The sequence below is a fragment of the Cervus canadensis genome, chromosome 16 (assembly GCF_019320065.1).
Source record: "Cervus canadensis isolate Bull #8, Minnesota chromosome 16, ASM1932006v1, whole genome shotgun sequence".
In the NCBI taxonomy this organism is placed as follows: Eukaryota; Metazoa; Chordata; class Mammalia; order Artiodactyla; family Cervidae; genus Cervus; species Cervus canadensis.
Window position 1 is genome coordinate 5,878,453 of NC_057401.1, and position 144,179 is coordinate 6,022,631.

The window sequence follows — 144,179 nt, forward strand, 5'->3', positions numbered from 1 at the left end:
CCTATTTTGCTTTCTATCTTGCTAGATTTGGTTGTTTTCTGGACCTCACATATTAATGGAGTGGTCTCTTATGTCTGGCTTGTTTTCACTGAGATTCATGTTTTTGAGATTCATTTCTTTTGATTCCAGAATAGCATTCCATGGTATGGATGTATTACACTTTTGTCTATCATTTATATCTGAGTTAACTGTATCTATACTCAGGTGAAGATAGTTAATATTCAAAGGACGCTCATCAAGAATCTACACTCCACAGGCACCTCAAATATTCTGGTCTAAATCTGCACCAAATGGGTGGTTGTATAGAAAATAGGATTATTAGGGGTCACTTTCCTTTAGTGAAATAAGCATTACTCAAGAAACGTGGTGGGCGGGCATTCTTACAGGCACAATGGTCCTCCCTGGCCAGTGCTTCCTTTTTAAGCATGGTTTCTGTTTCCACTGGAAACTCAACTGAATGTTCTGGGTGGTGTGTAGTACCCAAAATGGAATGAGCTGGTCCCGAAATGTACCTATCAGGACACTAAGGACAAAGAATCGAGACTTCACTTCTTTTGTTATAGGAACTAATTCTCATATTTGTCAGTGTTAGGTGACATTTTTTTGTCCTTATTTGCTAAGAAATGATGTTCCTGTAGCAAAATTCAGCCAGAGACTTGTTTTCATTGTATTGTGCAGTCCAGTAGTGAAGCTGAGGTTGGAGGTGGGGAATCCACAGTTCCCACCTCCCTGACCTGCCCCCCACAGTCAGCCAGATTGACTTAGACCATTTTGCAACAGTTTCAAGATTATTTACTGAGTGCCTGGGTGCTGGACTGTTGGGCTACACCCTGAAGGCTGGCAAGTCTTGTAGTTGCCCAGCCTCAAGACCAAAGAGCTCAGAGACAGTGACAGAGACATCAGTGGTTTATTGAACAGGGGGATCTTAGACAAAGGGTCCTGAAGAGACACCCTACCATGTGCAGCAGATGGTGGGCAGGACATGGCAGCTGTCTCGAGGGAAAGGAGGGGGGTAATATATTGTTTACGGGGGGTACGGATGGCAGGTAGGCTCATCAGTGACCAGGGACTAATTAAGCTAATAAGAAGGACTTGATAGTCACGTGAGTGAACCAGGACCTGGTGGAGCAGATATACAAACGGCAAGAGAACAACTGTCTTGAGTGGCCTGACCGTACATGGGCGCTGGATATCAGGGTGTGGGAGACATTACCCATCACCACCCTTTGAAGATTGGCATGGACATGTGAGTGGTCCTGGCTGGTAAGATGTGAGCAGACTTCTAGTCCACAGCAATTATTCCCGATCTCAAGACTCCACCCCTCCTGCTGGGAACCCTGAAGCCTGAGCCGAGAATCACCCTAAAATAAAGACTCATCCTTCAGCCTAGGTGCCTAAATGACTATGCTGAGCAGAGCCGCTGCCCACCTGTGATGGATGGGCCAAGAAATATCAGGAGTTGTTTTTTATTGCATCCTAATCCAGCCTGTACCGGTGGACTGCAAAAGTAAGCATGCTGAAGCACGGTCCTTGACTCAAGGACCTGGCAGTGACGTGGGGACGTCAGGCATTCTTCAGTCCATTAAAAGAAAAAATGGAGACTCACAAACTGTGGTAAACATCTGGTGAGGTCAGAATATACTTGTAAGGACCTGAAGATAGTTGAGGGGAATCAGAGAAAAAGAAAACATGAGCAAAAACTCCCCAAAGGAGATTCAAGTTGTCCTTCTGAGGTAACACAAGAGTGATAACCCAGGAGCTCAGAGAACTTTCTAGGTGTTCACTGAAGCCAGCAGTGTTCCCATGAGGCATGAGGACCAGCAGATGCACACCTCTGCCCCTCCCCACCTCCAGGCGAGGAAACCAGGGCAGCAGGAAGGGCCATGTCCTGCCTGGAGCTGGTGCCCGGGCTCTGGGCAGACCACGCTCTCTGAGCAGCCCATGACCTGGAGGGGGGTGGGGGGCAAAGAGGTGACCCTGGAACCCTTGCACATCTAGTGTCTCAGGATCCTGGCACTACTAGTTCTCCCTAAGGGAACCAAAGGATCAAGCTGCCAATGTAATAGTTTTAACTACAATGGAAAGTTGTTATTCACACATATGATACTAATAATACTTTGCCTTTGTACTTTAGAGTTTACAAAACACTTTCTTTATATTAAACATGCTTTTATGTATATTAGAAACACGCCAGCAGCTTCCCAGTCACTTAGAATAAAATACAAATTCCTTAGCATGGCTGATGAGGCCCCATGGGATGCCAGCTCCACCCCAGTCTCCAGCCCTATCTGCCCCTCACTCATGTTGCTGCAGCCACCCCAGCCTCCTTGCAGTTTCTCACACCACCCACACGCATGCCCGCTCAGAGCCTTTGCACACGTGGCTCTTTCTGCAAGAACATTCATTCCAGACATATTTATAGGACGGCCCTTTCTTCTCTCCTTTGGCTCAAGTATCCTTTCTTCAAAGAGAAATTTCCTTGATGCTGCGTTAGGTTGCTTCTCTACTTCCAGTTATATCCAAATAGTCAATTTTAGTATCTTTATCGCAAATGCCACCATTTAGTGTAAATAATACACTTCTCATTCCTCCGCCTCCCTATTCTAACTTGAGAGCACAGACCTGTTTCTCTTGTAAGCTTCACACCTGGAATGGTTCATCGGCTTGCCAGCCTACAAGAAGTATATTATATCTACTTTCACCCATGAAGAAAGAGAGGGAAAATGGTCTGATCACCATTCCAGAGCCAACAGTCCAGGAAGAATGAAAATCCAGATCTTGGCCCCTGAGTCTATGGGGTTTTCTCCCCACTCAGTGGAGCCAAGCCTCACTGTCCAATGTCTTGTGCTCTGGGTTTGTTTCATGAAGAACCTCTCTCAAGGGACAGCCACATTTCAATAAGGCTGATGAACTAATCCACAGTAGAAGGTGACTGATTTTCTGCAGCCCTTCTCAGGAGGACTTGGATTTTAATAAAGAATGAGAGGAGCAGCCTGACCTCATCATTAGCAGATGGGTCCTGCTCTGACACTGCCACGCTAAATCTGAATGAGACCACTTTAAAACGAAGGTCATTGTCCCCAGAAGTCATTTCACAAGGACTTTCCTCAAATCAGCTCCTAGGTCAAGGTAGTGAAATCCTAGTCTGTCTCAGACCAGGCTAAGGTGACCTTTACAGGCAGGTATCTCATTCACTGAGGGCTTCAATTCAGACTTACCAGTAAACAAGGCGATATGTCCATCACATTGCTATTAAAAAAAAAATGTTCACTTTGCAGCTTTAAATTTGTGCCTCATGTTGGGACCTCGTCTAATATTTTTAAAACAAACTATTCATTATTTTGTGAACAACATTGTATTGCCTTGTCACTTTCTTGGTTAATAGCATGAATTATTCAATGCAAATTAATGTCACAGTACTTGTAACTCTGATTTGTCATTTCTGCCTTTTTTCATAATGCCCAGATGCTCACACACACACACACACACACACACACACACACACACAAATCACTCCAATTTTAAGAGACCCAAAAAGAAAATGGCAAAGCAAAATATGAAATTGTTTGGAACGCCAACTTCTGTTCTTTATGAAGAGTTCTGGAGCGCTTTGAGTTGGAGATGAGCTGGCACTGTTTAGAGGAGCTGAGTGACCCCCTAATGGAAAGGGCTTGTCCTAGGTTAGGAGCCCCACAAGGAGCCAGGATTAGAACCTGAGCTTGCTGTAAGCATTTCAAGGATCCCTGAGATCTCTTTCGTGCAGTTCCTTGAGCTCAGCGGGAGATGAGAACGACGCTGGGTCGCTGCCCTCCTCCTGCTATCAGTGGGCGGGATCTGAGCCTCTCCGGCTGAGCTCTGGGTACCTGCCGAACAGTCTGTGCTGTTGTCTGCTGCTGGAAGAGAAGCCGATAAGAGAGATTAGGTGACTAATCCTGCTCCATGCCCTTACACAATGCCAGCAGGTAACTCACTGAAGCTTAATGGCTGGATTTGGTCCTGACGGAGACCTGCAGAAGAACTGTTATCAGGAGCGCAGTTCTGTGGGTAGATGGAAAAACATGTTCGGTAAGATGTGTAAATGTGTCTGTGTGCAAGAATACAACATATTGTGTGCACTCACATGTATATGTAATAGGCAGGAACAAAATCTGACTCTGTATTGTATTTGTTTCTTTTACTTCAATGTTTGCATTCTATTCTTTTTGCTTTCAGGTAAGAATGTTGCCTATAGCCTGAAATATACAGGACAGCCCATTCTCAAGGCTCTGACCTTTAAGGGTATAATACTTTCCCATTCATACAGAGATAAAGAGTTGCAGAATAGAGAAAGACATTGCCTTGTTGCAGGTTTGCAAGAACATCATGACCTGACCTACATGGACAACTGTGGGAACAAAGGATTCTGACACCAAGTGGTTTGCAACAACCTCCTTCACCTTGCCTTTAAAACTACTTTTCTGAAACCCCTGGGGAGTTCAGAGTTTGCGGGCATGAGCCACCTGTCTCCTTGCATGACCCTGCAAAAAGGTTTCTCTGCTCTGAACTGTGACATTTTTGTTTGGCCTCACTGTGCTTCCAGCACATGAACTTGTGTTTGGTAATATATATGTGTGTGAGGGAGGGTGGAGAAAGAGAGAGAGAAAATGCACCAAAGAGCAAAAGAATTGAAAAAGCATTGGAGATCTCATTCTAGCATCTCATTCTAGCATCATTCTAGATCTCTTCTTTTACAGATGGGAAACTGATGCCCAAATGAAGAAAAGGAGTTGCCCAAGAAAGATCCGGCTTCTGAGAGATGTGTATCCTGGTTGTAGAAGAAAATTGAATTTTTCTGGCGTTACTTGCTACTTTTAATCTATAATTTGACCATTTTTATCTCTCTCAGTAGATCTCTGTTTGACCTGTGCCCAAAGCCTACTGCTAGGAAGCAAAACATTCTTAACCTGGGGCTGGCACCATCACTGAAGAGCCAGGCAGGGGGCTTCTGGAAAAGCAGAGCAGCTGGCGGAGCATAGACATCTGGGAGTGGTGAGGTCTGTGGTTCACAGCAAGAACACTCTGGAGTGAAGGAGGCAGCTGCCACTCAGCACCAGGCAGGTATGGCTATGGATGAAGGAGGCCCAGGAGCCCCAGGCTCCCGCCAGGCCTCTGGAGTCTCAAGAGAATCCAGATCATTTTTGTAAGGCACAGTCTCTACTTTGTAAAAAACATAGGCAACCATTTAAAACTTTCTTCAACACTCTGACCCACAGAACTCATCTGCCGTCAGAAGAGCACATAACCCTGATTGTGACCACTTACTGTTTTATTAATGGAAACACTGGGCTCCAGAGGGAAGAATTTGAACCTGAACTTGAATCTTATGCTTCCTTGTAATGTATTATTTTTTTCCACTGCACCCTACTGTGTGTCTGTAGGTGTAAGGGGGTGTCTCTGTGTATGTGTGTACAGTTGGACACGATTTGATAAAGGACCAGTACTCCACATACCAATATCTACAGCTCTTTATGGTGTAGCATGATCTTTACCCACATCATCAGTACAGCTGAAGCAGGGCCAAAAATGTTTCCATGTGTTTGTTCACTTTTTATCCAAGACTGCACAAGCATTTATCTGTCACTGCATCAGTTTCCCTTACACATACTTTCTCATTTGTTCTCCAGCCCTGGAACAGAGGAGACTTAAGTAGCAGCGTTATCCCCATTGACCAGATAAGGAGACTGAGGTCCAGGGTGGTACACGGACCAGTCCAAGGTCACAAAGGGAGAGAGTGAGAGGCAGAGGTGGAACTCAGATGCCTCCAGACTCCCAGTGCAGTGTTGATTCCCCCATGCTATTCTGCATTTGTTTGTTTCACCCCCTGACATGCAAGGCCTGCTTCTGTTCCTTCCTGGTTTGGGTCCCTCTAGACATTCTTGAGCACAGGAGCCTGGGATCCTTCCTAAACTCCAAGGAGACAAAAACTTCCCTGGAGACACTGGGAGGCAGCAGGGCTCAGAAGGGGAAAATCTAGATCTTTTCCTTCCTGTGGCCTTCCAGCATAGTTTCATTATTTTCTGACATCCTCCTGGAAGGGTAGGACTTGGTTGAAGAAGACACTATAATTTCAACCCTTTATTTCCTCCCCATGTCTGTATGGGACTAAAGCAGAAGATGGACTTCTGTAGCACAAATTAACCACCAAATTCTAGATATTTGCAGAATCTTGGCAAAATTTCAGCATGATGTCCCCAAGGACAGTTTATCACATTTCTGGTGTATTCTCGGAGTCTGGGACAGAGCTTGGCACAGGTGCTCAATAAATACAAGAAAGGGAAAAGGAAGGAAAGAGAGAGAAAGAAGAAAAGGGTGAAGAAGGAGGGAAATTTATTTGTGGATGTCTACCATTGGAAGCACTGATGTTGAAGCTGAACTCTACTCCTTTGGCCACCTGATGCAAAGAGCTGACTCATTTGAAAAGACCCTGATGCTGGGAAAGATTGAAGGCAGGAGGAGAAGGGGACGACAGAGGATGAGATGGTTGGATGGCATCACCAACTCAATGGACATGAGTTTGGGTTAACTCCGGGAGTTGGTGATGGACAAGGGGGCCTCGAATGCTGTGGTCCATGGGGTCGCAAAGAGTCAGACATGACTGAGTGACTGAACTGAATCCTGAGAAACTCCAAAAATTAAGGCAGCACCCAAGTACCTGCAAATATATAGAATCTTGTGGATGATTCATACCAAAGAATTCCAGCTTCAATTATGCTCCATAGACAGGTAGCTATAGGGAGCAACAGGTAAAATTTTATGATCACTGAATCAATCCTAACTATGCCACTGACCTTGGACAAGTTGTTGTTTGTTTTAACCCTTCTCAACTTCAATTTATCCACTGTATTAGTTTTCTATCATCACTGAAAAAAATTATCCCAAACTTAGAGGCTTAAAACAACACATATTTATTCACTTGCAGTTCTGGAAATCAGAAATCTTAAAGGGTTGGAGCCCTTCTAGAGGTTCTAGGGTAGAATCCATCCTCTTGCCTTTTAGAGGCTGCCTGCGTTCCTTGGTTGGTAGCCTTGCTTCTCTCCAACCTCTGCTTCTGTCATTATTGTTGTTCAATTGCTAAGTCGTATCCAATTCTTTGCAACCCCATGAACTGCAGCACACCAGGCTTCCCTGTCCTTCACTATCTCCCAGAGTTTGCTCAAACTCATGTCCACTGAGTCAGTAATACTATTCTACCATCTCATCCTCTGTCGCCCCCTTCTCCTCTTGCCCTCAATCTTTCCCAGCATCAGGGTCTTTTCCAGTGAGTCTCCCGTTCACATCGGTGGCCAAAGTATTGGAGCTTCAGCTTCAGCATCAGTCCTTCCAATGAATATTCAAGGTTGATTTCCTTTAAGATTGATTGGTTTGATCTCCTTGCAGTTCAAGGGACTCTCAAAAGTCTTCTCCAGCACCACAGTTTGAAAGCATCAATTCTTTGGCACTCAGCCTCCTTTCTGGTCCAGTTCTCATCTTTAAAATTGACCCTCCTGCCTCCATCCTGTAAGGACCTTTGTGATTCCATTGGACCAACCCAATGATCCAGGGTAACCAATCCATTTCAAGAACCTTAAGTTAATCACATTGGCATAGTCCCTTCTGCCATATAAGGTAACAGATTCACAAGTCTGGAGCCATTATTCTAGCACACATACACACACACATACATACATGCACAAGATAGTACCTCCCATGTCCTTTAAATCATCTCTAGGTTATCATAATACCTAATACAATATAAATGCTATGTAAATAATTGTAAGGCCAACATGAATTCTGTGTAAATAGTTGCCAATGCAGACAATTTTAGTTTTGCTTTTTGAAACAGTCTGGGTTGTTTTTTTTTTTTTTTTTAAATATTTTCCATCCACAGATGCAGAACCCCCAGATACAGAGAGCTGACTGTACTTCTTACCATGTCTCAGGATATCCTTGTGTCTTGCTTGAGGACCATACAATTATGAAACATCTTTCCCATACTGAGAAATGTGATACACTGTCAAAGAAGTACTTGAAAAAAAAGCCCCCCACATCTCACCACCTGAGACTAATTCTAGTTCTTGTCATCCTTCTAGTCTTCCCCAGAAAACGGATACATTTGACATGGCTGCCCTCGTACTGTATGTGCCTTTCAATCAAACTTGCTTTTGCACTACTTCTCATGGACCTGTTTGCCTTGTTCATGTTACACTGTCCTGACGTTATAACAAAGGGCTCTATTGGGATGCCCTGTAATTTCCTCAGTCATTCCCTAGTGTTAGACAAGCTCAAGGTGACTCTAGTTTATTTGCTTTTTCATATAATTTTGTTTTTGTTGCCTTCAATAAAGTTACTAAGACTACCTTAATTGCATTCATAGTAAATGTGATAGATACTTAACATAAATGTATATATCACATATTTATATATAATGCACATTTATTATAGTATATGTGTGTGTATGACATATGCATTATATAGATGCAGGCCTGCTAAGTTGTTTCCGTTGTTTCTGACTCTTTGCGACTCAGTATCCACCAGGCTCTTCCATCCATGAGATTCTAATACTGGAGTGGTTGTCGTGCTCTCATCCAGGGGATCTTCCCAACACAGGGATAGAACCCACATCTCTTACAACTCCTGCATTGGCAGGCAGGTTCTTTACCACTAGCGCCACATGGGAAGGCTATGCATTATGTGCATATTATATATTTATATAAATATCATAAGTATTTCAACAAATAAAATTCTATGTTTATAGGTATAAAAATACTAAGTAAGTGAATGAATGGACAAATTAATACATGAATAAGAAAGTCAATATATATAGTGAAATAATTTAATTAGTAAGCAAATTGCTGAGTCATTCACTTGTTGCTTCTACAAATATTTACAAATATTTAAGTAACTAAAATGGATAAATGGGATTCCCTTGTGGCTCAGAAGGTAAAGAGTCTGCTTGCAATGCGAGAGACCTGGGTTCGATCCCTGGGTCGGAAGATCCCCTAGGAAATGGCAACCCACTCCAGAAAATCTCATCAATGGAGGAGTCTGGCAGGCTATAGTCCATGGGGTTGCGAAGAGTCAGACATGACTGAGCGACTTCACTCTCACTTCAAAAGGATAAATAGTCAGACATGAACCCACCCTCATGAAACTTACATTCCAGAGGAGAAGGAGAAAGAATAAGCAACTAAATAAATGAATAAGATAATTTCAGATAGTGATAGTGTAAAAAATAACCAGGGAAGAGGGCTGGAGGGAGACAGGAGAGGTTGGGGGTGAATGCTCCTCTGAAGATAGCAGCTCCAAGCTGAGACCCAGATGATGCAAAGGAGCCAGGCTACAAACATCCCAGGGAGCAGGATCTAAGACAGAGAAAAAAATACAGGCAGTGGTAACTAAACCAGGAAAGAGATTGGTGTTCAAAAAGCTTGGCTACAGCAGAGTGAGACAGGGTGAAGCTCATACCCAACCAGGGCTCAGATCAGGAAGGCCTTAAAGTGCCAAGGGAAGCTACTGGAAGGTTCTAAGCAGAGAAGAAGCACGCATACATTAAATAAATGAATGACAAAATGACTGAATGGGTGAATGAATGAGTGAGTCATGAAGGGAAATGCAGAGACACGCGTGCATAGATGAGTGACTGTGATGAAGGGTGTGTGGGGTGGGTACTGTGATCACCATCCACATGGCCCTTCAGGAGTGAGGACCATTCACTCCAGACACTGGCAGTACTGCCAACAGACCGCACTCAGCTCTGAGCAGAAGAAAGCCACCTTCCCTTCATCTTACTTCCTTTCCAGGGCAGCCCACATCTGACAACTGGTCAGCCTGGGAGTGTGAACACCGGGCCCTCTTCACCAGACTTAGGAGAGCTCTGAAGGCTCATCCCAGCTTCAGAGCTTTCTCAGGGTCGACTGAGGGCTCCACTAGACTGCCTCACGGCCACCTGTCCCCCTTCGCCCCTTTCCTCCTGAGGTGCTGGCCATAAGTTACACTTTCATGAATCTCCCCTCTGCTTAGCACGGAATCCAGCCCGAGACAATGTGAGAAGGAGAGGGAGAAAGAAGTGAATCAACTCCAATGTGTGGGATTCAGCCTGCTTCCAATCTGATCCTTCCAATCAGATTTGCATAACATCTGCTGAAAGTGTCTGCCAGAAAATGTCTCCCTTCCCTGGTGGCTCAGATAGATGGTAAAGAATCTGCCTGCAATGCAGGGGATGTGGGAGATGCAGGTTCCATCCGTAGGTCAGGAAGATCCCCTGAAGAAGGGAAGGGCCACCCTCTCTAGTATTCTTGCTGGGAAAATCCCATGGACAGAGGAGCCTGGTGGGCTACAGTCCATGAGATCGCAAAGAGTCAGACACAGCAGAGTGACTTTCACTTTTCAAGGTTTTCCCAAGTGGGAGTTTCACTTTTCCTGCAGATCTGCTTGTGACGCTGGCATTTGATTCCAAGAGCTGGGAATGGCCATGGCAGACAGAGGTGTCTGGAGGCCCTGCTCTCCACCCAAACTCGACTTCTCCGTCCACCAGCCCACCGGGCTCCCACCCCCAGACCCTCCCCTTCTCCCAACAACATGTGCTGGGAGCACAGCACAGGGTGTCCTTTGGGAGACATTTTTAAAACAAATTTTTGTTTAACCTCCTCTGTGACCCACAGAGTAAATTCATTCCCGCAATATACTCAATTTCTGTTTATTTAAAGAATGTTTGCTTATTTGGTGCTTGCTTGAGTGGAACCACTGTTATTATTCACTTCTCTGTGAGCGTTAACCTGACACGATTTGTCTGGCATCTTTAATTAACCAGAGATTTTTTTTCTGATTATCTTTTGTTTTTCTATGTTGGGGAGGGGGGCGAAGGTACAGGACAGGCAGTAAATACCAGCTTGAACTCCTGCTCCAACCTGGTGCTGGTTATTGAGAATCCAGACCACACTGTCCAACATGGTAGCCCCCAGCCACATATGCTCAAGGAGCACTTGACATGTGGATTGTTCCCATTGAGATGTACTATCAGTATACCAGACTTCAAAGAGTTAATGCAGAAAAGTATACAGTCATACCTAGGAGATACTGTATATTTGGTTCCAGATCATTTGCAATATGAAGTGAGTCACACAGATTTTCTGGTTTCCCAACGCATAAAAAAGTTATGTTTAGGTATAAAGGTTCTTTAAAAAACTAGAAATAGACTTATCATACGATCCAACTATCTCATTCATGGACGTATACCCAGAGAGAAGTCTAATTAAAAAAGATACACTGCACCCCAACATTCACAGAAGCACTATCTGTAATGACCAAAACGTGGTAGCAACCTAAGTGTCCATCAACAGACGAAAGGGTAAAGAAGATGTGGCATACAATGGAATACTACTCAGCCGTAAAAAAGAGCAAAATAATGCCGTTTGTGGCAACATGGATGGACACAAAGATTATCACACTAAGTGAAGTAAGTAGGACAGAGGAAGAAAAATATATGATATCACTTATACATGGGATCTAAAATATGGATATAGATGAACTTATTTATGAAACAAAAACAGACTCACAGACATGGAAAGCAGACTTACAGTTAGATCGTAGGGGGAGGAGATAAATTAGGAGTTTGGGATTAGCAGATACTCACTGTGCTGTGCTGGGCTTAGCTGCTCCGTTGTGGCCGACTCTGTGCCATCCCGTGGACTGCAGCCCACTAGGCTGCTTTGTCCATGGGATTTTCCAGGCAAGAATACTGGAGTGGGCTGTCATGCCTTCTTCCAGGGGATCTTCCCAATCCAAGGATCGACCCAGGTCTGCTGAATTGCAGACAGATTCTTTTACCAACCAAGCTACCAGGGAAGCCCAGATATACACTACTACATATAAAATAGATAAACAACAAAGACCTACTGTATAGAACAGGGATCTATATTAAATCTATATTAAATGTCTTGTAATAAACTATAATGGAAAAGAATATGAAAAAGAATATATATATATATATATATATATGTAACTGAATCACTTTACTGTGTACCAGAGACTACCACAACATTGTCGATCAACTATACTTCAATAAAAAATAAATTAATTAAATAAACAAATCCTTAGAAACCAAAACAAAAAATGTTATGTTTTCACAATACTGTTGTCTATTAGGTGAGCAATAGCATTATGCCCAAAAAAAGCAAGATGACAGGCTTTAACTTAAAAATTCCTTATTACTGAAAAATGCTAACCATCATGTAAGCCTTCAGTGAGTGGGGGCAGTAACAATAAAGATTCCTGATCACAAATCACCACAAGAAATATAAAAATAAGGAAAAACTTTGAAATATTGCAAGAGTTACCAAAATGGGACAGAGACATGAGCAGATGCTATTGGAAAAATGGTGTTAACAGACTGGACACAGGATTGCCACAAAACTTCAGTTTGTAAAAAACACAGGATCTGCAAAGTGCAATAAATGGAAGCTCGATAAAAAGAGGTCTGCCTTTAAATGTAAAATATCTTTCATCTCTCTTTGTATTGATGACCTGCTGAAATGTTGAAATAGCAATATTTAGAGTATTTTCTGTTCAATTAATCATTAAAATTAATTTACCTATTTCTTTTGACTTCTTCAATGTGACTACTAGAAAATTGAAAAGATATGTAACTTGTGTTGTATTTTTACTGGCCGGTGCAGGCTGGCCCCAGATTCTGCGCTCTGTGCCCAGGCAGAGCACGGTCTGGAGCTGTCTGAGCAGCAGCCCCTTCTACCGGACTTGGCTGCCCCCGCCTTCACACAGTCAGACTCTCAGAGACCAGCCTCTCCTCTTCCCCCCAGCCTCCTCCTTGTCTATCTGAGTGTGCTGCCGTGCCTTCCGCACACTTTGGACCAACTGTTGTTTGCTCCATCTGCATTTGCGATAGCTGCAAATTCTCTCTCAGTATTTCGGTCTCACCCTCCCACTGACGGCCAGCTTGTGCTGGCATTCAAGAGGTGTCAGGGAAGGCAGGGGGTTGTGGAGGCCTGTGTTGGTGTTTGTGGGATGCCAGACATCTGGGCTGCTGGAAAACTTTTGCACCAACTCTGATTTCTTTTTGCAACTTCCATCCAGCTGTTTGGCAGCGGGGACTGCCGCCTCTGCTTGACTTGAAAATGTGTGGGAAAAGTTGTGTTTATACAACTGCAAACCCCAAGACTGAAAGTAGGCAGGGTACGCTCTTGGCGACTTCAGGGGCTCACTGGCTTGAATAAATTATTGGATTCAGAAAATCGGGCAGAAACTCATTACTGGAGAGAACAGAACAAGCTAAATAGCTCCAGCTGAACCTAGCCTCTCAAAGCCTGTTTAAGATTTGCCCTGACTTTTCATGTGATGGAGCCCATATCTGCAGACACATCATGGTCTATGACTTTACCTGGAGTCTGGTTGGCATCTCCCAGGAACTTGTAGGAAATGTAGAATCTCCCATCCCCTGTATTAGTCAGGGTTCCCCAGGGAAACCAGCTTCCCAGGTGGTTCAGTGGGAAAGGAAGCTGCCTGCAATGCAGGTGAGACAGGAGATGCAGGTCTGAAACCTGGTTTGGGAAGATCCCCTGGAGGAGGGCATGGCAACCCACTCCAGTATTCTTGCCTGGAGAATCCCATGAGCAGAAGAGCCTGGCGAGCTACAGTCTATGGGGTGGCAAAGAGTCAAACATAACTGAAGTGACTGAGCAAACATGCACGCTCCAGAGAAACATAACCAGTATATACATATACAAGATATCTATGTATATAGACAAGATATCTTTCTATACATATTTACCTATGCATATATATCTATATCTCATTAATATGTATTTATATAGATGACAGGTAGAAATAATGATAGGGTATTTTCTGTGAAGTAAAATATGTTGTTAAAATTAATCTGCTGTTTATTATATCTTATTAAAATTATACATTAAAATTAAAATATACTATTAAATATATTTAGTAATATATTATTTAATATAAAATGGGCTTCCCTGATAGCTCAGTTGGTAAAGAATCCACCTGCAATGCAGGAGACCCCAGTTCGACTCCTGGGTTGTGAAGGTCCCCTGGAGAAGGGATAGGCTACCCACCCCAGTATTCTAGCCTGGAGAATTCCATGGACTATATAGTTCATGGGATCGCAAAGAGTCGGGGTGTGTGTGTGTGTGTATGTGTGTGTGTGTGTGTGTGTGTGTGTATGTTTGTGAAGTCACTCAGTCATGTCCGACTTTTTGCAACCCCGAGGACTGTAACCTACCAGGCTCCTCTGTCCATAGGATTCTCCAAGCAAGAATACTGGAGTGGGTTGCCTTTTTATTGTGTTTATTAATAGGATATCTTTCTATTAATAATAGATACAGTAATAGGGTATTTTCTGTTAAGTAAAATATACTATTAAAATTAATTTACTATTTATTGCATCTTATTAAAATTAAAATATACTATTAAATATACTTAATAATATATTATTAAATATAAAATATATTACATACATAACATTAAAATATATTATTAGAATTAATATATATGTTATCTATAGGTATCATCAATCTATCTATCTAACTATAGAGAGAGAGTGGGAGAGATTTTCAGGAATTGGCTCATGCAATTGTGAAGGCTGGCAGGTCCAAAATCTTCAAAGCAGTTTGGCAGACTGGCAACCCATGGAAGAACCAATGTTGCAGCTCAAGTCCAAAGGTGGTCTGGAGCCAGAATTTCTTCTTCTTCAAGGAATCTCAGTGTTTTTTCTCAAAGCCCTCATTTGATTGGATGAGGCCCACTCAGATTATGGAGGGTACTCTGCTTTATTCAAAGTCCACTGGTTTCAATGTTAATCACATTTAACAAAGACTTTCACAGAGACATCTAGACTGGTATTTCACCAAACGACTGTGTAGCATGGCCTAGCCAAGTGGAGACATGGAATTAGCCATCACACTCTCCCACCCCCAACCCTACTGAATCAGCATCTGCATTTAAGTTTTTTTTCCAAACTTTAAACTTTTTATTTTATCTTGATGGGGGTACACCCGATCAAGAACGTAGTGGTAGTTTCAGACAAAGAGCGACAGGAGTCAGTCATACATATACGTGTGTTCCTTCTCCCCTATGAACTTACTTACAAAACAGAAAGAGATTCACAGCCTTAGAAAACGAACTTATGGATGCCAGGGGGGATGGGACAGTGAGGAACTTTGGGAAAGTCATGTACACACTGCTACATTTAAAATGGATAGCCAACAAGGGCTTATTGTAAAGCACATGAAAGTCTGCTCAATGTTACATGCCAGGCTGGATGAGAGGAGGGTTTGGGGGAGAATTTGCATTTTAACAAGCTCCCTGGGAGAGTAGAAGTACATGATGATCTGAGAGGGTGCGCCTTTGAATTTATCTCTGAGAGCCTCCTCTGAATGCGTAGGGCCCCCTTCCCAAGCCCCGTCCAGCTCGGTCTTGGAAACAACATTGTGGGAGGAGGCAGTAAGGTGCTCAGGCAACCAAGCTACATATGAGACACACAGTTTTACACGCTGTGATTTGACCCCAGAGAAAACCAAAAGCCCAGAATCACTTTCTTGTGAACCCCAAAAACTTCTTGTGTGAAGATCAGCCCACAAAAGCAAGAGCCTCTTCTCTTTCCTTCCCCCTCCCCCCGCCCACTTTATCTCCAACCCTTGAGGCATAATGCCTGGCACATGATAAACAGTCAATAAACAGTACTGAATAAATCCATTATCTAAGCTTCAGTTTCCCATCTGTAACCTGTAAATACTCCTCTGATTGTTAATGGAGACATAACCAAGTATGAGAAACATGTGGAAGCCTGGGACCCTGAGCCGGACCCTTAGTAGATTTTCAGAAAGTCATCACTGAGGTGTTTAGTGCATGTCTGTTGAGTGAGTAAGCAAAGCCACACTTTGGCATGCAAACTCGGGGTAAAGCAAGCATCCCGTGCCCTGAGTGCAGACAGAGGCGCCCTAACTGGATGCCTTCTTGTTAGATCGGTTACACCTCCTAGCTGCAAACAGCATGTGCAGGTCTCCGGGCATCTGACACAGTCAGATGCTCTGTGGGTGTTATTTCCTGGAAGCTGACAGCAACGCTAGCAGGTATGAGCATTAATACCGCTGCTATGCCAGTTTACAGAGGAGCGACACTGAGGCTCAGAACCACTCAACATCTTGTGTGAAAACATACAGCTGAGGGGACTTCCCCGGTGGTTAAGGGAAGTCCAAGCTTCCAAAGTAAGATACTAGGGTTTGATCCCCGGCTGGGGAACTAAGAGACCACATGTTGCCTGACGCAAGCAAAAAAACCTTTATTTTTTTTTAAATGCAGCTGATAACAGGATGGAGCCCAATCTGGAAACACTTTTTCCCTGACTTCAATACCTCCTACTATCCCTTCCTCTTTGAAGGGGAGTGGTGGGGAGAATACACACATGTGTCTGGGTGTCTGCTGGAGTGTGTATGCACATGTGCCCATGTGTGGGTGTGGGTGTGGGATGCACAAGAGTAAATATGGAGACTGGAGGGTGGGGAACAGTTTAATCTCCTCCTCAAAGGGCCAGCAGAACTCTTGGGTGTCCCTCGAAGTCAAGCTTCTTTCCAGGTCATCAGAGTTGACACTTGGGCAGTAACACATGCGTAATTAACTGAACAAATATAATGAGTCTATCTGCAGTGACATGATAGTTGGTGCTGAATCCTATTAAAGCACATTTAATTAAAAATGCATTAAACCGTCAAGCTTCGGAACACACCCTGCCCTTCTTCAAAGCCTCCCCCTCCATTAAAGCCTTCCCCACTATTAACTGTGACTCAGCCTGTGACCCTATGGGCATGACCGGGTGAGGTGAAGTGGCTCTTAAATGCCTGAACCAGTAGATCACAGGCACTAATGGATTTCAATCAGTGAGATTAATTCTATTCATTTGGCTCCTCGTTTCAGAAACAACTGTCACACTGAGCCTAATTGCTGGAGATGTTTGATGGCCCCAGGAGGTTGGAGACTCTTATAGCTGGTTGGTGGCCAACAATCAATTATGTGGGCTACTGTGCCTTTGGGGACGTGAAGATGATGAAAATCCACAGACAACCCCATGGCCCTCGTTTACCAGTAGCGTCAGTGGAGTTTTTCCAGACTCAGAAGACAGTGAGGGGTGGTGGGAGGCTGTCTGGACCTGTTTGGACCCCGACTCTTCTTCCCTGTGGTCCAGACTCCTCCAGCCATGGGATTCTGCAAAGGTGGTTTCCCTCTGGAGAGCCTTTGTCCTTCTTTGCCTACTTTGCTCCTATCCACCTCCCAAATTCTGTCTGAATGAATGAATGAGTAAGGAATTGGGAGGAGTGACCAAGAGTCTCCGAGGGGAGACACACAAAACCTTACACTTGAGAAGCAGTAGTCCTTCAGTGAAAGGTACATTCAGGCGTCGTCACCCTTATTGGCCCCGACACCATCCTTTCTCCAGGACAGCCATCCCTGTCTTTTTCCAGAGGAGGGTTCTAAATGGGACAGGAAAGGGACATAAAATTGCTCACCATCATTGAGAGGGGAGAGGCAAGAAGCCAGGATCTGAACTCCCAATCTCTTGCCCCATTTCTTGTTGCCTCTGAGTCATCTCTAGACACAGCGCTTAATCACTAGCTGGCTCATGAAGAGCTGGCAGAAAGAGCTTCCTGCCAAGCAGGAGGGGAGAAAGCCAGTCTCTGAGCAGCACCTGAGGGGAAGGGAGGAGGAGGAGGTGAAGGTAGGCATGATCTGATTGGCTCCCTAGAGGGCCAGGGCTGCCGTTCTTGCCACAGGTCCAAGCTGTGCATGTCAGTATGAAATGTGCTATCGTTAGAAGGGCCCTGTGCTTGCTTTAACTCTCTTCTGTCATCTTGGAATTCTTGGTGGTTTTTGAATAAGGGGACCCATGTTGTCATCATGCACTGGTGACTGGTCCTGGTGCTAAGGGCAGGTTTGGGGAGGGAGTCCCACTCAGTTTCCATGGAGTTACCCCCAAACTCTCTCCAGTCCTCCCTGATTCTTCCAAATACCTTGTCAGGAAGCCTTTTCCTTGAGACTAGCTTCATTTCCATTTTCCCAAAGCTGTTTTCCTAGTGTAAAGCACTCAGCACATAGTAGATACTCAATAAATGAGAGAGTCAGTGCGTGCAGGGGCTATGGCAGCACTTTGGTGCATCCTCTAAACACTTGCAGACTCCTGAAGCTTTCTGAATTAACAGTGTTTCTTTAGCTCCATGGCAAGTGCATGATCCGGGAAAGCGTTTCAAAAGCTTTATTTATTCATTGGTTGTGCTGGTTCTTTGTTGCTGTATGCAGGCTTTCTCTAGTTGCTGTGAGCGAGGGCTACTCATTGTTGCAGTGCATGGGCTTCTCCTGTTACGGAGCACAGGCTTTAGGGCACACGGGCTTCAGTAGTTATGGTGCAGGGGCTCATTAATTATGGCTCACAGGCTTTAGTTGCCTACAGCATGTGGAATCTTCCTGGACCAGGGATCGAACCCATGTCCTCTGTATTGGTAGGCAGATTCTTATCCACTGTACCAGCAGGGAAGTCCTCCAAAGCTTCTTTCTGCAGAGCATTTCTTCAGTTAACAAAAAGTGCCCCGTGATCACATTCATTTTGGAAATGCTGCTCACCCTGTCCCCACTAAGAGTCCGGTGCGCATAAGCAGATTCAAGGCTCTAAGAAGTCCAGAAATAAAAATACCTTTCTATTTTGTTGGTTCCAACCTTCCTCAAACTTATGTGACTCTGGAAGCTTTTTTTTTTTTTTTTTATCCTGGTACTTATTCACCTCCCATGGAACATTTATTAATAGAAGGCAGTTATCTGGTCCTAAAAGAGTGGCGATGAAGATGTGGGTGGAAGAGCAAGAGATGACAGACAGCAAGGAGAGGAGGATACATGCTGTGATGGGAAATTGCCAACATCTAAATCTGTATCCGTAGTATCAATACTAACAGAACTGGACCCAACTGTGTTGCTTTTGTTTTGTTTCTTTCTCTCACTCTGGTCTGATTAAAAATTTACAAGACTGTGACTCATTGATGAGGCTGTTTTAGCCCTCCCTTGGGTTATTCTAGGGCTTCCCTTGTAGCTCAGTTGGTAGAGAATCTGCCTGCAGTGCAGGAGACCCGGGTTCAATCCCTGGGTTGGGAAGATCCCCTGGAGAAGGAAATGGTAACCCACTCCAGTATCCTTGTGTGGAAAATCTCCTGGACAGAGGAGCCTGGTGGGCTGCAGTCCATGGGGTCGCAAACAGTCAGGCACAGCTGAGCAACTAACACTGGGTTATTCTAGCTGCAGAAGTCTTAACTGACTGCAGGGTGAGTTGCCCAGGAGACAGGAGAGCAGAGATTTCAGGGGGGCTGGGGATTTCACACGTGCTCATAAACAAGTGAGATCACTTTGAACAAAGTAATCAGAGTATCAAGTAATATAAGCACCACAGTTACAGCAAAATGTGAATCATGCAGCGGTTAGACATGCAGAGATTGGCTGCGATGAGCAATCAGATACCGCCCGACCTCAGCTCCGAACACTGGTGTGGAGCCCAGAGCAGTGCGAGGAAGCCTGGCTGCATAGAAACTCCACCTGAGCTCTGACAAGGGAGGCCTTGGTCCCAAGTCATACCTCTTCACGGGAGAGTGAAATCCTGGCACTTTCCGAGCAGAACAGAACTTTACAGATGGGCACACTGAGGACCAGGCAGCTGGAAGGGATCGACTTGCCATATAGGGACAAAATCAGGGCTCAGGTCCAAGTCTGAGCTCCAGTTTGGAATCTTTGTGAGTGGTGCTGTCCGTCTCCCTCCCAATCCCCTTCTGCACTCAGAGTCCAGATGGCTTCTTCCCACAGTCACTGGGGACCCTCACCTAAGGACTCTCTGACTGCAAAAGCATGCTCCTCTGTGCACAGGCCAGACCAGAAGCAAGAGTGCATGAGATCAGGAGTTGATGTAAATATCACAGCTCCCATGCCATTCAAAGCAACAGCTCTGAAGTGTGTTCCACAAAATCTCAAAGGGATCCACTATGACGAGGCATTTCAGGTGCCCAGTGAAGTCATCTGTTTATTAATGCAACCTGTGCTGGATTCTGTCCTTTCCCTAACTGTCTTCTCTGCCCCCCAACCATGCTTCCTTGGGATCCTCTTCCAAATACACTGCTTGAATTCAAATTCCTGTCTCAGGGTCAGCTTCTGAGGGAGTCCAACTGTAAAAGCTTTCTTTTTTATTACGCTAAAATGATTTAAGGAGTCTCTGGCCTTGAGACTCTTGCTAAGGAGACTAGAGCAATGACATCTCAAGTATATGGCTCCTTTGAACAGATAAAAATTATCTTTCCAATTTTGTCCAGTGGTTACAGTATTTGGCAAGAGATGCTAAGCTGTCATTCTCTTACTTACCCCATGACATTTATTGAGCTTCATGCCGGTTAGATGCTGGGTGTGCAGGCTGAGTCAAACCCTTCAAGGCTAGCAAAAGAATGGCAATAGTTACCTACTTATTTATTTATATGTATTCTTTTAAGTAATGAGTTTCTACTGAGGACCTATTTTGTATCCAGAATGGCTAGGAATACAGAGAGGAAAAAAGACATTATTTCTGGTCTTAGTTCATCGTCTATGAAAAGAGAAATACTTGAAACAAATACAATACCTGGACAAATACTATGTGAAAAGAAACCCAGAGTGTCTAGGATCATATAGGAAGAGCTGTACCCAGGTTTAAGGGGTCAGGGATGAGATGTGGTATATGAATTAAAATTATAAAATCATGATTAAGATGCTTCTCCTGTTAATTGCTTGAGATTGAAGACATAAACACAAACTTCCTTGAAATTATATTGATTTTAGGGAAATATAAACTTTTGTCAAAGTGAATTTTATACAAAGATGTAAAAAGTTCATCAGTCAAATGGGAGGGCAAATCACCATTCACTGAGTAGTTAGTTCTGGGACAGCAAGCGTGGTGTGGAAGTTCTCTACAAGCCATCTGCTTTAATCAGTTGATTCAGAATAGCTGCATTTTACAGACGACTATGATAGATAGTCTTCTAAGATGGTACAAATCATACCTTCCTCCTGGTAATCCCCTCCCCTTAAACGCGGACTGTACTTAGTGACTTGATTCTAACAAATAGATTCTGACAAATGCAGTGGGATGTCCATGGATTTAATCAATAGTCAAAAACCTTCCAACAAAGAAAAGCCAAGGACCACATGACTTCACTAGTGAATTCTACCAAACATTTTTTTTTTTAATTAATGCCAATCCTCCTCAAACTCTCCCAAAAAAAGTGAAAAGGAGGTAATTCTTCCAAACTCATTCTATAAAGCCAGCGATGGTACCAATGACAGAAAAAACCACTACAAGAAAAGAAAACTACAGGCTAATATCTCTGATGAATAGTAAAGCAAAAATTCTCAACAAATACTAGAAAATAGAATTCAACACAGATTTCAAGGATTATGTTGCAAAGATTAGTAGGATATATTCCTGAAATGCAAGGATGGTTCAACATTTAAAAATTAATCATATTAACCAAGTGATGAAAAGAAAAACACAAGATCATCACAGTTGATGCAAAAAATACTATTCTACACTCTTTCATGAAAAAAAATAGTTCAATAAACTAAGAATACAAGGAAATCTCTTCAACATAGTAAAAGTCATAGATGAAAGCTTCATGCTAAAAGCCTCACAGCTAACATGTTACATATTGGTAAAAAAACTAAAAGTTTTTCTTCTGAGATTAGTATTAAGGCAAGAATTCTCACTTTGTCACTTCCATTCCACATAGTACAGAAAGTCCTAGATGAAGTAACTAAATAAGAAAGAGGGACAAGAAACATTGGAAAGGAAAAAGGGAAATTATCTCTGTTCATAGATGACATGATACAATATATAGAAAACCCTAAGGAGTCCATAAAAGACCTATTAGAACTAATGCATGAATTCACATAGTGGCTGTATACAAAATCAGTACAAAAATCAGTTTTGTTTATATACACTAGCAATGGACAATTCAAACAGGAAATTAAGAAAACAGTGCCACTCACAATAGCATTGGAAAGAATGAAATAATTAGGAATAAGTTTAACCAAAAAGTGAAAGAGTGGAAAAGAAACCAAAAACTGTAAAAAGCATTGCTGAAGGAAACTTAAGATTACCACAATAAATGGAAAGATTTCCTATGTTCATGGATTGGAAGACAGTATTGTTAAGATGTCAGTACCACTCATAGTGACCCACAGATTAAATGCAATCTCTATCAAAATTCCAATTGCAGAAATATAAAAACCCATCCTAAAAGTTATATGGAAATGCAAAAAGCCCCCAAAAGCCAAAACCATCTTGAAAAGAAGAATAAAGAAATCACAAACTTCCTGACTTCAAAACATATTACAAAACTACAGTAATCAAAATGGTGTGGTGCCAACATAAAACAAATATTCAGATGAATGGACTAGAGTAGCTCAGAAATATAAACTCATTTATATAGTTAAAGAATTTTTTCAAGGATTCCAAGACCATTCAATAAGAAAAGTATTTTCAACAAATGTTGCTGAGAGAAATGTATATCCATATGCAAAAGAAGAAATTTAGATCCTTCCCATGTATCACATATAAATATTAACTCAAAATGAATAAAAAACTAAATGTAAGATCTAAAACTATAAAACTCTTAGAAGAAAACACAGGGGGAAATTTGAAACATTTTCCTTGGCAATGATTTACTGGATATGGCACCAAAATCACAGAAGACAAAAGTAAAAATAAATTAGACTATATAAAAATTTAAAACTTATGTGCATGAAAAGATAAAACCAAGAAAATGAAAAGATGACTTATGGAATAGGATAAAATATTTGAAAATTATATCCAGGTTAATACCCAGAATATATAAAGAATTCCTACAACTCAGAAACAAAAAAAAGAAGCAACCCAACTTTAAACATGGGCAAAAAACCTGAATAAACATCTCCCTAAAGAAGATAAACAAATGGCCATGTAAACACATGAAAAGATGCTCACCATCACTAATCATTAGGGAAATGCAAGTAAAAACCATAGTGAGATATCACTTAATACCCATTAGAATGGATGTTCTATTTTTAAAAAGGAAAAAAAATAGCAAGTATTTTTAGCAAAGATGTGGAAAAATTGAAGACCTGTGCTCTGTTGATAGAGTGTAAAATAGTGCAACTACTGTGGGAAACAGGAAAATCATTCCTCAAAAAATCTAAAATAAAGTTATCATTAGTTCAGTTCAGTTCAGTTCAGCTCAGTCCCTCAGTCGTGTCCGACTCTTTCCGACCCCATGAATCGCAGCACGCCAAGCCTCCCTGTCCATCACCAGCTCCCGGAGTTTACTCAAACTCATGTCCACTGAGTCGGTGATGCCATCCAACCATCTCGTCCTCTGTCGTCCCCTTCTCCTCTAGCCTTCAATGTTTCCCAGGATCAGGATCTTTTCAAATGAGTCAGCTCTTCGCATCAGGTGGCCAAAGTATTGGAGTTTCAGCTTCAACATCAGTCCTTCCAATGAACAGTCAGGACTGATTTCCTTTAGGATCCTTTAGGATCTCCTTGCAGTCCAAGGGACTCTCACAATTCAAAAGCATCAATTCTTTGGTGCTCAGCTTTCTTTATAGTCCAGCTCTCACATCCATACATGATTACTTGAAAAATCATAACCTTGACTAGATGGACATTTGTTGGCAAACTAACGTCTCTGCTTTTTAATATGCTGTCTAGGTTGGTAATAACTTTTCTTCCAAGGAGTAAGCGTCATTTTATTTCATGGCTGCAATCACCATCTGCAGTGATTTTGAAGCCCCAAAAAATAAAGTCTGCCACTGTTTCCCCATCTATTTGCCATGAAGTGATGGGACCAGATGCCATGATCTTTGTTTTCTGAATGTTGAGCTTGAAGCCAACTTTTTCACTCTCCTCTTTCACTTTCATCAAAAGGCTTTTTTAGTTCCTCTTCACTTTTTGCCATAAGGGTGTTGTCATCTGCATATCTGAGGTTATTGATATTTCTCCGGGCAATCTTGATTCCAGCTTGTGCTTCTTCCAACCCAGTGTTTCTCATGATGTACTCTGCATATAAGTTAAATAAGCAGGGTGACAATATACAGCCTTGATGTACTCCTTTTCCTGTTTGGAACAAGTCTGTTGTCCCATGTCCAGTTCTGACTGGTGCTTCCTGACCTGCATACAGATTTCTCAAGAGGCAGGTCAGGTGGTCTGGTATTCCCCATCTCTTTCAGAATTTTCCACAGTTTATTGTGATCCACACAGTCAAAAGCTTTGGCATAGTCAATAAAGCAGAAATAGATGTTTTTCTGGAACTCTATTGCTTTTTTGATGATCCAGCAGATGTTGGCAGTTTGATCTCTGGTTCCTCTGCCTTTTCTAAAACCAGCTTTAACATCTGGAAGTTCACAGTTCATGTACTGTTGAAGCCTGGCTTGGAGAATTTTGAGCATTACTTTACTAGCGTGTGAGATGAGTGCAATTGTGCGGTAGTTTGAGCATTCTTTGGGATTGCCTTTCTTAGGGAGTGGAATGAAAACTGACCTTTTCCAGTCCTGTGGCCACTGCTGAGTTTTCAAAATATGCTGGCATATTGAGTGTAGCACTTTCACAGCATCATCTTTTAGGATTTGAAATAGCTCAACTGAAATTTCATCACCTCCACTAGCTTTGTTCATAGTGATGTTCCAGAGTTATCATATGGTCCATCAATTCCACTTCTGAGTATACCCAAAAGAATTGAAAGCAGGTTCTTGAAAAGATATTTGTGCACCCTTGTTCACAGTAGTATTATTCACAAAAGTCAAAAGGTAGAATCAATCAAGTATCCACTGAACACAATGTACTATGTACATGCAGTGGAATGGTAGCCAAAAAAGAAAGAAATCTGATGCATGTTATATAACATGAATGAACCTTGACATTATGGTGAGTGAATTAAACCATTTATGAAAGGGCATACACTGTATGATTCCACTTTCATGAAGTATCTAGAATAGAAAACTTTATAAATACAGAAGTAAAATGACAGTTTCCAGGGGCTGTGGGAGGGGAGAATGAGGAGTTACTATGTAACAGGTATAGTTTTAGTTCTATAAGATAAAAAGAGCTCTAAAAATGGCTTACACAGCAATGTGAAAGTACTTAACACTACTAAACTATACCCTGCAGCTTAGTTTGGTTTAAAATGGTTGAGGGCAAATTTCTCTTTTTTTAAGAGGACAAATTTTATATTATGTGTATTCTGTGCTCAGATGCTCAGTTTTGTCCAACTCTTTGCATATGTTACCACAATTTAATTTTTTTTAAGTTTAAATATTAAAAAGACAACAAAATAAGAAGAAATTCACAGAAACAACAATAACAAAAACAAAACCAAATGAAACAAAATGATGGGATGCCATTTCTGAGATACAGATTGTAAAAGACTGTAACTTCCATCTTACTCTCCCGCTTGTTGTGAGAAAACTTGCTGCCATGTTGAAAAGGCCCATGTGGCAAGTCATTAAGGATGGACTCCAGCCAACAACCAGCAAGAACCTGGGGCCCTCAGTTTAATATCCTGCAAGAAACTGAATCCTGCCAATGACCACATAGGTAAGCTTGGAAGCAAATTCTTCTCCAGTTGAACCCTGAGATGACTATAGCTCTGACCAACACATTGATCACAGCCTGTGACAGACTCTGAGCTGGGGCTCAGCTGTTCTGTGCCCACATTCGTGACCAGAAAAGCTACGAAATAATAAATATTATTTTCAGCCACTAAGTTTTGAGGTGACTAGTTACATAGCAATAGCTTGCCAAATAAAAGGACATTGAAATGGAAAGACAATAACCAACAGTAAGAACGACAAGAGAACAAGTGAGTGATGTCTGAAGCATGTCTAGCTGCAAAGTTTCCTTTTTACACCAGTGAAATTCTTCCCAAAACCTCTTCCTGGGTGAGGAAAACAGTTGATGGAGACCATACTACATTTCAACATTTTCAACATGGGCAGCTCTGCCCAAGGAGGATTCACGGTTCCTCGACTTGCAGGAAGCTGAAGTATTTCCCTGGTAAATATGTATTTAAAAGATAGAAATAAGAATACTTGGTTGTATTCTCTGTGTGTGTTTGTGTTAAAACCATTCTATTTGATTCAAACAATTTAGACACTGCAGTCTCTGTAAGGGATATTAATGTCAGTTGTCACAGACAACTGAAGCATTTAAACCAATTCACTCCATCCTTCCAGAAATTAGAAACATCTGAGAATTTACAATTATAGGAAAAATAAATGTCTTCCTGACTCCCAGGATGAAGTTCCATATTTAAGAAAGCTAGTTAAAGACTGTAATCTACATTCCAAAGAGAATCCTGTTACTCAGAGGTTTGGCCTTTTAAATCTAGGTTCCAAAATTAGAATGAGGCTACCCCCTAAGGCCTGACAAATAGAGCCAAAGGCACTGCTGGCCAGCAGGCCAGCATCAGTCCCAGGCCCCTCTCAACAGCAGCGGTAAGAAGGCACCTGGGGACGTCACCTGTGAGCTGGTGATATGTAATGATAAAGGTAAGCTTAGCCACCCAGTTCTGAGCAACTCAGACACCCAGGGCTGCAAGTCCACTGCCCTGTTGGAAGTAATACAGTGCAGTGGTTCAGAGTATGGGCCCTAGAGCTGATAACTAGAGCAAGAATTCGGGCTCTGCCACTTCCAGCTGAATAACCCTGGCAGGTTTTTTGGACCCTCCTTGTCTCTTTCCTTGCCTGTAAAATGGATTTATAGTAGTTACAAAGGTAATTATGAGGATTAAATAGCATAAAGCACATAAATCACACAAAACAGTGCCTGGTACAGAGGTAGCCGTCAATAAATGCTCATGTATGTCAATACATGTGTGTTGTCATGTATGTCAATAAATGTGTGAATAATAGCAATAAGAATTATCATTATTAATTATCATCATTATTATCACTGTCACCTTTGTTATTTCTTAGAATCAGTACACTAATAATACTAACCTGGATTCAGGAATGGGGTTTTATGTTTTCCAAATGAGGAAAATAGAAACTCAGAGGAGTGAGATGTCTCTTCCAAGGTCACACAGTCATTGAGGCTCACCTCCCGGTGTGTCTGACTCCAAGCCCAGAGTGATATCCCCACTATCTCATATTTGGGTACTAATACACCCCATGCTCATCTAATTCACTCAAGCACCTTCTTCCTTGCTTTCAAGTCTTACTTAACTTACTTAGATTCTGGAGGTCTGCTGTCTGGGTGGCTTAAAGAGAGGCCAAAACTGGAACATGTAAAGAAGTACAAAGCACTGGCAAACTTTGTGGGGTGAGATGGAGGAGAAAGGCTGCTTCTTCCTTTTGGGAATACATAACATAGGAACAGCCATTTCCTGGATGGAATTTCCATATATGGATTTGTGTAAACTTTACGACATCCCAGTGAAATGTAAATGATCATGCCTATTTTTAAGATCATTTTTTTTTCCTGTTTGAATGAATGAATAAATTGGCTGAGACTCAGAAAAATAAATAAATCTATTTTTCTTGTTTGAAAGAGTGGATGGGTGAATATGTTTTCTGAGGCTCAGACAAGTCAAGTCATTTGCCCAAGCCTCACTATTTGGAACTAGCAGAACTGGGACTCAATCCCTTCTCTTCTGACTTTAAGCAGTAGTTCTTGTTATTGTGCCCCATTTCACAGACAGAAAAGCTGATGATCCAAAGGCAAACTGACTGGCTCCAGATCATGCAGCTAAAAGGTGATTGAGATAGGATTTAAGACCAGAATTCTCTGGCTCTGAAGGCATTGCTCCCTTTTTCTGCATTTTATTTTTTAATTTTATTTTATTTTTAGATTGAGATATAGTTGATTTACAATGTTTCAGATGTACAGCAAAATGATTCAGTTATACACACACATATGCATGCACATACACATTCTTTTTCAGATTCTTTTCTCTTATAGGTTATTAATGATATTGAATATAGTTCCCTGTATTATACAGTAAGACCTTGTTTATCTATTTTATACATAGGCTGTTAATCCCAAATTCTCAATTTATCCCTCCCACTCCTTCTCCTTTAGTAACTATAAGTTTTATTTTCTGTTTGTGAGTCTATTGCTGTGACAGAAAACAACAAACTTCTATAAAGCAATTATCCTTCAATTTAAAAGCAAATAAATTTTTAAAAATAAAAAAAAATAAGTTCTTTGTATCAGTTTTTTAGTACCATGTATAAGTCATATCATATAATATTTGTCTTTGTCTGATTTGCTTCACTTAATATACTAATCTCTAGGTCCATCCATGTTATTGCGAATGACAATATTTTCTTTTTTATGGCTGAGTAGTATTCCATTGTGTATATTCCAAGTAGTTTTCCACATCTCTTCTATCTATTCATCTGTCAGTGGACATTTAGGTTGCAAAGGCATTACCCTTCATATTGAATTGGCCAAATGTTTATTTGGGTATTTCCATAAGTTATAGAGAAACAAGAATAAAGGTTTTGGCCAACCTAATACAATACCTGATGGAAGATACCTGGTAAAGAGGAAGCTCCTTCCTCATGGCCTTGCCTGATTGGTCTTCTGCCCTATTAGATTCCACAGCTTAAAGTACCTCTACTTAGGAATGTTCCAAAAGGCAGCAAACCTACTCCATATAACAAAAACCCTTCAGCTCTGCCCACCACAAGTTGGCCTTAGTCGGTGCATGGGCCCTCAGACTTCGGACTGTTTCCCTTTCTTCTTTGCATTCAATCATCGTAATCTGAAATTATTTACTTGTTTTCATTTGCAGCCTCTCCCCAGATGGAAGATCTATGGAGGCAGAAACTTTGCTATTTTATCACTGCATCCTCAATATCCAGTCTCTGACATGGCATGTAGGTGTCCAATAAATCTTGCTTGAATGAATGAATGAATAGTGAACATTAATTTCATGCAAGACTGAAAATTTTCATCAGAAAAAGAAACCATTATGGCTTTATCTGTGGCATGGATTGTCTCAGCACTGCCAATCTCTAGCTAGCTGGGAAACTTCAAAAATGCTCTTTGAACCTAACAACCACTTTACCTCCCAAACTCCCCAGTTTGCTGATCAGGACAATGAGGGAGGGAGAAGGGGGCATATTGGAAACCCCATGTCTGGAAGAAAATGATCCAGGTATGAAGAAGAGTTGGTGGCATCAGAGGTTAGACCCTGGGAGCAAGGAGAGGATGGGGTGGGCCAACCTGTCTGACCAGATGAGTCCGAGGCCACATCTCTGATTTACGCTGCAACTTTGTCAAATGCCCTCTATCAAGACAGCCTAAGCTTCACCCCAGACCAGGGCATAGGTGGCACAGTAGTAAAGAATCTGCCTGCCAGTGTAGGAGACATGGGTTCAATCAGTAGGTTGGGAAGATCCCCTGGAGTAGGAAATGGCAAGCCACTCCAGTATTCTTGCCTGGAAAATTCCATGGACAGAGGAGACTGGAAGGCTACAGTTCATGGGGTCACAAAGAATCTGACACAACTGAGCATGCACACACACACACACACACACACCAATGCACACAGAGTGTTTCCAGCCTGTATGCAAGCCCTTACTCATGTTTCACCTAAAAAATATGTATCAACTGTCTACCTTATATGTGCCAGGCACGGAGGATAGTTTAGTGAATAAAACCTCCTCTTTGCTTCCCGTGCAATCTAAGACAACTCACAGTCTAGTGAGTGATTCTCAAAGTGGGGCTTCTGGAGCAACAGCATCAGCGTTACCCAAGAACTTGTTAGAAGGGCAAATTTGCAGCCCCAACCCAAGTCTACCAAATGAGAGTCATTACAAAGAAAGATGCAGAGCTGTGTGTTCTGATTCAAATATGGTCAACAAAGATTAAAAAAAAAACAAGGTCCCTCTGTTCAGGGAGCAGAGGACCTGGGCGCTATATTCGTATTAGTGTGTGCATCTTTGTAAAAATTTTTTATTTTATATTGGAGTATAGTTGATTTGGGCTTCCCTGGTAGCTCATCTAGTAAAGAACCTGCCTGTAATGCAGAAGACCTCAGTTCAATTCCTGAGTCAGGAAGATCCCCTGGAGAAGGGATAAGCTACCCACTTCAGTGTCCTTGGGCTTCCCTGTGGCTCAGATGGTAAAGAATTTGCCTGCAATGTGGGACACCTGGGTTCAATCTCTGGGTTGGGAAGATCCCCTGGAAGAGGGCATGACAACCCACTCCAATATTCTTGCCTGGAGGATCCCATGGACAGAGGAGCCAGGTGAACTACAGTCCATATGATTGCAAAGAGTCAAACAGGACTGAGCAGCTAAGCTCAGCACGGCATAGTTGATTTACAGTGTTGTTAGTTTGAGGCATACAGAGAAGCAATTCAATTATACGTCAAAATGATCCAACTATACATCTATTATTTTTTAAAATTGTTTCCCATATAGATTTTTACACAGTGTTGAATAAAGGTTCTAGTACTATACAGTAGGTCTTTGTTAATTACCAATTTTATATACAGTAATGTGTATATGTTAATTTCAACCCAAACCCTAGCTCTGATCCCAGCTTCCTTATTTATCCCTCCCCCAACCTTTTCCCTTAGGTAACCATAAATTTTTTTTTTCTGTGTCTGTAAGTTTCTTTCTTGTGTGTGTGTTTTAAAGACATGTTGGACTTTGCACAACGTATATCTAGAAGGATGCACAGGAAAGTGCTTCATTGTGCTTGTGTCTAGGAAAGAGATGTGGGAGTAACAAGTGGACAGGAAACTGACTTTAGCTTGTATAACTTTGATACACACTTTATTCATTTCAGGACACCACAATTCCTGGTGTTAGGGCTTGCCCTCTCTAGACAGATGGCAGGGTCACTTCTGCAGACAGCTGCAGAGTGGAATGTTGCTTTAGTCTTGATGTCCAACCCTCTTCCTTCTTTCTTCCATGAGGCCATTGTTGATGCCCAGTCTTCTCCAGACCCCTGCCCAGGAGGAGCTTCTAATCTGTCCAGTGAGATAGACAAGGTAAGGAGGAGACAGTTACAGGGAGGTGGGCTGAGCAGCTCACGCGCCAGGGCGGGCTCCAAGAGCACAGGATTGGGTGGCAGCTTGGAGGAAAGAGTGAAGACTCATCTCAAAGGGCAGGGGAGTGTTCAGGGAGGAAATCAGGCTGTTTCAGAAACTGCAGGTGTTTCCAAACTTGTGATGTGTGCATGTTGGTGGAGGGGGGAGCCAGTCCAAGAGACAGGGTGACCAGCTGTCCAGCTTTGCTGGGGACCAGGGCAGGTTTTGGGAGGGGGGATACAACTGAGGGATACAACTGAGAAAGTTGTTCACCGTTAGGTAGGTGCAGATGGTATAGATGAGGCAGGAAAAAGAGGCAGGGCAGGTGGATTGAGGTGGAAACAGTCTGGGGAAGACTTTGACTGCTTGGCTGAGGCTGGTGGCCTCACGCAGTCCACAGCCTCTGTGGTACGCAGACATCTCCACACTGCCCATCTTCAAAGTGAAACATCCCAGATTCCTCAGGTTTGAAAATGCACCCTTTTTACCTATATATCTTACCTCTCAGGCTTAGACAAAACAGCAAATTTTATCTCTCTGCATTAGAGCTGATCCATTTCCACATGCAAATGCAAGTTTGGTGTGTAAACCTCCCCCTGCATCGTCCCATACCTGTGGTCCTACAACCCTCTTGCCCATTATCATGGTCAGTATTCAGGAGGCCTGAGATAAAATCGGGTCATTTCCAGGACAATATAATGGGAATGGAATGTGCAGAGAGGATTGTGAGAAAGGAGCCTTTATCCTCACTGCCCACCCCCACCCCTACCCCCTGCAACCCTCCTCTGTGGCCTCTGGCTTGAACTGGGTGCAGCTGAAGACAGGTGATTACATCTATCGCCCGGCCCATTGCTTTTTGATGACCTAAGTGAAAAGGGTTGGTGACCTAATTCTGTTGCCCCTGAGATTCTTGCCCAACCGTGGATCACAGTGGTAATTGGTCTCAAGTGACCAGGTCCAGGTCTGGGGCCTCTCTGCCCAACTCAGCCCAGCACTCAGACACAGAGACTTGGGGAGTTAGTTGTTCCTCACCCCACGCCAAGGGTGATAGCCTCAGGAAGAAGACCCCTGAGGAAGTACACCCTTACGTAGTTCTCTCTGGAAGGCAGTTTCCAACCCCATAAGCCTAGTGGTAAGTTGACATCTCTGCATCTACTTCCGTAGCCTTTGGGGCAAGACTGGGTCTGGGGACTGAGATTTATTTGCCACTGCTGCTGCTGCTGCTAAGTCGCTTCAGTTGTTTCCTACTCTGTGTGACCCCATAGACAGCAGCCCACCAGGCTCCACCGTCCACGGGATTCTCTAGGTAAGAATACTGGAGTGGGTTGCCATTTCCTTCTCCAGAGATTTATTTGACCTGCATGAAACTTGAGGGCTTAGAAGCCCTTGGAGGTTATATAGTCACACATCATCTTGCAGATAAGTAAACTGAGCTCAGAGGTAGGAATATACTTGCCCAAGGTCACTGTGATGTGCTGAATTGTGGTCCACCCCTGCCCCTGCCGTCCCCCACATCCCACTGCTTCAATTCACATGCTGGAGTTCTAACTCGCAGGACCTCAGAAGGTGACCTTAGTTGAAAGCAGGGTAATCAAGTTAAATTGAGGACATCAAGGTGGGGTCTAATCCAATAGGACCGGTGTCCCTACAAAAGGGAAAAGTTTGAACACAGACAGGCACACAGGGAGAATGTCATGTGAAGATGAAGGCAGAGATTGAAGTGATACTTCTATAAGCCAAAGACTGGCAGAAAACCACCAGGAGCCAGGGGCAATGCCTGTGACAGACACCTCTCACAGCTCACACAAGGAACCCACCCAACGGACACCCTGATACTGGATGTCTGCCCTCCAGGACTGTGAGACAATACATTTCCATGGTTTAAGCCACCTAGTTTGCGGTACATTTTTAAAAATTAAATTATAATTGATTTTCAGTGTTGTATTCGTTTGTGGTACTTTATGTAAAGAGAATAGTCCTATTGGACTAGGGCCCATCTTAATGTTGTCAGTTTTAGGTCGTTACCTCGGCAAGACCCTATCTTCAAACAAGGTCACACTCTGAGGTAGGGAGGGACAGGGTTAGGTCTTCAACATGTGAATTTGGTGGACGAAGTTCAACCCATGATAGTCACCCAGCAAACTGTCAGCGTGGAGAAAGCAAGAATCCATCCCAAACATGACTTCTCCTGCTGTGTTTTCCATAGCTGTGTCGGAAGAGTTTCATCTCTTTTGTTAAAAGATGTACATGGCCACTCTGGTCTTTTCTATAAACAACTTCTCATTTCCTCTCTATCTGGGTGGAGAGGGCTGGCACCAGATTCCGGGGCCATCACCCGACACCCCGCCCCACCCCTGCCCCCTGCCCGGGTTCCTGGCAGGACACAGGAAGTCCCAACTAGTAGTCATGTCTCTTCAAAGCATTTTTCTCCTACCTTTGATTTTTATTGGTTTGTGTCTGAAATGCTTTGTCTGTAATTACGCAGTTTGCTGCCTGTCTTGTTTCATAATGACTCATATGAAGTACATGTAGCAGCAAAGGGAAGCACATAACTAAGTGGACATTTAATAATTAGTATTCATTAAGACAATTATTTTAATAAATTAGACTCAGTTAAATATAACCATTTTTGCAGTGCTTCAAAAGCAAACAAAATATACCTGCTTAGTTTAACATGACAGCAAAAGAAGAGAAGGGGGTAGAAGGAAGGATTCAAAGACAAGAGTAGAAGAAAGAGGGGCCTGGGGAGAGCAGAGCAGATGCAGATAAATGTCTGAAAACATATGAAAGTAACATATTGCATGTTTCACATCAGTAATCAGTATGAGCCATCTATTAAGGACTCCCTAAATAGCAAGTCCTTTGCCTGCATGATCTTTATTTCATCCTCATACCAAATTAATGAGGCAGGGACTTTTATTATTGCCATTTTACAGATGAGGAAACTGAGGTTGGCCCAAGGTCAAGAGCTGGTAAGTATGTAATGAAGCTGAAAGTTGAACCTTGCCAGCTGCCTTCCATAACCCGCCCCAGTAACCTCTTGACTCAAAGGCCCTCCCCTTACAGGTGTCGGACAATGGGAGGAATAAGCCAGCTCCCTCGGGGGCGTGGAAAATGGACAGTAATGCCTGCAAAATAAGTAGCTTCTTTTGGGCCAAGCTTGGGCCAAGCTTTTGAGCCTGAACTCCTGAGGGAAATTGCCAGGGCTTGAATCTAGGTTCACTATTGATTCAGAAGGCCCTCAGTTTCCTAGTTTGCAAACTGCAGTAATAATAGTACCTTCCTGAGAAGAAAGAAATAGTAGCTGCTGGGTTGTGAAGGAAGATCTCAGGGAGCCACCAAATCAATCCTTGTCCAGACCTTGTTATAACGGCATCTGATGATCCAGCCACACCAAGGATTGGCCCAAGGTCTGTCCATGGCAACCACTGAGACCTGTGGCATTCGTCACCTCTGATTTGCCCTCCGGGTAGGTGCATTCTCTTGATGTGTCCCAAGTATGGAAAAGAGTGAAATCTGAAAATTTCCCATGAGGGCATAAGCCCCAGGGCCCCTATCATGAGGGGAGCCTCAGTCTAGGTCCCTGGTTGGTTCCTTCCTGACCATGGTGGGTGTGGTATCTCAGAAAATTGTCAGAGACGTGGTGTCTTCCAGTCACTAGAAGTGACCCAGCACTGAGGAGTCACCCCTGTGCCTCATGAACTCCTACCGATATCCAAGTATGGGCTTCACAGGCATGCAGCCTGGCCCATCACACAGGTCCCCACGCTCAGAAGAGCCCTGATTGTGATTTAACGTTCTGTCTTGAAATTCTTCACAATTTTGGAACAAGGATCCCACATACTCATTTTCACTGAGTCCTGCAAATGATGTAGCCAGTGCTAAGAACAGTTTCGCTGCTATAACAAAGAGATTCAGAAATCCAGTGACTTAAATAAGACTGAAATTTAATTCTCTCTGACATAGCAGCCTAGAGCTAGGGTGTTCAGACAATAGTTTGGCTTTTCCATCTTCAGGGTGTGGCTTCCCAACCTCTTTGGATCCAGAGAGACTGTCATTCTCACCTGCCTTCAGTCAGTAAGAAGGAGAAAGTAGCCTGGGAAGCACATAGCCAGTCTTAATGGGCCATGGCTAGCAGCGGTACCTATCACTTCCGCTTTCATCCAATGGTATGAACAAGATCACATGGCTAGACTCAGCCACCAGGAGGGCTGGGACATATACTCATTATCCAGGGGGGTTTGTTTTGAGATAAAATTCTACAAGAACCAGCACATTGGCACACCACTAAATCTTCCTCAGACTATGTTCTCAAGCCAACCAGCTGTCCCCAACGTTGCAGTTTCCAGAAAGCCAAGATGCATTCATTGATCTCTCAAGGATAAAGAGAATCTGTGTCTACAAGTCCCACTGAAATTGCGTACAGAATTGTATACACTTGCATTTTCCTTAGAAGAGGGTTTTGCAGATCTCATTGGGCTCTGGGACAGCCTCCTTCACCCTCCCCCCAAAATGAAAGAGTACTAAGACAAATACTTCATTGTCAAGATGAGTTTCAGGCAAAGAGGAGGAGTACATCAAAGCTAAATCAGAAAAAGTCTGTTTGCCAGATATGGGACTAACTATGCCAGGAGGCAGCAAACTACAGTGTGGCACTTGTTCTTGCAAATAAACTTGTATTGGAGCACAGCTACATCTGTTTATTTATATATTGCCCATCATGGCCTTCCTACTGCAACAGAAAAGTTGGATGGTGACAACAGGAGCCTGCAAAGCCTAGAATATTTACTATTTGGACCGTTCCCGAAAACCTTGGCCAGCTCCTGAACTAAACAGGTGAGGGCTACCTTCTTCCTGAGAAGCTGAGATGCTCTCCCAACTGGAAGCTGGCATTGAAGAGGTGTGTGTATTCAGAAGTCCAGTGGGGAGTGGAAAATCCTGAGATGACGGTATTGGTGACGGCAGCTAATGGTTTCCTACAGCACTCCCCCATCCTCGGGAACATTGGAAGAGCTGCATGAGAGGCAACATGAGACATGGAAAGTTAGTCTGACCTCCCATCTCACTTACTCCCTAACTTTCAAATGTTCTTTGTTTTGAATCTCAGTGGCTTGGTCTTTAAAATGTGGCTACTAAGTGTGACGGTGAACTTCTGATTACCCCTCACGTTATGGCTACATGTCAGTTGCATTTTCCTTTTTTAAAATTAAGAGGTAGGTTAAGTATTTCTCTGACTAATCTATCCAAATTGAGGCCAAATAAATAATAAATAAATAAGTGTGACGGTGAGGGTAATAGACATGAGATGCAGCATAGCAGGTCTGGCCCAATCCATGTTAACTCTTAAAAGGAAACCTTTGGGGCCACCATGGAGTTTGGAGGTTGATATGTCCATCTCCAGCTAACCTGGAGGTGGGTATATAAAGCCTCAGTAGTTAGTTGAGGCTTCTGAGATCTTCTTGGCTGTTATTTTTGCCCAATGGCTAATGTCAAGAGTGAAGGCATTTCTATGATGACGGCCTCGGATGCCTTAGTGGTGGGTTGGGAGGCACTCCACCTGCGTTTCAGTCTCTTTCAAGGAGATGGGGCCTCAAAAGGCAACTTCCTTCCTGGCAGGGGAGCGCTCCATGAGGGGCACAGGGGTGCAAGGGTGGGGATCTGAATGGGAGAAATGAAAGAATTGTACCCAGGGGGAAAAAGTGATGGCTTATCACTATCTACAATAGCCAAGACATGGAGAAAACCTAAATATCCATTGACAGAAGGATGGATAAAAAGGATGTGAGATATATATATATACATACACATACATACACAACAGAATATTACTCAAACATAAAAAAGGAATGAAATAGTGCCATTTGTAGCAGCAAGATGGACCTAGAAATTATCATACTAAGTGAAGTCAAAGACAAATTTAATATATCATTTATATGTGGAATCTAAAATATGATACAAATGAACTTATTTGCAAAATAGAAACAAACTCACAGACATAGAGAACAGACTTGTGGTTGTCAGGGGGGAGGGAGGGATTGAGAATTTACAGTTAGCAGATACAAACTATCATATATAAGATGGATAAACAACAAGGTCTTCCTATATAGCACAGGGAATATCCTGTCATAAGCCTTAATGGAAAAGGATGTGAAAAAGTATATATACATATACATATAACTGAGTCACTTTAGTGTACAACAGAAGTTAACATGACTTTGTAAATCAATTATGGTTCAACAAAATTAAAGCGATGGCTTATGCAAGAGTGTTGGGTCTGCCACCAATGCACTGTGTGGCCTTAGGTAAGTGTCTTAATCCTCCTGGGCCTGTCTTCTCTTTGGTGTCATGAGAGGATGATGAGCTGGTTCTGAACGTTGTCATTTTCTTTGATTCCCACCCTGTGATCAGAGAGGCTGTGTCTTTCTGAACTCTCTCCAAGTGTTCCTCATTCCTCAGGAAGAATACCTCCTGATGTCTGGAAAAGGGCCTGGTCAGGACCATATTTAGCACCATACTCCCTCACGGGTCCTCGGGGCCCTGCTCCTGTCCATGATCACAGCAGTGGAGCCAGTGGTCTGACTCATGGGGCTGCACCGCCCAGACATTAAGGGATTTCAAACTGGAGAATGAGACACTGCTATGATTTAATAGGATGAAAGAATAATATGGCCTTGTTAGTAATCCAGTAAAACTAAGCTTTCCTAATGCTTAGGGTGCACTGGCTAATTAGACATCCTAAGTATGTGACTGCTAAGTATAGTGGCTAAGAACAGGGACACTCTGTCAGACTGATTCAGATTTCTTTCCTCCTCTGGCACTAACTAGCTGTGAGATACTAATCTTCACTGATCTTCAGTTTTCTCTAAAGTAAATGGGAGTGAGTAATAATACCTAACAAATACTATTATAGCAAGAATTAGATTAAAAAGAATGAAATTTTGCAAGAACAGAGTAGCCAAAAGTTCCTAGACTTACTCTGTTCATGGTGTCTGAGCATCTAGGTAATTTTTTCACAGTGCCTTAAAGAAAGAAAACACCTAATAGTTCCATTTATTAATTAAGCAGTTAGTTCCAATTACAAATTTAATAAGTATCTATGTCCTAACAATTTAACATTCATTAAAAAATGGTATACATAAATCAAAAGAAAACTAATATTTTTGGATTTATTCTTAAAGAGTCAAAATTATGTCCAAAGGGATATGCTTGAATACCATGTGCATTTGTGCTGTCTCTTCAGTCATTTCTGACTCTTTCGACCCCATGGACTGGAGCCCTCCAGGCTCCTCTGTCCATGGGATTCTCCAGGCAAGAGTACTGGAGTGGGTTGCCATGGCCTCCTCCAGGGGATCTTCTCAATCCAGGGTTCAAACCCAGGTCTCCCGCATTGCAGGTGGATTCTCTACCTACCGAGCCACCTGGGAAGCCCTTGGGTACCACACACCTTCTCAAACCTTGAAAAGTACATGAAACACCACCACCCTCATATCCTATTTCACACTGATTTTCGTGCTGCCCTTGTCTTTTATTACAGTAACTGCTGAAAATCAAAGTTATGACATTGTCAAAAGGGATATAGCAGTCTAAGGTTGCAGCTGGGAACTACCTTGAGCTATTAGTTTGCAGGGTACCCTACAGATACGAAGTATCAATGTCTTTCCTTTGAAATTTAAAATAGGGTAGAGCATCCTTCCTCTGCTGCACCACTCTGGAGAGCTGGAGCTCACAAACAAGAACCTTGCCAAGAAGCACTCTTCCTTTCCCTTGTTTGTAGCAACTACCAACTCCTGGAGGCAACATGGGATTCATCCTGTGTCCCCAGCATCCAGAACTAGCTGCAGCAAAGACTAGGTGTTCTGCTTGATGTGAAATGAAGACCTTCTTGGTCTCCGTATTCAGTGACCCTCCTTCTCATGTCTCACTCTCCTCCCCAGACCAAGTCAACACTTTCCCAGGAAAAACCAATCCAGCGCTTGCACATATGGCTAAGTCATTAGCTGACTGTCTGACTCCCCAGATTTGACTCCATAAATACCAGCTGTGAGGTGGCTTCCTTGTTCGTTTCACCTATCTTGACTCTAGGTTCTACCTGGTATTATATAGTGTTAGATTTAGCTGGGCTCCGATTACTAGGACTTTCAAGTACAGCAGTGTTCCGCACAGAGGGGTCCTCAAAGGACTTGCATCAGATTCATTCACACTGGGGTGTTGTTCAAAAGAGAGGTCATGGGCACCAGCTCACAACAACTGACTCTTTTCTTTACATTTCTTTAAAGAATCTCTGCAGGTCATTCCTAGAATTGCCCCACTACCCTTACACCCACTGACATTCATTTGGAGAATTAATATCAAATGATTGTTGTACAAAAATCAGATACCACTCAACACAGTCCTAAGGGCCCAATATCTTCTGAAAACATTCTTGCAGGATGGTGATTTCTGAAAGCAGAACCTCCTGCTTAGATCATCTGGGGGTTGATGGCTTTTCCCCAAACATTCTTGTTATTGCCAAGAGACTTTTGGGAACAGATTAATGAGCACTCTTTCAACTGTCTCCAAAGGATCTTGGTTGAGAACTTCCTGGACAGAGACCTCACTTCATCTCCCAAGTCTCCAAGATCTCCCAAGTGCTTGTTTACGGTTTATTGAACTAGTCTCGATTCCTAAGTCGATAGTCACTTTGTCTTTTTAAACTCTTCTTGTAAAGCGGCTCTCGAAGCCTACACATAATTGCAAACTGTTCTTTGTGATCTCTAGGCACTTCATATCATTATCAATGGTGTGAAGTGTTCTGAAAGGCTTGCAGAGGTAATTCCCTGGCAGTCCAGTGGTTAAGACTACATGCTGTCACTGCTGAGGGCACAGGTTCAATCCCTGGTCAGGGAACTAAGATTCCACAAACTGTGTGTTGTGGCCAGAGAAAGGCTTGCAGAGAAGTTATTTGATGACTCTTCTTCCTCATGAGGGAGGGGAATTTTGGTGAACCCTCAAGAGAGCTGTGATGGCTTATGTTTCAGCCCCATCCTGGCATCCTAATGGCCTTTACCCACCCCAAGAGAACTAGATATTCTTTCTGAATTGCCACACTCAAGACTCCAGAGACCACCACACCAACTACACTCCATCTTGGTCTGCTCCCATAGTACTCTGGGCTGATTAGGCAAATTAACTATTAGTGAAAAAAGTTACCAGATTTACATAAAACGTTAAAACAATTTTTTAATGTTTCAGAGGTTTTCTTTAAAAACTCAGATGAGTTAATGAATCTCAAAATACTAGACCTTTTATTCCTTCACAATCAGACTGAGAACTTTCGTTAGTTTCTTCTACAAGATAGTAACATCAACTTTCTTAAACAGAACTCTCAGATCATTTGAGAGGCCAAATAGATCCAAGGAAGGAAGATGATAATTAGTTAAATAATCAAAAGGCGCTGCAGCACCACCTAAAACCTACCTCCATGCTGGTAGTAAGCTAAGGAAGATTAAGCCACAGTGAAATAATTTCATGTTAGTGTTCCAGATTATAGAGCAGAAACTGGGTTTGCTTTCCAGAAGACTATGGCACAGGGGTTACTTGGGACCAAGATATTCAGCCAGGAAAAGAAGGTCAGACCAAGTAGGGCTGCTGCAGCCTTACAGGGATTTAACAGCCAGAGCTGGGTTCAGGCTGCCCCAGGCTCTTGCTGTAATTTAGTGCAGACTTTAGAGAACTTGTCTCGTGTTGGGGTGTGGGGGCTGAAGCATTCACATGCAAAGTAGTCTGAGCTTCCCCAAACACATTTACACACCCTACAACAAGCTTTCCAAAGTCTCACATCTTGTAGCAGCTGAGCTGTAGTTAAAGCTGCAAGGCTCACAGGATCAAAGAAGCCAGGAAGAGACAAAGCAAGTAAGATATCCCAGAAGCTAATCTCAATCTAGCTTTCTCCAATGTATTGGGTTGGCTAAAGAGTTCATTCAAGTTTTCCCATAAGATGTTATGGAACAACCCAAACAAAATTTTTGGTCAACCCAATAGGAGAAATGCTCATATAACTGATATGGAATGTAGAAAGCTACACTGAAACAAGCTGGGTCTTCTGCTGGATTTTTCATCAAATACCAAAGGAAAACAAGGGGTGGAGTTCACTTTATTTATTTATTTATTTTTTAATACTCAGAAGTTATTCTATTGTAAAGGGATATGGCTGAACAGATAGGAGACAGATTCCCCACTGTGAATTCTCCTGATAGCTTCTGCAAGGATCATGGAGACAGGGATCACCTGTATTTTGACGCAATGCTTCATCTTATCCTCCAGAGGTATGGTGTTGGTGACTTCTACTGCTTCAAAGCGTGCGTTGTTAATGTGAGAAATGGCTGGACCAGAAAAGATTCCATGAGTCAGCACAGCATAAACACAACTCCAGGGGAGAAGTTTGTCAGCTGAGTGGCAGATTGTACCACAGGTGTCAGCCATGTCATCCACGAGGAGAGCCACCCGGGCCTTCACGTCGCCCACCAGCACCATGCAGTCCCCTTCGGTGGCCTTCCTCCATTCTCTGTGAATCAAAGCAAAGTCCATATTCCACCAGTCTGAGGTGAAAGTCACTCTCTTAGCTCCTGCAGCATCAGGTGAGACAGTCATGGAGTTCTTCCACTTAGCCGTCTTCTCCCTTATCCACCTGAGGACAGCTGACTCTGCAAATAAATTTTCCACTGGAATCAAAAATTTGAGGAGCATGCAGGTCCCTGGTGATACTATGACCCTTGTCTACTACAGAGATCATTTTGCCACAAGCTTGGCTAAGATTGGAGCCCAGCTCTTAGCCTTCTTGTTCTTCCAGACATAAGTGGGAAGTACAGGCTGACTGCAGTAACCCAGCTGGCTGAAGCAATTTTTGCAGGCATTATTCATAATCAAAAGTTCCATGCAATTAACTTGATTTCACCACAGCCACTCTGAACAATGTAGACATCCTTTCCACACACTCTTTCACCGATTTCCACACAGGTCTGGTTGCTGAATTTCACAGTCACCGCCTTGCCCAGCTCCAGGCCCAGGGGGGCAGCAGTCTTCTGGGATAGGTCCTGGTGGGAGCTGCTGAAGATTTTGATATTTGGTTTCTTGGCCAACTGCCCTAGGCCCTCTTTGCTTAGTGATCACTCCCGCTGCTGAGACCCGAATCAAGTTGGCCCAGAGTCTCAGTACTAGGCACTTTAAGTTGCTACTCTGTCATCTTCCATTCCCGCCCTGCGTTCAACTCTAAACTGCCCCAGTATTAGACAAATTAAGACTGTCCAATCTACTTCCTAAACACCTCTCAGAAACATTCCCTCTTCTGGACTCTCAAAATCTCTTCCTTAGTTCAAGTCTCACCATTTTCCATCAGTATCATGATGACATCCTCTCACTCAATAGGCTGTCTGGGTCTTACTCCACTCTGCTGAAATTATCTTTCTTAAAAGTAAATATGATCACATTACTTTTCCTAAAATCTCCATCAGTTTCCCAATTGTCTCCAAGGAATATTCCAACAGCACTGTACCATGCTCAGGGTTCTCCTGGCCTGGTCCAGTCTCCTCAGTCCTCTTGTCTTACTCCTGCCTTCTTGCCCTGAAAACTCATCACACTCCTCTCTGTTCCATCCACCTACCCAGTTCTCCCAGCCTCCAGGCCCAGGCACAGGCTGTACCTTCCTCCCTGGGGTCCTCATCCCTCCCATCCTTCCCCCTCCCCCGGTGCTACCTGAAAACCTTCTAGATGAGCCCATCCCCCAAGTCCTGCTCAGCTTCCACTGGCCCTTTGGTAAGACTTGCATGTGGCTATATCCTCTTAGAAAGGCAACTTGCAAAATTAACCATGCATATATACTTAGAGTCTACTTCTGGAAATTGTTCTGTATTACCTATGCAGCCCTCACACAAGTGCTCAAAGATATTCATTGAATTATTTGCTATAGCAGCAAAAAACAAAATATAAATAAATAAATTAAAAGGGGGATAACCATTCTGTCAATAGGCAGCTGATTATGTATAAGCAATTAATCGTAAATTGTTACGATCAACACATCCTGATATAACATGGTCCTCAAGCTGTATACTTAAGTAAAACAGTATAATATGCTGTGGAGATGTTTATTACGTGACACCTGTACTGATTTTGCAGGTAGACCCTACCAACAGCTTCCCTGGTGCTCAGCTGGTAAAGAACCAGCCTGCAATGTGGGAGACATGGGTTCAATCCCTGGGTTGGGAAGATCCCCTGGAGAAGGAAACAGCTACCCACTCCAGACCCTACAAAATGTGGGGCCTCTTTTGGGAGTTTCCCGGGAGGGAAACTCGGGGATTGGAAAGAACACTTACTTTTACTCTAAACTATTTTGGAACTGTTTGTTTTTTTCTGTTTGCATGTTTTTCTTATATAAAAATAATAATAATAAAGTACAAGTGAGATCTGATAAACATTGTACAGGCATCAACTTCTCTGAGAAGCTTGCCTTAATGCCCCAGGGTAGAATGAATCACTTCTCAGTCTGAACCTTATACATCCATCTATTGGTAAGTACTTTACCCCAACCAAGACTAGTATCTGGGCTCTTTCGCTCCAAACCCAGGACCCCCTAAGAATTCTGTGTCTGCTTCATTCCTGTGCTTGCAGCAGCCAACCTGGGCCTAGGCCTGGCATTTAGTGCTTGACATTGGAGTGATCTGAGTTCTTAAGCTCTTACTAGGTGGGGGAAAAAATGACAGAAAACCTGTTCCCTGCACTCAGGTTGCTGGCAGCCTTGACCCAGAGGAAAATACAGATAGTTTGAATCCTAGACATGGGAAACAGAAGGCATTGCTATAGACCAAACATCCAGTTAATAATAGAGATATAAGAGCAGACTGAGAGTGGTGACTTAGGACAAGAATCCTGCGTACATTATTGACCCTTTAGAGGGTCATAGAGTGAACACAGGGGTTTCTGGAGACCTCAGCTCTGCGGTTAAATTTGAAAGCAACAATAGTGATTAAGCTTAGAATAATTAATGCTGGTCACGTGCCAGGCAATACTAAGAATGTACTTGCCCATCTTGTTTAATCTCCAGAATTACCCTAATAAAGTTATTATCCTCAGTTTGCAGTTGAGGGAACTGCTGAGAGGTTATAGAATGAGGAATCATTTATAGAAATGATAAGCAGCTGAGCTGGGCAAGGAAGACAGGTCTGGTTTGCTCGAGTGTCCGCTCTCAACCACTTCTAACACAGAAGGACATGTGCCCAAGAAAACAGCAACTTTGCAACAGCCTTCTGAGTCATCTTTTCCTGTTGCTCTCGCTGGACAGATAAGAACACTGAATTCCACAAGGAGAGAGTGACTCAGCCAGGTGATATGGTGATGGCGACCCATCACCCCACAGCAAATTCGGCAGGACAGAGGGAGTTTAAAATCCACTCATGAGTTCCCATTGCACTTACAGTGAAATCAGACCTCAGAATCAAAAGCAACATAATTTGCTGTTTCTGTATTTAAAAAATACTAAGTTTGGTTAGACATTCCTGTCCACGTTTAAGCAACACTGAGCATCAGCAAAGATAACTTAGCTATGTGCTCTAAAAAAAGACTTGCTGATGGAAGAGAAATTTGTGAACCAATTGAAATAACTTAGGTAGGAAGACGAACAACAAGACTCACTATAAGGCCTTCTTTCCAGTGTGTTCACAAATTCAAGGCATAAACAAGTCCACATTGTAAACTCTGCTTAATCCCAGCTAATTCTTTGCCTGGTAAAATCAGCCTTAAAACCATCAAACCCAGGCCCTAAGACTCTCTAAATACCCTGCCCAAACCTCCACTTTCTGGGATATCATTAAAACTCTTGTCAAGGTTGTGCTCTCATTTATTGCAGTAGGTCTAGTAAACAGCTATGCTTGATCAGTGTGCTTTCTGATTCATTTGGGGATTCCATGGTGGTTTTTCCAGGAATGTAAAGTTGTATGCCTTCTAACCTCTAGTTGGCGTATCTCTCCGTTGCTCTTTGAACTTCAGCCACAGAGGCCCTTGGTCAGTTCTTTGATCCTACCATGCTTCCTCTGACCACAGGGCCTTTGCACTGACCACTCCTTTTCTCTTAAATGTTCCCATCCACCTTCTTTACCTGGTTAACACCTAAACTTCTTTCAGATCACCTTATTTGTCATTTCTCCAGGAAGGCCTTCCCTCCCTATCTCTATAAATAAGGCAGACCTCCTTGTTATTTTTTCCTACAGGCACTTACCTTTGCTTTTTAGCACTTACCCCTGTTGCCATTTTACCTTTAGGTTTTGGTTATTTGATTACTGTGTCTCAATTACCCTCTAGAATGCAAGGTCCCTGTAGCTAGGCACTGTGTTTGTTTTGATCACCCACTCACAGTCCCTTGCACTTTAGCTTGAACAGGTGATCAACAGAATTCTTGGATAAATGGATGTTGCTTTTAATAGAACCTCATGGTTTTGCATATGTATCAATGAGTCTGTGTGTGTATGTGTGTGTGTGATATGTTTGTAGCATAAAGTTAGATCAGAAGACATACAGGAATCCCAGGACATGGGAATGGTGACACCATTAGCAGCAGGGAGAAGGGGTAAGTTTAGAGGATACCTTAGTGTCTGGGTTTGGCATGGAACCTATCTGCATTGAGATCAGTTTAGTTCAGTTCAGTTCAGTCACTCAGCCATGTCTGGCTCTGTGACCCCATGGACTGCAGCGCGCCAGGCCTCCCTGTCCATCACCAACTCCTGGAATTTACTCAAACTCATGTCCATTGAGTCAGTGATGCGATCTAACATCTCATCTTCTGTCATCCCCTTCTCCTCCACCTTCAATCTTTCCCAGAATCCGGGTCTTTTCAAGTGAGTTAATTCTTCACATCAGGTGGCCGAAGTATTAGGGTTTCAGTTTCAGCATCAGTCCTTCCAATGAATATTCAGGACTGATTTCATTTACGATAGACTGGTTGGATCTCCTTGTTGTCCAAGGGACTCTCAAGGGTCTTCTCCAACACCACAGTTTAAAAGCATCAATTCTTTGGTACTCAGCTTTGTTTATAATCCAACTCTCACATCCATACATGACTACTGGGAAAACCATAGCCTTGATTAGACAAAGCTTTGTTGGCAAAGTAATGTCTCTGTTTTTTAATATGTTATCTAGGTTGGTCATAACTTTTCTTCCAAGGAGCAAGGGTCTTTTAATTTCATGGTTGCAGTCACCATCCACAGTGATTTTGGAGCCCAAAAAATAAAATCTGTCACTGTTTCCATTGTTTCCCTATCTATTTGCCATGAAGTGATGGGACCAGATGCTTTGATCTTATGAATGTTGAGTTTTAAGGCAACTTTTTCACTCTCCTCTTTCACTTTCATCAAGGGGCTCTTTAGTTCTTCTCTTTCTGCCATAAGGGTGGTGTCATTTGCATATCTGAGGTTATTGATATTTCTCCCAGCAGTCTTGATTCCAGGTTGTGCTTCATCCAGTCCAGCATTTCTCATGATGTACTCTGCATATAAGTTAAATAAGTAGGATGACAATATACAGCCTTGACATACTCCTTTTCCTATCTGGAACCAGTCTTTTGTTCCATGTCCAGTTCCAACTGTTGCTTCTTGACCTGCATACAGGTTTCTCAGGAGGCAGGTCAGGTAGTCTGGTATTCCCATTTCTTCCACAATTTTCCACAGTTTGTTGTGATCCACACAGTCAAAGTGTTTTGTATAGTCAATAAAGCAGAAATAGATGTTTTTCTGGAACTCTCTTACTTTTTCAATGATCCAACAGATGTTGGCAATTTGATTTCTGGGTCCTCTACCTTTTCTAAATCCAACTTGACAACCTAGATGTCCATCAGCAGATGAATGGATAAGAAAGCTGTGGTACATATACACAATGGAATATTACTCAGCTATTAAAAAGAATGCATTTGAATCAGTTCTTATGAGGAGGATGAAATGGGAGCCTATTATACAGAGTGAAGAAAGTCAGAAAGAAAAACACCAATATAGTATATTAACGAATATATATGGAATTTAGAAAGATGGTACCGATAACCCTATATACGAGACAGCAAAAGAGACACAGATGTAAAGAATAGTCTTTTGGACTCTATGGGAGAAGGCGAGGGTGGGATGATTTAAGAGAATAGCGCTGAAACATGTATATTATCATATGTGAAACAGATCGCCAGTCCAGGTTGGATGCATGAGACAAGTGCTCAGGGCTGGCACACTGGGATGACCCTGAGGGATGGGATGGGGAGGGAGGTGGGAGGGGGGTTCAGGATGGGGCACACATGTGCACCCATGGCTGATTCATGTCAATGTATGACAAAACCACTACAATATTGTAAAGTAACCAGTGTCCAATTAAAATAAATAATTTTAAAAAAAATACATAATAAATAAGCAATATATTTTAAAAAATAATAAATCCAACTTGAACATCTGAAAGTTCACAGTTTACATACTGTTGAAGCCTGGCTTGGAGGATTTTGAGCACTACTTTGCTAGCGTGTGAGATGAGTAAAATTGTGCTGTAGTTTGAACATTCTTTGGCATTGCCTTTCTTTGGGATTGGAATGAAAACTGATCTTTTCCAGTCCTGTGGCCACTGCTGAGTTTTCCAAATTTGCTGGTATATTGCATGCAGCACTTTCACAGCATCATCTTTCAGGATTTGAAATAGCTCAACTGGAATTCCATCACCTCCACTAGCTTTGTTTGTAGTGATGCTTCCTAAGGCCTACTTGACTCCGCATTCCAGAATGTCTGGCTCTAGGTGAGGGATCACACCTTCGTGATTATCTGGGTCATGAAGATCTTTTTTGTATAGTTCTTCTGTGTATTCTTGCCACCTCTCCTTAGTATCTTCTACTTCTGTTAGGTCCATACCATTTCTGTCTTTTATTGTGCTCATCTTTGCATCAAAATTTCCCTTGGTATCTCTAATTTTCTTGAAGAGATCTCTAGTCTTTCCCTTTCTACTGTTTTCCTCTATTTCACCTACCCAGTGTCCAGGGATGGGCAGACAGATAACCCCTGGCCTTATGTTGAAGCATAAAATGACATTTGTTTGGTTAATTGGTTGATTGTTTTAAGACTTTACTTTCTAGAGAAGTTTTAGTTTCATAGAAAAACTGAGAGGCAAGTACAGAGAAGTCTCACATACCTCCTGCACAATCCCCCCTGTTATCAACATCCCCCATCAGGGCAATATATTTGTTTAAATCAATGAACCTACATGGATATGTTGTTATCATCCAAAGTCCAGAGTTTACCTTAGGATTCTCTCTTGCTGTTGTGCATTTTATGGGCTTTGACAAATGTACAACGACCTGTATCCATCATTATGTTGTCATACAGAGTAGTTTCACTGCCCCAGATTTCTCTGTGCTTCACCTGTTCATCCCTCTTTCCATCCTCTAAACCCCCGGCAACCCCTGATCTTTTTTACTGCCTCCATAGTTTGGTCTTTTCCAGAATGCCACATAGCTGGAAACCTATAGTATGTAGCTTTTTTCTGATTGGCTGGTTTTTTGGTTTTTGTTATTTTACTTAGAAATTTGCATCCAGGGATCCTCCAGGCCTTTTCATAGGTTGATAGCTCATTTGCTTTTAGTGCTGAATAATATTCTTCTGTCTGGATATGCCACAGTTTATTTCCCTACTCACCTACTCAGGGATATCTCAGGTGCTTTCAGAGGCACATAGGTTTTAACTATATGTCTAACTGGCTTCTTGGCTGAAAACCTTTCTCTTATCCTTTAAGCTGGAAACACTAAAACTAATTCATTGTAAAAATATATATATACTATTAAAAAACAAAGGAAGCAATTCATTTTGTTTTTACAACTTTATTGAGGTGTAACTGATAGCTAATAAACTACATATTTTAAAAATACAGCATGGCAAGTTTTGACATAGGTATGCATCTGTGAAGCTGCAAATATCAAGATAATGAATACATCCACCTCCCCCCAAATTTCTTCATATTCTTTTATAATCCATCCCTTCCCTTCCTCCTCCAAACACAATCACTGCTCTGGTTTTTGCCACCATGTTAGTTTGCATTTGTATTGCAATTTTTTAGTTAGTATTCTATAGAACTCTTCTTGTCCTACATTGAAGGGGGAAAAAAAAGTGTGATAGAAAGCAGCAAGCGTAACCTGAGGTATTGCTTCTTTTGGCAGCAATAAGACAACCCACTGGCTTCTCCTGAGGGTACTTAAGCCCAGGATGCAGGGGAAAGGGAGTGGGGGGGATGCAGAGGGCCAGCCAAGGGAACCGTACTGATTTCTGTGAGCAAGTAATCCCTCAGAAAATAAGGACCCAAGAAGTTAAGCCAGACCCTGGACTCAATGAACTCTCCTGTGCCCAAAAGGGTACCACAGTTACTTAGAAAATTCCGAGTTTGATTTATTTTCAAATCCTAGGTTGGTAACTCAGACAGTAAAGAATCTGCCCACAATGCAGGAGACCCAGGTTTGATCCCTGGGTTGGGAAGATCCCCTGGAGAAGGGAATGGCAACCCACTCTAGTATTCTTGCCTGGAGAATATCATGGACAGAGGAGCCTGGCGGGCCATAGTCCATGGGATTGCAAAGAGTCGGACACAACTGAGTAACTAGCTAACACACAATTGACTTGAAGGAATGAAAGAAGGGGTAGAAGAATGATCAATAAAGATGAAGTGGAACTGACACTTCTAGAATGGGCCTTTCCTAGGTCCATTTTTAATTTAACAATAATTACCCTTGCATTTCATTTCAAAAGCTCACTAAGAATTTAGAGAGGGATGCTTATCCTAAAATTACTTTGGCAACTGGCAGCAGAGTAATTTGCAGGCAATTTAAGACTGTATATTTGCATGGTGCTCACAGGGGAAAAAATAAGTTACTGATGGTTGACACACTTCCTTGGAGAAGGCTGTTCGAACTCAGTCCTTTCCAAGCACTTCTCAGGAGCCTTCAGACCCCAAAGATGAGTCACACTCTGCCATGTGCCCACTGGATTTGTAACTAGGGTCCCCTTAAAAAAATACTCACTGACAATCTAGAGGGGTGGGAAAGGGTGGGAGGTGGGAGGGAGGTTAAATAGAGAGGGGACACCGGTGTACCTGTGACTAACTCATGCTGATGCACGGCAGAGGCCAACACAACACTGGGAAGCAATTTTCCTTCAATTAAAAATAAATAAGTTTGGGGGGGAAAATATGCACAGTGTCCATACACTTGTATATGTCTCAGTGTTCCCTGTAAGGAAACATCCCTCTGTGCTTCAGAAGAATAAGCAATTCTTCACCAAAAGATAAGAGCACCAATTGGGCAGAACATTTTCTAACTTTGGGCCTATTAATAGCAGTAACTGTAATAAGAACCAATGTGAGGACTTATGAGCAGGCGTTCTGCTGAGCCCTTTTACTTGCATTGTGTTGTTAAGTCCTTACAATGATCCTAGAAGATGAAAACAAGTATAATCCATGTTTTGTAGAAGAGAAAGCAAAGCTCTGTGAATTGAAGTGACCTGTCTGAAGTCTCCTACGGTGTGTGGAGAAGCTGGATTTTAAAGCTGGGTTTATTTGCTGATGGGCTTCCATGGTGGCTCAGTGGTAAAGAATCCACCCACCACTGCAGGAGTCTGATCCCTGATCTAGGAAGACCCCACACGCGTTGGAGCAACTCAGCCCATTGGCCACAGCTATTGAACCTGTGCCCTAGAGCTCGGGAACCACAACTACTGAGCCCACATGCAGCAGTTACTGAAACTTGGTGCCCTTGAGCCTGTGCTCCTCGACAAAAGAAGCCACTGCAGTAAGAAGCCTGCACAATGCAATGAAGAGTAGCCCCTGTTTGCTACAACTAGAGGAAAGCCCATGCAGCAACAAGGACCCAGCACAACCAAAATCAATCAATATATAAAATTATTTTTTAAAAAACTCATCTCCCAATGCAGGAAATTTAAGAAACCTAGCTGGGTTCGAAAGCTGGCTGGGTTCGATCGCTGAGTCAGGAAGATCCCCTGGAGAAGGGCATGGCAACCCATTCCAACATTCTTGCCTGAAGAATCCAACGGAGAGAGGAATCTGGCTGGCTACAGTCCATAGGGTCGCAAAGAGTCAGATATGACTGAACTGACTTACTGAACTGACTTAGCACGCACAGCACACATTTGCTGATATGTAACCTTGAAGATATTTTTCTCCATTGATTGAAACATGTGTGGAGCAGATACTGTCAGTGTCCCAAAAAAATGCACCCAGTGCTGTTCAGAACTGCCTCACAGGCTCACCCCACACACACCCTCCCTCTCCCCCATGGGCCTGTTTCTGCCCATGGCCAGGACTTAGCAGGATAACCTCTGCAGTATAATTCACACTCCAGTCTTCTTCTTCAGACCCAGCTAGACTTTTCTGGAAATCACATCTTTGCTGATCTTTCCCTACCCATCCTGCTTCCCTTGCTCCTGCCCTGGTTTTGGGAGAGATCACATCCTCAGGCCATCAGCTGCACAAGGAGCCTCCTCTCCAGCTCTGCTTCTAAGGCACCGACCTAAGACAAAGTTTCTCAGTGAAGGGTGAAGGGAAGTTTGCTTCTCGGGAAAAACCTCTTCTCTCTGCCCCAGCTGGGGCTCAGAAGTCGTAGGGGCCCTATGGATGGTGACAAGGTGAGTTTATAGAGTGCAGTCCAGTAGGGTCATCACCAAGGGTGGAGGCAGGCTCCAGGCTCAGATCTCAGTTCTTGGAGTAAAGAGAGGTTGTTGCTGCACATAGCACTCACCTCACAGAGATGGGATAAACATGACAAGGATGAACACTGCCCCACAGAACTCACTGGGTAAATGGAAGGTGTATTCAGGAATTTTAGTGAAGGAAAGAGTGCTTCCTTCCCCTCCCCTTCCTATCTTAATCTTAAGTATTGAGCAGAATCATTAAAACATTACTCTTAACTTGGACAAAATAACATGATGTTAACAGATGCTAACTGACCTTTTTTGCCTCCAACACCTAAAGTTGGGCTGATGGGCTCCAATCAGGGAAAGCCTGAAATCAGACTTTTGACTACAGCCCATTATCTATTGCCCAACTACAAAATGCCTCAGGAGGTGGGGTATTTCTGAGATTGATCTGGAAGATCCCAGGTCCTGGATCTGGGAATCTTTGGGATCCTCATGACGAGTCTATGAACGTGCTCATCCAGTCAACCCATCTTTCAGTTCAGTTCAGTCGCTCAGTCGTGTCTGACTCTTTGTGACCTCATGGACTGCAGCACACCAGGCTTCCCTGTCCATCACCAACTCCTGGAGCTTGCTCAAACTCATGTCCATCAAGTTGTTGATGCCATCCAACCATCTTATCCTGTTATCCCCTTCTCCACCTGCCTTCAATCGTTCCCAGCATCAGGGTCTTTTCCAGTGAGTCAGTTCTTCACATCAGGTGGCCAAAGTATTGGAGTTTCAGCTTCAGCATCCTTTCAATGAATATTCAAAACTGATTTCCTTTAGGATTGACTTGTTTGATCTCCTTGCAATCCAAGGGACTCTCAAGAGTCTTCTCCAACACGACAGTTCAAATGCATCAATTCTTCTTTACTATCACTGAAATTCCAAACCACCCTTAGAACCATCTCTTCTTCCCCATCCTCAGCCTCAGCATGCAAATGCATTCATGCTTGATTCAACGCCATGTCTCAGTTATGGGTAAAGTGTCACTCCTTCATGAATTCAATTAATGGACACTTACTCCAGGTCTACTCTGTGCCAATCTCTAGATTCTGGGGATAGAGGGTGAACAAAATGAAACCCACAGCTCACAGGCAAGTGAGGGAGTGCATATTTGAGCTGCATAAAGGTGTTGTTCTTCAATATGTACATATGGTTCTCTCCACCTCCCCTTGTTTCTGTCTGAACTATAAGTACGTGCTCATTTATCACTGCTTCCTCCTCAAAGCTGCCTCTGACCTGCTTCTGACCCCCACCAACTGGTAACCCTTCACTTAATGTCCAGAGTCCCTTGTTCTTCCCTTTTCATAGCCTTTATTGCATGCAGGGTGTTAGGGTGATGTGTTTATAGATAGTGAGCTCCTTGAGGGCAGAGATCATGCCCTTCATTCACCTACTTGTTCTTCCCTCTCTTCATTCTTTGAGGAGCCAGGCATGTGCTAGATGCAAGGGTTTGCAGTGGTTCTTTGCAGACTAGCTCCCATCCTGTTCTCACAGCCCTCATTCCATGGGGGAAGGCAGGTGAAGGTAACTCATCTTCAGATCCCCAAACTCTAGCAGAAGCCCTGATGACAAGGGGTTCCTTGTTAAGTCCATAAAGTGAATGAATGAGAAGGTCAGGAATTGCTTTTCTTTCAGGAGAGGATTGTGGCGAAGGGGGCTAAAGTTATGAGAGAATGTTTTCAGAGGGGGCTAAAGTTATACACAGAATGAAATGAACACAAGTAGAAATCTGACAATTGTCGGACCAAATCCAAAGTTCCCTGAAGGAGTGATGCCTCTTTGGTTTTAGCTGCATAAACTAGGGGTCTGAAACTCAGTCACTTACGGGGCCCCAGAAAGACATATGCACATGCAACTTGTTTCAGGTACAAGATCATGGTCCTGTACTGCCCATTTTTGGAGGCTGCGCTCAGCAGGAGAGTGGATCCCAGTTGACATGAAACTCCCTTTCTCAGCTACTTTATTTCTTTTCCTGTAGAAATGTGGACCATGTCTCTTCCAATTTCTTAACAGAAGCCAAAAATTTACAAAAATTTCCCAAATCTTTGGCTCCAATCCAACCTTCAGACTTTCACTACACAGCTGTTTTAAAGAGTCAGACCAAAATAGTCTGTAGACAATCACTTGCAACTTTGAGAACTAACTCACCCCCAAATCAAAAATCCCACTTAAGGAGACTTCTTTGTAGTTAATGCTTCTTGCCTGAATAAACTCAGAGGGGAAAAAGGAAAAACAACTAACAGAAAAAACAAAAACAAAAAACAGCAACAGGGGGAACTGGACAAGGCTCAGAAACAGTTCTTTTTGAACAGGATGTTCTTAGCAAGACCTCCCCACCCCCACCTTGTAAAAGCCCCAGGTTTGAGGTATGGGGCTGAGGTTTAGAGGGAGGATCAGGCCTGGCATCAATGATCTCCCCAGATGGCCAACTCAAAGTCATTAGAGCAAGGGCGGTCCTTCTGTTTTTGCTACAGGTCGTTTCAATGAAGAGGAGCCTGCCAGGGTGCAATCGGAGAGCTTCCTGGTCAGAGGGCTGGACAGTATTAATTTACACAGGCCCACAAACAGGCCAGGCGCTCTCCATCCTATTGGGTTACATGCAAAGCACAAATAAACTTCCTGGGCTGACTAATAGAGGAAATTGGGAAGGAAGGAACAATCTATCAATTATCAATAAGCAGCTAGCAGGAACTCGACAAATTAAGCAGTTAACACTGGTAACAGAGATGAAAAGAAAACTATAGGATTAAAAAAATTTCCTCCGTGGTGCAACAGATGAAAGAAATAGGCTGCTTTGCTTGCAACCACAATAATGCTCCAGATCAAGTAAAAGAGGAGAAGAGGAACAGAGGAAAGAAGTGCCATGGGTATTTTGCCTGGCTGCAAGCATCTGTATATACCACCTGGGGGAAATGGCCTTCCATCTGAGAAGCTGCCATAAGCAGGAAAGCATGGTGTAGCATTTTCCAGACTACAAGGGTGGGGTGATGGTGAATGCTTTTAGGTGGGATTGATTCAGTGACTCAGGAACACCAAATGAAAACATGGTCCTTTCTCAATTCTATCTCATTCTGGTGGTGCTACTGCCCTTGACCACCTTCTTGACCCTCCAGATGTTGCTCTTTGACAAGAGGACACGAGTTCACAGCCTTCCGCAGGCAGCCGGAGCCAGCTAGAAGGTCAGACTTTTATATCATCTTTGTGAGCTTCCCAGGTGGCTCATATGGTAAGGAATCTGCCTGCAATGCAGGAGACCCAGGCTCAACCCCTGGGTCGGGAAGATCCCCTGGAGAAGGAAATGGCTACCTACTCTAGTATTCTTGCCTGGAGAATTACATGGATAGACAAACCTGGCAGGTTCATGGGGTTGCAAAGAGTTGAACATGACTAAGTGACTTTGGTTTGTGGTATTTATTTTTCTAATTACCTTGTTCATATCCCAAGTGTCACTGCATGCCCATTGAGTAGCCATCTGCAGGCTTCTGGAATAGATTTAGCTGCCTTCTTAAAAGTGAAGTGAGTTTTTAAATTATAGTGAGGAAATCGTAATACCTAGTTGCAGGGAAAGGATCATGAGATGTTGAGCCCCCTACCAACTCATGCAACCCTTGGAAATGGCTTTGGATTTTCCACTGGGTCTATCATTATATGAAGGACTGATATTACTCATCTCCAAGGACCAACCAGAAGGACCAGATATGAATTAAATGCATTATTTCATGAAGCTTTTCCAATTCCTTTGTGACATACATGGTACTCTGGGGGACCCATTTTAGAAATGAGGAAACTGAAGCACAGAAAAGCTAACTAATTTGCCCAAGGATACGCAGACATGAAAACATGGAACCTAAATTGTTCCCTGGGCCTGAGTGACTCAGAACACAAGAGGCAGGATGATCTGGCTGTCTTCTGAGTCAGCCAACATGTTTATCACTCTCAAGGATCTTCTGAAGATTCAGCGAGAGAAAGCCCAGGGCTCAGCGTCTTGCTCTGCAGCATGTATTCCATCAATTCCCGCCTCCCTTTACACTGAACAGGGCTAGAGGAGACTTTCAAGGTCATGGTCTCAACTTCTGCATTTTATTGAGCTTCCCAGATAGGATTACGGGACTTCCCAGGGTCTTGCAGCAAGTTGCAGTGAAGTTGGCACTTTGGGTTCAGTTCCTAGCTCCAACCGGATGTTCTCCACCATTCCTCCAGGACAGGACACCCACTAGCCTTCTTGGTGGTATCTGGTTATATGTCCCAAGGTTAACAGACTACTCTCAGTGCTTCGGAAGACACAAGTCAGACCCCAGTCCCCTCTGACCTTATCATTCAACAGCTATTCATGGAGCACCTGCCATCTAGGTGCTGAGATTCACAGACCAAGGCCCCTCTAGCATGGATTTCTGATCTAGAAGTGAAAGCAGACATTAATCAAAGGATTACCCAAAGAAATATACAGTTAGAACTAGGTCATGTACTGCGAAGGAATACCTCACAGAGCTGGTAGACCATATGCCTCTTTCATCCATTTGACAGACTACTCATTCCTGCCTCTCTGTCTTCCTTTCCAACCAGTCTCCACGTGACTACTGGATTAATCTAACTAAACCCCAATTCTGATGTCACTCCCAGCTTCCAAAGCCTCAGTGACTACCCCCTGCCCAGAGAGTGAGCAGAAATGTAAATGCCTCAGCCTGGCAATCAAATCTTCCACGAGAAGCCTCCAAACCAGCCTTCCACCTACCCCCATTCACAGAGACAAGAGCCAGGGTTTCCTGCCACACTACCTTTGTCTTTAATGATCTGTGATATCCACAATGCCTTCTTCATGGAAACCTCAACACACCATCCCCCAAAGCCTGTTTATAAAGGCCTCCTCCTCCTCCAAGTGGCTTTCTCTTTACCCCTCATCACTTCCATCAGTCACCTGCAGCATTTTGCTTCATTTTTGTCTGAAAACCCATCTTCTCCTGTGCATCACAGTAGGGGCCCTTCTTATGTTTCCAACTTGAGTACCAAGTTCCTTAGAGTGGGAAGAGAGAGCAATGCTTTATTCAATTTTTGTGTGTTGTTCATTGTATTAATAATACAATCTGTGTTCAATAAGCATGACTCGAATTCAGTCGGTGCTAAAGGGTAGCCTAGAGATATGGGTTATACTCAAACAATAAAATACAAATTAGTTATCCTTTGTTTGAGTATAACTCATATCTCTAGCCTGCCCTGTAGTAACGACTGAACTCAGTTTGTGCCTACAGAACCAAGGCTGGAAACTAAGAACAGAGAGTGAATGAGACATGGCCATCGTGCTTGAAGAGACAAAGCCTGCACGGAGGGGCAAACCCCCGAGCACATAATAAGTGCCAGGGTGATAAGCGCAGCTGAGGAGTAGTAGGAACGACAGCCTGCACCCACGAAGTGCTTTCCACGTGCTAGGACTGCACTGGGCTCTTCACATGCATAGTACCACTCAACCCTCAGAGCAATCCCATGAATTCAGTTCCTCCTATTTCTCTCTTATAGATAATGGAGCTACGCTGACTTGCATAACATCCTAGTTGGGGATTGCATCCAGTGGTATATTACTGAAGCCCCCCAACAAGCAGCCTGCGGCAGGGAGTCCAGGGCTAGGGCATTGACATCCGGAAGCCACCAGAGACAAGGTGCCTCCCGTCCTTCCGCTCAGCCACTCTCGGTGTGACCTTTATCCTCCAGGTGGTCACCTTGTGGTTGTGAGATGTTGGATCCACATCTGGTCTAGCATCTATAGTCTAAATGGGGCGTAGAGGAAGGGCAGAGAGGGAAAGTCACAGGCCAGTTAGTCTGCCCCCTTTTCAAGAGTTTCTAGATAGCCCAACCGTAAACTCCATCCACATGCCATTGGCTAGAGTTATGTCATTTGAGTATTCTTAACCGCAAGAGAGGCAGGAAATGCAGTTATATAAATGGACTCATTGCCAGGCTAAACAAAACTAGAATTCCTTAAATAAGAAACAAAGGAGAGACGGGATATTGGGTCAGCAGTGAGCCCATCTGCTAGCCTATGTTCAAGCCCAAATGTGAACTAGTGGTGAACTAGTAAACATTTAACTGGTTGGAGGTATAGATGAGGGGACAGGAGAGCTCTGATGTGTAGCATTTGCCAACTTCTATGGTGTAACTCCTCTCATAATGGGTCACGTCAAGCTACAAAAATGACTGCACACAGTTCACAAATTTCCGGAAGATTTAGCAGTCAGCTCTCAGGAGCCGGTGCTAGCCAACTCCAGAACATCATGGACCTGAACTTGCCCAACTCCAGGGAAGCACTCTGTACCACACTTCCCTAGAATTACACGGAGAAGAGACAGAAGGTGTGTGCCCCAGCACCCATGCAATTCTCAGACTTTGGAAATCTGCTGAGGAGGAGAATCCCTCCCAAGATCAGACACACTCAGTGGTTAAGCAGCAAGCGAGAGTGAGAGCTGCCACCCTCCAGGCAGGTAGGTGACTCTCAGACCTGCAGCCTCCGGGAGCCGGGCAGGGGGCGGGGGGGAGTGCTGAGGAATGTCACACCAAAGGAAAACTGGGTGCTGTTAAGGAACTGTTGGGTCTCAGGGCCTCCAGAGACTCCAGGTGGAAGGCTTGATTAAGGAAACTGGTGCCTGAAACTGAGAGAAAAGAAAAAGTCTTCTTTACTAATCTTCTTTCCTACCAGTATGCGCTGGTGGCTCAGATGGTAAAAAATCTGCCTGCAATGTGGGAGACCTGGGTTTGATCCTCGGGTTAGGAAGATCCCCTGGGGGAGGGCACAGCAACCCACTTCAGTATTCTTGCCTGGAGAATCCCCATGGACAGAGGAGCCTGCGGGCCATGGGGTCACAAATAGTTGGACATGACTGAGCACATACACACCTGTATGCCAGTGGCTCTCAGCTTGGGGGGTGGTGCAGGTCATCCTGCGCCCCAGGGACATTTGCCCATGTCTGGAGACATTTTTGGTTGTCCCAGCGGTGGGGGAGGAAGGTAGTGTGGTTGGCACCCAGTGGGTAGAAGCCAGGGGTGCCGCTAAACACCCTACGACGTAAACACAGCACCCATCACTTGCCAAGGAAGAGCTGTCTGACCCCAAATGTCAGGCTGAGAAATTAGCCAACATTGTTGTCTATTTGATGATGGCTATACCGTCTTGCTCTTTGAGTTCTGTGAGCCACAGAAAAGACTTATTTTCTTAGTTTCTTTCTTCTTCTTCTTTTTTTTTTTTTCCTTTGGTACTGATGGGAAGGAAGGCCTTGAGTGGGAAGGACGCTGTTTATTATTCAACTCTCACTTCCCCAGCAGGGAAAACCCTGTTTATACAAAACATCAAAGGTCGTTGCCACAGATATCAATTCCATATTGCATGAGCCTTTGCCAAATCAAATTAGCTTATTTTCCTTGATATTAAGTTTGACAAGCAAAGAGACTGTGAAAACCAGAATTCCAACTGGGTGTGCCTCTGTAATTTGGTACACTTTCGTAGCAAGGCGATTCCAACAGTAGCCTTATTCTTCAAGTCAGGATTATATTACTGTCTGTATTTATCTTGTCTGGAAATTTACCTCATTGTATCCTCCATTCCTTCTAATATTCAGATTCTTCAGGAATGGGACAGAGGCAGTCAACACTGTTTGGACTGGCAGAGATGTCCATGGCGGTCAGCCGGGTGGTGCCTAGGAAGAGAGGGACCCCAACTTTGTGTGAAACCCACTATTAAGATGATTTGGTGTGAGGCAGTGGTGTATCAGCATCTGTCTCAGTCAAAAGGAAAAGCAAGAAAGAAAATATCCCCAAGCCAGTTACTTTTAATGGTTTTGAGTTCCGAAAAGCTTTGAAAATCTGATGAAAGCTGTGATCTTCCTTCTGCAGACATGTGCTCACATCCCCATATTTGGCACAGAATCTTGAATGTTCACTGGGTTTCTGACACTTCATGGAGGAGCCCCCTGCCCGGTTTAAGGACCTGTGCTATAGGCCAACGTATGTCATAAGAAAAGAGACTGAGAGTGACTCCAGACAAACACGGTCATGTCCTGGCCCTTCCTTGGCATGACCTTACATCCATGAACTTAACCTCGCTTCCTGGAGTCTGAGTTCCCTTTACTGTCAAATGGGCACTAACACCTCCTTGGCCAGGTGGCCCCATCCATGAGAACAAGATCACTCAAAGACCAGGTGGGGACTAGAGCAGATGCAGAAGGAGATGGAGGCAGGCAGGCCACTGACTGATCAAACTGACGTTTATGAGGCAGAAGGCGTGCTGGGACTCTGCGGCAAAGGGGACTAAGCTCCTGCTCTCCAGGATCTCCAAGACCATCCCAAATTCACAGGAGAGAGCGGGGCAGGCTTCAGCACAGGCTGGACCCACAGAAATAAATCCAGGAATTTAATTTTCCTACTACACAGAAGGCCTGACCTCAGGATTGGGCATTTTTAACACAAGCTCAGAATAAGACAGCTTCTAAGGCTAGTAATGGCACCCAGAATCTCTATCAGAGGGTTGAATCTCAAATGTAATTGTCCATCAGTCATTGTTCGGTGCCTGTGATTTAAGGTTCTCTTGTTATCCATGCTTCCCTGTTGGAGCTGTGTAATGAGGGATCTGCTCCATAAAGTCTTTCCTGTTCATAGTTCCATCCCCAAGCTCCCAGGATGAGACCTGACAAGCAGGAGGTACTCACTTAACATCCACTAGAAAGAACAAATGAATGGACTCCCCAGTGGGGGGCACCTACTTAACTGGTGAAGTAAAAGGGAAGAGAAAGCTGAAAACACAAGTGGACGCTGCGTTGGTTAGGAGGCCTTAGAGACGAGGCCTTGGGGATAAGAGCTGAGCAAGAATTCATGAAGTAGAGCGAGAAGACAGAGGAAACAGTCCATGAGAAGGTCAGGCAACAGGAAGGAGGCTGGCGAATTCAAGGAACTGAGAAGGTCATCATGGCTGGTGACTGAAGGGGCAGACAGTGCAGGAACTTCCTAGAGGCCCATTATTCCAAGCCAGCGAATACATAACCTCCCTTTGATGGTGAGAACTGGTTTGATGATGGTCACAAACACAGTCAGAGGAGGTGAGAGGAGACATTGGCCTTGAACTTCCAGGATATGAAGTCCTCTCTTCCATGGGAACTGCTAGAAAAATCTCTCCTTTTTCTCTTGAATGGTTTGGTATGTAACTCCCCTCCTGCATTAGGAGTTGTAGCTGTCAAGAGCCTGCAACTGCTGGAAGCTAGCACGTGGGACTTAAAGATGAAGCTGATATCTTGAAAGACAGAGGGAAAAAAATGAAGCTAAACTGAGCCTTGATGATACTCTGTGAGCACCTGGACCAAGCTTCACCTGATGACAACTACTTCTGGACCTTTCACCTTCCTGAACCAATAATCCCTCTTTGTTTTTAAAGCCATTTTTGAATGGGATTTGGACACAGAAGTACATAATGGAATCAGACAGTTGAATCAGTAATCTAATTTTGCTGATTCTGCGGAACAATTTTAAAAAACACTTGTCGAAAGACGGGCATCTGGGAGTAGAAGCTATGTGGAAACTGTAATCTGAAAGCATGAAATTTCATATTTTACCAAAGTATTATGATGGGCCATCAGACCAAAACTTCACACCACGGTACAACTGAGTTCACAGTGAGTGGTCTGAAATGCTTACGGACACAGTTGCAAAGATTCAAGATTCAGTTTCCATTTGGAGGAGAGCCTAGAATTTTTGGATGTTTCCCCAAGGATTCAAGCTGGTGGATCTGAAAAGCCAGCAGGGGGAATCTCCTGAGAGGCGCTTTCACAGCTCTCCAGGATACTTCCTCCCCGAGGATAAGAAGGCACTTTTCTTCTGGGCCTTCGGCACTTCCATGGTGGAAAGTTGGCCGGGAATCAGAAGGGATGAGTAATGAGGAAAAGTTTGCAGGCTTCAAAGAGCAGCATTGGGTTTGGGCCGGGCTTAAACGATCAGGGGAGGGCCTGGTGGGTGGGTTCAGGTTTGCTGAAGCTCGTTCATTCCTCCCTGGTGTCAGGCACACTTAACCATCTCTTTCTTTTGAACTAAATTCAAAAGATAAAGGGCTAGTGGCAAGCCTGCTAGGTTGAAGTCTGAGTTGCAGCTGGCAGAATCTACCCTGAAGAATCTGCGTGGCCTCTGTTCTGTCTGGATATCTCAAACTTTGGGGTACTTTCTCCTGAGCAAACTGCTCAGAGATTTTTCCAGAAGGGAAATGAAGTGGGATCTTGATGCAGGGGAGAAGAGTAGAAATAGAAGCAGAGTAAGAACATTTGATTCACTTGTATTGATCAAATGATTTGTTAGAGTTTGACATTTATAGCCATAGTTTTTTAGCTCATCCATGAGTATGACAGTTCCCTAATCTCTCTGAAAGTCCATTTCTTCTTTGGTTCAAAGAGGACTATGCCACCCATTCTGATAAGTTTCTCTCACGACGACATAAAATAGCATTTAGAAGTTGCCCAGCACAATCCAACAGGTTAATGAGCTCAATAAATATTGGCTGTAATTGGCAAATTCCAGCATGAGAATGCTGCAAAAGAGCTAACTTTCAGCCAGTGTCATGAAAGGCCATGTTGCCATGAAAAGGATAAATAAAAATCTAACTAAGTAAAAGAGAACTGCTTCCCAGTGCTTGTTTGCATGAAAACACAATGATATACTTTCAGTTTTGCAGTAGAGGGGTCATGGAGTTCAGCCCACGCGTCGGCATGTGAACTTGCGGTTTCTGCCCAATGAATCAGTCCATGATGGGAAAATTAACTTATTCGAGCAGAGTGATGTCAATGTCACTCTGAAGAAGGTGCTGGTACAATGTACAGTCACTACAAACGTCTGACGTCGGGAGACTAAATAATGTTGTCTAGGGGGCTTGCTGACATGCTGTTCACATTTAAAACCCTGATGTTAATCTAAAACATTCTGGTTTGACAGTGGGGTTGGGGGGAGGGCAGGAGGTGGGGGACTCTTATATTCCCATCGATAACAAGTAAGCAGGGACTAAATGTCTCCCATGCTTGACTCCTGGGGCATCTGTTTAGGGGTGAGTCATTCTGCCAACTGTGCCGCAGCTATGTGACTCAGACAGCGCCAACCCAGAGTCCCTCCTGTCCAAGTTGGTCCAGTTTGCTTATGAGCACTGGCCCACCCGCCAGTCTCCGAACCAGTGGACCAGAAAGCTGTCTGGATGTGGATTGTTCTTTCTTTCACTTCTAATGGGAAACTTCCTTTCCCAGAGGGGATCTCTCCAGCAACTTCTGCTTAGTTCTCATTGCAGAGTTGTCTGAGCCAGAGAAGCAAGTGCAACTTGCAAACAGGCGAAGCCAGCCAGGTTTCTCAGTATCCCTCGAGCGGCTCTAGGTTGACTTTAGCGGTTTGGAGGAAATTCACATTTTTCCAAACCAGCTCCTCCATCACCATAACAGCCAGGGTATCTGGGAAAACTGCCTGTCTTTTTGCAGGAACCATTAAGTTGAGAGACAAGTTAAAAATAACAGGAAGGAGTCGGAAATTCTCTTGCTCTGAGCCAAGAAGAGAAAGAGTGAGAAGTAAGTGATCACAATCTTAGGGGGACCTGGGCAGGTAGGCTACAGTGGATCAGTAGGACCGTTCCCATCCCAGAAGGGGAGATTTGGTGCAAAGAGCCATGGAAGCCCCTTATAGACTTCTCAGCAGAAGCAACTTGGAATGCTGGAAAGAGTCTGCATGCTCCTTGCATGGGATTCCTAAATAAGGTCTGAATGGGAAGAGGAGATTAGAGAAGAGAAGGAAAATCTCCCCACAAGGACTATTTACAAGCTATAAACGCAGCTGTTAATTTCAAGCCATCAAAACCATTCTTCTGTCTCTAGCCTGAAACAACAAGTGATGGTCATCAACGCACGAGTAATCCGCCAGAGGAACACTGAGTGGAGCTGTGGAGCCCCAGCCACGCCAGTCACTGCCTTTCCCTGCAGATAAAATATGACCTTAATTATAAGTCAACTCGTTCTCATTAGGAGGGGGGGAAGGGAGACTAGAGAAGGATGGTTGAGAAATGGAGGCTGGTCACAGGGAGCAGAAATGTGCATGCAATTTGCCACAGGAAGAAAGCCAGGCTGACTTTTATAAAAGATGTGCCAAGAGCACTGCAGGCTCCAGAAGAGACATGAGGCTGGAGCAGGCAAACCCTTGTTGATGACACAGAGGCACATCCAGCGCCACCCTTCATCCACGGGCTTCCACGCTCCTGGGTGAAAAGCTTGCTGTAAGGCAGAAATTTCTCATAACTGTTCAATTAATAATATGTGGGAGGAGGTATGGTTTCACCACTCACCTTCAAAAAGGAATGATTGATAATACTTCACGAGGTTATTAGCACATCTACTGCCTCTTTTCCTTGTATGGCTTACATTACTGTACATTTATTATGTGCTAGATATGAGGTTAATTGCAATAAAGTAAATATTATTGCTCCCACTTCACAGATGAGGAATGGAAGTATAATAAATTGTGCACAGACACATAGCTAGTGTTTACGTTTTAATTAGGATTTGAACCCAGATTTGTGTAGCTTTAATGGCTTTGCTTGTATTCGCTGCATTGTAGTGGTTTTGCACTTCATAGCTATTTTCTCCAAATTCTATGTGTTCTCCTGTTTCACATACAAGGAAACTGAGACTAAAAGAGGTGAAGAGAGTTGCCCAAAGTGCAACTTGAATGCTTGAATGCAGCATCCATCCTTGAATGCTGAGGTTGGAATTCTGCAATATTCCCACCAGAAGAGCTGGGCATTGTGTTCCAGACACCAAAGACGAATCTGCCTTGATGTTGACCCCAAACAACCAAAAGAAGGGTCAAAGAGTGAGGAGAGTTAGTATCTCCTAAACAGATTTCTCACTAATTGCTGTGTCCTTGCTCTTCAGAAGTGCCCTGGTTCTCTCTTTACACTGAATTTATTTTTTCAGCTTCTCATTCAGTTTTGCAAACCTCCCTGATCCTTCCGCTAAATCTCTTTTTTGTCATTTAAATAGCCAGAATTGGATTTCTGTTGCTTGCCATCACAGGATCTTAACTGTTACTGAGTATGAAAGATTAAAACTGGGAAATCAGATTCTAAACTCAAGACCATGGGGGTCGCAGGTCAAAGAGAGAGGGACAAGGCAGAGGGTTCAAATTTGTAAAGATATAAAAAGCAAGCACTTTTTATAGTGTAGAAAAAGACTTTAGGAAAGAGGAAGTAGGCTGGATTGCTGGATGCTTGGTTTTTATTGACTTCTGATCTTGTTGGTATGGTTTAAAGCAGTCCTAAGCCCTTGCCTGTTAAGATCACAATGGTTATCTACAAATTATGATAAGCACACCATTGGTGGTATAAAGGGCTTCCCTGGTGGCTCAGTGGTAAAGAATCTACCTACCAATGCAGGAGACCCAGGTTCAATCCCTGGGTTGGGAAGATCCCCTAGAGGGGGAAATGGCAACCCACTCCAGTATTCTTGCCTAAGAAATCCCATGAACAGAGGAGTCTGGCAGGCTATAGTCCATGGCCTCACAAAAGAGTTGGACATGACTTAGCAACTAAAAGAAGAGCAAAGACAGTGGTACAAAGCAAATCTTTATTTAAAAAATACTTTGGTTTTTATCTTTATACTTATACTGTGATACTCCTATCTATTTATGAGGAGAATGAATTAATTTAAAGAAAAAAATCTGAAATAAATGTGGCAAAAATCATAAATATTATATTAAAAATAACAATCTTTTGAACACTGCCTAGTACCATTATTACTAAGCAAAAAAGCTTGTGTTCAACATGGATAAATGAAGATGAAACTTTCCCACTTCAACATTGGTTACCCAGGTACAATAGTTTTGGGAAATTTTAACCTTAATTGTCCCAAGGTTAACCTGCCTTTAAATTTTTTTTTTTTTCTTTTTTATGAGGAAGCAGAATCTGCAACCACATTGATCTGTTCAATTCAGAAACTATACGTGTTCCTACTGGGTCAAAAAGAAAGCAGAAATAGCAGAGATAGAAAAGAAAGTTACAAAACTATGCATATATCCCTGCCAGACAAGGGACCATGCCACAGTGGAGAAACTCAGCGAGCAGTTCTGTGTGGTGGGAAAAACTCAGTCCTGGAAGAGGGCAGCTCCTGGTGGTTGGTATAATTTAGCATCAAAGGCTGGTCCTCTGGATGGAACAGACCTAGGCCACAGGTCTGAACACAGCTGGTTCAAGCAAGTCCTGCTGTTATTGGTCAGGAACATCTTCAGTGATGTCTTCTGAGAATCTGAGGTTCAAGGCCATTCAAAATTCATCTGCACTGTTTACAGCCATTGTAATGACAAGCATTCAGCTTTGTTATTGCCTAGACAAATGGTCCTGTAATTGGAAATTTCCCACAAATCGCTTCTCCTTCTCCTCAAGGTGATGAAGGAGAGCATAAAACACAGACACATGTCAGGTGTTCAGGACCATTTTCAGTGCCGTTTTCACAGATCCCATTGTGCTTATACATGTCACTTACTTAAGTCTCCTTGGAAATAGAATCATCTGATGTATGAACCAGCAGGAAGGGAGCTGTGCAACAGCATTTAAGACCTTGTTAAATATACTTGACAAGAGCTACGATTAACAGAGCAGTATAATTAATACTAAAATGCCCCTTCATCAGGCCCTTATGTAGACTAGTCCTGGGGAGAGATTCCATTGGTCAGTTCATCCCACTTTGGACAAGGAATTCCTTGTTCTTGAATTTGATATAGGAACCACCTGACTTATTCTGAAACATTACTCCAAATACCACAAGAGGTGTTAGCCAGTGCACAAAAGCTACCTTGTTTGGTCAGTAAATAACCTAAAGTAATGCAATTGCCCAAAGTCATTGCAAGTGAGCAAGTGAGTAAGGTTCTCACCACTGAGCTTGACCAGCAGACATCTTCTAGACAATTTCATTCAGTATGACTGTCATTGCTAGGGACAGTTTCTAAAGCGGGGTTCTGATGAGGAACCCCAAACCAAGGGAGAACCCCAGGCACAAAGGGCAGCAGCTCTCCTTCCCCGGGACATCTGCTCTCGCAAGGCAGGTCATTTGGTGGAACCCCAACATCAGTACACATTATATATGGATACAACCAAGACTGTGAAGATGGTAGACAGCTTTCCCTCTCCCCAGCCCATGTTGGGTCGTGTGATAATATCTTGGTAGAAATTGACAAAGCCACAGGGGGCACCATCTGACATTTTGGTAAATATCGTAAGTAGACTTCTCACGCCTCAAAGTGCCATTTTAACCAAATATACATAAAGTTTAACTGAAAATAGTATAGTGAGTTCAACAAGCACAAGGACATATTCTTTGATGTCTCAAAAAGAATTAAAAAGAGCTTTATTAATTATTTCCTATGAAATAATAATTTACCATCAGCAAAATTTTATATTGTGCCACTTGGAAAATTTTTTAGCTAGCATTATTTTTCCCAAAGTTGGTTGTTGAATATTATCCAGGTAGATGTCATTCTTTCAGGTAGAGGTATTAATTGTAGACCAAACAGAAATAAATTAATGCCATGAATGTCCTATTGTTGCAGCTAATAACCTTTTTGGCACAGCACCTTAATAGAAGGGACACCATGAAATTCCATTAGAAGGATAACAAACTCAAACTCTTACCACTGTTGGTGAATAAAATAAGCTCTTACAGTAATTTTGAGTTACTTAAAATCTGGAAAATGCCAGACAAACCTAATTACTTTTATTGTCTTTTCTTTTTATAAGGTGAGAGAGAAGGTTTTTGTGTTTCTTCACTGGCTATCCAGAAAAACCCAAAGATATTTTATGCTTTAAAAATATCGTTAGAATTTTATAACTCTAAATTTGCGATCTCATTTTGGGGAAGCAATATTTTTAAAATGTCATCAGAGTAGGTTGGTCATCAGAACAAAGGAAAGCCTTGGCTGCTTCATCAAATAGAGCAACAAATGAACAGAAGTTAACATAAAAAGAGGGAGTAAAACTTAAAAACTGAAACTCTTAAGAAGTGAATCTATATCAGACAAGAATACCTCTTTATTTTCTTATGAGGAAAGAAGATAAATAGTGCAAGGTTATACATTTCCTTTATCAGATCCTTCCTTTCTGTCTTAAGGCTTTTGCTTATTGAATCACTGTGTTTATATATTAAAACATACAAAAAAAGGATAGTGTACAATCTTTTACATCACTAATCTTATTAACATAAGACAATGTATACATCATATTGATTTTACCATTGGATTCAAACATTGTAAAAGGGCAAATGAATTCATGTATAGGCAAGAATTAAAGTAGAAATGATTTCAGGTGTGAAGGGTTAATTCCTGACTCCCTCAAAGATGTCCACATCATAATCCCAGAATCTGGGACCATGTTCCTTTACTTTACTTGGCAATAGGGATTAATTAAGCTGAGGATCTTGAGATGATCCTATATTATTTGGGTGGGTCTGATATAATCACAGGAAGGTAAGCGGTCAGAGAGAAGAAAAGATATTTAGCTGCTAGCTTTGAAGATTGGAGGAAGAAGCAAAAAAATGCAAGAACTGCGTTTTCCTAGGAACTGGAAAAGGCAAGAAAACATATGAAGACTTGCCAACACCTTGACTGTAGACTTTTAACTTCCAGAATTGTAAGAGAATAATTTTGTATTCTCAGGCTACTAAGTTTGTGGTAATTTGTTATGGCAACAATATGAAACTAATATACATTATAACTCTGCACAGATTTTCCTCTCTGCTTTGAGAATTTAAAATAAAAATTATTCATCGCTGGCTCTAAAAGTTTCAAATTCCATTGGGGATCTTAGAGATCAAATATAAGTCATCCTTCAAAGACACTTCAATCATTAATGATATTAGACATAACAGAAAAAATCATGTTAGAATTTACATTGATAGTTTAAGTCAAGTGCTTCTTTGGCTCATGGAAATTGTGACATTACTAAATTTACAAATATCAACCCTTTTTATGAAGAGATTGGCTATTATAATTCAATCTAATTGAACACATTTATTTACATGCTTGTAATTTTAGGTATTTTTGAAAGTAATATTAGCTTAAGACACGAATAGGAAATTTAGAAAATTCAGATTAAACAGGCTTTCTAGCCTAAACTGGAATGCTATGCTAACATCTTTATATGGTGGCAAAATCAGAGAGAAGTCATTAGCAAAGCAGAGCTAATTTTTCAAGATTCACCTTGATTATAAATATTTCTCTTATTTTATATCATATAGCAACAATTAACACTTTAAATTGCTTAAAAGCACTAAATGAATGACATTCCATCTCAATGTGTAACTTACTAACCAATACCAGCTCACAGACAACTTTTTTTTTCAAACATACAGTCTCAACAGGAAAATACCCCTTGAAAAAACTAAAATATTTAAAGTATTAGCAGTTAAATGGTTTTGCCTTTTGGAAACATTTGAGTTCTCTTATTTTATATCAGTGCTTTTAAGTCTCTATAAACAAGTTAAGAGATCCCATAGAACTTGAGAACTTATAATCTGATTCATTAGTTTTCTCCTATCTGGACCAGATATCCCAGAGCACGGCATAAGAACTGAGTTTACAGCTAATTAAAAGACTGACTATTGTAGAACTGAAATAGTTTATACTGAGGCAAAGTGGCGGGGGGTGGGGGGCATCATACAAACTGCTTTTGAACTGGGCAGTCCCTATGTTTAACAAAACAAACAAACAACAACAACAAAAACAGACATAGAAGACAGGCTTGAGTAAGCTCAAGGAAAGACGGGATTTACCTCCCTTTTCCAGACAAACCAGAGACAAATAAACCCAACAAACCAAGACTGAACTGCAGCTGAAAGAAGGGTCAAGTTAAAATCTGGTCTTGGAGACTTCCCTGGTAGTCCAGTGGCTAAGACTCCACGCTTCCAACACAGACAGCTGGGGTTTGATCCCTGGTCAGCTGACAAGATCCCACATGCTGCAACTAAGACCCAGAGACGCCAAAAAAAAAACAATATTAAAAACAAAACAACAGTAACAATAACAAAAAAAAGGTCTTTCAGGAGATTGCTGGCTAGAATGACAGAAGTCAAAATTATGACCACCAGGTAAAAGAAAGTAAACTCAGCCAGGATGTAGCAAACACAGTTACACGTCAGAGCTTGATCACTAATGAAGGACTCTAGGATCTACCCACAGTGCAGAAAGACCAAACTGAAGCATAAAAGGACTCAAATGTTCTAGTTCAGAAACTGGGGACATGTGCAAGAAAGGCTGGTGAAGGCAATCTTGGGGGAACCTCCATCCTTTATCCCTAAAAGTAGAACAACTGCCACCAGAGCTGCAAACTAACATAAAATCAAAACAGTAACAAACAAGTTTGTTTGTTAACCTGACAGGCAAGGGAACCCACGTCATTGAAGAAATTTGCTAAGTAGATAGTTCTCTAAGGAGGAAAAAGTTAGTGATCTTTAAGCACTGAAAAATGGAAGTTCCTGATTGCTACACCAATAGAGCATTGAAAACTAGCCCTTAGATGGCCTAGTATCTAGGGCTATACACAGTTAGATAAATTCTGTTGATTATTGGCTAGGAAAGAGTTTCCGGTTAGGTCGTGTAAGGGTCTTGGCTACTGAGTCACTCCATGTTCATGGTTCTTTCCAGCTTCGGCTGTTGAGAGCTGGTTGTCATGAAACACAGCATTCACTGCTGACGGCCCCTCACAAGCACCGCTATAGACACAAGGCTGTTCTTTTATAAAGGGTGTAAAACGAGAAGGGACTCCTAATTGTGTTTCTACACTTATCCAAACTATGAACAGTGACCCAGAAACTGTGCCATCCTTCAGAACTGGAGACTAAGAGATGACAGAGTAACCGGGAAACGGTAGAGGGCACTCTTGCTGGTATGCAATTTCAGACTGTCGGCGAGGATCCAGGAAGAAGGAAGTAATATTATTACTGGCATCTGTACTTGTTTTTCATTTGGTCCTTTGTTTCTGTGTTGTTGAACATATAGCAGCGACCAGAGGAGCATCTCTTTTTAATTAACAAAGCTATTTTTATTTGGATTGAGCACAGCCCCCACAGGGGCATGCTTGCAGTTTGCTATTAATGAACACAATAATAATTGAGCTTCTTAGAAACTTTTTATTAATAGTATGGCCATTTGGAATGAATGCATCAACATAAACTCAGTTGCTCTAAACAATACTTGATGCTAATAAATCTATTCCTTGGTTAAGTTCTAACCAATCAAACATGTTAGGTTTCCGAGGCATAATAAACTATGATCAAGGAGACCACTGAAAGAGGCTATTTCCTCCTTTTCTATGTTAAGCTCAATATACACAGTAAAAAAACTTTGTGTATTTTATCATCTATTTAGTGCTGGAATATCTGAGTTCCTTGAGAAAGGAATTCCAAGGAACTGTCAAAAGAATTCTCATTTGTCAAAACTCAGGACTAAAAGTGTTAAACCTAAAAGGGCTAATTTTACCATATACAAATCTTACCTTAATAAATTTCATGTACAAAAAGGGAATTGGGGTTATTTCCCCTGAAAAAGAGATAACTAAGAAGTTGAAATATAACTTCTGAGAAGCTGTAGATAAAATATCTGAAATATGCTTCAGAATATACCAAGTTTGTGATGGATGTTAACTACATTTATTGTGATGATCACTCTACAATATGTACATATATTGAATCATTATTGTGTACTCCTAAAACTAATATAATGTTATAAATCAATTTAATCTCAATTTTTAAAATTAATTAACTAAAACTATATACCAAGGTTGGGAGTAGAAGGGGTTAAAAATGAGACAAGATTGGCCAATGAGCTCACAAATGTTGAAGCTGGGAGGTGGACATAGGGGGATTCACGAAGTTATTTTCTCTCATTCTTTATATGTTTGAAAATTTCCACAATAAAGTTGAACAAACAACTTGTGAGTTTGGGAAAGGCTTTTATCTGGAGAATCCTGAATTAGTGTTCCAGTGCCAGACACAATGCTCAAAATATGAAACATCAGATAATGAATGTTTACCATGAGCCACGTTACGACCTGCATGCTTTACACGCACCAGCTACCTCAGTACTAGTAGTACTATAAAGTAGCTATTAATATTCTCACTCTATAAGTAAGGAAACTGAGGCAAAGGATACTAGGAAACCTGTTTCAAGTCCCACGGCTTGAAAACAAAGAAGCCAGGCTCCAAATTTGGGCTTGTCTGACTCCAAAGTCCAGTTTTTGTTTTGAAATGGGTTTTGGTTTTGTGTCGAGGTGTCTATGTGTGTGTGTGTTTACAATGCTTTAATATTAAGAACTATTTTCTCATATTATTGCTGTTTAGCTTGGAAAAAAAATTAACTAGGGAAAGATACTCAGATTTTTTCTCCCATGCAAAACCAAAATGTTACATGTGTACATTTTTCTGTCATGCTTTAAAAAAAAAAAGTCCTGTTAGCTCCTGCTAGAGCAGGTTGATCAGAAAGTAATGTTACTGTCCCAAGGTCTGTCTCAACTCCTTGGAAAGCCTTTCCTGATCACACAGCCCCAGCAGACACTCCCTTCTGATTCCTGCATCCTTTAAGCCTCAGTCCATCACTGAACACTGAGAACCAGGTTCTGAGAGATGACTACTTTCTGTGACTCCCTGGGCAACCCAGCCAGGTTGTAATTTCTTCCACTCCATCAAAGATTCAGGATCTCCCTTCTATTTTATACCCACATACAACTCCAGGAAAATCCACTTACAAGGTCAGACTATGTTAGTGAAGCAACTGAGGTAAAGGAAAGACAGGAAACGGCTCCATCTTGAGCCACCTACTATGTGCTTTATTACTGATTATGTAATGAACATATGTGATACCATTCTGTTTCCACTGGAACAATCTTAACATAAAGGGATTATTATTCCCATTTTACAATGCTCACAATGTTTAAGGCTGACCAGAATGGAGGACTGAACATCCATGCTTTATTTCTTTTTTTTTTTTTTTTCATGCTTTATTTCTAGAATGTGGTTTTATTATTTTCTAGCAGGGTGACTTTTTGCTTCCCTTCCCTGAACCTCAGCTTCTTCATATGCAAAATGGTGGTATTCATGCTAACTGGCTTCCCAGGTGGCACTAGAGGTAAAGAACCTGTCTGTCAATGTGGGAGACGTAGGAGACCCAGGCTCAATACCTGGATCGGGATGATCCCCTGGAGGAAGGCATGGCAACCCACTCTGGTATTTTTGCCTGGGGAGTCCCATGGACAGAGGAACCTGAAAGGCTGCAGTCCATAGGGACATACAGAGTCAGACATGACTGAAGCAGTTTAGCTCATACGCATGCACGGAAGAATTACAGTGAGGATAAAATCAAAATGCTCAGTGCCTAGATATACACAAATGCATATCTTCTCTTCGGTGAGGATTTACTGTCCCAGAAATGCTGACACAAGAATCATTTCCCAGTGGTCTCCAGAGAAGGCACACTTTTCCAGTTAGTGATAATGTCAAGTGGCATTGGGGTTCTCAGCCATGCCATGACTCAGTCCTCCCTGGCTCCAAAACACTCTTTCTTCCAACTCTAGATTTGCCCGCAGCCTCATCACAACCCCTGGAGGAACTATATGCAGGAAAAAATACCCTGTTTTGTCCTCACCCTCACCAAGACAGTGACCCCCCCAGAATATTGCAGTTGAAGACGCTACCCCTGACTCAGGCACAGCTTTCTGACTTCATCTTTGCTGCTTCCTGTGGCTGTCATCTGGCTATTACAAGTGCTCCCATCCACATGCCTTGCCGGTTCCCTTTCTTCTCCGATGTAGTCTGCATCATCATTAAAATCAGATAATTAAATATACAATGGGTTGTTAAAATCTACTCTGCTGGACGATGAGGGCAAGGACTATGTCTTGTTAACCACTGGATCCCAGAATCTAGTAGAGCACAAGGCACAAAGGAGGAAATCCATAATCTTGAATGGTAAAAGGATAAAACATTTTAAATATGTGAAAGTTTCCTCTCTACAGAGTTATTCTCTTTATTCTCATTATTTTGCTTCATTACTTTGGACATAGGTAAGTTTAACTATATTGTTTTGACTATGCTATTTTCTCTCTGCACTGTCAAGGATGTGGCCAGTTAATAGGCAAAGTCATGACAAGTTTATGAAACAGTCAGGTTAGTAATGTAATGAGCAATAAAATCCCAGAGTCACTGATGAAAATTGAACATGGTTGTATCATGAATTAGCCAAGAAATAACTATAAATCATTTTCAAAATCTAATTTACGATGAATCTTACCAGTAGAAAAATATCTATACAAATTAAAGTTAACACAATCTATACTTAGCAAAGTTGAGACTTACAATATATAGACATATTTCATTCTCTGTACTTCAATTTACTCTGTTGCACAGATATAAATGTTTACACAAATGAAAGGTTTGTGGAAGCTCCACATCCAGTAAGTCATGCTCACTTCATGTCTCTGTATCACATTTTGGTAATTCTTGACATATTCCAACTTTTTCATTAGTGTCATATGTATTATGCTGATCTGTGATCAGTAATCTTTTCTGTTACTATTGAAATTGTTTTGGCACTTTATAGCCATAAGTGTTTTTTAATTAAGGTATACACATTTTTTTAAGCACAATGCTATTACACACTTATCAGGCCACAGTAGACTGTAAACATAACTTTTATTTGTACTGGGAAACAAAAAATGTCAAACAACTCACTCTATTGCAATATTTGCTTTCTTGCAGTGATCTGGGATGGAACCACAGTATCTCTGAAGTATGGCTGTATGAGGAAAAGAATTGGATTCAAAAAAGAAAACTCAAAACTGTGGTTAGTAAAAGGATAGAAACAAAATACCTATAGATCAACCAAGTGTTTATGGTAATATATCCTCAGAAAATAAAGTGGTCCATTCATTCCAGTTTGTTTGGGACATGCCTGGCTTGAACACATCCCACATCCAGGGAAAACCCTCAGTTCCAGGATAACTGGTCATCCAAAAAATAATTGATCCTGTTGAGAGTAATTTTGACTCTACTACTTATAGCTATATCACCTTGGGTTCTCACCTTAGTTTTCATAATAAGGATGAATAATTGTACCTACTTCACAGATTCCTGTGACGATAAACTAAAATAATGCGCAGAAAGTATCTTGTACAAAGTAACCTCTCAAAACATTTACTAGTTATTATTATTATTATTATTTGTTCAAAGTCACAAACTAGTGACAGAAGTAAAAATTCAGAGTAAGAACTTTCTCCAAATTTTCTATTCATTCTCCTTTTATATTACACATATTTATGCATTATGCACTGTGCATGTTTGTGCACTAAATTTAGTAGCCAAGAACTTCTGAGGATGGTGGTAGATGGCTATTGTTGTCTTTACACATGGACAGAAAGACTTGACCTCCAGGCCTTGAAGGAACATTGAAGTTATAAAGAAAGCCCTGATCACCTTCAGGGCTCCATAATGCAGAAGATGGTGGGTGTAGTACCCCGCACCCCAGAATCACTGGGCAAGGTTAAATTCGGACCCATCCGAGTGCATGGCTCCATGCAGCCTGGCTCATTCCAGGAACTCAATAACTGGAAGCCGTTTTGAGTGGGGAGAAGCAGCACCTGCCCTGCCTCAGGCAGATTCCAGCTAGGATAAACAAGAGACACTGGTTTTGAAAAGAAACTCTTGTTAAAACAAATACCCAGCCAATCAGAGTGTCAAGAACTCTCAGGTACTGTTGTATCATCATTTGGACTTGAGTCACAAAGCTGCCTTTTGCATCTGGTGCCATGACTTAATTAATCCCTCTCATTTTGGTCATAGCTCCCCCATCCCTTCCTTTGGTGCCTAAGACAGAAGATTCTAGGGCCAGACTCATTCTAGAACTAGGGGAGAAGCTGTGGGGATGGAAGTAGATGGAGCAGATGGAAAGGAGTGTCAAGAGGGGTCTTTAGACCCTGTGTGGTCCTTGACAGTATTTCACCCTCTGTTCCCATTCATTTTGGCTTTTGCTCACCTCCATCTGCTCTGATGGGGCTGCCTTTTTTTCTGTCAGTACAGAAATTGAGTCCATATCTCAGAAATCTCTGTAGCTCTCAAACTCCTCATGCACATCCGTCGCTAATATTCAAGTAGGCCTCTGAGTCAGGCATCTTTAGAACCACTTCTGAGGCTGGACTTGGGCAGGAACCGTCTGCATCTGAGATAAACTGCAAAAGTCAGGAGAGGCAATCAGGGTGGCCGCTAAAGCAATTCCTGGGCTAAGCCTTACAACAAAATCTGTTTGACCCTACTTAAGCAAGAAAGTTTGAATCAACTTACCTGGAAACCTGCCAGGGTGTATTTTGAGGCACGGAACTCTGACTCCCTCCCTGCTCGCAATCTCCCTTCTGCCTCTGGCGGGAGAACTAACAGAGTTTCAGCAATGAATGAGGAGGACTCTGGAAGAGAAATGTTCGTAGAATGAAGGACTTTGTGAGCAATCATTTTGGAATATTATTAAGGAAATCAGGATGCATGGGTTCAAGAGGGAAGGGGTGTTTTAAACTTTGTTAGTGAAAAATTGGGGAATTTTCTGTGGTTTGTTCAAAAGAAAGGGAGCACGTTCCCTTGCTGGGTGGGCAGGTGGATCTGAGAGATGACACTGTTGTGGTGAAAAGACTCAGATATGACACAGTGATGGCAGTGGACACTTTGGGAAATTACCAATTTATAGGAAAAATACAAAGTCACTTGAATACTGCAAAATTTGTGAAGGTGTTCATGAATGATGTAAATGTGAAAAAGATTGTCTTTAAAAGTTATCTATCCCTTTTCTTCCGCCTAATGGGATTTGAGGATTCCTAAATAAGGACAGCGGAAAAGGCAACGGCACCCCACTCCAGTACTCTTGCCTGGAAAATCCCATGGACGGAGGAGCCTGGTAGGCTGCAGTCCATGGGGTCACAAAGAGTCGGACATGGCTGAGCAACTTCACTTTCACTTTTCACTTTTATGCACTGGAGAAGGAAATGGCAACCCACTCCAGTGTTCTTGCCTGGAGAATCCCAGGGATGGGGTCACACAGAGTCGGACACGACTGAAGTGACTTAGCAGCAGTAGCAAATAAGGACAGGGAGGCCTGGTGTGCTGCGATTCATGGAGTCGCAAAGAGTCGGACACGACTGAGCGACTGAACTGAACTGAAATAAAGACTAGATAAAGCCTCCACTTTAGGAATGCTTTGAACTTGATTTTCAAATCACCCTAGGCTTGTTTTCCACCTGCCTTCCCTCCCCTAGGCTATGAAGACCAGCCCTGCTCCTGCCAAGACCATCTCTCTCCCCTCTTCTGGCATTGTGTATCTCAGGGTTTTGACAGGCCTTAGTGAGTCCTCATATATATTCTCCACTATATCCTGATGGACTGTTCCATATAAATGGCTTTGTTTAGATGTGTTCTCCCCATAACTTTTTAGAAGCAAATAGCACAGGCTTAATTTTGAAATGAACCCAGCCCTCCCCCTCCCTTCCCAACCTGACTTGTGTGTCTGCATTTAATTAATTGGGCTTGTCGCTGAAAGGTCATCTGATGTGCACAAACATTAAGGGCAATTAGTTAGGTACACCCATGAGGGCTCCTAATCTATTATGTTTGGCAAATTTGGGCAAACAATATTCGAGGTGTTGTTTCCCAATCTGGTTCTTCCACGCCTACTGCACTCATTCTTGGCAATAAATGTGCAAATGTAGAGCTGATTCACATCTTCAGGGTTCTATGATGTTTTGATATTTTGTCACTGCTTCCAGGCCTAGGTGTCCTTCTTTTGAGAAACATTGAAATCTTTTGTTCATTTCAGTTTATCTCAGCATATACACAAGGCAACTTTGAGGACCATGCTTCATTTGTTTCAAATCCCCTTTCCCAACATTCAGTGCTAAAGAACTCTCCTGACAATCCAGGAGACACAGGAGCTGTGGGTTCAGTACCTCAGTTGGGAAGATCCCCTGAAAAAGAAAATGGCAACCCACTACAGCATTCTTGCCTGGGAAATCCCACGGACAGAGGAACCTGGCGGGACACAGTCTATACAAATTCCCAACATTTACTGTGTACTGAGCACTCATCGAGATGTGTCATACTCATCATCTTGTTCTAGCTTGATTACTTCTGGATGTTCATTGTCCAAGAAATTATTTTCAGCTCTTTGGTTTTTTGCAATGAGTGTATAAATGCTTTTGAAGTCAAATCTTTTGTTGTTAATGTAATTTTATGTTCTTTGCTTGCCTTCCCAATGAATTCTTTGCCATTTTTTTTAGAGTGTGCAAGAATCATAAAAAATAGAAGACCCTTCTGGACAGCACTTTCTTGTCTCATTCTCCATGCAGGGATCACCCCACTCTTAGTACAAAGAACCTGTGTTCCATTCAATCTATCTTATCTATTAATACTAACTACAGGATTCTAAGCAAGTTACTTAACCTCTGCTGGTCTCAGTTAAGCCATCCATATGAAGGGAATGATTGCAACTTGGCTACACGAAATTGTTTTCAAAGTCTAAACTATCTCTCCATCTCTCAGTTCTGGTCACAGTAGTTGCTCTTGCCCTATTTTTATTTCTTTATTGAATTGAATAATATTACATTTTAAAAAATTTTATATGGACCTTTCTTTTTTAAAGTCTTTATTGAATCTGCTACAATATTGCTTCTGCTTTATGTTTTGACTTTTTGGCTGCAAGGCATAAGGGATCTTAACTCCCCCACTATGGATCAAACCCATATCACCTGCATTGGAAGGCAAAGTCTTAACCACTGGATGACTAGAGAAGTCCTACATTTTTTAACTATTATGAATTCTATAATTGCACAGATACTAGGACATACATGTATTCTCCACGTTAAAAAAAAATGACAAATAAGGGTAAAGTCTCCCTCAATCTCTGTCATTAATTTGTGTGCCTGTTCAATCCATTTTGTACACATTGAATATAAATGTTTATATTTAAGATCAAATCAGTGTCAAAAAGCACATTATCTGTAAGATGTTTGTGTTCACTCATCCCGTCCTAGAGATCTTTCTCTGGTAATAACTCTATATATTTATCTCCTTTTCTATAAAAACTGCTACATAGGATTTTAATTGTTCCATAGTATGATTGTTACATAGATTTTTCTTTTTATTCCTGCAAGTGGACATTTAGATTGTTTGCCACTGAATCAGATGATGCTACAATGAAGACTCCAGTTAGTGTGTCCACATGGGGCATCCACAAGGCTGTGAGCTTATTTCCAAGAATTGTGTATCAAGCATATGTATTTCCCCGGTAGCCACTTTAGAGACTGGCACTCAGGCTGTTAACAAAGTTCACTGAATAAAACAAAAGTGAGTTTAAGTTTGAAGGAAGATGAATGAATGGTCCTGCCTTCAGGAAGCATGGAGAGCTAAGAATCCATGAAAGCAATGCTGTATTCAACATCCTCAGATGCCTGGAGTAAACAAAGAGAACACGGAATGAAATGATTCATTCACTCCTAGTAAAGATGCTAAGTTAAGGCAGGTGGAGGCAGTGGGATATGGAGGTAGGTAGGGAGAGGCTCTGGCTTCAACAAACGCTTCATCTAATGAAGGGGCACCTCAAAGAGATATGATGTGTAGATAGGGGGAACATGAAAAGTCCCCTCAAAGCAGCAGAGAGCCAAGAAAAAAAGCTTTAAGTCATATTAGAAAGTTAGGGAGGAATGGATGAAAGATTTGGGGAGCAGGAAGAGAGAGATTCCAGGAAAGAAGAAAGTGATGGAAGTTAGCAACTTGACCACACACAAGTCACCCTGGGGGTCTTGTTTCAATGCATATTTTGACTGTGTCAGACAAGGGGTGGGGGGCCCAAGAGTCTGCATTTCTGCAAACTCTCAGGTGAGAATATGCTGCAGGTCACATTGGAAAGCGGGATCTAAGGTAGAAAAGGAGTCCCAGATTTATTTGGAGGCCTTAGGCCACAACTGGGCTTCCCTGGTGTCTCAGTCTATAAAGAATCTGCCTGCAGTGCAGAGACCTGGGTTTGATCGCTGGGTTGGGAAGATGCCCTGGAGAAGGGAAGAGCTACCCACTCCAGTATTCTGGCCTGGAGAATTCCATGGCCTGTATAGTCCATGGGGTCACAAAGAGTTGGACACTGAGTGACTTTCACTTTCACTTTAGGCCACACTAAAACTGACAGGAATTTGGAATAAAAATCATGATCAAATTCCAGAGGGAATTAAACATCATCAAGATATGATAACATTGTTTGTTTTGAGCATTTCCTAAAAATTAGCACTCTGGTGTGCTTTGTTTACAGTGACAACAATGAGGAATATTTATGAAGCTATTGTTATGTCCAGGCACTTTTCTAGTGACCCGTACAAACCAAAGACCTTCCCTTGGTAGAGATGACATTCTACTGCAGAGAGAAAGACAATGAGCAAAGAAAATTATAAACAAGTGAAGGATGTAGTGTCAGATGGTGAGAAGTGCTGGGGGGAAGTAGAGCCAGGAAAAGGTGATGGGGTGGAGAAGGTGAATATTATTTTTAAGTAAGGTGATCAAAGTAGGGCTCGGTGATGTTCACAAAGAAATAAGGGATATAAAAGGGTTAACGATGTGAGTGTAGGGGAAAGGCATTGCAGGCAGAGAGAACAGTCACTGCAAAAGCCCTGAAGTTTTACAGATAAGGAAACCAAGACCCAGAGAAGTTAAGCAACCTACCTGGGATCTCCCACTCGAATGCAAATCCAGATCTCACCAGAGTTTATGGTCTTAACCACTGTTCTGCTGCCACGTACGGTCTGTTGCAACACTGATAAGCTTTTGGTAGTAAAAACATTTGTTGCTCCTTCGCCAGGCCCTGGTCACTTCTCTGTTGCACAGTGAGCAGTGACCCCCTCTGCCTACACTCCGCAGGAGATTGGGGGAAGTGCAAGACCCGGCCAGGTAGAAAGGTCTCTGTTCCACCTAGGTCTGCGGTCCCTCTCCAGTACATCCGGAAGATCCTTTCCATTAGTTCATACCTGGACTTCCTCACCATCTAACTGTGTGACCTTGGGTAATTTAGTAACCACTCTGAACCTCAGTTTCCTCATCTATAATTGAAGCTATCTCCCAGCTGCTGGGAAGACTAGATGAAAAAATGTTACAGTGATAATACCTGCTATGTATCGGCCATCTACATGTGCCAGGCACTATGCCAAGCACTTCATGTACATTCTCTTGTTAGTCCTTATAACAATCACGTGTTGAGGTTCTGTTAGTGGCGTCCAACATTGATGATAATGAAACTGAGGCTTAGAGAGATGTGACTTACCCAAAGTGTGCAGTTAAGTAAAGAAGTGCAGCAAGAAACCTGGGAAGGCCTAGCCCTATGGCCTATGTTCTTCATCACTCATGCTGCCTCACTGACTCTACACTCTGCTGTTGTGATCAAACAACTAAGAACTGGACGGAATTTGGACCTTCTTTGCTGTTCATGCAGTGACCTTCATTAGTTCCAGAAACAGATTTCTAAAACTCCTGTTGTCCAATTTGTACCTAAGCGTTTAAGTGCTAAGAATCTTGGTAGAGGGAAAAGCTTATCTTCAGATGGGAAACAAACATAGTAAACATTTCAATTTAAAAAATAATTAATTAAGGTAAGCCTGGAATATCTTACTATGCCAGAAAGTAAGAAAATCTCAAGAAGTGACAGGGGCATGTCTGAAGAACATAGACACTAGCTTACAGGAGCTCCCACTGGCCTGGACCGGATCAATTTTAGTATCAAAATGAATAATGACAATAATGGATTATAAAATGAAATTCATGAGTTCATTCTGATTCAAATAAATGAATACATAAATATAATAGGGGAAAGGAAATCTTTTCTTTACAGTATAATGCCAACTCACAGATACAGAAGGAAATAAAGAGGAAAAAATCATTTCGCAACTCTATGGCAATAATTGGTTCAGGGTTAATTATCAATGAATGTTAAAACCATTGAATGAAGCTTTGGTAAGAAACAGGATATTCACATATTCCCAAAGGATCTCCCTATAGACTCTTAAGAGTCCCTTGAACAGCACGGAGATCAAATCAGTCAATCCTAAAGGAAATCAACCTTGAATATTCATTGGGAGGACTGAGGCTGAAGCTGAAACTCTAATACTTTGGCCACCTGTTGTGAAGAGCCAGCTCACTGGAAAAGGCCTTGATGCTGGGAAAGACTGAAGGCAAAAGTAGAAGGGGGTGACAGAGGATGAGATGGTTGGATGGCATCACTGGCTCAATGGACATGAGGGACTGTGTAGGACAGGGAAGCCTGGTGCGCTACAGTCCATAGTGTTGCAAAGAATCGTACACAACTTAGTGACTGAACAACAACAACAACATAGACCAGTTATAAACTGCCAAGGGGAGAAAAATAGTTCCTTGACAATGGACAGCTCTGGAGAATACCAACTTTACCAAATAATCAAAATAAGTGTCCTGCACAACAGAACAAATTATTACAAAGTGCCTCCTGAGTTGATACATTGAGAGTACATCACTAACTGGCTCTTCTGCTCAAACTCATAACCTGAATGCAGTCAGGAGGAAGCAGGCAAACAGATCCAAACCCAAGGGCATTTCTCAGTACAGCTGGCCTCTGCTCTTCTGAAATGCCAAGGTCAAGAAAAACCAAGAAAGGCTAAGAAATGTTTCAGATTAAAGGAGAATAAGGAGATAAGACAAACACCACATGTAATTCTGTATTGCATCCCAGATCAAAAGAAAAAAAATGCCACAGAAGACATTTTGGGGACACAAACAACATATTAAACAATGCTATAATATCAATATTAGATAACTATAATGTGTTCATGTTGAGTTCCTTTAGCGTGGTGATGGCATTAGGAGAATGTCCTTGTTCTTAGGGGTATTAGGGATGAAATACTATCCTATCTGCAACTGTCAAAGGGTTCAGCCACCTCCCACCAAAAATTATATACAGCCATAGAGAAGATAATGGGCTTCCCAGGTGGCACAGTGGTAAAGAATCTGCCTGCCTTTGCACGAGGCACGGGTTTGGTCCCTGGGTTGGGAAGATACCCTAGAGGAGGAAATGTCAAGCCACTCCAGTATTCGTGCCTGGAAAAACCCATGGACAGAGGAGCTGGTGGGCTATGATCCATAGGGTCACAAAGAATCAGACAGGATTGAGTACAGCAGCACAGAACAGAAGAGAAAGCTCATCTGGCAAGACATTGACAATTAATTAATCTAGGTGAAGGGTTCACTCTATTATTCTTGCAATTTCCTATAGAGTTGAATTTGTCATCATAAAAAGTTGAAAACATAAAAAGAAATAATTTGAATGATGATAACTGTTATGAAGAGAATAGGATGAAATGATGGAACAGAGCTGAGCTCACCAATGTGGCAGCAACTAGCTCTATGCACATATTTAAATTTAAACTAATATTTATTAATATCAACAACCTCAGATATGCAGATGACACCACCCTTATGGCAGAAAGTGAAGAAGAACTAAAGAGCCTCTTGATGAAAGTGAGAGAGGAAAGTGAAAAAGTTGGCTTAAAACTAAGCATTCAGAAAACTAAGATCATGGCATCTGGTCCCATCACTTCATGGCAAATAGATGGGGAAACAGTGGACACAGTGACAGACTCTATTTTGGGGGGCTCCAAAATCACTGCAGATGGTGACTGCAGCCATGAAATTAAAAGATACTTGCTCCTTGGAAGAAAAGCTATGACCAACCTAGACAGCATATTAGAAAGCAGAGACATTACCTTTGCCAACAAAGGTCCATCTAGTCAAAGCTATGGTTTTTCCAGTAGTCATGTATGGATATGAGAGTTGGACTATAAAGAAAGCTGAGCGCTTTCTTGAAGCGCTGATTGATTCTGAAGAATCAATGCTTTTGAACTGTGGTGTTGGAGAAGACTCTTGAAAGTCTCTTGGACTGTAAGGAGATCCAATCAGTCCACCTAAAGGAAATTAGCCCTAAATATTCATTGGAAGGGCTGATGCTGAAGCTGAAGCTCCAATACCTTGGCCACCTGATGTGAAGAACTGACTCATCTGAATAGACCCTGATGCTGAGAAAGATTGAAGGCAGGAGAATGGGATGACAGAGGATGAGATGGTTGGATGGCATCACCAACTCGATGAGTTGGTGCAACTCAATGAGTCTGAGCAAGCTCTGGGAGCTGGTGATGGACAGGGAAGCCTGGTGTGCTGCAGTCCATGGAGTCACAAAGAGTCGGACGTGACTGAGGGACTGAACTGAACTGATTAAAATCAGGTAAAAGTTGAAATCCAGTTCTAGTGCCCAATAGTTTTGTGGATAGTGGCTACTATATTGAACAATGTAAATAAAGACTATTTCCATCATGCCTGAAAATTCCATTCAATAGAGCTGGTAAGATTTACAGGGATGGGAAGGGATGAAAATCAGAAGGGCAAGCTCCTCTGAGGTGATGACGTTTGTCTGAGACCTGAATGATGGGAAGGAGGCTGGCTTGTGTAGATCTGCAGGGCAAGGGGACGTGTTTCTGGCCAAGGAAAGAGCAGGTGCAAACACTCTAGAACAGGAACAGGCTCAGACTTCAGAAGAGCAGAAAGACCAGCTTAGCTGCAGGAGGATGAACAAGAGGGAAGGCATTAAAGGATGCTCAGCCAGGCCAAGTGACACTGTGACTTCTGAGGTTAGACCATAAGAGGGGATACAACTTCTGCCTCGTTCTCTTTGACACTAGCTTTTAAGTCACAGCTGTGAAGCTATAAGGAAGGCATGAAGAGCAAGCAGGCTGTGGAAAGATCTGTCTGGAAAGAGACACAGTGAGGCTCAGCCTACAATCATGCCTGAGCTCCCAGGAGGTAGCCATCATCCAGGGGTCTTGGCAGTGGATCCTTCAGTCTTGGAGGAGCACCCCAGCTGCCCCTCCCCACATGAAGTAGAGACTAGCTGTCGACACCAAGCCCTACCCAGATGGTCAGAGGGTGAGAATTTAAGTTACAGTTTCTTGGAATAGCTTGGATCCAAAACAGTGGATAATTGAGACAGAGAGACATGTGCAGGAGTTCACCCAACTGGGATGTGGTGGAAAGCAGATTTGAACCTAACCCTGTAATTCTCAGCTGACCTGAGAGTCAACTCTCCCATCTTTGCCACCTGGTGGGGGCAACATCAGGCAAATCTCTATGCGTGGGAAAGCGTCGAGCACAAGCCAGGACTGTTAGATGATGTAAATGCTACTATTAAAACTCAGGTTCCACTCTAAAGTGTAAATACACTGTCTTTCACCCACCTTGAAAATTAAACTTTGTCACACAGTTTAAATTTGGATTTATTTATTACATTTTTGTTCCCTTTCAGTAGGGCTTCACCTTTATAAAAATTATCTGAGGGGCTTGTTAAACGACAAGTTCAGCTCCTCTCTAAATTCTCCCATCTCTGAGCTTGGGGTCAAGTCAAGGAGTTTGCACTTTTTAAAATAGTTTTTCATCTTTTATCGAGATATAATTGAAGTACATGAAATGGCACATATGTAAAACTGCATAGTTTGATCGGTTTTGCCATCTTTGAAATCATCTCTATAATCAGGATTACAAACATTCCTGAACCACCAAAGATTACCTTGTGCCCACTGTAATTTACTGCCTTCCACCCCCTCATTAGACAACCACTGATATGTTTTCTTTCACTGTAGATTGCATTAAAAAAAAAAAAAAAAACTTTGTATATGGAAGCAGACATTGTGTACTCTTTTTCTTTACAAACTTTCACTCAGTATGATAATTCTGAGATTCATCTATCAGTTCATTCCTTCCTACTGCTGATTAATATTCCATTATATGAATGTGCCAGCGTGTCATCTGCCGGTAGACATCTGGGTTGTTCCAGTTTGAAGCTATTACAAATGAAGCTGCTATGAACTTGGGTGTGCCCAGATGTTCAATGACTGAGCTATGTGGCAGATGATGTTTAACTTTATTAAAAAAAAAAATCTATAAAACTCTTTTTTGACCAGTGGTTTTATCAGGGCTTCCCTGATAGTTCAGTTGGTAAAGAATCTGTCTGCAATGCAGGAGACCCTGATTCGGTTCCTGGGTGGGGAAGATCCCTGGAGAAGGGATAAGGCTACCTACTCCAGTATTCTTAGGCTTCCCTGGTGGCTCAGCTGGTAAAGAATCTGCCCGCAATGTGGGTGACCTGGGTTTGATCCCTGGGTTGGGAAGATACCCTGGAGAAGGAAAAAGCTACCCACTCCAGTGTTCTGGCCTAGAGAACTCTAGGGTCACAAAGAGTCAGACATGACTGAGCAACTTTATCTTTTCACTTTATCATCTTACATCCTCAACAGCAGTGTATGAGAGCTACAGTTGCCCCACATTTCCACCAATGGAAGAGGGATGGTCAGTTTTAAACATTTTAGTTAGTAGTATGCTGGAGCTAGCTTGCAGCAGCTTGTGGGAGCCAATCATAGGCCTCTCTTACCAACTATGGGTTCATTGACATCTTCTTGTTGGTAGCTTGAAATTGATCGCAGTGGGAGTATTTACACCATAAAATCAGCAAATGCTACTGTTTTGGCTTCCTCTACTCCTAACCCTCCTAGAATTAACTGTTAAATATTTATAAGCACACCACTGATTTTAGCCATTCTAGGGAGTATGTAGTAGTATCTCATTATCAGTAAAGTTGCATTTCCCTGATGACTAATGGTTCTGAGCATCTTTCTCATCGCTTCTTTTGAGAAGTATCTGTTCAAATCTTTTGCCCATTTTCTCACTGGACTGTTTATTTTCTCACTGGATGGTTTGTCTTTTTATTATTGAGTTGTCAGGGGTGTTTTATTCCGAATACAAATTCTTTTTCTGACATATATGTTGCAAACATTTTCTCCCAATTCGTGGCTTGCCTTTGTACTTTCTTAATGATATCCTTCAAAGAACAAAAGGCTCTTACTTTAATTGAAACCTAATTTATTATTTTCTTCTTTTATGGTTTGGTATGTGTTAACCATCAGTATTCACTTTTTCCTTACATGAATATCTTGTACTATTTGTTGAAAAGACTTCTGTTTTCTCACAAAATTGCCCTTTCCCTTGTGTCAAAACAACTGACCAAATACATGTTCATCTATTTATGGACTCTCTAATCTGTTTTATTGATCTATATATTTATATTTTCACTAGCCCCCAAGCTATCTCAATTGCAGTAAGTTTATAGTAAGCCTTGAATACAAGTTGGTTAAGTTATCCAACTCTCTTACAAAAATTGCTTTTGTTATCCTACACTCTTTATATTTCAACATAAATATTAAAATTCATTTGTCAGTTTACACCAAAAATTATGGAACTTTTATTGAGATTGCTTTGAGTGTAATTCAACTTAGGGAAGAGAGTCATCTTAATATTACTGTGTCTTAGAAACCATAAACATGACATTTTCCCATCTGTTTAGGTCTTTCTTAATTTCTCTCACCAGTATTTTGTAGTTTTCAATGTAGAATCCTGAATATCTTATGTTAGATTTCTTCCTAGATATTTAATGTTATTTGGTGCTACTATATGTGGGACTGTTTTCTTAATTTCATCAATTATTTGATATTAGTATTAAGGATAGAATTAGTTTTGGTATTTTAACCTTGTATCCTATAACACTGCTAACTTCACTTATTAGTTTTCCTAGTTTTTTTTTTTTTAAGTCTTTGGATTTCTACATAAATTATTATTGTACCTGCAAAAAGATAGAGTTTTCTTTCTCTCTTTCTAGGTTTTATGCCTTTTATTTCTTTTTCTTGCTTTATTTCAGGAGTTAGATACTGTATAATAAGGTTGAATAGAAGTTGTGAACATGGGCAATCTTGCCTTATAAAATATCTCAATATATCCATTGGATCATAGAGAAAGCAAGGGAATTCCAGAAACACATTGACTTCTGCTTCATTGACTACACTAAAGCCTTTGACTATGTGAATCACAACAAACTGTGGAAAATTCTTAAAGAGTTAAGAATATCAGACCATCTTACCTGTCTCCTAAGAAATCTTTATGCAGGTCAAGAAGTCACAGAACTGGCCATAGAACAGCAGGCTGGTTCAAAACTGTTGAAGGAGTATGTCAAGGCTATATTTGTCACCTTGCCTATTTAACTTTTATGCAGAGTACAGGGCTTCCCAGAAGGCACTAGCGGCAAAGAGCCTGCCTGCCAATGCAGGAGACATGAGTCGTGGGTTTGATCCCTGGGTCGGGAAGACCACCTGGAAGTCGACACGGCTGAAGCGGCTTAGCACACACACAGGCGCATGCAGAGCACATCTAGCAAAATGCCAGGCTGCGTGAATCACAAGCTGGAATCCAAGTTTCCAGGTGAAATGTCAACAATCTCCAATATGCAGATGATACCACTCTAATGGCAGCAAGTGGAGAGGAACTAAAGAGCCTCTTGATGAGGGTCAAAGAGGAGAGTGAAAAAACTGGCTTGAAATGCAACATGAAAAAAACTATGATCATGGCATCTGGTCCCATCACTTCATGGCAAATAGATGGGGAAACAAAGGAAACAGTGAGAGATTTTATTTTCTTGGGCTCCAAAATCACTGCAGATGGTGACCGCAGACACAAAATTAAAAGACACTCCTTGGAAGAAAAGCTATGACAAACCTAGACAGTACATTTAAAAGCACAGACATTACTTTGCCAACAATGGTCTATTAGTCAAAGCTATGATTTTTCCAGTAGTCATGTGTGAATGTGAGAGTTGGAAAATAAAGAAAATTGAGTGTCGAAGAATTGATGCTTTCAAATTGTAGTGCTGGAGAAGACACTTGAGAGTCCCTTGGACTGCAAGGAGATCAAACCAGTCAATCCTAAAGGAAATCAACCCTGATTATTCATTGGAAGGACTGATGCTAAAGCTTAAGTTCCAATACTTTGGCCACCTGATGTGAAGAGCTGACTCATTGGAAAAGACCCTGATGCTGGGAAAGATTGAGGACAGGAGGAGAAGGGGGCAGCAGAGGATGAGATGCTTGGATGGCATCACCAACTCAATGGACATGAGTTTGAGGAAACTCCAGGAGATAGTGAAGGACAAGGAAGCCTGGCGTGCTGCAGTCTAACGGGGTCACAAAGGGTCAGAAACAACTTAGCAATTAAACAACAGCAACAACATATCTCAAGAGAAAATAATTATAATCTTTTGTCATTAAGTATGATGTTATCTATAGATTATTTTTACAGATGCTTTTTAAAATGTTGAGAAAGTTCCCTATTATTTCCCAGGGAAATAATATTTCCTAATATTATCGTTAGAAAATTATTTTTTATTATTATTATATAATATATCAGTCCAGTTCAGTTCAGTTGCTCAGTCATGTCTGACTCTTTGTGACCCCATGAATCACAGCATGTCAGGTCTCCCTGTCCATCACCAACTTCAGGAGTTTACTCAAACTCATTTCCATTGAGTCAGTGATGCCATCCAGCCATCTCATCCTCTGTCATCCTCTTCCCCTCCTGCCCCCAATCCCTCCCAGCATCAGGGTCTTTTCCAATGAGTCTACTCTTCACATCAGGTGGCCAAAGGATTGGAGTTTCAGCTTCTTTTTTTTTTTTTTTTTTTTTTTTTTTCTATTAGTTGGAGGCTAATTACTTTACAATATTGTAGTGGGTTTTGTCATACATTGACATGAATCAGCCATGGAGTTACATGTATTTCCCCATCCCAATCCCCCCTCCCACCTCCCTCTCCACCCGATCCCTTTGGGTCTTCCCAGTGCACCAGGCCCGAGCACTTGTCTCATGCATCCAACCTGGGCTGGTGATCTGTTTCACCATAGATAATATACATGTTTCTGTGTTATTTCGAAACATCCCACCCTCACCTTCTCCCACAGAGTTCCAAAAGTCTGTTCTGTACATCTGTGTCTCTTTTTCTGTTTTGCATATAGGGTTATCATTACCATCTTTCTAAATTCCATATATATGTGTTAGTATACTGTAATGGTCTTTATCTTTCTGGCTTACTTCACTCTGTATAATGGGCTCCAGTTTCATCCATCTCATTAGAACTGATTCAAATGAATTCTTTTTAATGGCTGAGTAATATTCCATGGTGTATATGTACCACAGCTTCCTTATCCATTCATCTGCTGATGGGCATCTAGGTTGCTTCCATGTCCTGGCTATTATAAACAGTGCTGCGATGAACATTGGGGTGCACGTGTCTCTTTCAGATCTGGTTTCCTCGGTGTGTATGCCCAGCAGTGGGATTGCTGGGTCATATGGCAATTCTATTTCCAGTTTTTTAAGAAATCTCCACACTGTTCTCCATAGTGGCTGTACTAGTTTGCATTCCCACCAACAGTGTAAGAGGGTTCCCTTTCCTCCACAGAGTTTCAGCTTCAACATCAGTTCCTCCAATGAACACCCAGGACTGATCTCCTGTGTAAGAGGGTTCCTCTTTCTCCTCACCCTCTCCAGCATTTATTGTTTGTAGACTTTTGGATAGCAGCCATTCTGACCGGCATGAGATGGTACCTCATTGTGGTTTTGATTTGCATTTCTCTGATAATGAATGATGTTGAGCATCTTTTCATGTGCTTGTTAGCCATCTGTATGTCTTCTTTGGAGAAACGTCTGTTTAGTTCTTTGGCCCATTTTTTGATTGAGTTGCTTATTTTTCTGTAAGCATTTTAAAATTGAAGTAATCAATATTGAATTGATTCAATATTGAAGTAATCAATTTGATCATATTGAAGTAATCAATTCCATTCAATGAAATGAATGATTTTTCTGCTGCTTTATGAAATTATATTTAAAGATTGATTTTCAAATATTAAACTTTCATTTTGGAGCTAACCCTTAACCACACTTCAGTTCAGTTCAGTCACTCAGTTGAGTCCGACTCTTTGTGATCCCATGAACTGCAGCACACCAGGCCTCCCTGTCCATCACCAACTCCCGGAGTCCACCCAAACCCATGTCCACAGAGTCGGTGATGCCATCCAACCATCTCATCCTCTGCTGTCCCCTTCTCCTCCTGCCCTCAATCTTTCCCAGTATCAGGCTCTTTTCAAATGAGTCAGCTCTTCACATCAAGTGGCCAAAGTACTGGAGTTTCAGCTTCAACATCAGTCCTTCCAATGAACATCTAGGACTGACCTCCTTTAGGATGGACTGGTTGGATCTCCTTGCAGTCCAAGGGACTCTCAAGAGTCTTCTCCAACACCACACTTCAAAAGCATCAATTCCTCAGCGCTCAGCTTTCTTCATAGTCCAACTCTCACATTCACACATGACTACTGGAAAAATCATAGCCTTGACTAGATGGACCTTTGTTGACAAAGTAATGTCTCTGCTTTTTAATATGCTGTCCAGGTTGGTCATAACTTTCCTTCCAAGGAGTAAGCATCTTTTAATTTCATGGCTGCAATCACCATCTGCAGTGGTTTTGGAGCCCCAAAAAATAAAGTCAGCCACTGTTTCCATTGTTTCCCCATCTATTTGCCATGAAGTGATGGGACCGGATGCCATGATCTTAGTTTTCTGAATGTTGAGCTTTAAGCCAACTTTTTCACTCTTCCCTTTCACTTTCATCAAGAGGCTCTTCAGTTCTTCTTCACTCTCTGCCATAAGGGTGATGTCATCTGCACATCTGAGGTTATTGACATTTCTCCTGGCAATCTTGATTCCAGCTTGTACTTCCTCCAGCCCAGCATTTCTCATGATGTACTCTGCATGTAAGTTAAATAAGCAGGGTGACAATATACAGCCTTGACGTACTCCTTTTCCTATTTGGAACCAGTCTGTTGTTCCATGTCCAGTTCTAACTGTTGCTTCCTGACCTGCATACAGGTTTCTCAAGAGGCAGGTCAGATGGTCTGGTATTCCCATCTCTTTCACAATTTTCCACAGTTTGTTGTTATCCACACAGTCAAAGGCTTTGGCATAGTCAATAAAGCAGAAATAGATGTTTTTCTGGAACTCTCTTGCTTTTTTAGTGATCCAACAGATGTTGGCAATTTGATCTCTGGTTCCTCTGCCTTTTCTAAAACCAACTTGAACATCTGGAAGTTCATGGTTCACATAACCATACTTGGTCATGATGTATTACCATTTTTACTTATTATTGGATTCGATCTGCTATTTTGCCAAGGATTTTTGTGCCTCTATTTATAAAAATATTTGCCTGCAATTTTATTATTTTTTTGATAAATTCCTATGTCAGGTTTTTTTTTATTAAAGATATACTGGGCTCACAAAACAGTTGGGCAGTGATTCTTCTCTATATTTTGAAAATATTTACTTAATATTGGTGTTCTTTCTTTCTTGAATGTTTGATAGAATTCACCAGTGAAGCTATTTGGGCCTGACGTTTCCTTTTAAGAAAAAACTTTAGTAACAAAAAATTAACTTCTTTAATAGACATAGGAACATTTAGATATTCTATTTCTTGCGTCAGTTTAGTTCTACACTTTAACACATTCAGCTGTTTTATCTAATTTATTGTTTATTGACCTAAAGGTATTCATAGCTTTTTTTTTATTATCCTTTTAATATCTATGGAATCTGTGATGACAATCCCTTTTTATTTCTGATATTGATAATTGATATTCTCTTTCTCCCTTGGATTAAGCTAGTTAGAAATGTGTCAGCTTTGCTTATTATGTTTAAGGAACCAAATTTGGATTTTTCTAATTTTCTGTATTGTCTCTATGTCTTGCATTTCATAAGTTTCTGCTCTTATTATTAGCTCTTTGTATTTATTTTTTATCTACTTTGCTCTATTTTCCTATAAGGTGGAAATTTAAGTCATTGACTTTTGATATTTCTTCTTGCCTAATAAAAGCATTTAAAGTTATCCCTTTCTCTCCAAACACTACTTTAGCTGCATCCACAAATTATGATATGTCACACTTCTGTTATTTTTAATTTAAAATATCTTCTTGTCACCCTTGTGATTTTGTCTTCAGTCTATGAATTACTTAGCAATGTGTCTTTTAATTTCCAGATATTTAGAGTTTCCCCAGACATCTTCTCCTTATTGATTTCTCGTTTAATTCCATGGTGATCAGAAAACATATTTTGTATGATTTTTATTCTTTTAAATTCATTGAGATTCGTTTTATGGCCCAGAATATTGTCAGTCTTGACGAATGTCCCATGGGCACTTAACTAGTTGGATGATTACTTAATCTCTCCAATCTCGGTCCCTTCATCTATAAAAGTGAGATCGTAACCATAGTACTTACCTCAAATGCTTGAAACGAGGGTTAAGGCAGGTAACATATGGAAAGTACTGAGCAGAGTGGCTGATGCAGAGCACGTTCAAAAACATGAACTCATCATTATTACTGCTACTCTTATTCGAAGGTCAAACCTTGACAAGGGCCGGTTTGGCTTTCCTCTGACTTCCGTAGGGTTCCCCAGGAAAACAGCTCCCTTGGCCTCAATGTCTTCCCACTTCATCTGGACAAATGCAGGTCCCTCTCCATAAGACTCTGTGCACCCCGTCCCTCCTGTCTCCCTAACAGCCTCTCCCCACTTCCTGTCACACTCACCACACACCAGCCGTACTGACCTTCTGTTGAGTCCTTGGACACCGAGCGCGGAAACGTTCCCACTCTGGGCCTTGACACATGCTGCTGTCTCCGCCCAGAACCTTCTCACTCTTGTTCTTATTGGCAATCCTGCTCCTCCTTCATATCTTAGTCCGTTCGGGCTGCTGTAACAAACTACTAAAGATGGAGCGGCTTAGAAACAACAACAGTTTATTTCACTTAGTTCTGGAGGCTGGCAGGCCAAGATCAACATGCTGGAGGATTTGAGGTCTGATGAGCACCCAGCTCCTGACCCAGGGAGGGTCGTGACCACACGTCGTCCTCACACAGTGGAAGGAACAAGGGTGCTTGCTGGGGTCTCTAAGGACACAGATCTCATTCATGAGTGCTCCACTCCCATGGGCCTAGGTCTAATCACCTCCCAAAGGCACCTTCAAATACCATCACATTAGACACTAGGTTTCAACATGAATTGAGGTGAGGGGAACTTAACATTTACTCTATGACATCATCCCAGTATAAATGTGGTTTTCTCTGACTGCACAATTGATAATCAGTCCACTTGTCATTCTCTTTTATAATATTGTGGTTTGTCTTTCAAACCATTTAGCACAATTTGTGTGTGTGAAATTGTATATACAACACAAAAAATTGTGTACAAACTGTGTATACAACACACAAGCTGTGTATATATGTACATACGTATGTGTGTATATATACACACATACATATATACACACACAACTTCCCCACTAGGCTGTAAGCAGTAACAGGGCAGGACTTCAATCATTTGCTTCTCCAGTATCTAGCACATATCCTGTACAGGACAGTGGTCATATTTAATAAACACTTTTTGAATGAATATAAATGCCAGAAATGTGACCCAGGGCAAACCACTTTCAGTTGTTTGAGCTTTTATTTTCCTCATCTGTCAAATGGGTACCGTCATCCCTCCCTCAGAGTGTTAGTGAGAAAAATGTAATACATATACTCAAAGTTTTAAAAGACTTCCAGAAACATACGCACTAGTACACCCCTGTAGAGTACACAAAGGCCCATTGCCACTCAATTGTAAAAGTGAAAAACTGGAAGCATTCAAAATATCATCCACAGAGAGCTGATTTAATGGATCACAGCTCAGCCAGGCACTAGACTACTGTTCAGCTGCTTCAAATAACACAGCTCCTCATCATGGAAAGATGTGTTAAAGGGAAATCAAATTGAAGAAGAGTGTACCTACTAAGCACTCATTTTAAAAATACCTGCTTTCTTGGGACTTCCCTGGGGGTCTAGTGGCTAAGAATCTGGGCTTTCATTGCAGGGGACATGGTTCAATCTCTGATCGGGGAACTTAAGATCGCGTGTGCCTTGCCTTGCAGGAAAACAAACAAACCAACAAAAAACAAGTCTGCTTTCTGAAATAGGAAATTTTTGACATGGTTTACGCCTTGGGGATGAGATTGGAAATGGGGAGAGATTTATTTTTCATCTTAAGCTTGTTTGAAATGTTTACTACGGGCCCTTATTCCTTATATAAATAATGATTTCATTAATATTGGAAACTGGGTGGCGAGAAGTCAATGAGCAGGGGTCAGCACTGGCCTCCTACTCTTGGTCCAAGAGGTCAGGGCTAAGCCTCCAGGTCATGGGGACAGCTATACACAGGCTGAGTCAAGTGCCAACACATCACTCCAACGTGTCCCAGGCCTGGTCCATCCCCAGAGCCTCCACTAGGCCACGGCTTTACAGCCTCTGTTTGCCTTGAGAAAACAAACAAAAGCAGCCCTTTCTGGGCAAGGAGGGCAGGGGCTGGTGCGGCAGTGGCTGGCAGCTGGCAGCTGGGAGCTTGATTTCCTACCTCATGCTCCCGGATGCCTGCTGGGAAGATGCTCCAGACAGCCCGACTGCAGCTGGTGCCTCAGGTGCCAGGTCTAAAGACCCAGGGATAAATCATTAGCAGATCAGCCCACAGATCACTTCCCCTTTTGGGACGCTGCCTGGCACTTCCCAAGAGGAAGAGATTTTTCAGCACTTGGCTGGCTGCCCTGCCCTCACGCAATCTCAGGCTCCCAGCAGGTCAAACCAAGTGGTTCTTCTTCCTCAGATGGGGCTGTGCCTGATGAGGCCCAAGAAAGCCAAAGAAAAGGCCAAGAGCTCAGAAGACATGGTGAGAAACACTCAGCACCGCCCCTGCCCCAGAGATTCCGGGTCCCTCAAAGAGGGGGACAGGTGAGAAGAGGAAGACAGCCCTCGGAAGCTGGACTCTGGACAGCCTTCAAGGTCAGGCTAACCCCCAAGGCCCAGCCACACCCTCTGCTCAGCCCTGAGCAGACCCTGCCCGTCACTCCCCCTTAACCAAAGGTTGGCCCCACTTTGATCTCCTTCTCCGCTCGCACTGTTCACACTAGGAAGGCGCCTTCAAGAAGCTATCCCAGGGCAATTTTCCACCTTTGAAGTCCCCAGCGAGTCGTGCCAAGAGCTGTTCTGGTGTGAGGCGGCTGCTGGGGCAGGCAGCCTGCTGCCGCTGCCTCTCGGGCTGCCAGAACTGGAACATCGAGACATCAAAGCAGAAGGTGGCAGCGGAGAGATGAGTAAGCTCGGCTCCAGCTTCGCTGGCTTCTGGCCTCCCCACCAGTCCTGGAGCCGGAGCAGGGAGGAAGGCTGCGGATGCTCTGGGGTGTCACCCTACATCTCTGCTCCTGGAAAAGGGTGCTGATCACCCCCAATCTCTCTGCAGAAGCAGAGCCCACCCCAACCTCCCAGCACCCCCAGGCTGCATGGACTCTGCTATCTCCCCTGCCCTCTCCCTCCCCCATTTTCTTCAGCGGTCAAATGAGCAGCAGGAACAGCCGCAAGATGACCACTTGGCAACACAAGGGCCACTTCAGACCCATCAACATGCTCTGTTTGGCCCAGACTGAATGTAAAAATAAAATAATCGTATATGATTTCCAACTTTTAAAAATGAAGAGATTTGATAATTCCTACATTTTTGGAATCCATAACAAAAAAAAGAAAATGCAGCCATGCCAGGTCTCTGAGGCACTGGCAGATGGGATAATAGCTGCTGCCTTTGCAAGAAACCTAACTTCCAGGGCGGACAAGCCAGCCCTGCCTCGCGGCTTTCATGTCATGTCATGTGACCATTTGAATTCAGGGCCCCTGGACTAGAATATTCCATTTTATTTAGAGAGATGAGCCACAGGAGCCCTTACCCTGTGCCACAAGCTCTCCTGGGAAGACAAAGGGGAAGCAGGCAGACAGGGCGTGTTCCCACCTCTCTTAACTGTACGAAGAAGTTTCTCAAAGTGTGTTTCAAGAATGTCCAGGATCACATGACGATGCTGGTTAAAATGCAGAAATGCCTGGGTCCTGACCCAAATCTGCTAACTCAGACAGTCTGGAGGTGGAATCCGGAAATCACCATTTTTAGCAAACTCCCCGGGGGGACCTCTTAGCCACATGAAAGCTTCTGAAGCACTGGTGGAAAAGAGACTCCGTGGTGATTTGCAGCTGTGAGACCACGAATCCAGAGCGCTCACTGGGGCCTCAAGGATGGGAATCATTTACGAACCACCCACTTCTTCCAGACACTGAGCTGAGCCCTTATCCATCATTCCATGTCATTTGCACAACAACCCTGTGCCATCATCGCCACCGTTTAATTGGTGGGGAAACTGAAGACCAGGAAATCACAATGTGTATGTCAGGTCACACAGCGAGTGGCGGCAGAGCTGAAATTCACACCTGGACCTGACTCCAAAGTTAATGCATAAGAACACAACTGCTCATCTCTCTCCTTTCCAGCTCAGACTGAGAACAAACCAGAGGATGTGAGCCCTATTTGCACTGACATGTAATAGATAGATTTGTGCAACAGAAATGGTGGTGACAGAGTGGTGAATGTGGAACACATTGGCATTTGGAATTGACTCCACTAAACCTGTCTCTTGCAGCCAGCCAGGGACATGTGGCTCTACAGATTATTGTTCAACGCCATGTGACATTCAGTTCAGTTCAGTTCAGTCACTCAGTCATGTCCGACTCTTTGCAACCCCATGAATCGCAGCACACCAGGCCTCCCTGTCCATCACCAACTCCCGGAGTTTACTCAAATTCATGTCCATAGAGTCGGTGATGCCATCCAGCCATCTCATCCTCTGTTGTCCCCTTCTCCTCCTGCCCCCAATCCCTCCCATCATCAGGGTCTTTTCCAACGAGTCAACTCTTCGCATGAGGTGGCCAAAGTATTGGAGTTTCAGCTTCAGCATCAGTCCTTCCAATGAACACCCAGGACTGATCTTCTTTAGGATGGACTGGTTGGATCTCCTTGCAGTCCAAGGGACTCTCAAGAGTCTTCTCCAACACCACAGTTCAAAAGCATTAACTCTTTGGTGCTCAGCTTTCTTCACAGTCCAACTCTCACATCCATACATGACCACTAGAAAAACTATAGCCTTGACCAGACGCACCTTTGTTGGCAAAATAATGTCTCTGCTTTTTAATATGCTATCTAAGTTGGTCATAACTTTTCTTCCAAGGTGTAAGCATCTTTTAATTTCATGGCTGCAATCACCATCTGCAGTGATTTTGGAGCCCAAAAAAATAAAGTCTGACACTGTTTCCACTGTCTCCCCATCTATTTCCCATGAGGTGATGGGACCAGATGCCATGATCTTAGTTTTCTGAATGTTGAGCTTTAAGCCAACTTTTTCACTCTGTTCTTTCACTTTCATCAAGAGGCTTTTTAGTTCCTCTTCACTCTCTGCCATAAGCGTGGTGTCATCTGCATATCTGAGGTTATTGATAATTCTCCCGGCAATCTTGATTCCAGCTTGTACTTCCTCCAGCCCAGCATTTCTCATGATGTACTCTGCATAGAAATTAAATAAGCAGAGTGACAATATACAGCCTTGACGTACTCCTTTTCCTATTTGGAACCAGTCTATTGTTCCGTGTCCAGTTCTAACTTGTTTCCTGACCTGCATACAGGTTTCTCAAGAGGCAGGTCAGGTGGTCTGGTATTCCCATCTCTTTTTGGCAAAGTAATTTGTAGTATGATTGTAGTAGCTGAGCCCTCCTCCATGGTCTGTGGGTGGATTTTGGTGGCTCCTCTCCAGATCCACAGAGCCAGAACCACTTGTCCAGAGAATCCAGAAAATCTCAGAGCCATCAGTTTTTGCCACCCAACTCAAAGGCTTTGTTAGTTGTTGGTGTTGTTTATTTTGTTTGGTTGTTTGTTGTTGTTGCTGCTTAATGAATCTCCTTGTCGCTGAGCCTTTCTTCGCCTTTATTCTGGTTCCGCACTGTGTGAACCACCCTAGGTTGCTGCGCCTTAGGAAAATAACAACGAGATAAACAGGCAACAAACAGACAAAGCTAGACTCTTCAAAAATTGACACAGGAGGCAATTTATGAACAATATCATCATTTGGGGGGCTGTGGGGTGGGGGTGCACAGAGAACAGCTTTCATAGCTTTCCTTGATAGCGAAAACCAGAATGAGTTATCTCATCCCCAAATATGCAGGATGACATAAGACAGCCTCGAAGTAACCCCAAGACCTGGACTTGAGTCAGCTGTGTTATCCTCAAAGCTGTGCTCCTTTGGATGGGCTGCTTCCCTTCTCTGAGCCTCAGGTTCCCTATCTGGAAATCATGTTGAATAGTCTCTAAGGCCATTTGATTGCTCAAATATTCCATAAATCCAGCACTTGACATACGCTAAAATGAAGGAAGGGAAGGAGGGGGAAGGATGCAAATAGGGAGGGAAGGAGGAAGAAATCAATCTATGAAGAAGTTATCTTTCACAGAGACAAGAATGAGTGTATTTTCAACTGTTCCCCTCTCTCTCTAGTCAGGATCTGCTCTGAATTAAATTGTTGATTATTTAATAAGCCCTGCCTCATTCTCCCATTGAAATACCACTTTGTAGCCTGTGTTGTTGCAAAAGAAAATGAGTCAATTAGAGGACCTTAACAAGAGCGCTTTTTAGAAGAACATGTAGACTATTAATTGCAGTCAATTAGATCTGATAGCTTCGTGGCCGGATTTCCAGATAGAGGAAGAATGAGGACACTCCAGCAGACCCCTCGTCTCTGAGAAGAAAGCCTTTGACAGTGACACCCCAGAAATGGCACAGCATCCAGCTTTCTCTCCAGCAAAGCTGGCTTGTTCAGCCCTGACCTAGTCTGCAAGATTCTTTCCCCACCAAAAGGGGCAAAGTTCAATTGCCTTCCTCCTTGCCACTGGACAGAAGAGACACAGTCAAATTGTGGCATTGCAGGGCCTTGAAATAGCAGGAGACAGAATTCTCAGGAAAACGGGCATTGGGCATTTTGCAGAAAGCTTTGGAGGAAGCAATCTCTCTTAGGAATATGGCATGTCTTGCTTGTGCAATTTCAGGCAGACCATGAAGAGTTACTTCACATGGTAGATCAGTTGCTCACCGCTCTGTCCCAACTTTCTGTTGCACAAATTTACCCCAGCAAATTCATTTATTGCAGTCCCAATCCTCAGTAATATAGAAAGTGATGTTACTTTGGAATAGGGATTTGCAAAGGTAATTAGGCCACGTTGGAGTAGGGTGGACCCCTAATCTAATATGATAATCTGACATAACTTGTGTTCTTATTAAAGGAGTAACTTTGGAGACAGATACACACAGATAGGAGAATGCCATGTGAAGATGAAGCCAGAGATTGCGGTGATGCAGCCAGAGATTGGGGTGATGCTCCCATTAGCCAAGGAATGCCAAAGATTGCCAGCAAGCCTCCAAGAGCTAGGAGAGAGGTGTGGAACAGATTCTCCTTCACAGCTCTCACAAGGAACCAGTCCTGCTGACCCCTTGATTTCAGACATCTATCTCCAGAATCATGACACAATACCTTTCGTTGTTTTAGCCACTTGGTTTGTGGTACTTATTATGACAACCCTAACAGACGCCACTACATCTCTGTAAGGAAGAGGTGCAGTTAAGGGAACTCTTGTTTTCCAATACCTTCTAGCCCCAGGCACTCTCCTCCTTCACCCTCTCAGCTCCCCAAGGGCCCTGGAAGTGCCCAAGTTCCTTTCCTCACTTAAAGCAGAACAGCTTTCCACATTGTCTGAAGACTTGGCACCTGATGCCACTAAGATGTTTGGTAATGTCTCCTCTTCCCAAGATCTTCTACATATATATATATGTATATAAACTAATTTTTATTGGCGCATACTTGCTTTAAATGTTGTGTTAGTTGCTATTGTATAACAAAGTGAATCAGCTCTATGTATACATATATTTCCTTCCTCTTGACCCTCCCTTTCAGCCCCCCACCCCATCCCACCCATCTCAGTCATCACAAAGCAGCGAGCTGAAAATATTTTTGCAGGCAAAGCTATTCTCTCCCTCATTGGAGCAAACTATTGGGAAAATTAAACCTTTTTCCATCTCATGAAAACAAGATAGAGACTGACCATTTTAGTCTTCCATTGTTGCATAACAAATAACACAAACTTGGCAGTTTAGAGTACCACCAGTGTGTATTTTAGCTGGGTCCTCTGCTTAGGGTCTCACAAGATCATAATCAAAATGTTGGTCAGGTTATGTTCTCATTTGCAGACTGACTGAGGAAACATCTACTTCCAGATTCTCTTGGGCTGTTGGCGGAACTCATTTCCTTGTGGTTGGAAGACAGAGGGTCCCAGCTCCTTGCTGGCTCTTGACTGTTAGCTGGGGGGCTGCTCTCAGCTCCTAGGGTGTGCCTGCAGTTCCTGGCTACCGGGGCTGTCCAGCATGGTATCTTACCTCATCAAGCCATCAAAGAAGTCTCTAGGGAGAATATGCTAGCAAGATGGAATCTTCCATAGTGTGATATCATCACAGGAGTGGTGTTCCATCACCTTTGTCACATTCCTTTGGTTAGAAGTAAGTCTCAGGTCCTGCTCAAATTCAAGGAGAGGGGATTACACAAAGATGTGAGGAAGGGGCCATGGAGAGCCAACTTAAGGTCTGTCTGCACACGACCAAGATGCCATTGGTCATTCCCCAGCCCCCAGCTGGGGTGAGTCTGATGTGTCCAAAGATAAGCCTTTGCCATAATTGATTTGGGAACACTTAAGACCCAACTCTGTCTACAGTGATATGAGAAGCCTACTGATAACTTCTGCACAGAATTTCCTTACTCCCAAGATGAAACTAGGGAAAGTCATGGTCTCTCTTTTCTTCCTTGGGATATTTCAGCATTTAGAGGGAACCCTGGATCTACAGCAACCCTTTTGCTACCCGTTTGAGGGTGAAGCAAACTCTAAGGATGGCAGGCTAGAAAGACAGAAAAAAAACTGTGTCTCTGATGTCGCCACTTAGGTGCTGAATCAAGCATCTGTAAAGCCCATTCTGTATTTGTTAAACCTTGAGTTAGGTTTGCTGTTACTTGCAGACCAATGCACCTTAGTACACGCATGACTGCCCCAGAGCTAAACAACATGGGATGCATGGCACCATTCAAATGGAAAACTCTCAATTCCATCAGAGAGATATAGGTTAATCTGGCTGAGTTTTTATTAGATATTTTATAGGCAGGAACTGGAAAATAATGTCACTATTCTATGATATATATAATTCATAGCTACTGCATGTAATCAGGCTTGGCCAACTGTTTGCAGGGAGAATGCACTCTCTTGTCTGAATGGAGCTGGTCATTCTCCATCACCCAGAGGCAGGATAGTCATTGTAACTGCACTGAAAAGTTACTGTATTGAGTCCCCAAAATAATTTATCTTTTCTCAATTCTCAAGAGGAAGGGAGAGACAGTGACAGTGTGTTAGTTGCTCAGTCGTGGCCAACTTTTTGCAACCCCATGGATTACAGCCCACCAGGCTCCTCTGTCTAGGGAAGTCTCCAGGCCAGTTGTTGGAGTGGGTATCCATTTCCTTCTCCAGGGGATCTTCTTGACTCAGGGATGGAACCCAAGTCTCCCACATTTCAGACAGATTTTTTACTATCTGAGCCACCCAGGGAAGTGAAACTAATTTTATTGAATGACCACAAAGCTCCTACTCTGTACTGGGCTCCTTAGATCCGCTTTCAATTAATCTTAACAACACTGCATAAAGGTTATTTCGTCTATTCTTTTTTAAGGATTTTTAATTACTTTTTATTTGTTTATTTGTTTCTTTTTGACTGTGCTGGGTCTCTGTTGCTGTGCACGGGCTTCCTCTAGCTGCGGTATACAGGCTTCTCATTACAGGGGCTCCTCTTAATATAGTGTGGACTTCAGCAGTTGGGGGCCCACGGACTGAGTTGCCTCGCGCCATGTGGAATCTTCCCAGACCGGGAATCAAACCCAGGTCCCCTACATTAGCAGGTGGATTCTTAACCACGGGACCACCAGGGAAGTCCTATTTCTTCTTTTCTGCTGATGAGGGAGCTGAGAGTGATATCACACACATCAGTGGCTGCTGTCATTCATCAGACATTCTTTGTTCTTTCAGAAAAAGTTGTTGCTCTATTTTAGGACACGGCTAGCCCAAACTAGTTTACTCTGGTTAGCTTTTCCAAGATCTGAAGTGGAGCAAGAGTATTCTACCCTACCAATGGCATGGGGAACCTGAGTCTTCTTGAATAAAAATCATTAAAGTTCAGAAATCATGTCCAGGTGTCTTAACCCTCCAACTGTCATGAGCTGCCTTTCCCAGACTGGATGTTGGAGGCTCAGAAATGTTGTTACCTTTTCAAAACAGGTTCATCCAAGAGGGGTTCAAATTTGGTCTCTTATTCTAGTGCCCAATCCCCCACCATGAAGGCCCTTTCTCCTTTCTGAAAGGTAGTAATAGAGCTTGGGCCAAATTCACCCCGAGGAGGCAATCGGGTGCGTACGCACCAGGCCTCGTTGCCGTCTAGAGCAGAGTAAACATGGTGTGCTAAGCCAAGGCATTTTAGGTCCTCAGGGAGGGTCCCAGAGAGCAAGGGGCATGCTGCTAATTGCTTGTTTGTTCAGGAGAAATGTTATCTCAGTAGACTAATGTCAGGCCTTTCTGATGTTACAAAATGCAAACTATGTTGTGCAACCTGCTTGCCATTTTGCCTTTGCATCAGCAAGCTGACAGCTAAATATATTGCACGAGTATTATAAAGCAGTTTGGCTCAAATACAGAAAGCATTTACTCGGCTTCCTTCCTGCGATGATCCCAATCTATTTATTTATTTTAATGTTTACTGAGGGTCTGCCTGGGCAAATTGTTGTGCTAGGTCTAGGATGCCTCTCAGATGGGTTCTCTGTGGGTTGTGTGCATGGGGTTGTTGATGTTTTCTTGTTTATTTTCTATCGTGGGGGGGATCTTTAGATCTTTGGATTTTTTTTTTTATATATATACGATTCATATAGACATATAAGAAAAAATTCAAACAAGGCGGTCTAGTAGTTACGACTCCATGCTTCCACAGTAGGGAGCATAAGTTCAATCCTTTGTTAGGGAACTAAGATTCTGTGTGCCTCACAGCCAAACTAAGATTTAAAATAAAAAAATCTCAAACAGCTTTAAAGAATAGTTATGGGTAAATTTTTCTCTCACCTCTCTGCCCCAGTCACCCAATTCCTCTCTGCAGAGGAACAGTGACCAGTTCCAAGTTTGTTTGTGCATATACAAATCTCTGTATATCCTTATATACACACCCACAGGGACATACTTTCTACACTGTCGCCCTAGATGGTGCTGTCTTTGAATAACTAAAACATAATTTATTTAACCTGTTCCCTATTAATGGGCATTTAGAGCGTTCCCTTGTTTGTCTCAACTTATAATCCTATAATCAATATTCTTGTATTGCCTTTGCTCATGGTTGAAAGTTTAAGTAAGGGATAAATTCCTAGAATTGCTGGGCCAAAGGACAAGTCCGTTTTAATTTTCACAACTAAAAACCAAAGGCTTTCCTAAGAGATGGTACACATGTTTTCGTTCTTCAAACAGCATGCCTGTTTCCCCACACACTCACCCACACAGAGTATCCTCAGGCTTCAAACCTCTACCCATCTAATCAGTGCAAAGGGTATCTCCTGTAGTTTCGATTGCATTTTTGTCATTATAAGACGGAGCAGCAGACAGTCTCTTTAAAGTCTCCTTTTGCCCTAGGTTTTCATCTTAAAATAGCCTAAATGCTCTTAGAAGTAGGTAGGGCCAGATCTTAAATCTGTTTGGATTTACGTAATGGGTTGATGAAAGGGATACGAAAGCAAGTCCAAATGGAGGATTACAGGATGTCAGAGGCCCCAGACCATCCCTGATCCTTTGCCCTTTGCAAGGCGTGTTCAGGGCTGCTGCTGCCTCATGCACCCACCCCATGCCCCGGGCCGCACCCCATTCTGCAGTCAGGCCTCAGGCCCTCCTCTGGCCCTAACACTCACGGATCGGACTGAGTGGCACCCCAGGTCCTGAGTAAATGGGTCTGAGGCACCCACATCACCCCTCCAGAATGTGGTACTGGAGTGGATCTTCCCAGCATTCCCTGATCATGTCTAACAACGTGGCCTCTCCGCTGTGAGGGATCATGGGCCTGAGTTGCCAAGAACAGTAGCCCCTCACTTTGTCTATTTTCCTAATCACAGCATGCTTTCTCATTTGCTATTTAATTCACCCCTTTGCAACCAGTCAACGAGGTACAGATTATTTGCACACTCTACAGAAAAGGAAACTGAAGCCCAGAGAGGCTTGACAACCTACCAAAGGTCACACAGCCAGCAAGTAAGAGACCTAAGTTCACACTGGGGCCTATTTGATTCCTGGACCTATGGCTGAGGGTCAGTCCAGGAAGTCAGCTGAGGCTCAGGTGCTGGAGCCTTCTTGGGCCACATGGGGAAGTCTGATAAAGGCAAGGCCTAAACCTTCCCCTAGCCCAGGTCTTTCCACACCCAGTGCATCCCTGAACATTGACAGCCCCCTGGAAAATGGGAATTTATGCCTCCATTTTAATGACATGGAAACCTAGATTAGGTGTCCAGGCGGATCCAACTCCAAATCCAGTGCTCCCTCTCCGCTCATCCACCCTCCCATCCTAGGAAAGCAAGGAGTGTCCCTAACAAATGATAGTCCATTCCTACAACGTGTGTGCTATGTGAACACAGGCCACTTTGCCTCTCTTCCCAAGAGAAAGGGGTCTCCTGAGAGGCCCCAGTGTTATCTGGGCAGAGAAAGTGAGTTTGAAGACCTCACACTCCATCTGGACTTTATCAGCTCCTTTCCTGGGTAGGATTACAGTAAACGATTATCTGTAGATCTGGAGCCAGCAGGGACTTTGAAGGCCCCAACTGCCAAGGGGGCTGTGAGCAGGGGGGAGGGCCTAGAGAAGATGAAAAAGCAGCCCCGGCATCTTATCTTCCTCCTGAAATCAAACAGGCTAGGCCTGCCCATGGAGGGAGGGAGTGACCCTGTCTGCAAGGCAGACAGTCCCCAGCGCGCGCTGGCCACCGAGGATGGAGAGGCCCCAGTGAAGGGCCTTGGCTGTCTTCTCGTCTTCTCTCTCTTCATTTCCTTTACTCATTCACTCATTCGTTCATTCACTTGTGACCTTTAGCCCATCAGTTATAATAGCTGACATGCATGGAGCTCTCACTTAGAGCCAAAGGATTTGCCTATATCCTCCCATTTTATCCTTACAGTGACTCTCGGGGAGAGGTGTCCAAATTAGCCCCATTTTACAGATGAGGAAACTGAAGTCCCAAAAAGTTAAGTAGGTTCCCACAGCTAGCCAGTGTCAAAGTTTGGATTATCTTAAAATTTCATGCACTCTTTCTTCATTTTTTTCCCCTATCCCTATAGAAGTCATTCATTTATTTACTCAGTTTTGATCTCATTAACTTGTTCATTTTAAAATCCTTTCTCCCTTTTTATGCATTCCTTCTATCCCTTTCTCCCTCCTGTCTCTTCTTTCCTCTCATAACTATTTGTTGAACACCTGCTATTTGCCTGGCCACCAAGCCATCGGGTCGTGGGGCTCCTCTGGGGTCTCTGGGAAAGGAGACAGGAGACCACCTCATCTGTGACCAACCCCCAGTGGGGCTCCTGGGCTGTGCTTCCTCTGCCTGATCTGTTCCAGTGTTGGCCCAAATTCCACCCTTGGATAATCTGCTTCTGAGGATGTCTTGGTCAAACGGGCTTTGAGACTGACTCGGGGTGGGCATTAGAATAGCTTGAGCAGGAGGGGGCCACCTCTTGAGGTTTCAGGTGCTGAGCGAGGCTCTCCTTGTCCCTGTAACTCTGACGTCCAGCGAACATCAGTGAGGACCTATTCTCTCTCCCCGCCCCCTCCTCAAGGCACCTGGTAGTCACCCTGGTCCTCCAGGTGTTATGCCTCCTGTGCCACTAGACCCTTCACTCCTGGAGGCACCGCTTCGGCATCAAAGAATCTGTGTTCACAACATGGGCTCAGTTAATTCCAAATCCATCTTACCTCTTCTCCTAGCGCCTAATGCAGGGCCTGGCATAGACTGAATGCTAATACGTCCAGGACTGAATGGGGTTGGAGTACCATTCTCTGTAACTCCATCACTCACTGGGGTAGACAAGATCGTGGCTGTCATAGTCCTTCATCACATCACTTTCATTTCTACTTGGGGCATCACCGTTCCCTCTCTAGGTGTGGTCATGGAATGGCTATCACCCAAGGTCCTGGCCCCTCCTTGCAATCTCAGGTACACGTTTGATCCTGGTCAGTACAATAAAGTTCTCTCTCCCTGGACTTCTAAGCCAAGTGACACAGACAGAAGGAAAACAAAGAAAGAGTCGGAGCATATTCTTTCCCATTGCGGCTAAGGCTCTGCTCTCAGGACCCCAGGGGCAACCCCAGTTCTATTCTTATCCAAGTCTAGCTCCCTGTCCATTTTGTGAGCTGCTCAGCATCCTTCCAGGATATTCCTTCTTTGCCTCATTCAGCCAGTGAATTGCTGTTTCTGGGCTTTCTAAGAAGGGATTCTAAATGATGCCCCAGGGTGTGATTTTCAGTGCCAGCCACTGGGGATCTGATAGAAATGCTCACTTTGCCTCATCCATTGTCTTGGCTCTTGCTGCCTTTTCTGGAGCTGCCCTGAATGGTCACCTTTCTATCCCACCTCATACACTACCAGGCAGCCTCAAGTTTTTACTCCCCTATCTGTCTCTTTCATTAAGACTCGAAACCTGGATGATCTCCATCATCTTTGGGTCCCCCAGCCCTCAGTGAATACAGAATAGGTGCATACAACTTGAATATTTCTTTCGTTTCACTGTAATTTGGCTTTTTTCCAGTTCAGGAACATCTATTTATCTTGATGACATTTAGAGAAAAGTGGGGGGAAAAAAACTTTGAAGAGATCTTCAGATGGATTCTAAATTTTACTCATATTTTCCTTGTCTTTACCCTAAGTTTGGCATCAAAAGCTACATTGCTTCAGGAGTACTCAACTTTAGTACTCAACTTTCCTATCTCTGCATCTCCCTACCTGGTACTTACTGTGGAATTTGAAATGTTTCTGTGACTGCAACAAGAAAGTAAAAAGAGGCAATCAAGTAAGAGGGGATTAGATGGTTCAGATTTGCTTGAGGAATGAGGCCATAAAGAGGCATCTCTCATAAGTTTGCGTTTTCTACATGCCAGGTAATGGTTATTTCTAAGAGCTCCAAATTATTTTATTAACCCTCACAACAAGCCTTGGGGCAAACAGATTATCATTCCCATTTCACAGATTAGGAGACTAAGGGTTCAAGAGTAAATTGCCCAAGGATGTTTTTGCTAGTGAAAGAGTTACAAACCCCAACAGTCCTTGTATGCAAGCCTGTTTAATGCAAGTAGGGAGGGCAGGGAGACAGGGGTGATGAGACAAAGCATGCGGAAAGCCAACAGCAATGTAAGGAGGACCTACTATATGCCAGGCCCGAGTGTTAGATGTTGTATTTTGTTTATTTCACATAAACCTTCCAGCAGCTGTGTTTTACAGATCAGGAAACTGAGGTTAGGGGAGGTGGAGAGGCTTGCCCAGGGTCATACAGTCAGGAATTGCATGGACCCAAACTCATGCTGGCTTCCCTGATAGCTCAGTTGGTAAAGAATCCGCCTGCCATGCAGGAGACCCCCCGGTTCGATACCTGGGTTGGGAAGATCCACTGGAGAAGGGATAGTCTACCCACTCCAGTATTCTTGGGCTTCCCTGGTGGCTCAGCTGGTAAAGGATCTGCCTGCAATGTGGGAGACCTGGGTTCCATCCCTGGGTTGGGAAGATCCCCTGGAGAAGGGAATGGGTACCCACTCCAGTATACTGGAGTGGAGAATTCCATGGATTGTATGAATCCACAAGGTTGCAAAGAGTAGGACACGACTGAGCGACTTTCACTTTCAGACTCACACTGTATTCCATGAAGCTAAGACACTAGCTCAAAGGGGACCCCATTTTTTATGAGGATCCAAAAGGTACAGCCTTCTCCCTTGAAGTGATTAGTGACTTTCTCTCCTTCTTCTAGCTGCTCTGTTCAGATTCCCAGTAAAAATTGACAGCCCTGCCCAGCCTGAAACCCCATCAGGATGTCAACTTAATCTAGCTCAAGGTTTGTGCAATGTTTGCAGAATGTTCAGCAGGTGCCAAACCCTCCAAAGTTGGAGACTAATTCAGCTCACAAGCCCTAGAGGGAGAAGACACAGACCCAGGTCATGCTGTGGTTGCATAGAAAGTGCCCAGGGTGACTAGGAGTGACGATGTTCAGCACCTGGGTTCCGGGATCACGACTCCTAGGTGAGAGTACGTCCTGGCTCCTTCTAGCTGAGGAATCTTGACCAGAGTGCTTCACCTCTCAGTGACATGGAGATGGTGAGGACAAACCTCCCAGAACTGATGGAGCCTTAAATATGAGAGTACCTATAGGATCTGGCCCACACCACAGAAAGTGCTTAAATAGTAGCAGTTATTATTCAGTTCATTTCAGTTCAGTTCAGTCGCTCAGTCGTGTCCTACTCTTTGTGACCCCATGGACTGCAGCACACCAGGCTTCCTGTCCATCACCAACTCCCAGAGCTTGCTCAAACTCATGTCCATCAAGTCGGTGATGCCATCCAACCGTCTCATCCTCTGTCATCCCTTTCTCCTCCTACCTTCAATCTTCCCCAGCATCAGGGTCTTTCCCAAGGAGTCAGTCCTTTGCATCATGTGGCCAAAGTATTAGAGCTTCAGCTTCAGCATCAGTCCTTCCAATGAATATTCAGAGTTGATTTCCTTTAGGATGGACTGGTTTGATCTCCTTGCAGTCCAAGGGACTCTCAAGAGTCTTCTCCAACACCACAGTTCAAAAGCAGCAATTCTTCAGTGCTCAGCTGAGGGACAGAGTGGATGAGAAGAGGTTGGCGGTGGAAGTGGCTTGTATCTTAGAGGATAGGTATGTGAATGAAGGGTGTGCCGGGAGGAAAAAGAGTGAGCCGAGTCCAGAGGCAAGGGCATGGGTAAAGCAGTTAAGTTTGGGGCAATTTCCTAAATGAAACAGAGTAAATGGGAACAGTTGGCAAATTGGACCAGGGCCACCTTACAAAGATCTTTGAGTCCATTCCAAGGGGGTTGCACTTAACTGCCCAGATTAGGACCTGCTGAACTTCAGCCATGGGGCTCCATCACCCCCATGAGACTGTAATAGCCACACACCATCTGTGCAGTCATTTACTTGACATTTTTCTTTAACATATACCGCTCCTTTAAAAAGAAACGAACAGGCCCCTATCCTAAAGGGACAATTTTATCACTAATGAAAGTAGAAATCTACCTGCCACAGGTATAGATAATTGTCAAAGTAAACAATGTTTAAGTCTCGCCAGCCCCTGCAGACTCTGAGCCCATGTGCATTTGGTAAAAAGCGAGATTAGCCTTCCCACCTTTCTCAGTCTGGCTTGCCTGATTCTACAAGCTGTTCAGCCTTCATAGGGGTTAATTCTGTGTTTCTGATTCTATCTGTGCTCCAGGAGGCTTTATCTCTATCTCTCTAATAGCTTCTCAAGCAATAACATTTTACTGGGTAAGAGAGCAAGGAATGGGCAGGACCTAGTGCTGATTCATAGAAAAATTCCAAACAAACTTCAAGCCCTCTTCAGGCAGCCAGACAACAGCCTCCCTTCATTCTGTTCTCTGGGAGGCCAATTTCTAAGAATCATTGAATTCTATTGTATCTCAGTCTCATCCAACACTCTTCATTCATTCCAGGGACATCTACTGAGTACCCGCGTGTACGTGCTCAGTCGTGTCCAACTCTTTGCAGGTTTCTCTGTCCTTGGAATTTTCTAGGCAAGAGTACCAGAGTGGGTTGTCATTTCCTACCCTAGGGAATCTTCCCAATGCAGGAATTGAACCCGCCTCTCTTGAGTCTCTGGCATTGGCAGGAGGACTCTTGACCACTGCTTGTACTAGATACTGAAAAGGCAACAGTGAACAAAGAAAGCCTTGCTCTACTTGAGAAGACAGGCAGTGGGCTCTGAAATGAGGCAATACATGAGATCATAATGAATTTATTGAGAAAGCAACATAGTGGCAGTATGCTGTAGACTTGATGCAGGAAGCAAGCTGCAAAACCAGAAAGGACAGACAGAGAGGGTGTCTCTGAAGAGCTGACATATGATAGAGACCTGAATGACAAGAGGGAGCCAGCCAATGGCAAGTTCTGAGAGCAGAGCTCTTTTGGTTACAAGGCTGAAAGAAGCCCTTTTCTTTTGGATGGAGCAGCAAGAAGCTAATGGTGCCCTGATATGAGAAACACTGGGGACAGCAAAGGTCTGGGAGACGAGAGGTCCACGTTGGATATCGTAGATTTGCAGTGTCAGTCAGATTCTCAAACGTTTTCATGCTCTTCTCAATGGGTTTGTAAGGGAGGGGTTATTAGTGTTCCCACTTTACAGACAGAAAAACAGAGGCTTTGGAAGACTACCCAGCTAGTAAGGGGCAGAACTAGGATATGAATTCATGTTTTAGTATGCCAAAACCAGCACTATCCCAGCTGCCCCCAAGCTGCAGTAGTGTTCACACAAAGAGGTTACAACTCTAGACCCCAAGTGTGCCTTGCTTGGTCTACATGGGTTTTGAAAATTAATCTGAGCTAGTAGTCAACTTTTAAAAATGAGACTTCACTCCAAAATCCAGCCTCTAGCTTCTGAAAGCATTTGAACATCTAGTAATAGTGGAGCTGTGGCTATAATGGCAACAATGGGTTGGGGCGGTAGTTCTGCCCCCTTTGGATAAGCATGGGTTTTCTAGTTTTCCACAGTCTCCACCTCTCCCTATTGCTTCCCCCTGGACCCTTCATTCCTTTCATTACATTCTCAGCTTCTCCATGCATATTTGGCTTTGAGGGTCCCATTTCTCCATTAATTACATAAATAGGGTTCACAGAGCCCAGCAAGTGAGGAGTAACCACAGGAATTAAGTTACAGTTCCTTGCTAGAACACTCTCCCGCCATTCTGATAAGATCATTTTGTACAAACAGTAGGAAATGTTTATGAGAGCTGGGACAAGGCAGTGGTGAAGAGGTCAGATCTGGATTTTCATCCCAGCTCCCAGTTCTTGTGGAGAGATTCACATTAAGTTTTCAAACCTCAGACTCCTCATCAGTCAAGTGATTAGAAAAAAAAAAAAATGAGAATACCCACTTCACAAGTAGATGGAGGGGGAAAAAAATAGGTAATCTGCTTGGAAAATTTTTGCTTCGTGGTGAGTATCCAATAGATGGCAGCCAAGATGATCCTGTTGGAAGTAACAGATGGGCTGTTTCATGACAGTTCTTCATAATGAATAATCTTCATTGAGAAACATTGCTTTTCTCCACATCCGCCTCGCCTGAAATGGCTTGACTCTGATGCTCACCATGCTCTTTCACAAGTGTCTGCCTCCGGGAGGCTCTATTTTGCATCATCCAGCCCTGTTTTCCAGAACTTTCTCCTCACTTAGTCTAACAGCCCTGAGATGCAGGGCCTTCTGGGTCCACGTCTGCGGCCGGCAGGCGGGAACACACTTTGCCTCCCACAAGCCTGACGGGAGTCCTGTCGGGATTTTGATTCTGTCCCTGGGTGTGTGTCAGTGCGTGCTCTGCACAAAAGAACCACTCAGCACTGCTTTTTCAAGCCGAGCTTTAAAAGGCTTATTTGCCATGACATCCAGCACTTGTAATTGGAGGTCATACCCCGAGGAAGAATTGCTAAATCTGTGTAAAACGTCTCTGACTCCCTCTCTTACAGATTCTGTCAGATTATCTCTTTAAGAATTCTAAACCCATGTTGTTTGAGGTGGTTTTAGGCTAATGTACCTTCCCCAAACAGTCCTTTGTTGTTGAAAATTAAGCAATTGAGAGAGTTCCCCATCCAGAGGGAGGCTTGGGAAAAGCTCAAAGCAAAAAGGAGCTCACTCTGTCTAAGGGGTGACTTTGGAAGACAGGAGACCGTGTGTGTCATCTCTAAGTGTGTTCGGTAGTGAGGAGCACCAGCTGAGGCCCTGTATGAGCCACGTGATGCTCCCGTGTCCTCCCATCTCCTCCTCCCCTGGTGACCGGAGGCCTGGGGGTGGGAAGATGGTCAGTGGGCCAGGTCAGCCCCTGAGAGGACAGGGCTCAATCCCACTCGGTGGTGGCGTTTCTCTCTCCTGCACATTAGGCCCCGTGTCCCCTGCTGGGCTCCGGTTGTACAGGATCAGAGAAGCCAGGTTCCTGAGCTCAAGGAGCTCCTAGGCGCCTCGGGGGTGAGAAGGGAGGCAATAGGCAAGTATACGTCACAAGGATGGAAGTGTTCCAACGGAGGTGGTGTGTCCAGGTCCCATGGGGACCCAGGAGGGGGAGGCTAGCTGTTCTGTGATGATCAGGGGATGCTTCCTGGGGGAGGGGTTCCAGAACTGTTCTGAAGGAAGAAGGAAAGACTGGGGCAAGGTCTGAGGCAGAAAGAACAGGGGATGCTTGGAAAATAATGGGCAACACGGGCCAGGGGTAGTCAGAGATTAGTGAGGTCAATCGAGAGGCCCCTTGGAAAACTGCATTCTTACGTGCGGTTCCCTGACCGGACCTGACTAAGGGTTTAGATATTTCACTTCACACAGCTTTGCCAAGTTTGACTCTGCCCCACCCCTCAACCGGCCTTTTTCTTCCTCGGGGTTGACTGTCCTGGGACATCCTCACAGCTGCCTCCAGACAGAGCACAAGTTACCCAAAGGGTCCCGGCAAGGGGAGGACGAGCTAGGATCCTGCCTGTGTGTCCGCGTGACACGCAGGCTGACCCTGATCCTACGCAGCACAGGTCGGGAATCGCCCTGGGTCCCCGCGAGGAGCGGTGGGGCTGAGCCAAGGGACGTGGACACAGCGGACAGACAGACACAAACTCCTAGCCACACTCAGAGGTACTGAGATATTAAACAGACAAGCACTAGATACACGGAGGAACACTCCACAACTCCAGAAACGCAAACACACACCACCCTCATACATGAACACCAGGCCAGCCCCCCACCCCGTCTCTGTCTGTCTCTCTTTCTGTCTCTGTCTGCTTGTCGTTCTCCCTCTTTCTGTTTCTCTCTCTCTTTCTTTGGTCTCTCTTTCTGTATATCTGTCTGTCTGTATCTCTCTCTCTTGTGTACACACACACACACACACACACACACTTCCAAAATACACAATGGGAGCTGAACCGGAAGACCCTCCCAGCACCACTGGCATCCCACAGGGCTCACCCACCTCACTCTCTTCTTTCTTTGTCTAAAAATATTTTCCTTGCCATTCTCCAAGCTGACTCCTTACAGCTTTCTGGGGATAAAAGGACATGTTCCCAGATGGGCAATGTGCCATTAGGCAGATGCTCCAAGTGCCCATAGGAGAAGAGGGGCCATTCTGGGCTGGGACAGCTCTGGTGGGCAGAAGTGGGCAGCCCAGCACCCAGAACTAGAGAAGTGGGGTTTGCCCTCCTCCACAGGGAGTGAACAGACTTAGACACTCCTAGGGACCCCAGTCTGTCCTTTCTCCCACTACACTGAGCCCAAGTGATGTGGCTGAGGAACAATTGGGCACAAGCAGGTCAATCTGATACCTGGGCAGATGCCAACTGGTTGAAAGTGAATCTCCTCTTTCCTTATTTGTCAAGGATTATTCATTTCGGTACATCACTGGCTGATCTGGCAACTGGCTGTGCTTCTTCTAAGAATTTTAACCATACTTCAGGGATTATGTTTTCTTCTTTTGGAGGAAGGAGGTGGGTGTTTATTTCTAATCTATATTCAAGATGTCACTTGTATTTAAACTTTGTGATAAATATTAAGGCAAGATTTAACTCATTTATTTATTTTACTCATTGATTCCACAGATGCTTACTAGGAGCCCATTATGATGGTGTCCTTGTAAGGCCTGGATGGATACAAATGTGAGCAAAGTTGACAAATGCCATCCATTTGAGAAGCTCATATTTTGGTGGGAGAGAGGCATCATATAAACAGACATATGAATATTAAATATTGAATGCAAATAATGCCATGAAGAAAAAGAGGCAAAAGGCTCAGGAAGGCATAGCTGAGGAGGTGACAACTGAGCAGAAATCCCAAGGCACTGAGAGAGGGAACCAGGTACACGTGCAGGACAGGATCATCTCAGCAAAGGGGATGGATGAGATGTGCAAAGGCCCTGAGGCAGAGAGGCCTTCATGCACTGAGAACAGCAAGGAGGCCAACGTGGATGGATGGTCTGCAGTGAACCAGCAAGAACAAGGCAGACAATGAGCCTGAAGAAGCAGCCAGGGCCTGGTAGCACACAGCCTTGCAGGCTACCATCAGGCCTTGCCTTCAACTTAAAAATGTTGGGAAGCCATTAGAGTTCTAAGAATCAATGTAATCCCATTCAAATTTTTAAAGGAGCAGCTCTGGCTGCTATTAGCAGAACAGCATGGAAGGCAGAAAGGGCTAAGTAGAAGGGGACCAGCTAGGAGGATATCATCATCATTGAAGTAAAGCTGGTGGGAGAACACTCCTCACGTCCACCCAGAGTAATCCACCAGAACAGCCCGTAGGTAAAAGAGAAAGACCAAATATGTGACAATGAAGAATTGTTAGAACACATTCATTTCCACAAGATGGAAATGGTTGATTATCACTTGTTTAGGACCTACTGTGTGTCCTGGACTGTGAAAGAAATTTTATATAAAACACCCAATCCTTCTGGGGCTTCCCTGATAGCTCAGTTGGTATAGAATCTGCCTGCAATGCTGGAGACCCCAGTTCAATTCTTGGGTCAGGAAGATCCCCTGGAGAAGGGATAGGCTACTCACTCCAGTATTCTTGGGCTTTCCTTGTGGCTCTGCTGGTAAAGAATCTGCCTGCAATGTGAGAGACCTGGGTTCGATCCCTGGGTTGGGAAGATTCCTTGGAGAAGGGAAAGAATACTCCAGTATTCTGACCTGGAGAATTCCATGGACTAAAAGTCAGACACGACTGAGCAACTTTCACTTTCACTTTTCAATCCTTCTACTCATCATTGAAGGCAAATATTATTATCCCCATTTCACAGATTGTAGAATAATCTCAAACTCGATGTGTCAAAAGTCTTAATAAAACATTAAAACATCAGTAAGGGTACAATTGGCTTGAAGCCAATGAGATTTTTTTTAATTAAAAAAAAATTGTTGGAAAGACTGAAAAAGTTTTGACCTTTTTCTTATAGTTTTTTTCTTATTATGAAGCATCCTCAACTCAGAAATAGTAAAATATATAGACAGAATCAAAATAAAAGCCATAGTCTCACCTCCATAGTCTCACCTCCCTCCCCAACTACTTTCAATCCTTGATACAGATATAGCAGTGGTCTTTTATGCAAATACAATATTTTTCTATAAAAATGAGCTCTTGCCAGGCACACCATTTTGTGACATTCCATGATTCATTTAAATCACCTTGGTAGACGAGTTCATCTCAACCATTTCCTCTTTCCTGGGCCATGTAAGTTGTTCATTTAACACTGAATATGTATTGTGTCCCAACTTTTCCCTCTTCACAATGGAGGGAAAGAATAAATTATTGAAAATAAAGCAAAAACAAAACACAAAGACAATAGAAAATCCTAGGGGAAAATTGCATAGAGGCAGATGGATTTGCTATTGATGTTTCAAATGTCAACTCTTGGGGATATTCATTTTCCAACAAATTTTTCTTTGGGCCAAGTTGCTCTGTTAACCACTCCACTTTCTTACAAAGTGTTTTGATCAAATTGCTCATTTGTTCAAATTCACTTTGGCCAAATAGCTTCATGGCTGAATCATCTGAGGATTAATAATACTATTATTATAAATGACTACACTTATTTTGCTTTGAATTTGTGTGTACTAGCCCAATTACAGATTTGACTGTAATTAATCCTCCTGAGAGCAACTAAGTGAAGTCAGGATGGTCTTCCCCATCTGATGGAAATGAGAGGGATAAGGTCATAATCCAAGGTTACCTGGCTAGCAGATGAAGAATGTGAGCCCAGACCAGCCTGGTTGTCTGCCTCTGGGCCTTTGTCTTTGCCACACCATGAGATGTAACAAACATGACACCGTAGGGCCTCAGAAACCATCAATCTCCCCTGACCGCTCTTTTCCTTAGAGCATTAGTTACTAGGAAGGGAGAGCTACTACTAGGCTTACAATAAAATCTCTACTGGTCCTAAAACCTTTTTCTTCTTCAAATACACAGAGATTTCCAGAAGTGAAATTTCAGTTTCTGAATCTAGCAAACTAATTTGTCTGTCTTCAAAGATCTTACCAGACCATGCGGGCCTACTGCGCTCACCCCAATAAAAGCATTTCCAGTCTCAAAAAAAAAAAAAAAAAAGATCTTTATGGCTTTATGGTAATACCATAATGTGATGTAGTACATATTTTCATTTACATGCATTTAATCTTAGTTTATAATGTGAGCTGCTATTGAAAATAGTAAAATTACGTCTAAGGAGCAACAGAGAAAGAAGAAAGAACTTGAAGGAGGGCACTGGCTTGAATGGGCCAGCACCATTCATCACCCCCACTAGAAAATCAGTTCAGAAGTACACTGGAAACTGGAGGAGACTGACATCTAACAGAACACACCTATAGAAAGAAGGGCCCCCTTGGAAGCCAGCAGGGCTGTAGAAGATGACTTGTGCTGGGTCGGGGATCAGGACACCCAGGCACAAACCCTCATGCCTGTCACTTCACAGGGATCACGTCTGATCACTCCAGTCACTCCCTGTTTCTGGTTTATTGCACTAGTACGCACTGGGCATAGCCCCGGGGCCACTTCTGTGCTGATCACAGGAGAGTCTGAGATGCAGAGTGCACCTGCTATGGCCCAGCCCCAAGGAGCCAAGGTCAAAAACAGGGGCAGTCTTCAGTCACGGCTCCAATACGCCTGACCTGCTTGCTGGAGGCTGCGGCGTGTTCCTGGGAAAACTAGGTTTAACAAGAAAATGTTGCAAATTTATCTTTTTCTGGATGATAACATCAACAATATTTTAACTCTCATCAAGAAAAAATAAATTTTCTTTTGGGGGGAACAATGAGGTCATCAGTGAGAAGAAGACAGTCTTGGAAAGTTGGGGGGAACCGAGCTGGGCACTGGGGAGAATTTCCCCACAGTGGTGAGCAGAGCCTTTGAGGTGGCACCCATTGTATCCAGATGATGGAGACAGTTAGGAGCCCCTTCAACAATGGGGGGACATGAGTGGGACATGAGTGGTGGGGGAGGGGAGTGGAGGGGACCAGGAGAAGGGGATATAGGAGCTTGTGTGCCAGGCAAAGGGCTGACTCCAGCCTCGAGGGGCAGGCCCAAGTTTGCTCTGTCTCCTCCGAGCACTTCAAATCTATCATCTGAAAACTAGATGAGGAGGCTGGGAGTCAGGCAGGACTTGGGGAGAAGTACTGTCTCTGGAACCTGCATTTCTTCCACTGGGGAGGAGAAACTACTCCTAGCTCTGACTCCTCCCCACCCATGCAAGTGGCCCCAAGCTGAGGACAGCTGGCACTTGAAGGATGGTGAGGACATCCAAAGACTGCCAGAGGTTGCATCACCTGACACATAGCTAGTGCTCATTAAATGCCAGTTCCCCCTTCCTTTCCTTTCCTCCTCAGATGGGTTTCCTGTGGGTGAAAAGGTCTGAGATTGATATATTCAGGAGGAACTGCTCCAAAATTTCTTGCCAACATGGCCACACTTTGGCTCATGCGGGCAGGACCACATCCAGGGCTACACAAGGGAGCCCAGGACAGGAAGCCAGCCCTGGGGCTCCTTCGGGGAGAAGAGGTACAGTTGGGTGGCCCTGCCACCCTCCTGTCTGCATGCCCAGGCTTTCCTGGTGGTGTTTATTCTTTGCAAGAAGTGGAGGAATCCTGACAGACTGGCTAATCACGATGTGTCACAGGGTTTCACAACCCCTATCACCTCAACCAGCCACTCTGGTCCTAAATCCTGCACCTTGCAGAGGCATCTAGCCATGGGGCTCCGGCTCCAGGTCGCAAACACCATGCAGGGGGTGTCTGTCAGGGCATCCTGAATTAATGCTAGCATCCCATAAGCTTGAGCCAGGGTCCATGGGCAAAGCAGGAGTTACTAGCCTGATGTCTGCTCTGCAGGAAAGCAGGGTTTGAGCTGTATGCGTGCCCAAGTCCAGCTCCCTGAGACCCAGTCCTTAAAGATACCTGTTTTAGTGTCAAACATTTAAAATAACACCTTTGGTAAAATAGACGTATTTCTTTCATGTTGATTTTCATCTTGGAATGGCTTTGCACAGGGTCAGAGAACCCTTACTTTGCACATGGAGGGCATTCCTCTACATCTCCAGTGATCCATACACTCACTCAGTCAGTGCCTACTGGGTGAGTACTGTCTACACTGTGTGCAGGGCTGGGAGGGCAGTCTCAGGCAGAAAGGAGATACGGTGCCTGTGCTGCCACTGTACATTCCAGATGCTGGGGCATTGCAAGAGGCAGGATTTGAGGGCCAGGTTTCAACTCCAGCTATGTAGGCTTTGTACCCAAAGAGATCCGGGTTTGAATCCTACTTTCACCGCTTGCAAAAGTGAATTTGGAGCCCACCCTTTCCCTCTCTGAGCGTTATGTCTTCTCTTAATGGAGAAAACCATTCCCATTCTCCCCTCAAAAAGTGGTTATGAAGTTGTTGGGCTCAGCCCACAGGCCAGATAGCCTTGCAGTTGCCTGGTCTCAAGACCAAAGAAAGAGCCCAGAGACATCAATGGTTTATTGGATGATGGGATCTTACATAAAGGGTCTTGGAGTGACACCCTACCATGTACAGCTGGTGGGGGGCTGGACAGGGCAGCAGTCATTGCTTCTGGGGAAAGGAGGCTGCCATGAACAGGTGAGATGACGTCATGACATCGGGTGAGCTCATCAGTGACAATTAAGAGGATTAGATAGTCATGTGAGGGGAGCAGGGCCTGGGGAACCATAGGATGTGGAGAGAGCAGGAGAACAGCCATCCTGAGTCTCCTGACCAGGTATGGGTGATCTGAGGTGAGGCCTGGGAAGACGTTAGTGCCAGAAAAGCCCACAGTAGGGATCCAGCTGCTGCTGTTGCTTCATTTTGACAACCGTGTGTCCTTGACCACTCTGCACCTCCATGCCCTGAATTCTAAAGTGGCAACAGTAAGATCTATCTAACAACTTTTAGTACAGAGATTAAAGAAGATGTTTGGAAGAGGGGTTTTGAATAATGACAATATTTGATGCAGGGATAAACAATACATACATAGCACAATGCAATGCATCTCATTATAGGAAAACAGAATGACAGAGGCTATATCCCTCTCGATTGGCAGGGTAGCACTCTTTTGGTGCTCTCCTTCCCCTAGATATTCCAAGGAAAACACCTGTGGCTACTCTATGCCAAGCGTTATGCTCAATGAATTCCCATGCTTTCTTATTTAATCCTTACAGCAGCCTTTGGCAGTGGTTATGATCCCTGTTTTGCAGATGGTGGAACAGTGGCTGAGAGTGGTTCCAGAGCTAACCCCAGGCGACACAGCTCAGTTGGGATTAGACCCAAATCCATCTGGTTCAAAAGACCACGCACTTGTGCCTGTAGAGCCCTGACACTCCACAGGTGTCAAGCATGCGCTTTCTGATGCTTAAAAAGAAACAAATCCCTCCCTCTCCAGGTTGCCACTGGTACAGAGGGCATGCGGCAGCCACTGTGCGTGGAGCAGTCTCCCAGCTGGGACCTCAGTCACCGTTCAGGATCCAAACAGTGAGTCCTCTGTCCTCAGGCCCATCCCCAGCAACGGTTCCTCCCAAAGTCATGAAAATTGGCATCAACTCTTCCACTTCCGACTAAGCTTGGGTGGTCAGAGTTAGCAAATAAAAATATCAGATGCCCAGTTCAGTTTGCACTTTAGGTGAAAAGAAAAAGAATTTGTGCATGTCCCAGGTCTGGGGACAACCTGACTCTGAGCTGACCCTGCATCGAGCTGGGTTAAGGCAGAGTAGGGAGGATATTGGGGCTTCCATGGTGAATCAGCAGTAAAGAAGTCGCCTGCAATGCAGGAGATGCGGGTTCGATTCCTGGGTCAGGAAGATCCCCTGGAGGAGGGCATGGCAACCCACTCCAGTATTCTTGCCTGGAGAATCCCATGGACAGAGGAGCCTGACGGCCTGAGGTCTATGGGGTCACAAAGAGTCGGATACGATTCAAGTGACTGAGCACAATACATCACAAGGAGGATATTGTGGAATCTGTCTCTGGGAATCCCCATCCAAGCCTGCCGGGAATTTCACCTTGACTGCTAACCTCCTAATCCCAACCCTGAGGGTCAACATGAGGCTCACACCTGCTTCCCAGGAAAAAAAAGGAGGTGGGTCACACAGTTTGAGAGAAGTCAACCTTTTCTCTGCTTCCCTCCCCCCTAAGAGGAATCATAAATTGCCAGGCACTTGCAAGCACTTTTTTTTCGCAAGGGCAGAGACCCAGAACAAACCGAACTAGAATCTAGGCTCGGCCAGCAGTTGGAAAGGAGGATAGAGACCTCGCTGGCTGCCCAGTGATCAGGGCTCAGTGCTGTCACTGCCTGGGACGCGGGTTCAATCCCTAGTCATGGAACTAAGACCCTGCAAGTGTTCAGTGCTGCCAAAAGACAGAAAACACAAGATGGGGCTTTATCAAAGAGAGGGCTGGGAAGGCCATTCCAGGCGAAGGGGACAGACAGTATGTGCAAATCTCAGGCAGCATTGTGTGCAGGAAGACAGATTAACGTGGCATGCAAGCCTCCGGCCTGATGCTGAGGAAAGTGGCCAGGAAGAGAGGTAAGCAGGCCCCCAACTGTAAGATGCCTTGTGTGTTGGGTTACTGATTCTGAATTTTATCTCTAAAACAATGAGGAATCCTTGAGGGATTTTGATCAAGGGAGTCACCTGACTGATAATGACTTAATTTTGCTTTTATTTGATTACTAGGGAGGGTGAACTGTTTTTCCATGTGTCCTATTTGAATTTTTTTTTTGTTTTTCGTATTGATTTGTAATAACTTTAGACATGGAAGGATTTTCATCCCCTATTATTTTTATCATATTCTTTGATTGTCTTTTTAAAAATTATTACAATTTTTAAAGTAAAAAATTCATTCTGAATTTTATATAATCACATTGTTATATTTGTACGTGTAGATGCTCCCATCATCATTCTCCTAAAGTTATTTCCTCTTCTCAGGGAAAAATAATCCAGATGGACTATAACATTAAAAATGAAAAACAAACATATAGTCCCTTCTAGCTTTTTTTTAAAACTTGTGTGTATGTTGTTTGTTACATTTAATTCTATAATCCACCCGGAATTTATTTGCAAGTGTGGTGTGAGGTGATGATCTTTTTTTCCTCAAATACTCAGTTTTCCCAACACCTTTTATTGATCAAATCCAATCTTCTATGGCACTTCCTCATCACAGAGCAAGTCTCATGCTCAGTTGGTTTCAGACAATCTATTCGAGTCCAATAAGCTATGTACCCATCCCTGTTCAAACACTACACCATTTTAATGACTGAAACTTAAAATGCATTTTAAAATCTAATGAGAATTCTCACTCAATTCTTCTGTTACAACCTCTTCATTCTTCCAAATAAACTTAGAATCACTCTGTCGACTTCAAAGAAAAAGCCACTGAGATTTTTTTTGACTAAACTAATTTGGGCTCCAAAATCATTGCAGATGGTGACTGCAGCCATGAATTTAAAATATGCTTGCTCCTTGGAAGAATAGCTGTGACAAACCTAGATAGCATAGTAAAAAGCAGAGACATTTCATTTACCAACAAAATCTATACCGTCAAAGCTATTGTTTTCCAGTAGTCAACTATGGATGTGAGAGCTGGACCATAAGGAAGGCTGAACAATGAAGAACTGATGCTTTTGAACTGTGATGTTGGAGAAGACTCTTGAGAGTCCCTTGGACTGCAAGGAGATCAAACCAGTCAATCCTAAAGGAGATCAGTCCTGAATATTCATTGGAAGGACTGATGTTGAAGGTGAAACTCCAATGCTTAGGCCACCTGATGCAAGAACTGACTGACTAGAAAAGACCCTGATGCTGGGAAAGATTGAAGGCAGGAGGAAAAAGGGATGACAGAGGATGAGATGGTTGGAAGGCATCACCAACTCAATGGACATGAGTTTGATCAAGCTCTGGGACATGGTGAAGGACAGGGAAGCCTGGTGTGCTGCAGTCCACGGGGTCACAGTCAGACACGACTGAGCAACAAGACAACAGCAATTTGAAAGAATCATCACCTTCACGGTGTTTGGGTTTTCCACCAAGGAACTTGGTACTTCTCTCAGACACCTTTTTCCTCATGCTCAAAAAAATCCTGTAAAGTTGATAAAATTATTCTCATTTTACAAAGGAAGAAACTCATGAAGCTCAAGCAGTTATCAGCCTAAAGTCACATCTGAAATACTTCTGAGATGCCAGCCCTCTGTTCCTCCAGCAGCTTGAATGCTTCACTTAAGTAGAAAGTGAGTAAATTTTAAAATATCAAATATATTAATAATATTAAATAGTAATTTGGGAGTTTGGGATTATCAGATGCAAACTACTATGTATAAAATAGATAAATAAAAAGGATCTACTGTGCAGCACAGAAACTATATTCAACATCTTGTAATAACCTATAATGAGAGTCTGAAAAGAATGTGTGTGAATATATATATGTTCAAAAACTAACACAACATTATAAATTAGCTATATACTTCAATAAATATTTTTTAAAAGACATTTTGGGATGAATTACGTTTAGCAAACATTTATTAAACACCTGCCATGTGCCAGATATTGGGAATGGAGATGAGTAAGACAATTTCTGCTATGAAGGCACTCAGAGTCTTGGGGGAGGAAAGAAAAATGTATACAGATAATTAGTGTGCAGTGTAATAAATGATGTCAAAATTATAGCTTCTTGTATTGTGTGCTTATCATATGCCAGAGACTGTTCTAAGCTCTTTGCCTCCATCTTACCTTTTTAATATCAAAAGATTTAGTCACTGTTGCATCCATCTGGGGAATGAGGACATGAGGCACAGAGACGTTATGGGACTTATCCCCGCTGGTGAAGTCACCAAATGGTGAGCTAAGACTGAAGCCTGATTCCAGACCTGGTGTTCAGTCACCTTGAGCAGGCTGCCGTAGAAATGAGCATGGCAAGCTGCATGGGCCTCACAGAGGGCACCTCATTCAGCTGGGCAGGTGTCTTGGATGAGGCCCAGATGGCCTGAGTCTTAAAGGATGCGTAGGGATGAGCAGGCAGCAAAAAGGGAGAGAATGGGCTTTAAGGCAAAGGGCCCAGTACCTGCAAAGATATGGGGCCACCGGGAACAGTGTGTCTTGGGGGTAATTCAGATGAAAATAGTCACGATCTAAGAGCTGTTATTGAATACCTAGTAGATACCAGGTATTCCCCTGAACTCTTTGCACATAGCAGCTGATTAAATCCTTGCAAAAACCTGATGAGATAGGGTTATTATGCCATTTTACAGATGGGGAATGTGAACACAAAAAGGTTAAATAGCTGGTCTCTGACCACATGGCTGAGAAGCAGCAGAGCTAAAAATAGATCTGGAGAGAGCTGCATGAGTCAGATGGTGTAAAGTCTCGAGAATCAGTCATTCAAAGATTCTGGGTAAGAATCATGGTCAAGTTTGCCATGAACTGGGCAGAGAGATGATATTCACACTCATCTCAGCCCTTAAACACATCTGTGAACTCATTTAAACACCACGACCAACACACTGAGATTGGTAGCCTTATTCCCATTTTATAGCTGAAGAAACTAAGGCTCTGAGGGCACAAGAGACTTTGCTATCACTAGAGGATGGCGGAGACAGAATCCAAACTGCACCAGCTTCAGTGCTGCTGCTGCTACGGCTGAGTCACTTCAGTCGTGTCCGACTCTGTGCGACACCTTAGACGGCAGCCCACCAGGCTCCCCCGTCCCTGGGATTCTCCAGGCAAGAGTAGCTTCAGTGCAGCTGTCCCCAAAGGCCGCTCTCCCATCATCAGACAGTGGAGGGACAGGCAGAGAAGTGGGGAGCAGGGGCCCGGTACCCCCAGTGGATCACAGCTCTCACCAGCATGGGGGTAGAGGGTGAAAGTTCCTTGGCAAGCATGTAGGTCACCTCCTGACAATAATTAAAATGGAGAGTTGCAAAGAGATAAAACTTTACAAAGCATTCTTGGCATTCTTGTCCATGGCTGCAACAATATTAACTTTCATTTGAGGGCACTGATGGGCAATTCCACCAGGGTTCGAGTAACCCCCTTTCATTTTCCCTTTTGCACTGGAAAACCTCTACCTTCCGAGTCTAGACACCACCCCTTGGATGACAGTAGGAGCCTACGTGCTGAAAAGCCGGCCCAGAACCAACGCTACCATGTGAGCGTGGCCCATCTGGAACACATTTGAGCACCAAAGAGCTGTAATCATTTGCGATCCTGAGAACATGTACCAGAGACAGTTCACTGGGAACTTTAAAGAAAAACCAAAAAAGACAGAGTCAGCTATGGAAACATGTAAAACTTCTGTGTGAGGGGTGGGGTAGAGGGAGAAGTAACATTAAAAAAAAAAAAGGCAAAAGCAGTCTGGAAAAGAAAACCAACCCCAAGCAGAGGAGACAGTGGTGTCTCCATTTTGCAGATAAGAAAACTGAGGCTCAGGAATGTTCAATGCTGGCCTAGGTTAAAGTGGTGGTGGAGGTGGGATTTGAATTCCTATCTGTTTGACTTCAAAGCATGAGCTACCACTTCCTAAATGACTCTAATCTGTTTAACAAAGAAAAGAGAAGAGTGAGAAGTTCAAAACATTGTAGTAAATATATTAGACAAAACCATACATATTTGGATATTAAAAGTGAGTTTAACTTGATTGGAAAAAGACATTCAGACCCGAATTTTTAAGTCAGCTAAGAACAGCCATAATGTGTACCAAACCGAAAAACTATTCAACCTTTGAGAACACTCAAAGAAATGCAAGTGGAAACAACACGAATTTGATATTTAATATTAAATAAATTCAGTGGAAAATAATGGTAACAGCTCATGCTAGAAGAGATGAGGGAGAAAATGAAACACACCAGCATAACTATTGGTCAGGTTTAATTCATTCAAGCTTGTTGAAAAATATGCATTTTCATATGCTTTCATATGCTTTTCTTAAACTGAAATGTAGTTGATTCTCAGGGTTTCCCTGGTGGCTCAGATGGTAAAGAATCTGCCTGCAATGCAGGAGACCTGGGTTCGACCCCTGGGTGGGGAAGATGCCCTGGAGGAGGGCATGGCAACCCACACTGGTACTCCTGCCTAGAGAATCCCACGGACAGAGGAGCCTGGCTGGCTGCAGTCCACAGGGTCACACAGCGAGGGACACAGCTGAAGCGACTAAGAGGAGCAGCAGCAGAGTTGATTTCCACCCTCGTGTTAGTTTCTGGTACGCAGGAAAGCGATTCAATTACATATATATGTGTGTGTGTGTGTGTGTGTGTATATATATATCTACTTTTTCAGATTTTTTTCCATGGTAGAGTATTATAAGACATTGAATATATTTCCCTGTGCCATACAGTAGGTCTTGCTTTGTTTATTTTATGTACAATTGCACATATCTGTTAAAAACTGAACTCCTAATTTTCATATGATTTGACTGAGTAATTCTAGGCTTGGAAATTTACCTAGGTAAATAATCCAAAAGGAAGACCATTCTATCTTGAAGCCTTATGTATACCAATGAAAAAATCAGAAACCATCAAAATGCTCAACAGTAGAGTAACTGTCACACTAGTTTGGGGCATCCATTCAAAAGACTTGGACCCAGTCTTTTTCTAGCATTTTGGGGAAATGCTTTTACTAGAATATTATAAAGAAAAGAGAGATGCTTACAAAATTGCACCTAAGCTATAATTGAGATGATAAGAAATTTGTCTGTGAATGAACAGAGACAGGAAAGAAATATGGGCAAGAATTGCTTGGGTGGTGGGATTGTGACCCATTTTTTATGTTACTGTGGATGCAATATTTGTGCAAGAAAAAAAATTACCCTCATAAAAATGATAGCCCTGTGATTGTATTGGGCCAAATTCCTACAGTGCTAAAAATACGTTAAGAACTTCTGGAAAGCTACATTAACTCTTTGAATGATCACTGTGGGACCACTGAATGCTATAATAATAGTAGTAGTATAAAAGAGGCCAGTAAGTCAATATTCCTTCCAAATTTACCAAGTTAACTGCCAAGACATAACTTAAGCATTAAGACAATCTAGTCCAACAATCCCAAATATAGAAGAGTTAGGGACTCACGCGACATCTCCAGCCGAGTACGGACAACCACAGACCACCACTTACAGGTCAGTCTTCATGCATTCATAACTCTCCCCATATTTCCCACAGCTAAATTTGCTCTCTGCCTGAGTCTCCCACCCCCACCTTCTCACTTTTACAGCTTAAGTTTCTAAGCAAAAAATCTTAGCTAGAGGCCATTTCGCTCCACGGCTTTCCCTTTGCCTCAGTCTAGTTTGTGAAGGGACCCCAAAAGCTCTGATGAAAGAGTTGCATCCCTGTGCGTGAGAAGCCTGCACAGCACCTGGCATCGTCTCAGCCATTAGGAACACATTTCATGCGTTAGTGTCCTGGGATCTCTGACACAAATGAGCAGCTGGGAAGATCCCACATGCTGTGCAGTAACTGAGCCCGTGCGTCACACTCTCAAGCCTGTGCTCTGGAGCCCGCTCACTACAACTACTGAAGCCCGCGTCCCCTACAGCCGGTGCTCCACAAGATAGGCCCCTGCAGTGAGAGACCCCCACACAGGAACAAAGGGTAGCCCCCACTCTGCACAGCCAGAGAAAAGCCCGCACAGTGATGAAGACCCAGCACAGCCAAAAACAAATAAATAAATAAGACAAAATTATTTAAAAGATACAGAAATGTATACTCTCATAGTTCTGGAAGCCAGACATCACAGATCAGTTTCAGTAAGCTGAAATCAAGGAGTAGGCCGACCCATGCCTCCTCCCTAGGTTTTTGCAGATCCTGGTGGCTGCTAGCATGCCTTGGCTTGTGGCCACATCACTCAGGCTCTGCCTGTATGGTCACAGCACCTGCTCCTCTTCTGTGACAAATCTCCCTCTGCCTCCCTCTTCTAAGGACATGTCTGATGTCATTTAGGACCCATCCAGATAACTTCTCCTTCTTAAGATCTGTACTGCAATCATATCTGCAAAGTTCCTTTGATTATAGCAACCAGACCTAGCATTGTCTGTGTAGCATAACTTTCTGATGTTAGTAAAAACAAAACTGTAAACTTGAAATGAAATCATGCCGAGGTTTTGATACACTTGTTATAAAATACGAATGAAACACATCAAAACAGTGATATGAAGTGTTCAGATTCTCAGATGCTTATTGCATGGGTTTTGTTTAGTTTGTGTATTTCTTTTTTTCAGTGAGTATATGGCATATTGCCCTCCTCAAACATGTGGTTACCTTTGCTGTATTGCCATAATCAGTGACTTTTCAGTGGTAGCATTTGGGCAAGTTTTACCAGCAAGCAACACTTTCAGTTAATAAATAAAGTTTTAAACATCATGTAAGGTTGACAATACTGTTTTCTATATTTGGAAGTTGCTAGGGGAACACAAGAGAAAAACTTCTGTAACTGTGTGGCAACGGATAGTAACTATTAACTAGACTTATTGTGGTGATTATTTGGCAGTATACATTTGCATTGAATCATTATAATCATTATGTTATACACCTAAAATAAATACAATGTTATATGTCAATTATATCTCAATTTTTTAAAAAATCAGGTGAAAGGGGATTTAAGGTTGCTAAATGTAAAGATTAGAACCCCAGTGATTGTAGCTTTAGTATTGCTGATTGTATTACTTTAGATGTAGCATTGCATGTGCTGTGCATATTCTGATTTTATTAAAAGAAAAAGTTAAACTGCAAAATAAAAGAAAAAATAAACCCCATACCCTGCAACATTCACAGTTCTGGGTATAAGCTTTTGGGTGAGGGAGCACTGTTCTGTCTGCCTCTCCCCCACCCGCAGCCATGTGTGGCTTAGATGCTCAGTTAGGCCCAACTCTTTGTGACCCCATGGACTATAGCCCACCAGGCTCTTCTGACCATGGGATTCTCCAGACAAGAATACTGGAATGGGTTGCCAGTTCCTCCTCCAGGAGACCTTCCCGATCCAGGGATCGAACCTGTGTCTCTTATGTCTCCTGCATTGGCAGGCAGATTCTTTACCACTAGCGCCACTTAGGAAGCATTGTTCTGTCTACCACACTACATACCCTGGACAGTCAGTCAGTCAGTTCAGTCACTCAGTTGTGTCCGACTCTTTGCAACCCCATGGACTGCAGCACGCCAGGCCTCCCTGTCCATCACCACCTCTTGGAGTTTACACAAACTCATGTCCATTGAGTTTGTGATGGACTCAATGTCCATTGAGTCCAACCATCTCATTCTCTGTCGTCCCCTTCTCCTCCCACCTTCAATCTTTCCCAGCATCAGGGTCTTTTCAAATGAGTCAGTTCACATCAGGTGGCAAAAGTATTGGAGTTTCAGCTTCAGCATCAGTCCTTCCAATGAATATTCAGGACTGATTTCCTTTAGGATGGGCTGGCTGGATCTCCTTGCAGTACAAGGGACTGTCAAGAGTCTTCTCCAACACCACAGTTCAAAAGTATCAATTCTTCAGTGCTCAGCTTTCTTTATAGTCCAACTTTCATGTGCATTCATGACTACTGGAAAAACCATAGCTTTGACTAGATGGACCTTTGCTGGCATACTTTGGAAATAGGGGACAAAATTGGTCATTTCTCGCCTAGAAACTGGTCAGGACCGGAATTTCCTTTGTGCCCAGGAAGTCTCTAGGAACATAAACTCACTCCTTCATCCACTTCCTCCTCGCAGCAATCATCTGTGGGGTATTTGCTTGGCCAGGCTCAGTGCTGGGCACCAGGGATGTAAACAAGAACAAGACCCAGACCTTGCCCTCGAATTGCTCAGGACTGAGAAGCAGGTGATGCTCAAACCACTGTAACGGCAACATGCCCTGTGCCAGAGTAAAGGTTTATGAGCAAAGCACCGTGAGAGTTCAGACTGGGTTATTTTGAAGACAGTTCAGAGACAATGAGATTGGGTCTTAATTGATAAGTGGGAGCCAAAAAGGCAGAGGAGAAGAAGGGGACATTCTGTTGTGCCCTGGAAGCACACAAAGGTGAGAGACCATGGAGACAAGTCTGGCTCCATCGAGGCATGGGAGGGATGCGTATACAAGTAGGAGGCCTGGCCAGACTGAATACGGAGCCTGGCCTTCATCGCCATAGCTGCACCAGAGCTGTGAGTGATCTAAGCAAACAGTCCTCACAGCTGCATCTTAAAGAGCTAGTTCATTGATAATCAACAAGGACCTACTGTATACTACAGGGAACTCTACTCACTACTCTGTAATAACCTATATGGGGAAAGAATCTGAAAATAGGTGACTGTATGCATCATTGAATCACGTTGCTGTGGACCTGAAATAATACAACGTTGTAAATCAGCCATACTCTGATATAAAATAAAAATTTTTTTAAAAAGTTATTCACGTTCTGACCCAGAAATCTCATTCACAGGAATCACCCTGACAAAAATACACATGAAGAGAGATATGTCATTAAGGATCTTCCCTGGAGTGTTGCTGAATAACTAAAATTTAAACAACCTGATTGTTCTCAACGACTTTGGTTCAACAAACCATGATTTGCCCATACTATGGGGTAGCAGGCAGCTCACAAAAGCAATAAAGAGGAGCCCTGAGCTCCCAAGGGATGTTGTTCAAGAGAAATAGTAAGCTATGGAACAAAATGCAAAGTGGGATGCCACTTAGATTTCTAGAACCCCCAAACTATATGAGTTTGCATGCAAATACAGAGAGAAAAAGTCAGTACAAATACATGAAAATGAATGACAGCAGATCTAGGAGAAAAGATTCAGATAAAGGAATTAAAAGGAATGATCCCTTTTGACCCTGTTCACATCTGAACTTTTGGACATTTTTCTTGAAGCCTATGGCCACCACATCTCACATGTATAATCAATAAGAGCCAAAAAAAAAAAAAAACTTTGGCTTAAAATAAATTGGATGAAAGCAAAGGGCAATGAGCTGACACAGTTCTCAGAAGTTCTTTAGGGACTGTGTGTGTGGAAGTTAGCAGGTCTTACACGACCAGGACTAGAGGCAGGGAGGCCAGTCAGGGTCCCCAGCCGCCCGGAGGATGGAGGGAGGCCAGGTTAGAAAAATCTAGAGGAGAAGAGAAGACAAATTCAATCAACACATGGCCCATGTTAAGTGGAAGACAAGGAGGAACAAGTCTGTCGAACTGTGGAGGCTGACACCAGGGTTTATAAATCCTGCACAGGGAAGCAGGAGATGAGGCCATTTGCTGAGCCACGAGATCAGGGAGGGTGGGTGAGAGTCCATGGGAGAGGAGTGAGTGGTCTCTGCTTCCGGGAGATCTTGGAAGATGCTGCTCTTCTTCCTGAGTTGTCCGCCTATCTGACACATGCTCGCTCATCTACAGAAGAAAGGGGCAGCCCGTAAGATGAAAACTGGTCCTCATGGGCCACGGGAGAAGGCTGCAAGGACACCGAGGGTCTCCAGGCTGCCAGGGAGGATCCTCTGACTTAGGAGTCTCACCAGTATCTCCTACAGAGCAGCTGTCCTCTCCAAGTTGTTTCACAAACTGCCAACAGGTGACAGACACCCAGCCCCTTCCCCAGGTGACACCCAGGCTGCCTCCCTGTAATTGACTATAGTTACTTCCCAGTGTGGTGATGCCCAAGGCAAGGCAATGCCTTCAATCTGAGTCACCCTTCCCAGCTGCCAGCATGTCCACAACTTAGCTCCAAATAAACTCCGCAGCTCCATGCCTGGGCCAGGCAGAACTTTGACTTTAGGGAGAAACTTTCTCTGTCAAGACCTCGAAGTGGCATGGCAGCTCCCAGCTCTGCGGCTGGGAGGCTACACAGTAACCTTCACACCAAGGGTAATGGAGAGCAGAGGGTGGCTGATGGCTTTGCTTTTCTAAATAAGGTTTCTAGGGTTCCCCCTTTTAGTCACAAAGGATGTGCATGTCCTTCCTTTCAGAAATCATAACAGCCACTTTCCAAATATTGCCGGCCATTTATTGGAACCTCTGCTGAGTGTTTCCCACGCAAAGCCCAACTCAGGACAATAAATATCAGTCAAAGTGAATAACCCATATTACCGAGGTTGGGAAGTGTATGTTAATGTGATGAAACTAACTGGCCCTGTGTCCTTTGGGTTCCCAGTCATATAGTTGATCATTTCTAATACCTAGGTCATAAGCAAAGCTTTGTCTTCTATGAAAAATCCACAGGCTATGTTTTTGTGAAACTGATGTGCAAGTCAAAAGGAAACCAGCATGTCTCCAACTGCCAGCTCCAGGGAGGTGTAGTAGTTGCTTCTGATATGTTTTCTTATGTAATCAATACCATGGGCCTGCAGTGAGGGTCTTCCTTGCTTCCTTGTATGAACAAGGAAACTGAACCTCTGAGATGGTAAAGTGACTTAGCCAAAAGCTGCGAGCCAGTCCAAGCTGACTCCCTTGTTCCACCCGCTGACTTGTTGGAGTGGTAGGTGAAGAGGGGGGTAGTATGTGAACATGTGTATATGTGAGTGTGTTTGTGTGTATGTGTGTGCTTATGCAGGCTTCCCAAATGCACTATTTCCCACTGGCCCGCTACTGATGTGGCTTCTGGAGCCAGAGTTGTCTGAAGTGATCATACTCTCCCCTCCACTGCTCTGTGGGCTCATTGTGAGAAAGGCTTTGTTTGATAAATTTGCTGGCATTCACACCTGGCCTTGGTCCTCTCGTTCGATGATTCAATCTGAGAGGCCTGGGGCTACAAAGGACACTCAGTCCCCCAAATTCCCGCAGCCAGACTATATTCTGCCCCATCTGAGGCCAAGGCTTCTTGTAGCCCTGCGATATTTATTCATCACTTCTCCATTGGTACAGGAAGTTTATTCATCCCTTCTCCTTTGGTACCAGAAGCTCTGATTGTACCTGGGTGCATGGAATAAAGATAATTCTCACCACCCTGACAGCGCAGTGGGACTATATCACTAAGTTGTGGCTAGCGGCGCAAAAGGAGAAGTGCTCTTCCCTCTATTTTTGTTGATGTATTTTTCCTTCCCTGCTGGGTGGAATGAAGTGATTGCAGTCACTCTGGAAGCCATCTTGCATCATGAGATAGAAGCTACCTGGTGAGGATGGCAAAGAAGACAGAGAGCAAGAGCTTCAGTCTCTGATAGTTGTACTGTGGAGTTTTCCAACAATTCTGGACCATCTGCCTGCCTCCACACTTCCCTAGTGCAAGAGAAAGAAACTTCTTTTTAAAATACTGTGATTGGGATTTTCTTCATCTGTAGCTGATAAATGATAAACCGATAAATGATCTTGTGTCAAGAACTCCTGGAGGGCAGGGTGCTGTTATTTAGCACCTTCTACCCCCATATTCTTCCTGGGTGTTCATTGGAAGGACTGATGCTAAAGCTGAAACTCCAATACTTTGGCCACCTCATGCGAAGAGTTGACTCATTGGAAAAGACCCTGATGCTTGGAGGGATTGGGGGCAGGAGGAGAAGGGGACGACAGAGGATGAGATGGCTGGATGGCATCACCGACTCTATGGACATGAGTTTGAGTAAACTCCTGGAGTTGGTGATGGACAGGGAGGCCTGGCATGCTGCGATTCATGGGGTCGCAAAGAGTTGGATACAAATGAGCGACTGAACAGAACTGAACTGAACCCCCATATTCTAGCCCAGTACCTGCCCTGCAACTGGGGCTCAAGCAGGGATAGAAATACAGAGCCAGAGGGCTCCTCAGGAAGCATCCGGACAATGTCCCACCCACGGCCTGAAGCTGACCTTGTCATCTCCCCATTGGAACGTGCTGTCTGCCATGTAGACCCTGAGTTGGTGCGAGGCTTCCCCTCCTGCATCAAATACCCCTAGTGTCCATCTCCTTTCATTCCTTGTTCATCTCTTTGCCTCCATATCTCCCCAGAGAGATCTCTAAGGGATTGTTGTCAAGTAGAACAACTCCTCCTCTCCTTATAAATCCATTCTTTGCTCCCCCACCCCACCACCCAGAAAACTAGATGCCTAAGGGCCAGGCAGCAAAAAGAAAAGTTTTGGCTTTCACAGTGGTTTGAAATTTAAAATAGTTTCCAAGCATTATAAATCTGGATATTTCCCATACAACTGCAGATTTCTTGATTCTCTTGAACAATCAGAGGATGGGATAAGGTAGGGCCTGTGTTCCTACCTGATCATGAGCAGCTAGCACCGAGCCACATATCTGCCGATGAAGGTGGGCCTGTAATCCTCGGTTGCCGTGGATTTCACCTGCTCACTTCACTTACTCCAGTACCTGCTCAGCCCCAGGGGTCCGTTTTCATGTGCCGTCTCTCCTGGCAGTAGTGGCATCTCTCCATTGTAGCAAAATATCCTGGTGTGGTGAGTGCAGGTTAAGAGATCCTTTATATTCAAGAATGTCATTTTGTTATTTATTTCTTTGTCTGAATCAAGTTTTAGTTGTAATACACCAGCTTCTCTTGTTGCAGAGCATGAGCTTTAGAGCACAGGCTTCAGTAGTTGTAAAAGGTGGGCTTAGTTGCTCCACAGCATATGGGATCTTAGGTCCCTGATCAGGGATCGAACCCCTGCATTGGAAGGTGGATTCTTAACCACTGGACCGCTGGATAAGTCCAAAGAATGGCATGAAAGCATTGACAGTTCTATGATTACTCTTCAATATTTCATTTTGGGGTATTTCTTATCTGTTTCATGTTATCACATGAGCTAAAGTGCCATTTTATTTTTTATGAAAGTGTGTATCTATTTTACTTTGAAAATTAAAGTTGTTATTTTGAGTTGTTAAAGAAAAAAAAAAGAATGGCATTTAAGTTGCACCTCAAGGAGACATGGAATTTTCCAGTTGGAGTCAGAGGAAGAGAAAGCAACATGAGGAATGGCATGGCGATGTGGCCTTCTTCAGGATTAGAAAGAAGCCACCAGTCCCAGTTACCTGGAGTCAGGAGAGCACCACTGGTGGGTGGGATATTACTCTTTTGTTCATATTGCTGCATCCTGCCTCTTTACTTGGTATGTTATCTGCATAGAACTGACTAAAAGTCAACTCTAAATTCCTGAGGTCAGCAGATGTATTAGTTAGGATGGGCCCCACCCTGCTGTGATAACAAACAATCCCCAAATCTCAGTGAGCCCAACAGGCTTATTCTTGCACGTGCATTGTAGCTTGATGGGAGGGATGGGGGATGCTTCTCATGAGAGTCATTCAAGGCTGACAAAGCTCAACTCCACATGTGCCCACAATACACCAAGGCAGGAAAAGGGGGTGCAGTAAATGTAGTGAATTGAGTGCTGACTCAAAACTTTCACTTGGGAGAAACACGTGCTGCTTCTACTGACGCTTCATTGGTCTAAGAGAGTCCTGGGGCCTCTTGCATGTCAAAGGGGACAGAGAAAAAGGGTCCTCTCAAGATCAAGGATGGGGAAGGTTGTTGTTCAGTCTCTAAGTTATGTTTGACTCTTTGTGACCCTGTGGATTGCAGCACGCCAGGGTACCCTGTCCTTTGCTGTCTCTTGGAGTTTTCTCAGATTCATATCCATTGAGTCGGTGATGCTATCTAACCAGCTCGTCCTCTGCTGCCCCCTTCTCCTTTTGCCCTCAATCTTTCCCAGCATCAGGGTCTTTTCCAATGAGTCAGCTCTTCGCATCAGGTGGCCAAAGTATTGGAGCTTCAACTTCAGCATCAGTCCTTTCAGTGAATATTCAGGACTGATTTCCTTTAGGACTGACTTTGGAGGAGGGCCCTAGTACTTATGGAAATCCCTAATGACAACCTTGGCCCACAGGCCTGTGGTCATCTGACTCTGCCCTTTTCCCCCAGCCTCAATGATCATCTTCTCTACCTTTCCCCAGCCTCAACCGTACCAAACTTCTGAACGTTTAAGAACTTCCATGTTACTTCCATGTCTTTCTCATTTGCTACTCTGTCTGCTTGCAGAGTTGTCCCCCAGTTCTGCAGGAAAACTCTTAAAATCTCTCAAGTGTGTGTGTGTATGTGTGTGTTAGTCACATTAGTCATGTCTGACCCTTTGTGACCCCATGGGCTGTGACTCCTCCATCTATGGAATTCTCCAGGCAAGAATACTGGACTGGGTTGCCATACCCTTCTCCAGGGGATCTTCCACACCCAGGGATCGAACCCAGGTCTCCTGTATTGCAGGCAGATTCTTTACCATCTGAGCCACCATGGAAGCCCAACATCTCAAGACTCCACTCAAGAAGATCCGAATCTGGGAAGCCCAGTGTGACTCCCCAAACCCACCATGTCCCTGGGTTGAGTTCTGGACTCCCATTCATATTGTTGAATTTATCTCCTGCCCTGTAAACAACTTTATAGACCTGTCTCCCACCTCCCCACACCCCGCCCTGAGCATGACCTGGAACCTGGCTTAGGGAGCATACATTTTAAATAAATGATGGAAGTAGCACAGAGCCCACAGCATAAAGAGGGCTGAGTGGCCCCTAGCAAGTGCATGTCCCATCCAGAGGGGAAGCAGCCACCCAGTTTCAGCTGATCGTTGTCATGAAGGAATGCGCCCAGCATGGCTGCAACTTTCAATTTTTCAAGAGAAACTAGACATCTATATTTTCATATAGAAACTCCTGATTTCTTAACGCCTGGATTTGGCCCCAGGCAACATGCCTTGGAAGGTTCTGCTACTACAAGATCTCCCTGTGTAGGCTTTGGGGGAGGGCCAGGTGGTTTGGATATTAATCCTGACTCTGCTATTAACTGGTCACGCAACTTTGGGGTAACTGGGTAAACCCTCTGAGACTCAGTTTCCTTTTCTGTCAGATGGCAGTAATAATAGCCCTTCATTATATTGTCATGAGGATTAAATGATGATGGATTCAGGATTAAGGCATTTAACATAGTGCTGGCTGCATAATAAGTACTCATTAAATGCTGGCTATTAATATTATTAGACAATTGTACATATAACTGTGTAATTATGACTGTGATAAGTGCCAGGGGAGGGGGGATACAGAGAACTCTGAGAAGAGTTAATGGGGGAACTGATCCCATGGAGAGAGTCAGGAGGGACCAAATAGAAGAGCCACACTGGAAGTGAGGACACGTTAGAGCAGGAAACAGCCTGGGGGGCCTGGTTCCAGGTGAAATCTACAGCAGGTAGGAAAGCCCTAAAGTGGGAAGAAGTCAGGGTCCAGAAAGGAAACATAATGGGTCCCATAATTCTCAGTCTCTGATCATAGGAAAGCTAAATTTAAGGGATATGATACTTGTGAAATTCTTCAAGAAAATTATTTATACTCAGAGCTAACTCTGGCAAGCCCTGAGGTTTTACCTTGTTCTACTTTGTAGAACTTTCTACAAAGGTATTAATTGACCCAAGCCCAAATATTTTCATTTCTTTATTAGTAAACATTTATTTTTGCTACATGACCAATGCTGCCCTGAGTGCTAAACAGATATGACAGAGAATCAGACAGCCATAGCAACCTAACAGCAGATGGTGTAATGTCTGAACTGAGGGTGAAGAAAAAACAGTAAAAAGCTCCTTGGGAGGTGCAGTTCTTCTGGGGCTAAGTTTTAGCCTTCCAGTGGCCTCACTGGTTCCAAGCGGGGCCAGGAGAGAATCCAGAAGGACGAACCAGACTCTCTGACTGACGTTTGCCTCCATGCAATGTTTTTGCCTCAAGCAAACTTTTCAGAGAACCTCCATAGCAGGTGGTCTGAAAGTACCTTCTGGGACCAGGGCTGGAGCTAGGGAATCCTGAGATGCTGCTCCAAGAGGATCCAGAGGATTTATTATCTGGGAGGATAGACAGATAGAGAGCTGTCCTCACTGAGGACCTAGGAGGTCACTTGGGCCCTCATCAGATGGAGGGCCTGGACCACCATGTGGAGTCCTCATACCACCATAAATGTAGCTATCTCTTAGAAATCTACTGCATGAGTGCTTTTTGTAACTTATTTCCTCATTTTAACTACACAATTATATATGTTCCTTATAGAAAAACTAGAAAGTACAGCTTAAACTAAAAAGAAAGGAAGAGGACAAGGGAGAGGGAAGAGGGAGGAAGGAAGGAAAGAAAGAAAAATGGAGGAAAGGCAAGAGGGAGGAAGAAAGCCTTCCAGTTCCCTGAGCCCAGCAATAACACCGGCAGATCCGACCCCGAGCTTTTTCCAAACGTATCTGCTACTGACTATCGGGTAGCCTGCTGTCTCCCTCAACAGCTGTCCTCGGTGTAGCTGTCTACATAGACCAGTATGTAAGTAAATAGTGTGTGTGTTGGCCGTAAAGTGTTTCACATTAAGAATACACCAAAATGTATTTAACCGATCCTTGACTTTGTGTCATTAAGTTCTTTCCCATGATAAAGAATCCCTATTTGAGAAGTTGGGCATGAGAAGACAGTTGAGGTCAAGTTAGGACTTTGACTCCTGTTAACAACTGAAATGCTTGTACTCCCATTTCCTTCAAAATCACATCTTCTCAACCGGGTGGATATTGGCTCCAAATATGTGGAAAGTGGTTCTTGAGAGAGTGAACAAAATCTTACTCTTTTAACATATAAAACACAAATATGCAGACAGTCCATAAGATAGATAAACAGTATGTATATTACAATTTTGTGAGGAAAGGGTGGAAATTAGGAAAAAAATACCTGAAAGTCTCCTTGGGGGAACAATAACGACTATAAAAAGTTGAGGAGCTTCCCTGATTGCCCAGTGGTTAGACTCCATATTTCCTCTGCAGGCAGTACGGATTTGATCCCTGATCAGGGAACTAAGATCCCACATACGGCACAGCACAGCCAGAAGGAAAAAAAAAAATGGAATTGTGCCATTTGCAGAGAGATGGATAAACCTAGACCCAGTCATACAGAGTAAAGTAAGTCAAAAAGAGAAAAATAAATATCATATGTTAACGCATTTATGTGGAATCTAGAAAAACGGCATTGACGATCTAATTTGCGAAGCAGAAACAGAGACACAGACATGGAGAACAAACATGGATACCAAGCAGGGAGGGGAGGTGGGATGAACTGGGGGATAGGGGTTGACACATATGCATCGCTATGTACAAAATAGATGACCAGTGAGAACCTCTTGGTACCACAGGGAGCTCTGCCCAATGCTCTGCGGTGACTTAAATGAGAAGGGAATCCAAAAAAGAGGGGTTGTCTGTAAACAAACAGCTGATTCACTTTGCTATACAGCAGGAACTAACATAACATTGTAAGGCAACTATACACCAGTAAAAAAAAAAAAATCATATCACATAAAATGGAATCCTGCAAAGTAAGCAAAAAACAAGAAAGAAAAAGTTGAGAAATGACAGTGTTAAAGTTCACTCAAGCCAAAGCTATTCTACTTCTGAGTGGCTGTATTATTTCCTGCTGATCCATGATTTTTAGCCTCCAAATACCAGTCCAGAAGAGAATTCTTGACAGGGTACGTGATGCACAATTTTTCTCACCATTTAATGATAAAGGATTAAACTAGTCTACGTGAGACAACACTCAGAAGACATAAAAGGTATAATCCCTTCCCTCAACACGTCCACACTCTGTGGGCCATCTCTGTGTTTTCCCTCCCATGCTCCAGAAAAAGCTCTTCCCCTGGAGCATACCATGGTGTTTGAATGAGGTCCAACTCACTCAGGACGGGACAGGCATACTCCTTTTCATTTGAAACTACTCTATAAACAAGCAATTGAGGTGGCGAATTTACACTCATAATATCCTCATTAGCTCCTTTGAGTTATGATTATGTTTTCCTATTTAGATGTTTTTCCCACAGATGATGGAAGACTTAATATGCCAATAAAATACATCTGAAGAGGCTTTCAGAGGGAGATCTCAAAGCCCTTTATAAACATTAACTCATTAATCCTCCTCTTTCCCGGAGAGATGGGCAGCTGTCACATCTTATTATCCCATTACACACAAGAGAAACTGAGGCCAGGAGATTAAACGCCTCCCTACAGACCTGCAGGAGGGAGTGGCAAGAACAAAGCTTCACCTTGACATGGTCGAGCTCACCTTGGTCGAGTAGGTCGAGTAGGTCGAGTAGGTCGAGGCGCTGCTAGAGAAGGAGAAAGAAAGGAAGTCTGTGAGACACCTACTATGTGTCAGGCACTGGCTAACATTCACCCACGTGTAATCCTCTTCATATCCCCTCTTAGGTTTACAAAAATCCCCGAGAACTGGCCTGTTTGAGTGATTTGCCCAAACTAGTCCACCAAGTCAGAGGCAAATGTGGGATTCAACTCCAGGTGTGTCCATGTGGTGCCAGACCACTGTCTCAGGCTTGTATTTTGAACACAGAGGCACTAACTCTGTTTAACAAAGAGGTGACTGTTACCGCAAAGTGTTTTGGGTCAAAAATCCCACTTGGGGAGGTAGACAAGATGTCAAGTTGGCAGAGAGGCAGCTAGGCTTTGGCTCCTAGAACAAGTGAAATGGTTTCTGTTTCTTCTTCTTTTTTAATCCGTTCAAAACTTTTCAAATTGTACACTTTTTTTTTTTTAATTGTTTAAAATTTTTTTCCGGCGCTGCAATCTGTGGGATTTTAGTCCCTTGACCAGGAATCGAACCCATTTCTCCTGCATTGGAAGTGCGGAGTCTTAACCACTGGACTGCCAGGGCAGTCCCAGTTACTGTGGCTTGTTAATCAACTTCAATGAAGATGGGCATAATAAAATTTCTAGCTCTAAGATCTTATTCCTTCTCATACTGTGGGGATATCAGCATCTTGAGCAGAACTACTAATACTATCATTACTATTACTGTTACGAGGATGGTGATGGGGCTTATGCATGAATAGTATTGCACCATCTCTTCCTGTAAATAAGTTTTTTCACCTTCCAATGCGGAAGTGAGAGAGAGGGGAAAAAAAAAACAACAACAAAAACCTTACCAATTGCCAAGCTCCTGGGTTAGTGAGAGCAGCTTCCAGCAGGAAGCCCTATGTAAACTGATCATCTCCAGTTACTTTGGTATTCATCTATAGAATTTTTCAATTATGTATGACTAATTTTTCACAAAGTCATTATTTGAAGCAATTTGTCTCTGTGTGAGAGGCAACACCTTCCCTTCCCTGCAAGGTGGGCGGGGAAAATGTCATAATCGACCAGGCTTCAGTTTGAGTTATTAAGCGGTCACAGGAGTTCAAAAGAGAAAAATAATGAACAGGTAAGTCATCACATGTAAAAATTCCTCCTCTGTATTATCAAAATACAAATTAATTATAGATAAGATCAAACGAGTTCTCTTTAATGTATGGTTTTCCCAGAGAAGGTAATGAAAATCAAGCCATGTCCGTGGGAGGGGAGGGGAGGGATGTACAGAGGGATCTTTATGAATGTTGGCGGCATTTCATTGGAGACACGGTGCCTGTGAAGGCTGCGGAAGGAGCCTCTAGGGAGTTCTGGGACATGCAAATAAAACCTGCTTTATTGCACTAGGTGCTAACTCCCCTATGAGCTCATCCCCATAGGGTCACTCTAAAGGCAATGGTAAAACCACCCCGTACAATTACCCCGCCAGCCTCTGCAATCAACAGGTTGAGAAGCTGGCAGCCAACAGTCTTGCCGGTGGAGCTTGGCAAAGACCAAGGAATTGCGGTCATGGCCTTCACAGGCTTTCATTCTTGATCTTCCAAGCAAAGACCACAGCTGAAGTAAGCCATGATTCACCTTCCTTGGGGTGGGGGGAGGGGGGGACAAGAAAGGAAAAAAGAAGACATTTCCTCTCCACCTTCCCCGCCCCAGCCCCCTCCCAGTAGTATGTAATACTAATATTCACATGACAGCAAACATTTTCAAAATAATAGTCCTATATACTTAAGGTTAATCAGAACGGGCGCCATCCAACTTGCAAAGGTAGCAATTTTCCTTCATTAAAGCCAAATCAAGAAAGAGAACTTTGGGATTCCTTGGGGCTAATTACAAGGTGTTAATAATAACAATATAATGGCAGCAATTTTCCAGCTTTGCTCAAACCCATAATCTGCTTGAGTGCCTTATAGGATTGTCTGTGAGTTTATATAAAGCCAAGTGTTAGTCCAAAAATGTTTTCAGTAATTTCATTTTTACATCATGTCTCTCCTGAGTGTTTATGATGATGCGGTAATTGTTGCTGAAAAAGGTTCTCTCTGGCAAAGAACAAGTCTTGACTTGACACCTCACAGGACCCTTCTTTTGTTTCTCTTGAAGTGTATCCTGGGAAGGAGTGATGGGTCAGCAGGAGAGAACCCAGTAACTTCTGAATGCCCCAAAATCCTCAGAAGCTTGGATGTTGACCATGTCTGTCACGGTCACCCAGGCTGCTCCCCCACTTCATGACCCAGTGGAAGAAAAAAAGAGACAACAGTGTCTTTGGAAATGAGCAAGCAGGAGAGATTTGGGCAGCCATCTGTGGGCAGGCAGGAGATGTTGTCAGTGCCACGGCATTTGCTCACAGCCCATGTGCAGTTGGTAGGGATCAGCTGTTCCAAAAAGGATAATAAACACTCCACTTTGTTCAGTGTAACCCCTGGGTTCATTAACCCACATTCCCTTTATTCTCTAGATGCACAAGAGCTTTCTTCTCAGGATTTTGACTTCATAAGCACGGGATCATTCATCGTAAAATTTAAAAAGCCAGAAAGTAAGTTGGTGAGAACTGCTTTATTTTTTCCTTCTGTTCATTTATTTGCCTCCTCTCAGTACCAGTGGAATGACTGCATCCTCATTTAGAAGGGAAAGGCCTTTCAAAGGACAAGAGGCTTGCATCTTACTCATTCTCTTTCTCTCTTTAGGCTGCCCAGGGGGGAATTCTTCTAAATTTTGGACAGGAAAAAGCTAAATTGTCCGCTATTGCCAAGTTGAGGTCTGAAGCCAGTTTTTTTTTTGTTTGTTTTTTTTTTACAACCAATTTCTAAATCTGATCATAAAAGTTGCTGATGGAAAAGCTGAAACAATACAAACTCCGTGTGGTTTTTGTTGACTGTTTAAGGATGCCCAGGAGACGCATCAAACCAAAGAAATGATAATTTGTCCTAATTGGGTTAGAACCACAGATAAACAGGCACCATCTGGAGTTCTGTTCCATTTGGAGTTTAGGGGATGGGACAGTAGGATCGACACTATTTTGGAGTAGAATACTTTCTTCCTTCTTGGTTCTCCAAAGAGGGGATGAGAAATGAAGTGGGGCAGATGGGATGCAGAGAATAAAGAAGATGCTTGAGTTTCAATATCCTCCTCTAAAAATGGAGGCTGACACTCTGCTAGATGATTTCCAGTGATTCGATGAGATCATCACTGTAAGCATGTACACTTTGAGTCATGAAAACCCAGTCTCTTTTAAGATCTAAGACATCTCGTCTCCTTCAGTCAGGCTGAGCCATGGAAGCTCAGAGAACTATAGCTCAGAGAGAGGAATAGACTTGTTTCAGATCACAGTTTACATGAAAGGAGAAAAGGGACAGATTTTTTTTTTTCTCCTGGCCTAGAATACCCTCAGTTTATCCAATAAGCCTCTAAGGGAAACACACAAGCTTGGGAGGCAGCAGAGATGAAGGGTAAGTAATCCACTGCCTGTGGTGGCCTCAGAGAATTTAATATGCAGGTCTTCAGAAAAGAAGATGTCCAAACTTGGCAGACACCCTTAGTTACCTCCTAACAGCCATTCCCTGTTAACAGTACCCTCATTTTGAGCAGCAATATGTCCATCCCCAGGGAATGAATCATGAGTGGTCTAAGCCCAGGGTCAGCAAACTACTGACCACGGGTCAAATTCAGCCCACTGCCTGTTTTTGTACATCCTGTGAGCTAAAATGTTTTTAATGTTTTGACATGGTTGAAAGAAATCAAAAGAAGAATTGTGAAACAAATACGAAAAGTATACAAAATTCAAATTGCAAAGTGCACAAATATCTATTGACGGGGTGATCAACTGTCCTGGTCGGCCAGAGAATGGGTTCCCTAAACTCTGGATTTGGTGCTAAAGACAGGAATGTTTCCAGCAAATCAACATGAGCTGTTCACTGTAGTAGCCACCTCTACGGTTGTCAGAAAACATACAGAATATTCAGCTTAATCTGAATTTTGGA

At 43.3% G+C, this 144,179-nt stretch overlaps 1 pseudogene; it reads right to left on the reverse strand.

Moving 5' to 3' along the window:
- Positions 1 to 41,286: 41,286 nt before the first annotated feature.
- LOC122454185 lies at positions 41,287 to 95,307 on the reverse strand (annotated as a pseudogene).
- Positions 95,308 to 144,179: the final 48,872 nt, after the last annotated feature.